Below are 118,123 nucleotides of genomic sequence, written 5' to 3' on the forward strand. Positions count from 1 at the left end.
CATAAGTAGGCTTTGTTGTTGTTGAATCCCATAAAATCAGGAGAGGAGAGCTATACAGAACAGAGCATGCGGCGAGCACAGCCTGGCCGACCTCGCGGAGGGGCTGGGGGCGGGCGCCGGCGCACGGAGCGGGGCTGGAGCGCGGGGACACCGGGCCGAGGTGAGCAACGCCGGGGGTCGCAGGGCGAGGGGCGTCCGAGATGCCGACAGCGCGTGCGTGGGGAGCTGGGCCGCCCCCCCACCCCTGCCCGCGCTGCCCACCGGCCCTGCACGGCCACCTTGTGGGTACAGCCGCAGCACCCCACCGGCCGGGCCTTCTCCAAGGCCACTGCGGAGCCTAGAGGGGGGGCTTACAGGACAACACGGCCACCAAGATGGACGCAGGGCCCGGGCCTGGCCTCCCGCCCCGAGAACCAACGCATGGCCTTAGGCATTCTATTGTCCTTGAAGTTCAAGAGCAATGACATCATAAAGGGGGATCTCCAGTCCTGCACTGGGACAGTGGCCGCAGTCCTGTCACCTATGGGGTTATCACAGCACTAGACCTCTATGAGCTTCTATTCGGAGAGGCTCAACATCCTAGGAGAGCCGGGACAGAGAATGATGATCCAGGCCCCAGAGGCCTGCAGTTGGGAGGCCCTGGGACAGGCACACCTAAGGTTAACAGCCATTGCCTGAGGGGTGGCGCTCAGCGGTGTGTGAAGGCACACTCGCTGCTGCCCGCCAAGGTCACTGAGCTGTTAGGAACGGATGGTTTTGGACAGCCATGCCTGCTTGTTCCACAGCTGCTGGAGTTTATCAGAACAAAGGCCTGTTGACTTGCGACCTCTCCCTGTAAGTATTACAGGTTGAGTGTCTCCTGCCTGAAATGCATGTGACCAGAAGTGTTTCTGATTTGGGAGTTTTTCTTCTTTTTTGAAGTTGGGAAACATTTAGGTTCTATAACAGGGTATCTTGGGGGTGTACCTTTTGTTGGGCTAGGGAGCCTGAACTAAAAACCACCAGCAGAGGGCAGCACTTAACCTGAACCCTGGACTAGAACTAAACTCATCCCTACTCTCTTACTTCTGATAGGCTGCTGCAGACAACTTGCTGTTGGGTTATCAGGAATCCTAGAAGAGGGAAAGGCATCAGGGCTGGTCTTCTATCTGTAGCCAGGAGCTATGAAGGAACTTGTGTTGGTGGTTCAAGGACCTTTAAAAAAAAAAGTCCCCTTTTGGGGGGAATGGATATAGCCTGGATTCAACCCTTAGCATCTCTGTCTCTGTGTGTGTTTCTCTCTCACACATGAGTTCCTCTTGGGAAGAGAGATGAATACGGGTTGCATACTCATTTCTTTGGACTCCCTGATAAAATTCAAGATACTTTGAAAGAGGTGGTGTCTGGTGTGAAAAAAGGGCTCTTTATCTGGTTATGGACAACCAATCCTAGGGGAAACTTGCTTTGGAGATAAAAGCTGGGATCCATCCTTGGACACTGCAGTTTAATCCTGGGGAATGAGTGACATTTTAGAAACGTTCCCCAAAGTCTCAACAGATTGGGAAGAAACCCTCTGGGGGGAGGGGAGGAGCTACTTGGGACCAGATTGTGTAGATCACAGCAGCTACTGGCTTTCCTCCAGGCTAGAGACTGCCACTGTGGGATTCCAGTGCCCAGTCTCTATCTATGAAGACTGGACAGGAAAATTTGGGATTCAAAGAGGGCAGGTACAATTGTAGTTTGGATAAAACTCACATTCCAGGGCTGGGAATGTGGCTCAGTGGTAGAGTGCTTGCCTAGCATGCATGAAGCCCTGGGTTTGATTCCTCAGTACCATATACACAGAAAAAGCCGCAAGTGGTGCCGTGGCTCAAGTGATAGAACTCTAACCAGAGAGGCCCAGGGGCAGAGTCTAGATCCTGAATTCAAATCCCAGGACCAGCAAAACACAAACAAAAACAACCCAAGCATAAAAATCCCCATTCCAGGGCTGTGACATCAGTGAAGGCCACTAAGGAGAGGGGAGAAAAGTGGGATGTGCTTTGCCTTTTGACTTTAAGGGAGCCTGCAGGGTCTCTGTACCCCAACTGCAAAGCTATGCAGGCCTCTGAACAGCATCTAGGCACTGTGAGAAAAGGAAAGGTATGTTTCTGACAAAATAAACCAACAGAACTGGGGACCCAGAGCTCATCCCTTGTTCCTGGCTGTCTCCTGGCTTCTTCCCCTTGACTTCCAGCACTGCAGTGGGAGTAGGGCCCTTCTGTGCCATTTACTCTGAGGAACTCGGGGTCCTCAACACATCACTGTGCCGATTTGTCTTGGATCGAAGTGGAAGCTATTCATCAAAATTATTTTAGCAGGTTAAAAATTTAGGGGATCAAGTTTAGAAAGTCAGAAGCCCCAAGGGCTGAGCCCAACCTGGGTCCCTGGTTCCTAGGAAGTGGCATGGTTCTTCCTGAAGGCCGGCCTCTCCCCCTCTCCCTCCTGATTCCTTATAACTGTCTTCCTGTATGGTATCCTCACGGGTGAAGCGGCAAACCCCATTTGAAGGAATAAAAAAAGTAACAGTTGTTTTCTTCCTGGCCGTTGCTTCCAGGCTCCCAACATTAACGTTCAAGCCACTCATATTCATTACAATGTGATTTGCAGGAAACTGAGGGTGTTCCCTGCCCCTACCCCCTTTCCTTGGCAAAGTGGAAAGGTCCTATTTGCACATGGATTCCACAGACAGGATGAGTTGTAGTCTCCAGGGCATGGGGTTGAGATTGGCTGGGGCAGGGCTCACTGAATGAGATGGGAGTTTGGACAGGGAGTTTACCTCTCCACTGCCTGGGGTCTATTTCCCAGTGAGTGCTCTGCTGGCTGGTGTGGTGAGTTAAATGCATGGAGAAATATCCCTTTTAGTTCTCACATCTCCTTCCACAGCCCTTGCCTGGCCTTGACAATCAAGGAGCTCCATTATAGTCCCGCAGGCTGACTTAACATGGTGGAGGAGTGTGTTTGTACCATGGTGGGTCTTCATCAGGGGATTTGATCTATGATTGACATAATCGCACACACAGATGTCAGAGGGAGACCCGGGCCTATCACACACACGCACATGTACGAGCAAAACAGAATCATAGAAAAGGATCAAGGGGTCTTGAGTGGCTGAGGGACTGGCTCAGGAGACTTCTGAGGTCCAGTGCCTGGAGCCTTTTCAAGGGACCCTGCAGGACAGACCTGAACAGGAGCGACAGCCGGCCGTGACCCAGTGGATTCATGCACCCGCAATCTGCCTTTGGCAGTGAAGGGTGGGGAGGGCACGGTTTTGTTAGAGCCACTGCAGTGTATAAAGGCATTGCATTGCAGCAGGAAACACAAGGAGACCCAGGAGGGCGGATGACACCACTGAGGGGCGGGGACCAGGACACAGCGGAGGACGAGAGGCAGAGCAGAGTCCTGGGGGAAGAGGGGGTCCCATGGCAAAGGTTCAGCCACGTGTGTCCATGCTTAGGAACCTGTGGCTGCCTTGGCTGGAGCACTTAGGGACAGCCACTGTGCCAGCCATCTGGGCAGAGAGATCCGGTTAGGAGCTGAAAACCCTGTCAGAGGAAAAGGAGGAAGGAATTAGTGCTGTGATGCCGAGGTGTTCTACTTCCTTCAGAAGTCTTAGAGGCCTAGGGGTGGGTATGGAGGCTTACGACTGTAACCCCAGCACTCAGCAGGAAAAGGCAGGAGGATCTTCAGTTCCAGGCCACCCTGGGCTACAGAGTGAGTCCCTGTCTCAAAAGAAATGAACTAGAAACCTGGGGAAACCATCACTCTGGGGGATGTTTCTTCTGTAGCCTTAGTGTGTTGGATGAGATTCACAGCTCCTCTTGAATGCATGACTTGATGGACAAATGAATGTCTGGGCTGCTGTAGCCAATATCCAGCTCAGAAATTCCCTTCCCTCCAGGTAGACATAACTCCATGCCAGCTATATGGCTTGGATGGATGAGTAAATGAAGGAGTGAAGGGAAAAATGGATAGAGGCCAAGATAGATGAATGGATGAAAAAACAGATATATGTGTATATGAATGAATGGATGGATTGGTGAATAAATGAAGATAAATGATGGATAGATGTATAGATGGATGGATGAATGAACAGATGGATAATCTGATGGAAGGATGAATGGATAGCTGGATGAACAGATGGAAAGTTGGGAGGATAGATGGATGGCTGGATGAATGGCTGGATGATGAATCCTCACCAACACAGCTGCATGCACAAGCTCATGAAAGAAGCTTTTGACAATCAGTCAAGGAAGGTGTGATCCTCAACGATTGAGCCAGAAGACCCAAGTCTGCATTGAGATAGCTGTGTCTCCTTAATGTGAAAACAATGATAAGAAACCTGTGCTTTGTGCTGCTAGAAGAGACAGCTGAGCGCCTATCTGCTTCAGGAGCACAGCAGATTTTGCGGAGGGGGTACTGTACATTCAGGTGGCAATCATGAGACAGACTCCTTGCTAGTCTCTTGGTGCCGCTGAGCCTAGTGATTTCTGGAGAGCAATGGTCAAAATCCTGTCTGTTGTCATCAGCAGGACTGAGGAAGCTCTGGCAATGTGGGAGGTGAGGGAGCTGGCTTGAAGGATAGAACAGTGGTAGAAAACAACTTCCCAGAGGTGACAAGTTCCTCCTTCTACTAGGGGGCACCCCAGATGGATGTAGGAATCCAAAGGACAGGTTCCTCTGTTCTGGGGTATGTGTATGGGAGGCAGGGGTTCAAGGTCCCCTGAAGCCTTGTTAACATGCTAACCACCTTGTCCTAACTTCCAGGTTTCTGATCTAGTAGGTCTAGAGAGGCTGAGAACTCACATAGTTTTCTTTCCTTCCTCCTTCCATCTTTTTTATTTTTTTGAGACAGACTATTACTATATAGCCCAGGTGTATCCCAAACTCATTACACAGCCCAGGCTGGCCTCCAATTTACGATCCTCCTGCCTCCACCTCTCTCGTGCTGGAACCACAGGCCTGCAGTGCGGCACCCAGGGAGAAGTGCACTTCTAATACTGTCACAGGGGCCTTGATGCTACTGCTGCTGGTGTGGGGACTGCACCACTGGACAGTCAGACATCTGACCTCCAGGAGGGGAAGATGGGGCTGTGCCCTCCCTCCCCTGAGGACACAGGCACTCACTCATCCGTGTCTTTTTTGCTCTCTTCAATGAAGGCAATGGACTCAGATCTAAGGCGATTGGTCACTTCGTAGGTTCGCAGGGTGACTCCGAAAATGTCCTCATGGTACCGGTTGTCATCCTGGGGGGAAGCAACGGCCAGGGGATGGAGCTCAGATGACAGCCAAGGGATTGGAATGCACCCAAAGAAAATAGGCTGGGAAGAAATGAGACTAGGCCCGTTCCTTGAATAAGCACTACGTATCTAATGCAGTGTATTGGGGGCGGGGGATGTTGGGGGCCGAGATTAGCTTTGGAGGTCAGTGGCAATCTGAGATACTCTCTCTCTCCCTCCCTCTCCCTCTCTCTCTCTCTCTCTCTCTCTATGTGTGTGTGTGTGTGTGTGTGTGTGTGTGTGTGTGTGTGTGTGTGTGTGTGTGTGTGTGTGTATGTATTTGTTTTTTCTCCTCCTCGGGGCAGTTGCTCCCACGGTTAGGATTTGGGTGGCTGGGCTGCCATAGTGAACAGCCAGCTAAAGGCCTTCCCTCCAGTGCACGGCATGAGAAGGTAAGCATGGGTGGCCCAGATTCCACTCATCTCTCTTGGACCCATCTTTTGCTGGTAGCAGGGTCAAACTTGGGACCTGAAGCTTCCTAGTCAGATGCCCTAGCATCTGAGTTATGCCCCAGCCCTTTTGCTTTAGTTTTATTATTATTTTTTGAATAGGGTCTCACATTAATTCCAGGTTGGGCTTGGACAGCTTTCCTCCTATTTATACATCCTACACACGTGGGATGACAAGCACCGGCCACCACACTCAGCTTTATCGGTAAGAGAGGGTCTCATTAACTTTGTGCCTAAGCTGGCCTGGAACCATGATCCTCCTGATCTCTGCCTCCTGAGTAGCTGGGATGACAGGTCTGAGCTATTGCTCCAGGCCTGGACAGATCTCTTTGTGCAGTATCCAGCCTATAGCACTGCTGAGGGCGGGCAGTGCTGCAGCCGGATTCTAAAGGGTAGGAAAAGATGGGTTCGTATCGTTTCTGACGTGTTAATGTCCATCCACTGCAGCCTGCAACCATACTCACGACGTGCACCTGCAGATCCAGGCATCCTGTGTTCTCTCGTACCCCTGGGTTGGGGAGCTGGCTTGTGTCTTAAATCCCCAGCCATAGGGCAGAAAGAGGAGTCTGGGTATTATCATGGCTCCCTTACCTGGTCACACAGGTGGGTGAGAAGAGGAGACAGGACGCTGGGGGTCACTCACCCTCAGCCGGCTGATGAACACGCCAGCATCCTCCTCTGAGAGCTTCCCCTGCTGGGCCATGATGCGCTGGATGGCTTTGAGGACATCGGCGGCCATGGTGACATCCCCACAGACATAAATGTGGCCCCCTTGCTCCTTCAGGGCTCGGTACACAGGTTCCGCCAGGTGTTCCTGCAGTACGTCCTGCACGTACTTCTGCGGGGGCAGAGGATAGGTAAGAAGGGGTAAGGGCCAGGCCCTGTGGCTCACGCCTGTAATCCTAGTCACTCAGGAGGCTGAGGTCGGAGGATTATGGTTCAAAGCCAGCCCGGGCAGGAAAGTCCATGAGACTCTTATCTCCAATAAAGCACCAGAAAATTGGAAGTGGCATCATGGCTCAAGTGGTAGAGTGCTAGCCTTGAGCTGAAGAGCTCAGGGACAGCACCCAGGCCCAGAGTTCAAGACCCATGACTGACAAAAAAGGGGGGAGGCTAGGCCATGTGACACTTCACCACAGGCCACACCCCCCTCCCCCGCCCCCAAGCAGGCACTGTGCAGCTCAGGGGGAAGGTTACATAGCCTGACTCCAGGAAAGAGCCGTGAGGGACTGTCTCCACCTCCTGAGTAGGAGGGATTATAGGGGTGCACCACCACACGTGGCATCAGATGGCTTGTCCTAGAAATGGCTCCCGGGGGGGCATCCTGTCATGGATGCCAGCTGCTGACAGCCAGCCACTCTCCAGTGCCCCTGACCGCCCTCGTCCTCAAGGTCCTGGCCCCTTTTCTGGGACCCCTGGGCCTCCCCAAGATCCAACAGAAACACACTCAGTCCTGTGGCTCGCATCCATTCTCACACGTGGCTGCCCCTTACATGCTGCTACATACTTTTTAAAAGAAGTCTCTATTGTTAACTTTGCAGGTGTGGTGGTGGTGGTATTGGGGATCGAACCCAGGGCCTCCCAGGCCTAGGCAAGCACCTCCTGCTGTGAAGAGAGCTGTGCACCATTACACCCAGCGTAAACTTTTTGTGTGTGTCCCGACTGGGGCTTGAACTCAGGGGCCTGGACACCGTCCCAGATTTCAGCCTCTTGAGTAGCTAGGATTGTAGGGATGAGCCAGTAGTACCCGGCTTAAACTCTGTGTGTGTGTGTGTGTGTGTGTGTGTGTGTGTGTGTGTGTATGTGTGTGTGTGTGTGTGTGTGTGTGTGTGTGTGTTGGTACTAGGGCTTGAACTCAGAGCCTGGGCATTGTCCCTGAGCTTTTTCACTTGCGCCACAATTCCATTTCTGGCTTTTTTTTTTTTTTTTGGAAGGGGAGTCAATAGTTAATTGAAGATAAGAGTCTCACAGACTTTTCTGCCTGGGCTGGCTTTGAACAGAGATCCTCAGATCTCAGCCTCCTGAGTAGGTAGAATTATAGGCGTGAGTCACTGGTGCCAGGTTTAAACATTTTTTTAAATCATAGTAAAATACACCTAAGATACAATTTCCCCATTTTTTTTTTACGGTGTTAACCAGCTCATTCAGTGCCATTAAAGATATCCATAATGTTGTGCAACCATCACTATGATCCAGGATTCTGGAACTTTCCTGTCCCTGCTAGTGAAACCCTGTGGCCACTGGGTGGTCGCCCCTCCATGTCCACCTTCCTCCTGCCCCTGAGCAAACACTGGCCGGCCTGGATCTTCTTGGAATCCTGTAATGTGGCTGTGAGTATTTCCACAGCCGGGCCCTCCCGGCTGTAGCGTGGCTCTGGGGGGGGGGGGGGGGGAGGTGCGCGCGTGCGCAGGTGGCAGGCATACCTTTGGTTTGTTGGGCTCCCGGGAGTAGGCTGTGTAGAGCTCTCTGAAGACCCCCTTGCTCTTGGCTTGCAGCGTCTCCTCCCTGTAGATGTGGTCAATCTGGGACTGGCGACACCCGAAGACCAGGACCATGGGGCAGGGACTCAGTCCTGGGGATGGGGAGACCCCGGTCACCAGTGGCTCTGGTAGCCGAGTGCTGGTGGTGGAGGTATTGGAGATGCAGCGCTGGGGATCGGGACCTCAGGACATGGTGTGCAGACGGACGCTCACAGACACGGGGCAGGGTGGTGTGTGTGCCCTGCCCATGCGAGCACACATATGCACACATGTGCTGACACACTAAGGAGAGAGGCAAGTGAGTCCGGGCTTTTGGCCAACCTCTCCTTCCTGGGTGTCAGTGTTTTCCTCCTCCCTCAGACTACTTGGCAGCCCCCACCACTGGGCCAGGCTGAGAGCGCAGACTGTGAACCACACTGCCTGGGTTCGGATCCTAGCTGTGCACAGTGATGAGATCTTACTTCAATTTGTGAGCCAAAGGTCCCCTCAGGAGCAGAATGGAAACAGACATTTCTCAGTGTTCACAGGCATTGGTTTCTAGGACCCCTTCTTGGATGGGTAACAAAATCTGTGGATGCTCAAGTGTGTGAGTGTGTGTGTGTGTGTGTGTGTGTGTGTGTGAAAGAGAGAGAGAGGGAGAGGGAGAGAGGGAGAGAGAGAGAGGGAGAGAGAGAGACAGAGATAGAGATAGGGACAGAAACAGAGAGTACTAGGGCTTGAACTCAGAGCCTGGGTGCTGTTCCTGAGCTTTTTCTACTCAAAGCCAGCACTCTTCCACTTCTGGCTTTTTGGTGGTTCATTGGACATAAGAACCTGCTTTCCTGCCAGGACTTCCCTGCCTGGACTGACTTCTAATCCTGATCCTCAGATCTCAGCCTCCTGAGTAGCTAGGATTACAGTCATGAGCCACTGGTACCCAGCTGGCTCTGAATATTTTTGACCTTCATTTGAGTGCGTGACTGATGGAGACTGGATGTCGGCCGAGGTGCTGGCGTCTCCCTGGGAGGCCCCTGGAGAGGATGCACCCGGCGAGCATGTTCCCTGGGGCCGCCATCTTTCTCCCAGTTATTCTGTTGGCCATCTCCCTACCTCAGCACCTAGCACAATGTCACCCACTTAGAAGCTGCCAAGTAAAGACCATGTGGCAAAAGCCGCTGTGGCGGGTTCTTGTTCTCCTCCCAAAGCTGAATTGCGGGGCCTCTCATGGCAAGTCACTGCCACCTCGCCAGCACAGCTACAAAGTAAGGACTAATGCAGACCCCTTCAGACCCCAATCACAGAGCTATTGGCTCTCTTGTTGACAGCCATAGGGGTTTTTGGTGCCCAGGACAGGCTGTATGGAAGGTGTGTTCTTCACTGGGAGGCCCAGGACTGAGGCTGTGCCCCCACTTTTTGGGGGGAGCCCCGTGGCTGCTGGCTCTACCCACCTTTGTGTTGGATGTCAAACTGTCGTTGCTGCCAGAAGCTTCGGAAGGGGGCGATGCCGGTGCCCGGGCCCACCAGGATGCACGGGACCTGAGGATTCCGGGGCAGGTGGAAGCTGGGGGCGCTGGACAAGGAAGAGTGAGTCAAAGCCTGGCTGAGCTGGGCTCTGATGCCCCCAGTGGTGGAGTCTGAGGAGGCCTCGTGGCCATCTTGGGGAGAGCCAATGAGACAGCCCTTGCGGGGGCCGCATGTCCCTGTCTGGGGCGGGAGCGCTGGGGTTTGAACTTAGGGCTTCATGCTTGCTAGTTAGATGCTCTAGGGGCCCAGCTCTAGCCCCTATATGTTTCAGATAGGGTTTCGCTTTTGGCCAGGTTGGTTCAGACTCTGATCCTCCTGAGTGGCTGGTGCGCAGCTGTGCATCACTGTGTACAGCTTCCTGCTTGAGATGAAGTCTTGCAAATTTTTTTTTGGGGGGGGGGGCTGGGCTGACCTTAAACCTCTTTTGACTTCATTTCTACCTTCTGGGTAGCCGGGATTTCAGGTGTGAGCTTCCTCCTCAGCCCTAACACGGAGCACATGACATATTTTCCCTGAAATCTTCCTTGCCTTGACCTGACTTTGCCTATAGGACTTGCTTCGTGGGCTCTGTTGCTCTGTGCCCCGGTTCCGTTTCCCTAGCAACCCAGAGTGATGCAGGACACTGGAATCCATCCCACGGTCAGCGTGCTCAAACCCTCAGGCTGGGCCACCCACTCCAACTCTGACCACACAGAGATCTCTGTCTCTCTCTCTCTGTTTTCCTTTCGACGTCTGTCTGTCTGTCTGTCTTATACTCACCCTCTCACAAAGCAAGGGACCACTTCATCTGCAGGAATCCGGTTGAGCCAGGAAGAGCACACGCCATGGTGAATGGGTCCTTCTCCATCTAGTGTAAGAGGCAGGCGGTCAGGCTCCCCCCATGGCCCCATCCTGTCTGTCCCCACCCCTCCAGGGTGGGACACATGCTCAGAGGCCACCGCAGGGATCTCAGCCTGGACCCCTTTTCTGAAGGAGAAGAGAAAACTGGAGTAGGCTGTGGCCGGGCACCCCTGGGTTGCATTCCGTGCCTGTCCACTCCAGGGTCTCCTCACGGGGCTCTGGGTAACTTGTCAGAGTCCTCTGTCAGCCCCCATGAGGCTCTGCCCATCTCCATTGCTTGCTTAAGGGCAGGAGGGGAGCAGAGCCGGGACTCCTGAGGTGTGACACAGCAGACAGCCCCGCGCCCCCGGGGGACAGTGGAGGTGGCTTGTCCTCTGTGCTTCCTTGGGGCCCAAAGGGGAGGAATGAGTCAAAGGGGAAGAGCTGAGGTTCCCCAGTACGTATCTTGCCTCTTTCCTAATTCCGCCCTGGGCACAGTCTGCCTGTTTACAGGCTTTCCTCCCTTTTGGGGTCACGGGGGGGGGCTGCCTCATGGAGGACCCAAAACGCCGGTGCCCACCTCGGGTGTGGTAGTTGACGATGGCCACGGTGAGGTGCACCTCGTCGGGGTACATGTCCGGGGAGGAGCTGATGGAGTAGTAGCGTGGCTGCAGCAGGGACAGCTGCGTGAGCAGCAGCGTGGCCGGCATCTGTACCGACGGGAACTCCTCCAGCACCTCCACCATCGTGGGGTTCTTCCCCCACTTCCACTCCTCGTACTCCTGCAGGCCCTGCAAGAGAGGACACAGGACAGCTTGGGGGTGTGGGGCGGGGGCTCTCTACAGTTCCAGAGACAGGGGAGGGGCTTGAAGTGCTCCAGACATCACAGGGGCTGGGCATTGGCCGTTCATGTCTGTAATCCGAGGCAGAGATCTGGAGGATGGAGGTTCAAAGCCAGTCCAGGGAGAAAAGTCTGCCAGATTCCATCTCTAAAAATAATCAGCAAATGCCAGACTGGAGGTATGACTCAAGTGGTATGGTGCTCGTTGAACAAGTCTGAGGCCCTCAGTTCAAACCCCAGTACTCACAAAATAACAACAGCAACAAACAGACCAAAGAGGCCATGAACCTGAGGTATTTGTTAGGTGGAATTTGATGGAATAATCTGCTGACTCCCCTGCCCCTGAGTCAGTCTGGCCTAAGGGTCACACTATCTTTTTGAAGGCCAGGATCACCGACTCCAGGAGTGCGTGCGTGCGTGCGTGCGTGCGTGCGTGTGTGTGTGTGTGTGTGTGTGTGTGTGTGGTGAGAAACCAGACACAAAATGTCAACCTGTGACTGGCTGCGTACCAAGGCTGGGCTGCCCAATCCAAGGGCATGGTCAGGTTCAAGATGGCACCTGACAGCATTGGACAAGCAAGTTGGAGTGCACAGAGGACCAAGCCCAGCTCAGGAGCCAGCAGATCTGCAGCTGCTTTTCCTACATCTCAGAAGCCACCCTGCACGGCCCTTCCGCGCTGTCACAGGAGGCCCACGGCCAATCAGCACAAAGGCAATCACACATACATTCACTAACAAAAGGGCACTTTGGCCTGGTGAGGTGACTCATGTCTGGAATCCTATCTGCACAGGAGGCTGAGATCTGACAAGGTTTGAAGCCAGTCCAGGCAGGGAAGTCAGTGAAACTCTTATCTCCAATTAGCCACCAAATCCAGAAGCGGAGCTGTGGCTCAAGTGGTAGAAAAAGCTTTGAGTAGAAAAAGCTAAGGGACAGTGCCCAAGCCCAAAGTTCAAGCCTCAGTACTGATGTGCACACACACACGCGCGCGCGCGCGCACACACACATACACACACACACACAAACTTTAAGTAATACTGTGCAAAATGGTGCAATCTACCGTTCTTCTTTAAATTACCCTTCCTCCATTAATTATGCTTTTTTGAAATCAGTTACACATGTGCATTGTTGAAAAGTTAAATAACTCTGCCAAACTCATGATTAAAAGTAATAGTCTCTAGTTCAGCCATGACCATCTGTTTCCAGCTCCCAGAGGTAAACCACTTACAACTCTTTAGCTGCCGTCTGGTGTTTATTTTCTTATTTCTAAAGAATAGGCACTTGCTAATTACCTTCTTCCTGCTGTCAATCATCCACTCTCCTTTCCCTGAGAGCAGAAGAAGCATCTTTTCCTGGGGGCCTGCTAACCGAGGAGACCTCACAAGCAAGAGCCAGGTTGGTGGTCCTGGGTGGGTAGAAGTTTGAAGGGACAGGTATAGGGGAAAGGGTTATCTCAGTTTTTCTTCCAAGCCTGGGCTACGATGGAATCACATGGAAGTTCAAGGTCACAAAGGGTGGGGAAAAAGGATAACAATTTCTGTGGTGGTCAGGGAGTTTTGAGTTCCAAGGTTGAGGGCCTGGGAGAGAATCACATTCATTCTGTCAGGCTTTAAGAACTATGGACAGTGGTTAGGGCTGGCCATGGAGCAACCAACATGGCGGCCGCACACAGCTAAAGATCATGGCACCCACTGCTCACCAGCGCCACCTGCTGGGGAAGTGCAGGAAGAGCCGTTTCTAAGTTCACCCAACCCTAAAGAGTGAAAAGCATTTGCATAGTTTGTGGGAAGCCTGGGGACCCACCTTGCTAAGGACCAGCAGGCGCTGCTTCTCTTTCTCGCTGGTGGCCAGGGAGGCAAACTGCTGTAGCTGCAGGGGTGTGGGTGGCGTGGTGATGTCCAGGTAGTACTTGAAGGCCTGGAAGACGGTGCAGGGTGGGAGACGAGGCTCATCCTTCCAGTTACTGATGATGCCTGGGAAAGCACAGGGCAGGGATGAGGATGGGGCGGGGGTGGCTCAGGACCATGTCTGGGGTCCAGGCTTGCCCCAAACTCAGGACCATCCTCAGGACCATCCTAGGAAACAGGAACAGGTAAGTTAAGGTGTTTGTTCAAAATTGCACAGCTCTTCCATGTGAAACCAGGCAGGCTGGCATCTGATCTTGCTCTAACTAGCTCATCGCCCATGGTCCGCCTCTAGAGGTACGCCTTCTGTGTTCTGTGGATAGAACAGAGGACTGGAGAGAGCAATTGTATCTGTACGGGGCATGGCTTGTTCTTGTCATGAATCCTCCACTCATGCAGGATAACATTTCCATGACATTCACACTGTGCAGAGCACTGCAAAGCACCGACATGACCTAAAACAGACAAGGGGCATGCGGGTTTTACCCAACTACTATGCCATCTCCTACAAAGGACTCACACACCTGTGGATTTGGAGATGAAGACTCTAGGTCTGTGTCCTTTCTATCCACTATGGGCTCCCCCACCCCCCACAAGCCTCCACCTTCTCAGGAGTGCAAGCCAAGTGGAAGAATGGTGTCCTGGCACGGGAATTGGCTGGCTAGATGCATGAAGGAAGGTCTTGCTCCCAAGCGATGCTGTTCTCAGGGATTTTCAGGAAGGCTTTGACTAGAAGACTTTTCACACTCCCCCTGAATGCCTTTGTAAAGGTGACCGCCACTGTGTCACGCACTGCCACCAGACGCCACCGCAGCTCCGTGTACGGGAGCCTGGAGCCCACCTGACCTTACTGAGGTGCAGATCAGACACAGACCCATTTATCTTGGCAAGTTCTTTAAGGCAGGCATGGTGGTGCACGCCTGTAATGTCAGCCTTTGGGCGTTTGTGGTCAGCTTGGGCTACATAGCAAGATCCTATCTCAGATGAAGAAAAGAGAGATGCCAAGGAGGGTCCCTTACACAGGCTGGAACTTCATCTAATGAGTTAGAAAATGTGGATTCTTGACCGCCCTGGTGGCTCACACCTGTAATCCTAGCTCCTCAGGAAACTGAATGTGAGGATTGGGGTTCAAAGCCAGCCCAGACAGGAAAAGTCCATGAGACTCTTATCACCCATGGACCACTAAGACGTCGGAAGTGGAGCTGTGGCTTGAGGGGTAGAACACCAGCTTTGAGTGGGGGAAAAAGCTCAGGGGCAGCGAGTGCCCAGGCTACAGAATCTTGAGAGGGGGTGATGGTAACGAAGGGATGGAGAGCCTCCTAGGAATGTGGGGCTGACCACAGAAGACACAAAACTCCTTCCCTAACAAGCCACCTGCGTCCTGACATTGTGGCGGCTGGTCGGCAGCTGGGCCAAAGCTGGTCAGCCACAAGACCCAGACTCCCTCCTCCTTCCTAGTCAGGGACCTGTTCCTCCCCTCTGCCTCCCCCCCACCCCCGGAGAGCAGGACCTCTGGGGGGCATTACCCAAGGCTGTGTTCCGCTCCTCCAGCAGCTCTACTTTCACCATCTGGTTGGCCGGGGGCGCGTCCTCCAGCCGCTCGATGAGTGCATTCACCAGGTCCTCGTGGTTGCCAGGGAAGACGCCCAGGTGGTCTCCAGGCTGGTACTGCAGCTCCTGGTTCCCGTTGGTGTGGAGACGCACGAAGATGGTCGATCGGCTGTAGGGGAGGACCAGCAGAACACGTGGACACCGGCTTCTACCTGTTGCTTGGCTTTGCATCCATCCCTGTGGTCCCTGCAACCCTCCTGCCATCCTCAGTGGGTGGTGCCTCCATGGAGCACAGCCAATCACTCTTCACCTCATGTCAGCCACTCGCTCCTCATTGGCTGGTTTCCCAGGGACCACGGAGGTGGTCCTGGGTGCAAGCCCTCTTTGCTTCTTTCTCACCTTTCTTGCATCCTAGGTACCCAAACTCTCTCCTCCTCCTCTTTGGCTGCTGCAGCTCACTCTCCCCACATGCTGAGCACTGGAGCACCAGGGGCTTGCTCCTCAGCCTTATCTGTTCCATGGTCTTTGTGTCTTTGCTTTCCTTTTCTCTCTTATATTCTAATCCTTGAGCCTTACAGTATCACTCGCCTCCTTTTGATGGTGGGTATCTGATCCCTTGCTAGGACCACAGAACTCTACCAGGGTGTGGCACCTGTCCAACTTGGCCACTGCTCTATTCCCAATGCCTGGCAGTATATGGCACACAATAGGTCTTCAATAAGTTGTGTGTGTGTGTGTGTGTGTGTGTGTGTGTGTGTGTGTGTGTGTGTGTGTGTGTGTGTGTGTACTGGGGCTTGAACTGAGGGCTTGGGTGCTGTCCTGTAGCTCTTTTTGCTCAAGGGTAGAGCTCTATCACTTAAGCCACACCTCTACTGCAAGCTTTTGGGGTGCTTAATTGGAGATAAGAGTCTTATGGACTTTTCTGCCCAGGCTAGATTTGAACCATGAGTCTCAGCCTCCTAAGCAGCTAGGATTACAGGTATGAGCACCTGGCTTCAACAACTATTTGTTGGATGAAGGAACCCCAGAGTCCCAGGTTAACCCATTACTGCACTGGCTCCATCCTGAGTTTTGATTGGATTTCCCACAGACCAGCACCCACGGGGGCTGCAGGTAGCACTGTTCCCAAGCTGGGAAAGTCCACGTGCACAATTCCAGGCTCCAGTCCCTTTTACATATAGAGTTCCCAATACTGAAAGGGACAAGGCCTTGGCCTCACTGGTATAATAAAATGGAGATCTGAACAAAAAACCTAGAGAGCTGCTTGTTAATGTCTGCATAGTTGGGGTCGTGTATTGATTTTTTTTGGGGTGCTGGTCCTGGGCTTTGAATTCTGTGTTGAGGCTAATGCTTTACCACTTTACCACTTTCAGCTTTTTGGGTGGTTATTTAGAGGTAAAAGTCTCACAGACTTTCTTGTCCAGTCTGGCTTCAAACTATAATCCTCAGATCTCAGCCTTCTGAATAGCTAGGATGGATGACAGGGGTGAGCCCCTGGTGCCTCAGGCTTATGCATTATAATAATAATAATAATTATTATTATTATTACTATGTGTTTCAAGTTCAGGAAGCCTGAGTTAAAGTGATTTTTAACAATGAATTTTCTCTGATATACTATATTTTACCCAAGACCTTCAAATGGCAGGGTGGACAACACTTTGGTAAATCAAATCTTTGCACTCACCAGGTTCTGGTGGCTCATATCTGTAACCCTAGCTACTCAGGAGGCTGAGATCTGAGGATCAGAGTTCAAAGCCAGCCTGGGCAGGAGAGTCCATGAGACTCTTATCCACCAGAAAACCAGAAGTGGAGCTGTGGCTCAAAGGGATAGAGCGCTAGTCTTGAGCGAAAGAGTACAGGGGCAGCACCCCAGACTCTGAGTTCAAGCCCCATAGCCAACAACCCTCCAACTCCCAAACAACTTTGCATGTGGAGCTGCGTTTGCTTTTCAGAACGGCGCTCTTCGCTGCCAACTGGTTCCTGTGGATGGAGATACTTGATATTCAACATGAAGTTTCTACATTGTCTGCGGTATGTAAATCACACTGGAATAGACCAATGGGTCTCGCTATTTACGAAGTTTCTGGCACAACCAAGAACCCTTTGTGCTACAAATAGCCACCACTAGTAAAAATAGTTCAGCTGGCACATCTTTTTGTATAGGGGAAGTGGGAAGTATTTTTCTTGAAGCAAAGCACCTCTTGCCTTAGTAGGAGAGGGGACTCGGAAGGTCATAATTGTGAATACATTGTCAGGGTCTGGGGCTCCTGGATCCTTTCTCAAGCAGGTCTCACTCTTTCTGGAGCACTAAGCTTGTCAATCACCAGGATCTGTGTAATAGATTCACATCAGTCTTTAGTAGCAGAGACATCCTTATCTCCTGCCGGTGGGGCATTAGCCAGCAGGGGGCGCTGCAGGGCTTCTTATTTGGGAGATCATCCAGATGAAGCCTTTGAAAGGTCCACAGAATCTTTTTCTCCTGCTTTCTTCCCAGACAAGAATGCAGGAGACCTGAACTTGCTCAGCAGGCTCACTTGCTCAGTCTCCCCGCTCCCTTCAGGTTCTGTTGAACTTGGCAGAATAGGGTCAGGCAGATAAGGGGGAGAGGGATGGGAATGTGGTCGTCCCTTTTCCCGGAGCTGGGGTCCAGCTCTGTCCATGTGTGTGTGGGGGTAGCCCCTGGGTGTCTGGGTGGGCAGGTCCTCAAGCCATGTTAGTGCTGAGGCCTGGCCAGTCAACTTGTCAAATCTCAATGCTAGCCGGGCGCCTGTGGCTCACGCCTGTCATCCTAGCTATTCAGGAGGCTGAGATCTGAGGATCATGATTCAAAGCCAGCCCAGGCAGGAAAGTCCATGAGACTTTTATCTCCAATTAACTACAAAACAAAGCTAGAGGTGGAGCTGAAGCTCAAGTGGTAGAGTGCTAGCTTGAGTGAAAAAGCTCAGGGATAGCATCTAGGACCTGAGTTCAAGCCCCAGTGTCAGCATGCATACTCTCTCTCTGTCTGTCTCTCTTTCTTCATCTCTGTCTCTCTCTCTAACTTGGGCCTTCCTCCTGGCACCTGTCTGGCGATGGAGGCTCTGGGGTGGGGGAGGAGGCTTTGTGGAGTCTTGGTTAAGGTTTCCTGGGCAAGAGCCCTAGTCTGGCTTTGGGCAGAAAAAATAGGGAAGCATGCTTTTTTTTTCCTCACTCAATTATCTTTTTTCCTTTTTAATAATCTGTATAAAGCCAGAGATGGCATGAAGCCTGAAAACTGGTGGACCCGCAGGACATGCTTTTAAGGAGATGAACACTTTGGGTACATTTTGGTCCTTTCTGGGCAAATTCACAACCGGTTTAATCCCGTGTCCCTGTTCCTAACCTCGCTCAGAACATCTCCTGTCAGTCATTTGTAGAACATCAGCTAGTCCGATGGAGGAGGGCTGGGCTCAACCGGGCCTTAGAATCTCTGCCAGTTTCCTTGCGTACTAAGCCTGAGGCAAGGCCCATTCCAAGCTGGTCTTCCCTAGTGTAGGCTACGAGAAATTTCTAGCAGATTCTCTGCCTCCTCTCTTGTCCTCTCCTCTCCTCCTCCTCCTTTCCTTCCTTCCTTCCCTCTCTTCTTCCCTTCTTTTCTCTCCTTTCTTCCCTCTCTCCCTCCCTCTCTCCCCCCTCTTTCCCTTTCCTCCCTCTTCTTTCTTTTTGCAGGACTGAGGTTTGAACGCAGGTTTTTATACTTGTTAGGCAAATGTCCAACCACTTGAATCACTCCTCTAGCCCTTTTGCTTTAGGATATTTACAGGTAGGGTCTTGCTTTTTTTATTTTAACATTGGCCTGAGATTAACATTCTTCTTTTAGTTGTTGTTGGTTGTGGAGCTTGAACTCTGGGCCTGGCCACTGCTGCCGAGCTCTTCAGCTCAAGGCGAACACTCTACCACTTGAGCCACTGATTTTCCGGTGTTTAACTGGAGATAAGAGTCTCATGGACTTTCCTGCCTGGGCTGGCTTTGAATCTCGATCCCCAGATCTCAGCCTCCTGAGTAGTTAGGATTACAGGTATGAGCAACCGGTGCTCCAGCAGATGAACATTCTTATACCTACACCTCCCAAGTAGCTAGGATGACAAGCACGTACCACCATGCCTGGCCTGTTTGGTTCAGACGAAGTCTTGCTAACTGCCCCTCCTCCCTTGCATCCATTCCCTGCTGGCTTAGGACTGTGATCCTCCTGATCTCCACCTCCAGAGTAGCTGGGATTACAATCATATACCACCATGCCTGCAGCCCTTCTCTTCTAAGCCACGCTTCCCATGGTTTGGAAATGGAGTCGGAGACCTGTTACAAATAGTCTTTCTTCCTCTCTGTCAGAGGTCGTTGTGCTCTGAATACTGCATTGAACTCATGACTCAAAGAGATGAATTGGAGGACCTATGTTTTAACTGGGGAGGCCGGAGAGCCTGCGAGAACCCTGGGGCGCTAGCCTGCTCATTGCTTTTCTCAAAGGTTTTAGAAGACCACACAAAAAGCACTAGAAACCACTGGTGGCAGGAAGCTGGGCCAGCTAAGGAGCAGCCGGAGAGCTTGTGACAGGCTGGCCAGCGCAGGCCCCTCAGGCTTTGAATGGCCACAGCAGCCATCTTCACCTGGCTCGCTAACACTGGAGTCCCGTAACAAGGTCAGTGTGACCTTGCTAAAGTCCCAGGCACTTTCTAACACCCGTCATTTCTCCTATTTATTTGCAACATGGGTGATGATGATCTTCACGTCCTGGGCTGCACAGAGAGCCGAGTGTGAGTCTCGCCACACGCGCGAGGAAAACATCAACAGTCTGAAGACACCATTCCTAGCTGATGTGGAGGGAAACCAGGACTCAGGGCACCTGAGAGGCTTATCTTAGCACTCTGCTCTGCTCATTTTGTGGAGAGAGAGAGGGTGGCTGGGGGCAGAGAGGGCGAGGGTTTGACGGGAGAGCGGGCTGGCAGTGAGGACAGTGCCCGTGGTCCTGGGTGGCATTAGGGCTGTAATGGTAGTAACAGCCCAGCAGGCTGGGGGCGCTGATCACAGGACCTGCGTGGTTTGGGGACCAGGCTCGAGGGACAATTCCCCCAAAGGGCCCTGTCCTGGCATAAAGCCCAAAGCTTGGGGAAGCAGGTGTTAGGGACAACGAGTTTGGAGGCTCAGGGGCCCAGGGCAGGTTGGCCAGCACCTAGGTTATTTACAGGGCTCTCATTTGGGGAGAAATGAATATATTTTGAACATCACTGGGAAGGATCGTTGGGTATAAAATAAAGTACTGCTGGGTGTTGGTGGCTCATACCTGTAATCCTAGCTACTCAGGATGCTGAGATTTGAGGACCGTGGTTCAAAGCCAGCTCAGGCAGCAAAGTTGTGAGAGTTTATCTACAATTAATCACCAGAAAACCCATAGTGGTGCTGTGGCTTAAAGTGGTAGAGTGCTAGCCTTGAGTGCAAAAGCTCAGGGACAGTACCCAGGCCCTGAATTCAAGCCCCATGACCACCACCAACAATAACAACCAAAAAGTAAAGGAAATAAAGTACTAACATGATATGCTTTACATTAGATCTTAAGAGATGTAGTAGCTATATTACATACATATCAGATATTTACCTATGTCAAAGATTAAGATAATTTCTGACTATCAGGAATTTAAAACAGACACTGGTTTGGGGAGGGAATGAATCTTTGGACGTCTCAAAGGATTTTTCTTGTTCTTTTTTGTTAGTCTTGGGGTTTGAACTCAGGACCTCTCAACTTGCTGGGTAGGCACTCTACCACCTGAGCCACACCTCCAGTCCTTTGTCCCTTTTCTCCACACCTCCAGGTGGGAGCTTGGGGGAGGGAGGGCAGGAAAGCAGATAGGAAGGGACAGCAGGGGCTCTGAGCCTGGAGCCAGCAGACTTGCTCTGCCATCTGTGTGTAGCACACACTGTGGACAACATCAGGAGAGGAGAAGTGGCCGCTCGAGGTGGGCCCGGGTCTTCCTACCTGGATTTTGGACTCTGGAGGTTTTGACGGCTCAGAAGTCGTGCGGCAGAGACACGTTTCTTATGGACGTTGGACAGACCTGTAGGAGGGAGATGGTCCGGGTTTGCTGAGCCCAGAGAAAATAGCCACCACTAAACCTTCCCAGTTTCTCCCAAACTCTGTGGGCTGCCCCCTCTCCTTCTGCTGATTCTGGACCCCAGTGAGGGAAGGGACAGAGGACAGGAGCTGGGCGGGCCAGGTGGGGCTGGTGAGTTAGCTATGGGCAGTGAAGAACAAAAAGTGAATGTGGCCAGGCGCTGGGGGCTCACGCCTGGCATCCCAGATACTCAGAAGGCTGAGATCTGAGGACCGCAGTTCCAAGCCAGCCCAGGCAGGAAAGTCCAGGAGACTCAGCGCCAATTAAACACCAAAAAGCCAGAAGTGGAGCTGTGGCTCAAGTGGTAAACACACCAGCTTTGAGTGAAAAAAAAAAAAAAAACTCAGAGGAAGGGCCCAGGCTCCAAGTTCAAGTCCCAGGACCAGCACCAACCCTCTCCACCCCCAAACCAAAACAAAAACAAAAAACAAAAAAAGGTGAATGTGTACTGGAAAAAATAGTGCTCAGTCATGGTGTACCATTGCATATGGATCCTTTGCGATATGACAACCAAACTCCATATGTTTCTAAACAAAATCAGACATAGAAAATGTGAGCGTGGTTGGACCATGCTGAGATGAAGATGGTCCTGGAGAGGAATCCTGAGGTGCACCTGGGTCATTCCCTGGCCCCGAGGTATTTGTGTGTGTTTGGGATTGGAGGGGAGGGGGTTGGAGCATTGGAGCCACTGTTCCCAGGTGCCAGCTAGAGGGGAGACGGCCTGACCCACCTTCCCCGTGAGGGCCGAGGGACCGACCTTGTGTGAGTTCCGGCGCTTCGGCCACATAGGTGAGGCGGAACTTGTTCCTCTTCCAGCTCCGGTCATTGCTGATGAGGGAGTTGTTGGCCTTCTCGATGTTCACATCATCCCCCACGCAGAACACGTCACACGCTGCCTGTAGCACACAGAGGCCTTTCAGTGACTTATCAACCAAGAAGTGTCCTCCCCAAGAGCTCCAAGTCAGGACAGGATTTCTTCTTTGCCCCCTCCCATTCCTCCTTTCCTCCCCACATCTATATACTTCCATCTACCCGTCCTTCCCTCTCATTTGTCCTCTGCCCATCCATCCACCAGTCTACCTATCTATTCACCCTCCCTCTGTCTGTGCCAAGCTACGGGTTGAGAAGGGGTCTCCTGAACTTTTCTGCCTGGGCTGGCCTTGAACCATGATCCTCTCATTCTCAGCCTCTCAAGTAGCGAGAATAACAGGTATAAGCCACTAACTCCCAGATTTCCTTCTCTTTCTCCTTCATCTTCTCCTCTCCTCCTTTCTTTTTCTTTCAATGAATATATCTTAGTTAAGGAGGGGAGGGGATTTCATTGCTACCTTTCCATACATTTACAATGTATTTGAATCAATCTTACCTACTGGATTATTCTCCTGTCTATTCCCATAGTTGCAAAGAATCTATTTTGATCGTATTAATCTCCTTCACGCTCCTTGTCAGCCCAACTCCTTTCTGTTCCCCACCCCCAGACAGCGCTTGCTTCCCCCAAGGGATTGGCAGCTTCCCTGGAGTTCTTTATACTGTTTTCACACACACTTGCAATGTATTTCCAAATTCTTCCCCCTCCATCTCCCCTCTTCCTTGGCGAACTGCTAGGTGCTAGCTTTTGGGGGTGCGGTGCGGGGTGGGAGGGCACATTCTTCCTCCCTAGGTCTCTGAGATCCACATTACCTTGAAGACTTTCTTGGCCCAGGTCCTGAAAGCCTCTTCCTGCCCACACAACTCATCTCCCTCCCTCATCTTCAAGATTCTTTCACCTCCCAACTCCTCCAGGAGCGTGTCCACAGCATGGCCGAAGGCGCAGAAGTGAGGGTATGCACGGGAGCCGAGGCCAAACACTGAGAACCTACCAGGGAGACAGCAGAAGATCCAGTTCAGGGGGCTGCAGGCTGTGTGTGTGTGGGGGTGGGGTTACCAAGTGCATTGGATTGAATTGTGTGCCCTTAAAATCCAAACCTCCCCATGACTGTATTTGGGAAAAATGACATTATGGAGGGAATTGAGGTTAAGTGGGGTCATAAGGGTGGGTCCTCAATCCAACAGGATTAGTGCCCTTATGCGAAGAGTGATGACCTCCCTCTCTTTCCCTCTCTCTCTCTCTCTCTGGACACAGGGAGAAGGCAGTTATCTGCTGGCTAGAAAGAGACAACACTGGAACTCTACCCACTGACAACTTGATATCATCTTTCTATGGGAAAATGAATTGCTGTGGAGGGCCATCTTGAAACCCAAGGCCTTGAAGCCTCCTACCCCCTTCCTTTCTGGTCTCTGCGAGGTGTCACCAGCTTCAGGGGGAAAGTTCTAGTTGTTTCTAAGGAGGCTGAGTGGTGTGAGCAATGAGCTGGAACCTCTGGCTCTTTCTGGCCTGTGTCTTTCTAAGCTGAGTGGGGAAAACGGCCTTTCTCAGTGAAAAGCTTTGGTCGTACAAGTGACACCCTTAGATTAAAGTTCAAAGGTAATGAACACTATCACTGTAAAGTGAGAAGGACTGAGACTGAGTTGTCATGAACACATCAAATGTTGACAACCTTTTTTTTTTTTTTTGGCAGTATTGGATATTGAACTCAGAACCTTGAGCTTGCTAGGCAGTTGTTCTAACACCTGAGTCATGCCTCCAGTCCACAAACAGGGTTGTCTAAGAGAATAAAAGAACCATAAACATGGCGGCCCCTTCCCTTGCCACAGCTACGAAATTACTGTCTTTCACAGTATCTATTCTTCCGGGCACTGGTGTTTGAGAACACTGGTGTTTGAGCCAGTAGAGGTTAGGTTAATGAGATTTTTCTCGTCACTTGATGTCCCATTTCTAAGACATGGTGTAGCTTAACCCACCCAGGGACCACATATGGTCCAAGAAACCTGCCCTGCTTCTCTCCAAGGTCAGAGCATACTCTTGCAGACCCTCAGCCCAAAGAAGCCAAGGAATAGAGCCATGTCACCTGACCCCTACCCCAGGATCTCAGCCTGCCCCTGAATCTCCTTCTGAGGACGCTGGGGACAGACTGAGATGGGGAACGGGACGGAGGGCAAGAAGAAGCCCTCCATCGTCAGAGGGTAAAGTGGAGATGCTTCCAGGGGTCTCAGTGATGGAATGCTGTTAGCCCAACTCAGTGTCCTCTCCTCTCAGGTCTGTATTTGTGTTGTCTTGTTTCTCCCTCTTTTCCCTGCCCTACCTCTCTGGGGCTCCTGAGCTTCTGGGACTAGGGAATCAGGTAACATATTTTTTTCCTGTTACTCTGGAGTCCACAATCTTACTAGATCTAGGTCCTTTCCCTCTTTCTCACAGTGTAGCAACCTGACAGATGAGGAGTCAAGTGAGCAGGTGTGGACTTGTTAGAAGGTATCTGCAAAGGGCATGCTTGCCCCAGAAAGTGTGCTGTAGTGGACAAGGGGCTCTGGGTAGCCAGGATGTAGCCAGTTTGAGAAAAGATGAAGGGAGAACGCTAGTTCTCGGCAACTAGGTCCAGCCCCTCCAGAGCCAAAAGCTTCCCCCAGGTGCCTGGTCCCTTGCTCACCTCACATTGGCCAGAGGGCCTGCGCTCTCAAAGTTGTCTCTGAGGTCAGGCCCATCCCCGGAGGACTTGCGGGAGTCGGCATAGGATGACACACTGTTGAACCGGACTTTGTAGCTCCTGCCCGAAGGAACAACAGGAGAATCTATGAGCTCTGACCTGGAACGCCAGACCCAGGCCAATACCCACTGTGGATTTTCAAGTTCCTGGTCTTGGTTCTACTACCTTCTCTTGGATATTGAGTAAACTCATACCACTCATCTGGCCTCTTTAAGAATGTTTCAACTTCCCATGCCACCCACAAAACCAGGCCACTGCACCAGGCTTTCCCAGGAACCGGACAGGAAACTTGAGACCCAGACATTTAAAGTGATTCCATCAGTAAGAAGGCTGAATCAGACTTGACCACGAGAACAGCCTTGACCATGAGATGCTCTCTTGCTTCTCAGATATTAATGTGTGTAAGGTTTGCCCTCCTATCTTGTTAAAAAGAAGGTTTTGGTCTGAGGCAAGACCTGGAAATCAACACTGGTACTGGGGCTTGAACACATGACTTGGACACTGTCCTTTAGCTTTTTTTTTTTTTTTTTTGCTCAAAGTTGGTGCTCTACCACTTGAACCACAGCTCCACTTCCAGATTTTTGCTTAGTTAACTGGAGAGTCTTACGGACTTTCCTGCGCAGGATGAAAGATCTCAGTTTCCTGAATAACTAGGATTATAGGCATAAGCCACCAGTGCCTGGCTAGATACTGAATTTTTTTGTTCTTTGTTTTTCCTTAAAAGGTTTGCAAGGGGAAGGGAGATGTCTGGACAGCACTGTCAGCAGGAGATGCTCAGGAACACTGAGACTTCAGAAGGCAAAACCATACAATGAAAACACACACCAGCAGCCCAGCTTTCTTTGGAAAGTGCTAAGTTTTGTTTCCAGACAAGGCAAAACCAAACCAAAACAACAAAACTCCCAACACCCAGCCAATAAACAAAAGACTCCCCCCCAACTCAAGATAAAAACCAACCCACAAATCAGAGAGAGACAGAGACAGAAGACAAAGAGAGAGAGAGAGAGAGAGAGAGAGAGAGAGAGAGAGAGAGAGAGAGAGAGAGAGAGAGAGAGAGAGAGAGAGAGAGAGAGAGAGAGGCAGCAAACAGATTGTGCATGCTGGCTGCAGGGTTTCTAGGCTGGTGATTGGTTCTTCAGAGTTTTTGCTCCAGCGTCAGGAAGGTTCTAAATATATGTACGTGTATTTTCTGCCTCAAAAATAGTCTCACGTTGAGTCACTTCTCCAAATAAGTCATCGCCACATAGCGGGGGCGGCTGTGTGGCTGGAGTGGGAGGCATGGCGGATGGGAGCGCGGTAAAAATAACAGCACGTGTATTGGGACTCTGAGACTCGAGGTTTCTCAACAAGATTGTTTTCTTGTCACTGTCCCTTCATCTTCTGCAAAGGCCCTGGGTGGGCAGATAGATGTCAAAAGAGACGAAGGTGCACCAAGGTCAAGCTCCAGGCCCACAGAGGTCAAGCTCCAGGTTGTAGAGTTAGTGGCACACAGTGTGGGTTAGAGCCCAAGTCTCTTGGAGACCCGGATGTAGCCAAGCATGCTCCGGCCTGCGCATGCACGCATGCGTTCTGGTGCGTGCGTTCAAGTATGGGCACACGTGGGCACGGGCGCGCGCGTGCGCGCACGCACACACACACACACGGCTGGGCACGCGCATGCGCGCACGCACACACACGGCTGGGCACGCGCATGCGCGCACGCACACACACGGCTGGGCACGCGCATGCGCACGCACTCTTGCTACCTGTGCTGGCTGTCTCGAGCTGCAGCCAGGCCGTGCACCGCAGAGTCCCCCGAGGGGAGGGAAGGCCCTTTACGGGGAAAGAAACGCAAGGGTTCCGGGTACCTAGAGGGGAGAACGGATGGCGCCCATCTCTCCCTGAAATAGGGGTGAAGGCCGCCCCGGAGGGAGAGCGGTAGGGAGAGTGAGGAGAATCTTCTAGAAGGAGGGCTGAGCGGTGATCACCTTTTCCCGGGGTATCTGATCTAAGTGGCTTTGCAACTTAGGCGGGCTACAAAGGAAACCAGGTGATTTTCGGCACCAGGCGCCCGCCGTGGGCTTCAGTGCGCATGTGCAGGCGCACCCCTTCCTGGATGCCGCTTCCGTGCGCATGTGCAAGACCTGCCCTTCCTGATGCGGCTTCAGCGCGCAGGCGCAGGACCTCCCCTTCCCTGCGGAGGAGGCCCGGATGTTCCCACCTTCAATGCTCTTGGTTTCTAAGCCACCATGGACGGACAGAGCGGTTCCTCCATCATGGCGTTCTTCCCGGAGTGAGGTTTTATTGCTCTCTGGCGGCTCTGGGCTCTGAGCTCTCCCACCAAGCCATGCCTCCGCCTTTCTCCTGTCTTTGCACTGGTGGTGAGATGTGGGTCTGCCTGGTCACCCCATGCCTGGATCCCACCCTCTTACTTTAGGCTTCTGACCATAGCTGGGATGGCAGGTGGATGCCATTGCATTCAGTTGTATAGTTGAGAAGGGGTCTCCTGAACTCAAACCATGATGCTCAACTCTCAGGCTCCCAAGTAGACAGGATTACAGGTGTAAGCTACCCTGCCCAGCCAAGAGGTATCTTACTCATCTTTTGACCTTAGTCTCCTCCACAATTGCAACACTCCTCTGAGTATTAGACAGAAAAGCCCTAAGGAGAATCTCCAATAGACTGAGTCCCTGACTCCCACCCAGAACTGAAAGGTGAATTTTAGGTATGAAAAGATGATTGTCTGTGGCCCCCAAGAGGTGTCATGGGACATGAGAGGGGTCATCACTTACTTCCTTTCCTCCTGCACAGAGTTGGGGTGCCTCATTTCCATCAACGCACAGCCAAATTTCTGGAGATTAAAAACAGATGAAGGAAACGCAAAGCATGTGTTACTAAAGCTGGGAGTGTTGGACACAGGGTCTGAGGTTCTAGCTGGTAAAAGAGGAGCCTGCTGCCTGGGAGCTGGATGTCTGTGATGGTCAGGGGCTCTGATGGGCAGCAATATTTTAGGTGCAGTAGCAGGCTAGTTGTTTTAAGGGACTACGCCTACAAACACTTAAGGGTCCCAGCTGTAGTCCCTTCTCCCTACAGGAACAACCCCACCCAGGATCGGACAGGGGGACCCCATCTCACCTCCCCATTCTCAGGGGGGTCCCCATTGCCGAAGGTGCTGGTCACCACCAGGACCAGAGCTTCGTGCTCCAGATGCACGATGTCGTACTCCTCCATGGACATCACCTGGGGGAGTGGGCACAACGTGGGGTGGGAGAGAGGAGGTGTGTGTGTGGGGGGGGAGTGAGGAGGAGATAAGAGGGAGGAAAACAAGGGTCATTGTGGCCTGAGGAGTATGGCTCTGATCTAAGAGAGTGGGTGATACACACACACACACACACACACACACATTGGATACAAGGTCATACTAGGTATCCCTGGCTGCCTTTGAACTGAAGATCTTCCTACCTCAGCCTCCTGAGTGCTGGGATTACAAGCATGTACCACAGATCCCAGCAGGAGAGCAGACCTTGATAGAGGCCCTGAGGCTTTAAAAGACCACGTGATCCTGGAGTCTTCCTAACCCTCTTTAGGCAGGGAGTGATCTGGGTGAGTCTGCCCACCCCTGGCTCAGCCTCATCTCTAATCCTGTGTGCACTACTATGGTGGAGCATCTGACTCTCTGAAGTCTGAGATACCAGCTGTGGGAAAGATCACTGCTTCTTGTCTTTTGTAGGGCCTTAGAAAGTCCAGGCTCCTGAGTTGCTTCATGAAGACAAGTAATCCACAGTCAGAAACGTGTGAGAAATGTTTATCCGTGGCTCCCTTGGGAGATTGTCAATCATGTTCATGGATTAAAGGCTTTGATAAATTCTGAAGCAATGGATCCTCCAAGTTCTATTTCATGCCAAATTTCCCAAACCAATCTCAGCTTTGTTTGTCACAGATGCCCTAATATTGTGTTCTAGAGATGCGATTTCATTTGCCGATTTCTGGGGGGATTGTGGCTCACGGTGCCCTGAAATGTTCGCAGATGTGCAGAAGTGGATGGGCATTTCAGGGGGCCTCAGTTTGTAACTGGAGGGCTTTTCTCTGTTGACTTTCCCCTCTCTCTTGCCCCATCTTATTTACTACAAGGGGCTGGGATGGCACTGCCCCTACCCACCTTGGCATCAAAAGCGTGTTTGAAGATCTCACACAAGGTCTTGGCGTAGGCCTGGGACTTTCCAGTCTCGGTGGCATACAGGATGGTCGCTTTCACCCTCTTGGCCATCGCCTGCCCCATGAGCTTGGCTGAGAACTTGACGGCTCTGCAGAGACAACAGACAAGAGACAGATGACTCCAGAACCGAGTGCGAGCATATTGATGTTTGATGTACCGCATCCTGCCCCCGAGTTCAGCCACCAGACACCAAACAGGCACTAAATAAATATCCAACCAGAGACATTATAAGGCAGGGTGATGGAGGCTCACTCAGGAGGCTGTGATCTGAGGATCGTGGTTGGAAGCCAGGCTGGGTAGGAAAGTCCCTGAGACTTTTATTTCTAATTTATCACCAAAAAGCAGGAAGTAGAGCTGTGGCTCAAATGGTTGAGCACTAGCCTTGAGCACACACACATACACACACACACAAAAGCTCAGGGACAGTGCTCAGACCCTGAGTTCAAGCCCTAGGATTGGCACCAAAAAAAGAAAGACATTATGAAGTTGAATCGATGCTTCCATCCATGCTTTTTTTTGGGGGGGGGGAGGGGTCAGTGTCAAGGGCAGCCTCTCTGTAGTTAGAGGACCCCTCCCCCTCCTCCCATGCTCCCCTCCCAGCCAGCATCCTTCCTGTCTCTGGTAGGGAGCAGACAGCCCAGAAGAGCCAGGATAACACTACCTGGGCTCCAGTGAGTCAAACTCCTTCCTCACTCAGAAGCTCTCTGCAGACAGAATTGCTAATTATCTCCCACCTGGGGCTTATTGGTGGTAAATTTATTGTTTTTTGTTTTTTCTTTTTAGAATTGGGGAAAACCACCCACGTTGCAGGAAGGCTGGAGAGGGAGGCAGAGAAAGGAGTAAAAGGTGCCTGGAGGCTTCCCTTGGAAGAATGTGAGCATAAAAAACGCATCTATAATTAACTCCCATTGTTCCCAACGCAAATGTAATCGTGCAATTAACGGTTAGATTCCCCTCTCCCTTTTTTCCTGGAGACATGGCACTGAACCAAAGATTGTCCTCACTAATATTTGGGATCCTCTCTCTGGGGAGAGATGCTCCTGGTGTGTGTGTGTGTTGCTCCTGGGCTGTGTGTGTGTGTGTGTGTGTGTGTGTGTGTGTGTGTGTGTGTGTGTATCCTGTGTCACTGGGAGATGTGAGGACCGGCATCTGTCCAGCCTCCTTTGCCGGGACTCCCTGTGTGGGTGCCTCCCCACTCACTCAGCCAGCTTCTTGAAGCCAATGGCGCGCCGCTTTGTGGGGGTCCCGTTGGTGCCTTTCCAGACGTGGGTGTTCCACGGGTCGGGCTGGCGAGAGAAGAGAGGGCTGGTTACGGCCATGAGAGGAGGTGGCCCCTGCTGGGATGCTCGGGAATCCCCGGAGTTGGGTCAGAGGCTCCCCGACCTCCGCAGGCAGGGCTTCAGCACAGGTGTCTGAGCCCAGTGACTGCTGTAATGTCCCTGCATTGTCCCCCAGCCGTGTCCCCCTTCAACGGTCTTCTTACTTCCTTTTGGGGCCATGTGCTTGCAGGTTAGGCGTTCGATCACTTGAGCCACACTTCTAGCCTTTTGGGGCTTTAGTTACTTTTTAGTTATTTTTTTGGCCTGACATAGCCTGGTCTGCAGCCTCCGATGGAGGCCTCTCTCCTATCTGGGGTGACAGCTAAGTGCCACCACGTCCAGCTTTTCTCGATTGAGCTGGTGTTTTGCACAACTTTTTGTGTAGGCTGGCTCTGAACCCCCGCCACGCTCCTGATCTCCACCCCCAGAGTAGCTGGGATTACAGGCGTGAGCTACCATGCTTGGCTCCAGACTCTGTTCCTGACCCCTCATGTAGTCTCTCTGTCTTTCAGCAACATGGGGGCTCTGTACCCTGGGGGCCACGCACCCCACATCGTTCTCAGCACGTGCACACCCGAGTGCTGGCCTGACAGCCCAGGCCCAGGTGTGAGAGGCCCAGCAGATGGTGGGGAACTTGGTATGAGAAAGGTGTGGTGGACGGAAGCACCTGGTACTCGAAGGACGGGGTGAGCCGGTAGTTGAGCATCTCCTGGTGGAAGACAGGGGTGATGCTGCCGGACATGGGGGGCACAATCCACACCCAGTCGGCCGGGCAGCCGCCCCGGCAGCGGTACTCGTTCTCCATGTGTTTGATGAAGGACTCGGTGGCAGAGTGATGGTCCACGATGGTCACTTTGTCGCTCTGGGACAGAGAAGGGACAAGGGCTCAGCAGGGAAGAGACTAAAGCAGCACCTCCCCAAGCTAGTCCCGGAGGTGACTCGAACCACTGTCTCTTTTCTCTGCACCGCTTTTTCCGTCTTTCTCCCGATTCCCAGGAGCACGTCTCTGTGTGGGGCTCTGTCTTTAGCACTTTCTAGCACCTTCCTCCCTACCAGCCCACTTTTTGTTTTTTGCTGGTATTGAGATCCTTGCACTCACTCAACTTTGTTTGCTCATGGCTGGCACTCTACTACCTGAGTCACACCTCCAGCCCAGCCTTTTTTTTTGCTGATTATGTTGGAGATGGAGCATTGTGGACTTTTCTTCCCATGCTGACCTGGAACTAAGATCATCTCGACCTTTGCTTCCTGAGTAGCTGGGATGACAGGTGGTAAGCCACTCTACCTGACTTATGTCACTATCTAGTGTGATTAAAAGTGCGTTCAGAAGTGTCATGATTGAAGCCAGGCGCTGGTGACTCTCACCTGTCATCCTAGCTACTCAGGAGGCTGAGATCTGAGGATCACGATTTGAAGCCAGTCTGGGAAGGAATGTCTGTGAAACTCTTATCTCCAATAAGCTACTCAAAGCCAGAAGTAGAGCTGTAGTTCAAGTGGCAGAATGCTAGCCTTGAGCAACAGAGCTCAAGGACAGTGCCCAGTCCCTGAGTTCAAGCCCCAAGACTGGCACCCAAACGAGAAATAAAAACAACAACAAAAAAGCACGCATGGTTTAGATCGTAGCCGTCGGGGCCATTCCCACAGAATACCATGCAGCAGGGAAGGGTGTCCAGGGTTTTGTGCAGAAGGACAAGGCTCCCTCCTCACAACTCTAGAGAGAGGTAGACAGCAAGTCACAGCCCCTCTCCCATCTCTGCGTCCAGTGGCTTCTACCCTGGAGCCAGGGGACCGAGAGGCAGCAGATAGGCCGAGGGCCCAGCTGGTGGATGGAGGACCCTAGGGAAGGCAGTTTTGATACCTAGGCTTCTCAGCCCCCTGCCCAGGGCCTGGGAGGTTCCCAGTGACCTGTGAGGCCTGACCTTGACCGTGGCCTTGAGGCGGCCCTAGGCTACCTGGAAGCTGTACAGCACGGCGATGTTGATCTCCACCAGTGCCTGGTCTTTCCACAGGGAGGACGTCTTCCTCATGTCCAAGTTCATCTTCTTGGCTACTTCCTGAAAGGGAGAGGTGGGGGAGACGGCCACTCAGCCTGCGTCTGTCTTGATTTCAGACTGAAGAGATAGGGCTGGGGTCAGTCACTCAAAGCTAGCTCTCCAGCTTTTTTTTTTGGGGGGGGGGCTGGTTCACTAGAGATGTGAGTCTCATGGACATTCTTGCCTAGGCTGGTTTTGAACCAGGATCCTCAGATCTCAGCCTCCTGAGCTAGGATGACAGGTATGAATGACGAGGCCCGGCTTCTCTGGAGGGTTTTAAGCAGAGGGATGGATCTCGGAGGGGTCTGAAGAGCGATTTGTCCTTCTACCCCACCATGGTCCCCAGCAGCCATTGCTTGGAATCTAGCCCATGGTCCCTGTGCTCATGGAAACACCCAGGGGACTCTTATCTGACAGAAGGGGAAACTGAGGCCTAGAGTGGTGCCTGGTCTCATGCAGAGCCTATAGAGCTGGCCAGCCTTGGAGGCCGGAGGCAGAGGGACGCTGCCTGTTCAAGATTCAGGATCAGCTGACGCCTTTGGCCAAATTAACTTGGGGGGGGACAGAGGGGGGAAACAATGTGACATTTAGGTTTGGGCTGAGGCGTGGGTGTCAAGTGTGGGAGGCCCAGCGGCGAAGTCCTTAATTAAAGCCTGATTTCTCCTTCCTCTGTCAAGGCCAGTCACCCTGGCGGGGACCCAGGTCTCATTACGGGGGTTTCTTAGGACTGAGGAAATTGGTTCCCAGCGCCAGCTGTCAACATGCGTCCACCATGGCAGCTGGGACTGGAAGGCCGGGGTGGAGGAGGGTCTCATTTAAGCTACTCAGTGACAACTGTTTGCAAGTGACACATATGCTGAGATCAGAGAGCGGACTTCCTAATTCATTCTCGCCGGCCCAAGCTGTCCGCTCTGCCTGGGCGACACATTGGAAAGCAAATGCTTTGCTTCTGCCTTACATACGTAAATACTCGGCAGACTTGTTGTGTTTGCGACAGTGAGGGCGAATAGCTATTCTCCCGGGAAGGCAGCATTTTGATGAAAAGAATAAAAATGAAGAGCAGAGGGAAAAAACAACGATCTGACGTTCACCAAACAAAACAAACTTCTGAAGCCAGGTGCCAGTGGCTCATGCCTGTAATCCCAGCTATTCGGGAGGCTGAGATCTGAGGATAAAGGTTTGGGCAGGAAAATCTGCGAGACTCTTACCTTCAATTAACCAGCAAAGAGCCAGGATGGAGCTGTGGCTCAAAGTGGTAGAGCAGCAGCCTTGATTTAAAAAAAAAGCAAAGGGTAGCTCACGCCTATAATCCTAGCTACTCAGGAGGCTGAGATCTGAAGATCACAGATGGAAGCCAAGCCAGGCAGAAAAAACCTTGTGAGACTCCTCTCTCCAATAAACTACTAAAAACAAAACACTCCCCCCTCCCAAACCGAAGCCTCCAAAACAGAAGTGGTGCCGTGGCTCAAGTGGTAGAGCGCTAGCCTTGAGCACAAAAAGGCTTAGGGACATTACCCAGGCCCTGAGTTCAAACCCCAGGACTGGCATTTCAACACAAGTTCTTAAGCCAGGGCATGTGTGCTGTGTGCTTGCCATGGTGATCACCAAGGAAATCTGCTGATGCCTCTGGAACTTTCCAGAAGCTTCCCCAGGATTGTCAGCGGGAGGTGGCCTAGCAGTGGCCTGGGCCTCCTGCCTCCCTCTTCCTGACCTCCAGGATGTTGTAACGCGAGTTGTCGCAGTAGTCCCGCACGCCGATCTCTGTGCCCATGTACCAGCCGCTGAAGGGGCAGGCGCTGAACTCCAGGCCCCCGATCTCCAGCAGCATGTTGGACACGGCTGGGAGCCCATACCACTTGAGGCCCAGGTCCTTGAACCAGTCAAACCTGCCGAGAGCAAGAAGGCCCAGCCGGTTACTGTGGGGCCTCCTAAGCAGACCCAGGCCCGCACCACCTCATCTCGGGGCGTTCACATGACAGGTCCCCAGGGAGACCGACTGGATGTGAACCGGACTCCTGGCGCCCAGCTTTAGCCCTGTGGAATCCTAGGTCCTGCCGCTGGGGCTGGAGGATATGCACAGTGACACACAGGTTCTACACAGGGATGCTTGGGCCCACAAAATAGGGCCTGGGGCTGCCACGAGTCTGCTAAACCCACTCACTCTCCTACAACTCAAGAGTGCATTTCTACTGTACCCCAGGTTCTTTGCACAGGTAGGGCTTTCTTCCTGGGAGTCTTCTACCCTTCCTTCCTTCCTTCCTTCCTTCTTTCTTTCCTTCCTTTTTTCTTCCCTCCCTCCCTCCCTCCCTCCCTCTTTCTTTCTTTTGTTCTTTCTTTTGTTTTTCTTTCTTTCTTTCCTTCTTCCTTTCCATTCTTTCTTTCTTTTCCTTCCCTCCCTCCCTCCTCCCTCCCTCTCTCCCTTCCTTCCTTCCTTCCTCCTTCACTTCCTCCCTCCCTCCCTTCCTTCCTTTTATCCTTCCTTCCCTCCTTCCATGTTTCCATCTATCTATCCTTCTCACCTCGCACATTGCTCACTCAAGAAACTTGTCCCTGGTACCCAGCTGGGTCCAAGTAAAGTTCTTGTTTCCAGGTACCGTATTTCCTTTGCAACACTTTATTTGAATTCATTGTTGAGGTGAGGAATTGTGAGTCTAAGATCTCGTCCTCTCTGAGAAGGAAAAACTACAGAGGCCGAGACCAAGTGAGCCAGCCCCAAAGCTGGTACAACGCTGCTGGGAAGGGAGAGACAAACTGTGCTGAAATAGCCAAGAGAGAAACGCGCAAAGGCCAAGTTCCATCCAGAAGAATGGTGGGCCTCCGCTTATTAAGTAACGTCAGAAGTGAGTGTAATATTTAGGGGTCCCCAGCAGACTCAGTATGTCAAGGTCATTATGTGTGTCTATGAGATTGTAAATTAGTGCCATGTGTTTTGAAAAGCAAAAGTTATTGCAATATATATATATATATATATATATAAACACACACACATATATATATAAAAATATATGAGATAAATTCAGTATCAAAATTTGCCACAGGGTCCCGTCCTGCTGTGTGTGACCCCTCTTTCTCTTCTCATCCTGACCTCCATCCTGAGCAGGATCTTGTTTTTATTTAAAATGTTCTCAAATGGTTCGTTATACATCTTAAAAAACATATTTAAAATACACTGCGATCACACACACGTTTATTTTGGTGGTGGTCCTGGACTTGAACTCAGGGCCTTTGTGCTACCCCTTCGCTTTTTACTCAAGGCTAGCACTCCACACCTCTCCTCCTGGCTTTTTGGTGGTTCACGGGAGAGCTAAGGGTCTCACAGGCTTTCCTGCCTGGGCTGGCTTCGAACCACGATCCTCAGATCTCAGCCTAGCTGGGATTATAGGCTGAGCCACGGGTGCCTGGCACATATTGCTTATCTTATCGTTGAGTTTTCTGCTTGTTGCTGTAGTGTTTTATATCTTTGCTCTCTACCTCAATTTTGTATCTGAGGCGAAAGCCTCGCTGTGGCATGAACACAATTGCCTGTTGGCTGGGAGGGGAGGGCACAGATTCCCTTGAACTCGATGCACACGGGGTCCTTAGAGTTTCCCGTGGCCCACCGGGCTCTTCCGCTCCAACCCCAGGGCTGGGCAAAGGGTGGGCGCTGCCCTGGGGTTGCTCAGGAGCCAGAGAGCCTGGCCAGGGCTGATACCCCACCCGCCCCCGCCCTGCAGACCCCCCCATGCCAGCCCCTCTTACTTGGGGTGCCGGATAGGCACCTCCAGCACCAGCTCCGGGGGGATCTGGAAGAGCTCGGGGTCATTGCCATCCGCCTGCAGCAGCAGCGGCAGGACGTCGAAGCGGCCCCTCGGGGGCTTCCAGCCCTGCTGGATGCAGATCTGTAGAGAGATGCCAGTCCCATCACGGCCCGGCCCCCCCTCCCAACACCAGGGTCTCAGGGGCCTGGGATGCCAGTCCCTGGAGGCCGCTCCCCTGGCCCCCTCCTTCCTTCACCACTGAACTGTAACTTCTATCGTGTGGGTCTAGGGATCGGACTGAGGGCCTTGTGCTGGCCAGGGCTCCGTCACTCAGAGATGCCCTAAGCCCCTTTGCTTTTAGTCCGATAGCATTTTACACTCCCCCGACACCTGCCTTGGACTTTGATCCTCCTATCTCCACCTCCTGAGTAGCTGGGATTACAGGTGGGAGCGATACACTGAGCCCAATGTAGACATTTTCAATAATGAATTTCAAATTCACAAATACACTTTGTATGAATGTTACCTTATTGATATTAAAATTGAAAAGGCATGAAACATATTGCTATCAATATGTTCTCATACATTTGATATTACAACTAAATAGGTAACATATTCATCTAAAATGTATCAAATATATATATCACATCATAATGAAATACATTCAATTTCAACATTAATTTGTTAATGATAACTTTTTTTTTCATCATCAACTAGGGCCTGAACTTAGGTCAGGGTGATTTTCTTTAGCTTTTTCACTCAAAGCTGGTGCTCTACCACTTGAGCCACAGCGCCACTTCTGGCTTTTGTTTTGCTGGATAATTGGAGACAAGTCTCATGGACTTTGCTGCTCAGGCTGACTTCAAATCTTCCCCTAACCCCCCTAAGACCAAGATTCAAACTTGGTATCTTATGTTTTTGACTACTGGCTGGTGCTCTACCACCTGAGCCACACTTCCAATTCCTAGCTTCAACTCTTGATTCTCAGATCTCAGCCTCCTGAGTAGCTGGGATTATAGGCATGAGCCACCGCGCCTGGCTTCATAGTCATTTCAACATGTAACTGGTATGCATCTTCTCCCACTGTTGATGGGGAGAGATGGGGAGTGTTTTTGTCTAAGGTCCATCTCGGTTCGCCCTGACCACTGGTAGGCACCTGTGGCCGAGCGCTGCCCCATGGGTCAGCACAGGGTTTGAGGGGGACTCAGGAAGGAGGAGCGATTATGTGTGGCTGCTTCTTGGGGCTGCGTAGGTGGAGATGGGGACACTGAACCCGGGGCTCAGGCGTGGCCTGGCCTGGCCTGTACGTTCTTCTAACAGCCGGGCAAGGTCAGCCAAGTACTGGGGTTAGCGCTCAGCCAAGTGGAACAGGAAGTCTGGCTCGGGAGACTGCACAGGTGCAGCATGGTCGTCCTGGTTACCAGCCCTCCCGGGGCAATCAGATTGCAGTAAGAAAAGCCACATGCAAATGAAGTGGCAGCAGGGAGGGCCCCACAGGGGTACAGGGTAGAGCCCAGGGCTCCAGACAGGGCGAGCAGGGGTGGGGCGTCACTGAAGGTTTGTCTTCTGGCGTGGGGTCTGGGCCAGGGCATGCGAGTTGGGCACACTGGCCAACTCTAGCCTTTCATTTATGCATTTGATGGCCTTTGAGAGCCCAGTGGGCACCGGGGAGCCTCCGTTTACCCAGCTCTGAAATGGGATGGTAGTTTCCAGCCGGAGGACTGGGGGAGTCAAGGGCCTGAGCATGACCAAATGTCCCAGGAGAGGGGACCTCCGGCAGCTGACGGGGTCGGGCGCCCGCTCGCACCTCTGTGAACTGCACGTTGGCCGGGTCCCCCAGCGTGGAGCCATCGGGCTGCTTGTAGCCCGCGTAGCGGATGAGCTGCGAGTTCCACACCCGGAAGTCATGCTTGCCGTCCGTCCGCTGGGGGAATATGGTGATGGCCGACCTGCAAGGGCGTGGGGGTGGGGGAGGACAGAAGGGTGGACACAGGTGTCAGGGCAGGGCTGGCAGGCGCTGCCCAGGTCAACAGCTGCGTGAAGCTCTTGGTGGACTGAACAGGTGCCAAGGTTGGTTCCCAGGGCACCTGGAATCCCGTCGCTGTTAGAAGGGCAGCGGCCTCCTGGCAGGTAGTGGGTGCGGATTCTGGGCTGGCCTTCATCACCACCTGACTTCTGCCTCCTGCGTAGCTGGGGTTCCAGGCGTGAACCACCAGACCCAGGGGAGTCCTTCCTGCAGTAATCCATCTCCAGGGAAACCTCAGACCCTCAATCTCTTCAATCACTCTCAGGGGATTCTAGCCCCAGCCTTCCGCTCCCATCATCCCTCACTTGAGACAGGAAAAAAAAAAATCACAGTAAACCTGCAGGCGTTCCATGTTTCCCTTCTCTTTGCCAACCCCAACTCTGCGCCACAGCTCAGCTCCTCCGGGTCCCTAGAGCCTTACCCGCACCCATGAAGGAACTCTTTGTCTATTACAAAATTCATTTCAGTGATTGGCACAGTTGTTTTCTTTTTTTGGGGGGGGTAGAGGGGCCTTGTTAGATAAGGCTTGCCCTTGCTCACCGCACTGAACTTTACAGATTTACCACAAAAAAAAAAAAAAAAATCAACTTGCATTTAAACATACGTATGGGCCGTGCTTGTGAAGCCTTGGGCCTGCTCTTAATAAATTGTCTACTGCCGCTCCTGTGGGCCAGGATCACAGTTCAGAGCCAGCCCAGGCAGGTACATCTACAAGACCCTTATCCCCAATTAGCCAGCAAAAAGCTGAAAGTGGAGCCATGGTTCAAGTAGTAGAACACCAGCCTTGAGTGAAAAAGACAAGCAAGAGCATATAACCCTGAGTTCAAGCCCCAGTACTGGCACGTGCGTGCACATGTGCGTACGTGCGCGCGCACACACACACACACACACACACACACATTTAGGAAGAACAGAATTACACACCACAAGCGGAGTGACATTTCCTTTCTGGGCAGGAACTGAGAGCCATGGGGAACAGAATACTTGGCTGCCATTCTTCTCCTCTGCCCCCTGAGCACCATCTCCCCGAAGGGCAGACAGACAGATGCTCTATAAACCTTCTGTCTTCTGCCTTCTCTTTAGCCTGCCATCCTCTTAAGTATAATCCATCTCTACATAAGAGTACGTGACATGAGGTTTAAAACCTAGATAAAAGCCAAATTCATTCCTTTCCTTCCTTCCTTCCTTCCTTCCTTCTTCCTTCCTTCCTTCCTTCCTTCCTTCTTCCTTCCTTGGTACAGTTTGATTTCAAGGCTTCATGCTGGTACCCTCCTCCCCACCACCACCTTTCTTTTGGTCTTCATTTGCTCTTCAGATAGGGTCTCATGGCCAGCCTCAAACTGAGATCCTCCTACCTGTGTCTCCCACATAGATGGGACCACAGACATGAATGACTATGTCAAGCTTACTGGCTGAAATGGGGTCTTGGCTGTTTGTCTGGGTTAGCCTGAAACTGCAGTCCTTCTGATCTCTTCCTCTTGAGCTGCTGGGATTTCAGGAGTGAGCTCCTGCACCTGGACGAGTATTTTCTTTAATAGGTCTGATGAAGACGCCACACAAGATAATTGAGCTAAAGGATGGTCTAGGTCTGGTGATCCTCTCCCCTACTGTCACTGCTCACAGAACATTCTGGAAATCATTGGAATCACACATAAGTTTGGGGCTTCACCATGGCAAGGTGCTACTCCATGTGGAGAGGATATGCTAGAAAGTTCTTTGCTGATCAAGGTAAAGAGACCCAAATAATTTCCCACCCGGGCCCATCCGTACTGGTGGGTACACTGGGGTTAGCAAACAGGGTCCAAGAAAGTGGAAGTCCAATGCAAATGAGCCCAATGCAAATGAGCCACTTCAGGTAACCTGGCATGAGGGATCATGGGAATATCCCTGAAGCTCCCAAGAAGGAGCTGGTACTCAAGCTAGGAACATACACTGGCAAGCCAGACAGGCACAAGCGGTCAGCTGTGTGTGGGGCTTCCAGCCCAGCCCAGCCTGGTGGGGAGGCTCACTCACACCTCAGCATTTCTGTTCTTTCTATGCACACAAGAGGAGTCAAGGCCAGGCACATGAAGGCACGGTGCCCAGGCAGCAGGAGGAGACATTGCTTTGTAAAGCAGGAGAGGAGGAGGCAGCTCCGGGCAACAGTGCTGGGCTCAGAAAAGCAGGTCATCACTGGCAGTGGGATTTTCCTCCTTGGAATAAAAAAGACTTCCTCTCGCCTGCCCCGTGGGTGGTGAAGTATAGTAAACATGGTGTGTGTGTGTGTGTGTGTGTGTGTGTGTGTGTGTGTGTGTGTGTGTGTGTGTGTGTGTGTGTGTGTGTGTGTGTGTGTGTGTGTGTGTGTGTGTGTGTGTGTGTGTGTCTTGAACTCAGAGCCTGGGCACTGTCCCTTTGCTTTTCTGCTCAAGACTAGCACTCTAACAACTTGAGCCACAGCTCTACTTCTAGCTTTTTTAGTGATTAAATAGAAATAGAGTCTCAAGGACCTTCCTGTTCAGGCTGGCTTTGAACTGCAATTCTCAGGTCTCAGCCTCCTGAGTAGCTCAAATTACAGGCAGGAGCCACTAACACCAGCCCATTGCTGTAGATTCATAGACCCCCTGGGAGTCTGTTCCTCTCAGAAAAGTGACGGTGGTGTGGAATACCAAGATCCCCGTCCTGGGGTGGCCCAAGTTGGGGGCACCTCCCTGCAGCTCCATGAGCCAAGACTCCATGCTACATGGATGCCAGCCACCCCCAGCCCACCCCCTCCCCGCAGGTGAGCTCACCTGAGGTTGCCTTTGTTGGTGGCGTACTTAATGTGGTTGCAGATGTAGTTGAACATCCCGGGAGCTGTAGTGCAGTCTCGAGCATCGAACACCTGGAAGAGATGAATGAGGAGAATGATGGCCGCCTTCCCTCCCTCTCCCCCTGCCCTCTTCCCCACCAGGGCCCCAGTGCACGGCCCCCTGGGCCTCCTCCCCTCTCCCCCCAGCTCCAGCCTCATTTGAACAGTGAGCACCTCATTACTGAGGCTCAGGCTGGACTTGCGACTTTCTGCTTTTGTCCGTGCTGATCACCAGAGCCAATCAAAGCAGAAAGAGTCTCTTGAAAGTAGGCATGGAGTGAAAAATATTTTTAAAAAGGATAGGAGAATAAAGGAGGGAGTTCTAATGAGCTGGCTATATTTTCTATTAGGTCATTAGGAATTTTAGGGATTAGAAACAAAACAAGCAAGCAGGTGCTGGTGGCTCACACCTATAATTCTAGCTACTCAGAAGGCTGAGATCTGAGGATCGCAGTTCAAAGCCAACCTGAGCAAGAAAGCCCATGAGACACTGGAAAAACCAGATGTGGGGTTGTGGCTCAAGTGGTAGAGGGCTAGCTTTGAGCGCAAAGAAACTTAGGGACAGCACCCAAGCTCTGAGTGCAAGCCCCAGGACTGGCAAACAAATAAAGTGATTCTAATAATGAATCGACCTATAACATTAAAGTATTTCCTAGTATAAAATCACAGGAGGAGGCACCAAAATTAATGTCTCAGGGGAGGAGGTAGAGAGAGAAAGGAGCAAAGAGAGCAAAGGTGAAGACGAGGTAGTGGGAAGGTGTGGAGTAGACGGGAGGATGGAAAGCTCACCCAAGACATAACACAGATTTCATTGAACAAAAACCCAGTAGGGGCTGAGTGAGATGTGACTGTGGCCAGGCTTTGGCCATGATCTCAGAACCTGCCCCCCCCAGGCCTCCCCAACCTGAGCCCCTTACCATAGAGAGGTCCCTGCAGGAGCACCAGGGTGTAACTACCCATGCTATGTCATCGTGGCCACAGGGGAAAGGAGCTACACTTGTCGGAGCTCCACAGGCTCCCCCTCTCTCATCCCCTCCCCATCGCATTCCCATGTCCCCCCGCCCGTCCCCCACCCCAGCCCCTCACCTGCAGCTTGGACCATTGGATCCTGCCCACACAGCGGGCTGCGTTCCGCCAGGCGTGTTTGGCCCCATAGATGAGCTCCGTGTCCTTGAGCTGGTAGGTGCTGGTGCTCTTGATCTCTTTGCTCACCTCCTCCAGCCTGTCCATGTGAGCTTTGGAACCAAACCTGAGTGGGAGGGGAACAGGTGGATATAACCCCACTGCTTTGCTTTGGAAGAGTCCCTACCCCCCCTTTCTTGGTCTCCCCCCCCCCAGGCAAAAAAAAAGGCCCATGAGCTAAATAAGGCTGTTGGTACTATTGGGAGGCGGTGGCCCTTTAAGGAATGAGGTCTAGAGGGAGGAAGTTAGGTCATTGGAGGGGCGTGGCCGAAGGCCCCCTCCTCCCCTCTGCTTCCTAGCTTCCATGATGTGAGCAGCTTCCTTCACTACCCAAACGACCATGGATGGATGGAAACCTTTCAGGCCGTGAGCCACAATCAACCTTCTCCTCCCGTGAAGTTGATCCCCTGCGGTGTTTATTCTGTCTCAGCCACGGAGACTAATAGAGCATTTGCTCTACCGTAAAGTTGAGTTTGGTGCAGGGGAGGAGATCTTACAGGAGGCCAGAGGCTCTCCAAGTTCCGTGTTGACTTCTGTATGCATCCAAGGACTGGAGTGAAAAGCGGGCACCCTGCACTCAAAGGCTCATAACTTTCTGGTGCTGTGTGTCTGATAAAACAGCTGAGTGGTGAGTGAGGTTAACAGGGAGAGCCAGGTCTTGTACACAGGGGCAGTTTGTTTGTCCCTTGGGTAGGAAGGGGGCTCAGGGCTGCCATATCTTGTTCAAGAGAAACTGGAGATCTGATTTTATTTTCCCCCTCTGGCCCTGGAGCTTGAACTCTAGGCCTGGGTGCTGTCTCTGAGCTTTTGTGCTCAAGGCTAATGCCACAGCCATACTTCTGGCTGTGTGTGTGTGTGGGGGGGGTTAATTAGAGATAAGAATCTCATGGACTTTCCTGCCCAGGCTGGATTCAAACTGTGATCCTCAGATCTTAGTCTCCTGAGTAGCTAGGATTACAGACTTGAGCCATCAGCATCTGGCTGAGATGCGATTTTTTTTTAAAGTTTTATATGTTGGCTATGCATTCGATCTTAGAAAGCTAAGCCATTTCTATGAAACATTTTAGGCTTCTAAGAAGGTCTCAAGCACCCTGTCTCCAGCCTATGGAGCAGTATTCTAGTTCCTTGGGGATGATGACCTCTCTGTAGCCCACTATCCCCAGAAACAGATGCTCTCTTGTTTCCTTTTTCTTTTTGTGTTGTTGTTAGAGGTATTCAAGATTGAACTTAGGACCCTGTATTTTAACACTTGAGCCACGCTCTCTTCTAGCCCTTTTATTGGTATTTCTGTTTTTGAAACAAGGCCTCTCCAAACTTTTCCCAGGCTGGCCTTGAACTTGCAATCCTCCTGTCTCAGCCTCCAAAGATGCTGGAATTCCAGGCATGTGCCAACATGCCCAGCTTAGACTGTCATGTTTTCCTACTATAAACCATGTGTCGGTGAACATGTCTTCTCACAGATGCCTTCTTGGGAAATGGTCTGAATATTGCTCTAGGTGTGACCGTGTTTGAAATGTCAGGGATGTGAAGTCAAATAAGAGCCCTTCTGGGCTAGCTGGCCCTTGGGCTACAGCATTCCATCCCTGTGTAGGGCAGAGACCTTATGCCCAGGCCTGGGTTTAGTGGTCTGCAAACGTGGCACTGAGATCTTTGGTCCCTCACTAGTGAACCCCAAGCTCCCAAGAGAAGCAGAAAACACTTACCTTTTAATGGATGAATAATACTGATCGATGAACTCTTTGGCGAGGGGGAAGAGCTGGTCCTTGGGGCGGACATCTTCAGGCTTCCTCGTGTGCTGCGTGGGCAGCATGATGGAGCCCATGCAAATGTGTTCTGTGCACCCCGTTTCCTGGAAGCCAAGAAAGAGATGGGCTGGTGCTTGGCTTCACCCAAGCCCAGCAGGTGGATTGAGCTGCACACTAGAGCCTGATGCCCCGGGCTGAGCTGACCTGGTCTCTTCATTCCAAGGAAGAATGGAGCTAATGGCCAGCCCTGGATGGCCTGTGGATGTGACCACAAGCCAAGGGAAGGAGCAATCATCTGGATGTTAAAGCTCCTAGGGAGTTTGCACACAGCAATGAGGGACCCTGGGACTAAGAGCAGGAATCATGGGTAACCACATTCCAGAATATCTTTTCAGTCCAGGTTGATCAAAAGGGAACACACGGAGAGGCTTCTGGCACTCATTTGAACACATTTACGGTTGATCTGTTGACAAAATGGTCCCAATCCTTCTTCTGCCTATAGTCTGACTGAGTGTCCAGCATCTCACACCAGTGGGTGCAGCCCCTCTCCTTGCCCTTGAGATCTGGGCTGATTTTGGTCCCTAGCAGGTGGTAGGCCTAGGTCTGAGCCTAGACCTTAAGAGGTCCCGCCAACTGGTATGAGGAGATACCACTCAGAGTGTAGTTACCCCAGCTGGGGCTGTTCTAGAGCAAAGCCTGTGGTTAGGTTAGCTGTGCCCTCAGACGACTGTGGGTACTTGAGATATAGCCATGAGATCAACTGCTTCTGGTCCACACATACACACACAGAACCCTCTGGCTAAATGCACTGACTTTTTGAAAAAAAAAAGTAAGAAATAGTAGGCATTTCCAGCTGCTACAATTGGGGCCCGTTTGTTACTCAGCCATGGCTAACAGATACAACATTCCTCCAAGACGCTCCCACCCCCGAAGTTGAAAAAAACACTGAAATTTTCAACCCAAATTGAAAGCAGTACTGGTGCATGGACAAGAATTGAGAGGCTACCCTGCACAACCAAGGCTGGGTTTGGTTAGTGCCCATCCTTGGGGTTCTGAGAAGCAGAGAAAGCGCTCAGAGCTGGCAGGTTCCCGGGGACCCTGTTTGGATACACAAGACAAAAATCTAGGGATTAAGTGAGTCAGCATCTGTCTAGTTATCCACCAGGGATGAACTTCTGCCCAGGGATGTTTGGTGAGGCCTGGGGCCTTTGGGATGGTCTCAGCAGGGGGGTGGGGTATGGACGTGTGGATGGAGAGTGCCAAGATGGAGCCCCACTGGGCCCTGCCCTGCCCTGCCAGCTACTCACCAGCGTGCTTTTAAGGTGGAGGGTGTCAGTGAGGACCACATCCGTCTCCCAGTTCTTCACCTTCAGGAAGCGGGGGCCCTTGGAGGGGCTGCCGTTCTTGGTGGGAGACTGTTTGCCGGAGGTGGGGGGCTGGAGGAGAGGAGAGAGCAGAGCATCAGGCAGGGCCTGGCGGGGATGGGAAGGTGTTCCCCACCGCCATGGGGCAGCTTTGCTGTTTCTGGTGTCTGCGGAGGCCCCGACTTTCTGGACCCCAGAGATGGAGCCAGGTAGGGGGTTTCTGGAAGTAGGAGAAAAGGAATTCCTTCGAGATCCGGGACAGTGTCTGGCACAGCAAAGTGTGGACTCAGCAGACTTGTTGAGTGAATGGAGGCGATAGTAACTAAGCAGAGAGGATAACACAAGTGCAAAAACCCCACCACAAGTGGGTCCTGGTCCCACTTCTCATCCCCTGTCCTGCCCTTCACATTAGCCTTCTAAGTAGCTCTTGAATCCAGCACCCTTCCCCATCTCTACCAGCTAGCACCCTGGCCAAGACACCACCATCCTTGAGTTGGAACGTTAGCTGTTCTTTATTACCACGTACTCAACACCAAGTACCCAGTAGTACTTAGCATTACATACTACTTAGTTCCAGTACTGTCGTACTATGCTATAAGTGCTATAAGTATTGCTACCATGGGCTATGCTCTCAATATGACCCCCTAAAAGCTTATGGGCTGGAAGTTTATGTTGTAAACATGTAGTATTTGGGGGGCTGGTGTGTTTGGGAGGTGTTAGGGGTCATGACAAGGGGGCCTCATGATGGATTCATGGTTTAGGCGAGGCCGGACCTGGTACATATGCTGTGCCCTGCCTTGCCATGTGATGGCTTGGTATCACACAGCACCACCTTCTTCACATCCCAGCCTCTGGGAGCACGTGTCTCAGAAACCCTGACAGCACCAGCAAACGGACCTGGACAGTCTCCTGAGACCACACTGGGCAGCCAGGGGAGGAAGAGGGGAGCCCGGTGCTCCCCATCTGTCCTTTCTACCCTGCCAGACCCCAGGGTGTCTCGCTTGTGCCTCTGAATGTAAGTGGAGAGGAACAGCAGCCCCCCCCCCCTCTGCTGAAGACCTGGACAGACATCTTACTTCTTTTTTGGTCAGTTGTGGGGCTTGAACTCAGAGCCTGGGTGCTGTCCCTGAGCTCCTTCTTTTGCTCAAGGTGAGCATTCTACCACTTGAGCTACAGCGCCACTTCTAGTTTTCTGGTGGCTCATTGGAGATAGGAGTCTCACAGACTTCCCTGACTGGACTGGCTTCGAACCCCCATCCTCAGATCTCAGCCTCCTGAGTAAGTAGGATGACAGGCGTGAGCCACCAGCGCCCGGCAACATCTTCCTTCTTCAGCGCTCTGTGTCTCCTCTCCCTCGTCTCCCAGCAGACCTGCAGCTTAGGGCCTCCGCCTCTGCGCTGATCTCTGATGGCCCCGACAAACTGCATCTTAGAGGAACAAATGCCGCCTTGCCCCTGAGACTGGGTGTTACGCAGCCGGTCTAGCAGCTCTCCAGGCCTCCCACACCGATGGCCCGGGAGCCAAGAAGCAGCCAGAACGCAGAGGGGGAGGACAGACGTGGTGTCTCTAGGGTGTGGGAGGGCAGACGGGGCGCGGGGGGGGGGGGGGCGGGAGGCAGTGTGGGGCATGGCTGGTGGGGCAGCGGCCGCCAGCTCTCCCTGCTTGGATGGGCGCAGGGAGAGGGACAGGATGGCCCCCCCACGACAGGAGAGGCCATCTGCTCCGGTTCCAGATGTGCACTGGGCTGTGGCTGAGAGCCCAGTGATTGGCGGCTGGGGGAGCCCGCACCACCCTCCTCTGGGCGCCCCAGCGCAGGGCGGGCACACTTGAAACCGGGCTGTTGCACTTGAAGCGTTGACGTTTTAATTAGCCAGCAGTGGCGCTGGGTGACTCAGGAGGGGCATGCGAGGGGACTAATATAGCAGACGGGACCCTGTGTGTGGGGTATAAAAGACTCAGCCAAGTGGAGGGCCCAAGGGCTCCCCTCAAACACAGTGCAAGTGAGCCTTGGCTCTGTGTGTGTGTGTCTAAATTTGTAGGAGCAGCTGTGGCCTGTGGGCTTTGGTTCTCAGACTCTTTGGAACAGATGAAGGAGCTTGTCACCCCTGAATACGAGAGGCCCTAAGGCCTCTTTCAGGACCTGGACCGCATGGCCTTCTCCCTGCCCCCCTTCCTTCCTGCTTTCCTCCCCTTCCTCTCCACATAAGAACATAGCAGGAAGGAGGGCCGTCACTGTACTGTGCTGGCACCTGGATCTCTGGCTATGCACACTGCCTTCCAGTTGCTTCGGTGGCCCTGTCAGAGCTCCCCGGGGCCCGGGCCTGCATGGACTCACGCAGTCCAAATGAAGTTGGAATCTGCAGTCTCAGCTCAGGACTCTGGTCTTGACATGGAGGAGAGCAGAGAAGCCCAAGCTGCTGAGCTGAGAGCGGCCCCCGTCGGAGCCAGGTGTGGGGAATACAGATTACTCCTTTCCCACAAGAAGCCCACCCTGAACGGAAAATACCCAAAGTTGAAGGGCTGGGTCCAATAGGTCCTGCCTGTCATCCCAACTCCTTGAGAGACGGAGGTTGAGAGGATCACAGTTCAAGGACAGCCTGATAAAGTGTGGGAGACTCTTTCTCAATCAACAAGCCACGTATAGTGGCATACTCCTGTCACTCCAGCTACTCAGAAGGCATAGGTAAAAGAATCATAGTACAAGTTGGTCCTGAGCAAAAAAATGAGAGCCTATCTTTAAAAAAAAATGGCATCAAGCACAAAAGGGCTGGAGGTATGTGGCTCAGGTGATAGAGTGAATCTCTAGCAATTGGCAGGTCATGAGTTCAAATCCCAGGATGGCCAAGAAAAAAAAAAAAAGCAAAGGCAAAGCAAAGCAAAGACCTAAGTTGAAAATTCACGGAGTGGCTCTACCGTCTGACCCAGGAGCACCCTAAGCTAGCTGAGCAACCGGCACAGGAGTGTTGGTTGTTTCCTTGGTGATCATGGGGCTGACAGGAAGAACTGAGTGCCCTGCTGTGTGCCACAAGTGTGATTTCTACCAAATCGCACGGCTTCGGCGTCATTGGAAAGTCCGGTCCCGAGCCCCGTGAACACGATCGCAGAACTGTGGGAGGACGGCGGGTACAGAGACGGAGAGGAGGAGAGGCCACAATGGCAGGACTGGGAGAAGATGGGGGTTGGGGTGGAAGAAGAGTCGATGAGAGCCTTGGGGTGTGAGGGAGAAGGAGAAAGAGAAGTCAGTGTGGACTGGGGGTGGGGGTGGGGGTTCTGGTGTCAAAGCCTCTGGAAGGTTCTGGAAGGTTCTAGAAGGTGGCAAGCCTCTTAGCTGATGTTGGGAAGGAGAGGACGATAGACCCTCAGCACCAGAGCCTGGAAGCCATGGAAACAGGGGCTGGGCACCTGCATTCGTAACAGTAGTTGTCATTGTCACCATTGTCACCATCACAATCATAATCTCCCAGCGAAGCCAGCCGAGAGCCATGGTGAGGGCAGTTGACCGTTTGGAGGTTGCTATGGGCTGAACGATGCTCTCCCCTAAGTCACAGGCCAGTATCTTCAAACCCTGGCGGTTGCCTGCTGCGGCTCTAGCTGTCTATGGGGGTTCTCAACGTAGAACGAGGGCGCAGGACCCTCCTGCATCCAATACAGCCGGCGTCCTTGTAAACAAGAGAAAATAAAGGGACTTTGGAGACAGACATGCAAGCCGGGAGGAGGCAGGTCACGTCACCATGAACTTGGCTGTCTCCTCACACCGACAGAGGCCTGGGGCCTGAAGGACGCACCCTGCCAACACTTTGACTTTGTCGTTATGTCTCTGCGATGAGACACGGAGTGTGTAAGGAAGGCACTGGCATGGCGGAGTTTGGTTAGGCAGCCCTGGCAAACGAACCCAGGGCTGCAGCCTGGGCAGAGGAGAGACCCGCAGCTCCCTGCCCCGCCTGCCTGGTTCTGAAATGAGGGCAGAGCACCAGGGCTGAACTGGGCAGTGGGCCATACACACCAGGGGCCAGACGCCACACACCAAGCCCTTCCTGCAGCCCTGGGCAAAGCTACTCCACCCTGTGGGTACCACCTCCCCGTGCCAGCGAGCATAACCCGGTTATGAGCTCAGCGTCCAGGAGCACAGTCCTGCAAAGCAGCAGGAACCCACTCACCCGTGCAATTAACAAATCGCTGCTTAGAGAGGCTGGGAGTCAGAGGCACTGTATTCAAATCGTGGTGGCTAGAAAGGTTGGTCTGCTTACTTTGCTTTTCCTGCCTTACCTCCCCAATTGGACAATATGTTTTGTAGTCTGTAGGGCTAGGAAAAAAGGGCTGGTGAGGTTCAGATCTGGGAGTTGATATCCCAAGATCACAGGCCATGTGGTAGTCACACCTCACCGGACAGCTTTAAACACAAGTCTCATGACCAGGCAGAATGGATAGGCGCACCAGAAATTAATCGAAACCACAAATCCTGTAATTATCTCGTGGCTTCTCTCTTCCCCCATGGTCCTGCTTTGTTTCTGGGTGCATCTGTTCACGAGCCTTAGCTTGCTTAAGGGCGAATGTTGAAATCATGCAAGCTTTTTGCCTTTAAACACCTTGGAATGGCAGAAGAGAAAGGAGGTCATCTCTCTCGTGACTTCTAAGTCTCTGTTTGGAGAGGGTTGGGGAAACATATAGATTTAAAACAAAAAAACAAAGCACTCTGACTGACTGAAGGCTTCAGGGAAAAAGATTTGACTCCTGGGTGAGGTTGTACATTGAGAAGTTTCTCTGTCTGGGTCCCTAAAATAGGATATCATTGTCCTGAGAGAGGGACGGCTTGGGCTGAATACACTTACTCCCAAAACACACAGCAAAATACGTGGAAATTCCGTCACAGCCACAATCTACACGCCGCTACACGCCTTCCATTCAGGCCCTATTTCCTGACTCCACCCTGGCCCCACACTCCCCCAGCAGCAGGAGAGATTGAGAGAGAGAGAGAGAGAGAGAGAGAGAGAGAGAGAGAGAGAGAGAGAGAGAGAGAGAGAGAGAGAGAGAGAGAGAGAGAGAGAGAGAGAGAGAGAGAGAGAGAGAGAGAGAGAGAGAGAGAGAGAGAGAGAGAGAGAGAGAGAGAGAGAGAGAGTGTGTGTGTGTGTGTGTGTGTGTGTGTGTGTACCAGTACTGGGGCTTGAACTCAGGGCCTGGGCTTTGTTGCTTAATTTTTCCCCCCACTCGAGGCTGGAGCTCTAACCACGCACCTCCAACTTTCAGGTTTTTGCTGGTTTAATTGCTGCTAAGATTCTCATGGGCTTTGCTGCCCTGGCTGGCTTTGAACCTGGATTGTGGGATCTCAGGCTTCTCTGAGTAGCCAGGATTAGAGGCCTGAGGGCACCCTAATGGTGGCTGAATTCTCAATTAAATGAGGGGTCTTCAAGCAGATGGTGGCTCTGTACAGGGGAGCCCAGTGCTGATGGTACCCCACCCCCACCTCCACCCCCCTCAGCAGGGAAGGCTCTGTCTCACAGAAATCTCTGGAAAGCATCTTTGCAGAGGGCCTGTTGCCAGAGGACACCCTGGCTTGCTTTTCTGGAAAAAGGGGGACACGGAGGATGCTTTGGGAGAAAACTAGAATTGGGGGCGGGGGACGTATGGGTGCCTGAGTGTGCACATCTGCAGCCTGTCCCAGGAGAGGAAGTTTCTAGAAGTTGAGGCAAATCTTTGATGAAAGGCTGAGCGTTTGGCTATAATAATTCCAAGAGAGTGGTCATGTTTAACTTCCTTTTCTTTTGAGCAATGCTTAGTAAATATCTACTTGGTGCCAGGCTTGGACCAAGCCAGCCCCGTCCATGGCTCACCGGCTTTCTCATGGCACCCCGTTTTCAGGTGAGGAGACAGAAGGTCTGAGAGGCAAAACCACAGCCACAGAGCTGAGCCCTCAGAGCCATGACCTTCCACGGGAGATCTTAACGCCGCGCCCTGTTCCATCCTGGAGCCTGGTCCAATCAGGCATGAGTCACTGAGTCACAGCCTTGTCCCGACTCACCGAGTGGCCAGGATCTATCAGGAGAGCTCTGGGGGTCCAGAGTCTGAGTTCAGATCCTACCTACAGCACTTACTGAGCCAAGTCACTCCACCTTCTGTGCCTCAGTTTCCTCAGCTGTAACATGGGGATAGGCAGTACCCAGTACCCACGGAGGGTCAGTTCCAGGACCCCCATGAAATGAACATCTAAGCGTGCTCAGGTCCCTGCCTACTAAACGGGAACAATATTTTCACAGGACCCAGGCTCACCCTCCTGTCTAAGCTAGCAGCAGATGGTGGCTAGTCCTTAATGAAATGCAAATGCTATGCAAATAGGTGCTCACCCCTTGTCTAAGGAACAAAGGCAATTATACCTGCACTATTTTTGTTTGCTTTTGGTGGTGCTGGGGTTTGAACTCTCTAGGCATGTATTCTGCCACTTTTAGCCACACCCCTAGGCCTTTTTGCTTTAGTTATTATTACTACTTTTTTTTTTTTTTTGTCAGTCGTGGGGGCTTGAACTCTGGGCCTGGGCGCTGTCCCTCAGCTCTTCAACTCAAGGCCAGTGCTCTACCACTTGAGCCACAGCACCACTTCTGTTTTTCTAGTGGTTTATTTGAGATAAGCTTCACTGATTTTTCCTGCCAAGGCTGGCTTTGAACCATGATCCTCAGATCTCAGCCTCCTGAGTAGCTAGGATTACAGGTGTGAGCCACGGGCACCCAGCTTTCGCTACTATTATTATAGTACTATTATTGCAGGCAGTTTACTGCTGAGCCATGACCCCTGTCTGACTGATTGGTTTTTGTGCTGGTCTGGGTCTTGAACTCAGGGTCTGGGTGTATTCCTTAGCTTTTCCCCCTCAAAGCTGTCACTGTATCACTTAAGCCACACTTCTGTTTTCTGATTTTGTTCATTAGTTAGAAATATGTATGTCTCTGTCTTTTCTCCCTGGGCTGGCTTTGATACATGATCCTATGATCTTAGCCTCTTGAGTAGCTAAGATTACAGGTGGGAGCCACCAGCTCCTGGCTCCTTTATATATTTTTAAGATAGGGTCTTCACTCACTTTTTGCCCAGGCTAGCCTCAAAAATGCCATTTTGTCTCATGAGTAGTTGGGATTACAGGCGTGTACCACCAACGCCCAGCCAGATGCAATGTTTTGAGTCCTCTCCATGTGGTTTGTTGAATCTGTGGATATGGAGTGCTCACTGTTCAGTAACTGGTTGGACTAAGGTTGGGAGCCCTGTGGATCTGGAGTGCTGGGTGCAGTACCCGACACTGCCTGATAAAGATCAGCTACTCTTGTTAGGGTTGGCATCCTCTCACACCTCCCTGAATCTGTTAGCACCTATTAGGAAGGGGAAGCTCAGCTCTGTGCGAATGACACATCTGATCGAGGTTAGGCCACTTCTGGGCTCCGCCCCAGAGCTCGGGGTGGCCGCCTCAGTGCTGGGAGCCAGGGACGCCCGGGCTGGGAAGGGCTGCCTATCTGTGTGGCGATCCTGCCACTCCTGGTATTTTCATCCTGACATTATTAACATGCATGAGTCAGGGCTGACTGAGGTCTCCCAGGGCAGGCACCGGACACAGGGGTCCCGACCCCCTTCCAGGGTGGGGTGAACAAGCTGGCTCTGCTTGCAATTTGGAAGCCACCAGAGACTGCACCGAGGCTCAAAACTCACCCGGAAAGACAGAGATGCTTGTGAACAGAATCTGACATTTTGAAAGCAGCCGGGAAGCCCTGCGTCCCCGGAGTGATGAAATGCCAGCTCCCATCCAGGCAAGAGTGGGGAGGGCGTTTCGCAGGGAGAAAAAGCATTGTGGGAGAAGCGGATGTCCTCATCTGAGGAGAGAGGCTGTTCAGAAGGCCAGGGAGGTGGAGAGAGAGGCCCAGTGGGAACAGTGCCCCGCCCTGGGCCCTGTCCTGCATCACTACGCGTGGGATGGGTGCTCAATTAGATGTCCATCCCCCAGCAGGGCAGAGCCCTGCCTACCCCTTCTCCCTTGTGAAAGCAAATGATGCGTCTCAGAAGAGAGGCTGTAGAGGGCCTGATTCAAATCCTGACAGAATTTGATGTATTACGATGATCGCAGAAAGGGCCGTTGGAATTTTGCCTTAGGTGGTATCAGCGCAAAAGACAATTCCAGACATCAATGATGATCCTTAGAGAAGAACTCAGGGTTCAGCCACCATCTTTCCTTCTGTTAGAACATCGTCTTCCACTTCATGCGGGGCTAACTCCTACTTTATTTTCAAAACCCCAGGTCCAAAGTCACTTCTTAAGGTAAACCTTCCCTGATTTCTCATAGCACATTGTGTCCCTGTCCCTTTAAGGCCTATTGCTAAGTGTACTGACCATGAGGGTCTTCTATGCTGGGGCTAGATGTGTGGTGGGATCCAAGGGATTGAGAAATGGAGATCTGACTGATGAAGCAAGGGCTGATTCAACCCACTCACCATGAAAGCCCAAAGGAATGTCAAAGACAAGGATCACAAAGGGCAATCCTCCTATGTCCATCTTGGAAGGATCAGGGATTACATGTATGTGCTACCATGCCTGGCCCTAAAGAATGAAATCCACCTCATCTTTTCTGAAGCACAGGAACCTTGTGATCTCTCATTACCTACCATTTATAATAAATACATAGAGACAAAAAAAAATTTAACTTCCATCCTAACTTTAAAAGAAAGGCAACAGCATCAATGTAATACATGACAACAGACGTGGCGTGGATCTGGACACAGCTGGTGTCCAGTCAGAGGCTGCTGCTTTCTGACTTCCTTTGTTTATGGCTACAGCCCTTCATTTTCAGTTAAGACCGAAACCGTGAAGGACTCTGAACTATTTTAGCTTACTAAACTATTCATGGACCTGAGTCTCCTGTTGCCCACAGTGTGGTATTGATTTTTTTTTTTTTTTTTGGTTTCCAGTGGGGAATGAACTAGGGCCTTGTACATGCTATGCACATGCTCTACCAGTAAGCTCCATTCCCAGCTCCAGTGTGGCCTTGACTTCTGAAGAAAATACAAGAAGCTTTCATTTTGCTCTTCCAAACATTCCTAGGTGTCAAGCAGCAGGGTCAGGGGTCTGATCGCTATGGGATTCCACATGCTCTTTCTTCCTGGCCAGGCACGAACAGCTACGGGATGCAATTCCCTCCACAGAGCACTGTACCCCCTCCCCTAAGCTGTGTAGGTCTGAAGTCCTTAATTAGATGAGGGCTGAAAGGTGCCATCCAAGATGGGGGTACAGTGAAAAGGAGGCAGGCCATGCCTCCTCCTTCCTGAACTCCCTATTGGTCACTACCCAGAAGCAAGCCACACCCCCTCCTTCCTGAACTTCTCATTGGTCACTATCCCCACATGGGGGAAAGGAAGCAGGCCACGCCCCTCCTCCCGGAGCTTCCCATTGGTCACTCTGGCTCAGCTTTGCTGCTACAAGGCAGAGGGTGGATGGGAAATACATGAACCTCTCAGGATTGCTCTGGCCTAGCCTGTCCAGGCCAGGGGAAAAAAAGGCATTGCTGATCTCCAGCCAAAGCCAGCCACTCCTGGAAGAGGAAACCGACTCAGCTGTCAACACACATTTCAGCGGATTGGCAAAGGCTAAAATATTTGGTAACAGATGGAGTTGGTGGGGCTGTGGGGAAACAGTCTCCTACTTAGATGGTAGGATTGGAACAACCCCGTGTGCAGTACAATCGGGCAGTCTGTGCCCAAGTCACAAATGTACACGATCTCTAACAATACTACCACCTGTAGGAATTTATTCTACTTATAAGCCCAAGCATGCACCAAATGAGTTATCTGCACACTGTCCCACACACCATAGCATACAACAAAATGGTAGCAATAGCCCAATCCCTGGATATGACATGGGAGCACACAATGGTATAGATGCACAATGGAATATTATGTAGCAGTGAAAAGAACCAAAATCCTCTCTATCCACTAAAGAGACTTATTTCCTAGATATGTTGATACATGAGCAAGAAAGGTATGAACTCTGCTCTCATTTGTATAAAAATAGGAAAAGAATGCATGGGTAATTTGTCTGTGTATGCATATTGTTAAAAGTACATGCAAAAAAAACCTAAATATTGCCAGCTTTGGGGGAAAGAAAAGCAAGTTTTGTGCCTCTGATCCCTTTCAAACTTGGAACCACATTCAAACAGATCTGAAATTTGAAACATGGCAAGTGTCACAAGCAAATCCAAACAAAACAAACCGAGGAACAAAGCCAGTTCTCATCCCAGGATCAGCCCTCCTGGCCCATCTCCGAGCTCTGAGGCCATGGAGCCTGGCTTCTACCTCGGCTTGGCTGGAGATCCGCCTCTCTCCCTCCCTCCCCCCTCCCCACTTCCCACCTACCTGCAGGGCTCAGGCAGGGGAGAGAGCATAGGTGCCAGGCCAGTGTCCCCAACTTACCTGCTCCTTCTCTGAATACGGGTTGTTGAGGACGACGGGCACGCTGCCCTTCCCCCACAGGTCATTGAAGACTCGGTCATTCTCCCCGCCAAGGGGCAGAGCTCGGTGTGCCTTGCTGTCCAGATCTCTGAAAGGTAAAGGGGGCCAGGTTAGAGGAGGGGGGCCACACGGGATTTTGTGGTTCTGAATCTGTGCAGATTTTCTGCTTTTCCCTGGTGTGCCTTTAGGTGGAGCCAGTGAGCTCTGGGCACCTTCATAAAGAAGCCCAGGTGACATGGGGGGAAAAGGGGTTCCATGATCACGTGCTGGGCTTTACTTTTTTTTTTCTCCCAGACAGCCCCCCCCACCCCGCAACTTCACAGCCCTGGGAACCAGGGAGGCCTGTCTACAGAATGCCACTTAATGGTGGAAGAGGTAGGAGGTGGGCCGGGGGACACAGGCCATTCCAACCAAGGCTTGGGCTTGCTTTGGACACAAATCCAGGATAAACAATGGTTCTGTGAGTACAGGGAGAATAGCATTCAGCATAACCACGTGATCCGTGACCATAGCCAGCACTTACTAAGCGCTTACTGCATGCCAGGCACTTGTGCTTTTTAGTTCATTTAAACTTCGTGACAATGATGGCTAATCACAGTTATAAATAATGTAAGTGCACCATCAGTGTCATCATTGTAACTACGGACATCACCATCGTCATTACCACCACCACCACTAGCATCATCGCCATTGTCACCACCACTATCATTTCGAGAATCCCTATCATCACCAGTGACCATTATGAGCATCTTCATCACCATCATCATCATCATCATCATCACCATCATCATCATCATCATCACAATCACCATCACCAGGAGGAAACAGATCAAAGAGGTTCGTTCAGTCATGAGCTTACACACAGCTAAACTTGTTTTTGACTCTAAAGCCTTTTTAAATTTTTGTTTTTTAAAAAATTAGTGTATAGGGGCTGGGAAGGTGACTCAGTGGTAGAGCGCTTGCCTTGCAAGCCTGAGGCCCTGGGTTTGATTCCTCAGCACCACATAAGCAAAAAGAAAAAAGCCGGAAGTGGTGCTGTGGCTCAAGTGGTAGAGCGCTAGCCTTGAGCTGAAGAACTGAGGGACAGCGCCCAGGCCCAGAGTTCAGGGCCCACGACTGGACCAAAAAAAAAAAAATTAGTGTATAATCAAAAACACTTAACAGGGGCTGGGAAGGTAGCTCAGTGGTAGAGTGCTTGCCCTTGCATGCATGAGGCCCTGGGTTCGATTCCTCAGCACCACATAAGCAGAAAAAGCTGGAAGTGGTGCTGTGGCTCAAGTGGTAGAGCACTAGCCTTGAGCTGAAGAGCTGAGGGACAGTGCCCAGGCCCAGAGTTCAGGTACCATGACTGGCAAAAAAAAAAAAAAAAAAAAAAAAGAAAGAAAAAGAAAAAAAAACACTTAACAGTGCCTTATCTGTAGATGAACTTTGTCTTTCCCTCGCTTTCTCTTCTCTCTTCCACTCTTTCCCCCTCCCTTTTTCCCTCTCCTTGTCTTCATTCTTTCATCCCTTTTTTCTTTTTGCTGGTCCTGGGGCCTTGAACTCTGGGCGTGGGCACTGTCCCTGAGCTCCTTTTGCTCAAGGCTAGTGCTCTACCACTTGAGCCACAGCGCCACTTCCAGCTTTTTTTGTGATTTAATCAAAGACAAGAGTCTCATGGGCTTTCCTGCCTGGGGTGGCTTCAAACTGTGATCCTCAGATCTCAGCCTCCTGAGAAGCTAGGATGACAGGTGTGAGCCACCAGCACCTGGCTCTTCTCCCTCCCCTCTCCCCCCCAAATCCTCCTACCTCAGCCTCCTGAGATTATAGGTATGCACCACCATGCCTGGCTTTGGAGCCGGATTTCTCCCTCATTAAGCTATCTTGGCTCCATGCCTTTGACCTCTAACAGGCCTAGGACAAAGGCATCTCAGTGAGATGGCGCAGGCTGGCTGTTCTCTGGGATGGAGACAGGACCAGATGGTTCGCCAGCCTTGTGTCACCCCTGTCCCATCCAGGTCTACTTTCCTGTGACATCCGGTTCCTGACTTTAGGCACTGCACCTTGCCCTGTGGTCCAGCTTGGGTCTGATCGCAGGCATTGGGTCTGTCCCTTGTGTAGTTCTCTGTCCTACATCCCCAGCTTTGGGGGAGGCTCCTCTGTCCTTGAGTTTGATGCCTGGACAGTCACCTGAGATGACACAGAAGCCGGGACCCCAGCTTAGAGTGCATGGCCCTCCAGCTGCTCAGCAGGGATCAGCCAGACCCCTCCCTCGGGGATCACATCGTCCCAGTAATCCATGTCACGGCCACTTTCGCGCTTCTTCTTGGAGAGGTTTGCCTTTATCAGAGAGAACATTCTGTTTTGCCCTCTTCCAAATGGCACCAAAATATACCCAGAGTGCCTCTTGATTGCAGACATTTCCCCAGTGCACGGTTTACCTACGCGGTGATTAACACAGGGGTTGTCTGGAGAGAACGCTGTTCTCTCACAATGTCCCTCAGCTCCACTGCAGCTCTGAAACTCCCGACCCCAACTTGTCTCATGATCGTGGGTGGGGATGGGCAGAGGAGGAGAAGGTCAATGTACGTGGGCATTGGTACCAAGCCCCAAGGACTTGCACAGAACTCATGTATTCTAATCTCAATAGACATCAACAGCTCAGTTAACAGATGAGAAAACTAAGCCAAGCTGAAATTATTCTGAATTCAGGGACCTGAGCTTGTGAGGCGAGAGCTCCGTTACTTGAGCCAGCCCTTCTGCTTTGGTTAATATCTTTGTGCTTTCTTCTCATGTCTAGATAAGACTTGGACCACGATCCTCCTACTCCTTTGCCTCTGAGTAGCCAGGATTATAGGCATACATCACGGCAGTTGGCTCAAGCTGGGATTTGAAACTAGGTCTGACTGGTACTTCACTCCCTGTTCTTTCTTTGTTGAAAAGTACAGACAAGCAAAACTAGTGAAGAGGTTCCTTCTAGGCCAGAGGCTCCAGAGCAAGAACTTCTCAGAAAGTTTGTTTACAAAAAAAAAAAAAAAATTACAGGGTGAGCTTCCCAGAGGTGATTTCTGGAACTTGTGTGAACTGGCAGGAAAGCGGGCTTCTTTTAGCGTCATTTTCTTTTAAGCCACAAATGCCTGTGTATAAATGATGCCATTGGAGTGTTTTAGCCAACACAAACTTATTTTAGGGTGGTGCCTGAGTAGCAGGAAAAGAATATTGTAAATAAGGGACCGCAGGAAGCATGGAGGTTGTGTTGCTTTGCTTTCATCTCCTCAGGAGCAAATCAGAAGGGAGCTTCATCAGACTCCAGACCCTCCGTCTGTCAGAGACAAGCAGGTCTGAGGGGAAAAGCTGGTCGCCTGGGATTTACCGGTGCCAGGATTCTAAGGAGCAGCATAGCTTGCTTTGCGACCTCACATGCTTTACGGCCTTGTGTGCTTTATGGCCTAGTGTACTTTGCGGCCAAGCAATGTTTTCTGGGCCTACAATGCTTTGAGGCCTAGCAGTGCTTTTAAGGCTTAGTAAACTTGGTGGCCAAGTACAGCTTTGCAGCATTCAGCCATGTGCACACACACAACGTGAGTCCCGCAGCACATGGCAGAACCAGGACGCCTCCTCTTGGTTGATGCCGTCTGGCAGAATCATCTGCCATGATGGAAATGGCTCAAGTCTGTGGCCACTAGGCACATGGTGGCCACGAAGCTCTTGAGACACAGGGGTGTTGTCCTGAGCGACTGAATTTGAAATTTCACTTTGATTAATTTGCATGTAAGGAGTCATGCGTGCTTGTGGCTGCCCTGGGAAATGTAGATACACAGGGTGACATCTTGAGCCCTGTAGAAGCTGACACCCCTTGGTCCTAGAGCTGGTGAATTTGGAGATTCTTGGCTTCTCTTCTGACCCTCCACCTGCCTCTCTTCCTGAGGAATCCCGTGCCTACCTCCTACCCTTCCCTGGATGGACTTTTGTTTCCCCCTGCTGAGAACCAACTCCTACTCATCCATCAAGGCCCACGTAAGCCCCCATCCCTATCTCTGCTGGGAACTAAATAAGGTCGTGCATGGAAAATGCCTAGCACACAGTCGGCACTAACTAAACACAAGCTACGTCTACCTCCATTTACAACAAAGGAGACTGAAGCCCAGAGTGAGGAGTGAGCAGAGGAGGAAGCTTGAAAATGCGGCGTGTCTTTCTCAGGGGGCTCTTAGGAGAAAATCGCTGGCTGGAGTGGGCTCCCCCTGGGGAGCTGTATACTCACGAGGAATCTTAAACTTGAGTATTGGATATTTTCGAGGAATAAAAGCTAACGAATTGATGGTATTCCTCTGGTTAATGCAATGTTGGCAATTATCTGATCATTTCTTTATTAAAAAAACCCAAAATGACAAGGACCTCGCCCAATGAGATGGATTGGGCTTCTGGAAACTTCTGAGTGACCTAGTAATCAGCTGTCACTTTCCTCCACCGCTCCTCATGCTCCTGGATCCCACCCCGGCTCACCCCAGTGAGATAAGACTCCAAGCTGCACCACTACAGATGTCATAGGCCCTGCGTGTTAGAGATATTATGGGATGCTGAGCATCACTGCGGATGTCTTAGCTCCTGGGTATTATGGGATGCTAAGCATCACTATGGACATTGTAGGCTCTGTGTACTGTGGGCTGCTAAGCATCACTATGGATACCTGAGGTCCTGGGTATTGTGAGATGCTAAGCATCACTATGACATCTTAGGCCCTGCATATTATGGGATGCTAAGTATCTCTACAGATACCTTAGGCTCTGTGTACTGTGGGATGCCAAGCATACTACAGACATCTTAGGCCCTGCGTATTATGGGATGCTAAGCATCACGATAGACATCTTACATCCTGCGTATTATGAGATGCTAAGCATCACTACACACATCTTAGGTCTTATGTATTGTGGGATACTAAGCATCACTATGGACACCTTATGCCCTGTGTATTCTGGGATACTAAGCATCGTTACAAACATCTTAGGCCCTGTGTATTTGGGGATGCTAAGCATCACTATGACATCTTAGGCCCTGCATATTATGGGATGCTAAGCATCACTACAGATATCTTAGGCCCTGTGTATTGTAGGATACTAAGCATACTACAGACATCTTACATCCTAAGCATCACTACAAACATCTTAGGCCCTATTATGGGATGCTAAGCACTACCCAGGCCTTTCCACACTCATTGCCAGTGACAACCTCCCTTCTAACGCTGACAACCAAAGTTGTCTGTGGACACCATGCAGTTGGACCCTTCCTTCCTTGGGATGTAGCACCATAACTTCATACTTCCTATTCCTCCCTGTCCCTGTTCTACAACTAACCCCCTCCACCACCCACAGGTCTGCAAAGACATTTTACTCCTTGTCTCCTGGTCTCAGATGCACTTGAGGGATTTGCCTTCACTAAGTGGCTCCTGTGTCACTTCCTCTCACGTCCCCCCCCTCCACTATTCTGTCTCCGGGGCCAGGTGTGCAGATTTGCCTTCTGCCTGGCACACATTTCCTAGCCTCCTTGGCAAGAGCTAAACTAACTACAGCCCTTTGGATGATCAGACCCAAGACACAAGCCAAGGGCTGGAGTGGCATCTTGTCCTTTGCAGAACCCTTGCCAGGTCTCCCCTCCTCCCATTGACTTCTCAGCAGCCAGGCCCTGTGGTGTCTTGTACAAAAGGGATGAGATCCTAGGCTTGACTTCATAGGAAGCCCACATGTGGGTGAGGGGGTCCAGCGAGGCCCATTTGCCAGCTCTGAAGACCCGGTAGGGAGCAAGTGGGCCTGGCACACAGACAGGCGGGGGCGACTGCTTGCCTAGGCCCAGCCAGGACGGCCAAGGAGCAGCTGGCCCTGGCAGGAAGTCCTGCCCACACTTCCAGTGGGCACCACGCTCTCTCTGACTCCCGCTCCTCCTTGCCCTCCACCTGCCCATGGTCCTTTGGCTTCTGTATCTACCTGTTCTCGAAGTGGAGGGCTGAGTTACAGCAGAAAGACTGGGGGCTGTGGATGAGGGGATGAGGGGTGAAGGTTTTCTCCTTGAGAAGAGAAGCAGCAGATGGTCTTCATAGGTAGAAAACTCTTCTTTTTTTCTGCTTTCTTTTTGCATGTATTAAATTGTACTGGGTGGTTATTAAGGACATTTCTATAGATGCATATAACATACTTGGATCATATTTACCTGCTTTGTTATTCTTGCTTATTCCCTACCCCCCAAAAGTCTGTTTTGGGGATCAGGGGTTCTGCAAACATTGGCACCAAGCAGGGAGTTAAGGGCCCTCAAGCTCAGACACTGTTACTGTTCTTCACTATTATTTTATTTTGCCAGTACTTTGTGTGTGTGCCAGTCCTGGGGCTTGAACTCAGGGCCTGGGCACTGTCCTTGAGCTTTTTTTTTTTTTACTCAAGGCTGGCATCCTACCACTTGATCCACAGCTCCACTTGTGGCATTTTGGTGATTAACTAGAGATAAAGAGCCTCACAGACTTTCATGCCCAGGCTGGCTTTGATCTGCGATCCTCAGATCTCAGCCTTCTGAGAAGCTAGGGTTACAAACGTGAGCTACTGGCACCTGGCTAATATTTGGGTTTTGAGCTCAGGGTTTCATGCTTGCTAGGCGAGCACTCTACCCTGTGAGCCCTGGCCCTGGCCCTTCGTTGCTTTAGTTTTGTTTTTTTTTTTTTTTTTTTGATAGAAGCTCACACTGTTTTGCCCAGGAACAGTCTCAGATCATAATTGTCCTACTTCTTCCTGAGTTAGCTGGGATCACAATCATAAGCCACCATGCCTGGCTTGGCAGTTCATTACCAATATCAACAAAGTGGACAGGGTTCTCAAAAACATGCCATCAGAGCTCAGGCTAGTGAAGATAATGGTTAGGTAGGGTTGGGTTTGGATGCTGGGGAACTGGAGAGATTACCCAGCCCTTTCCTGGCCCCTACTGCTGGCACTTTGCCAGGAAGTAGCCTATGCATTCATAGATTTTCCAATATACAGTTAAGTTGGTCCTCCGGATTCAACTCTCTGTGGGTTGAAAAAGCTTCAGAAAAAAAACAACAACCAACAAAAGATATCTGTACTGAATATGTAAAGCTTTTTCCCCTTGCTATTATCCCCTCAACAATACAACAGAATAACTATTTACAAAGCATTTCCATTACATTAGGTATCATTAGTAATGAAGAGATGGTAAAAAGTAGATGGGAGAATGATCGTAGCTTCTAGGCAAAAACCTACACCATTTCATTAATGGCACTGGAGCGTCCACAGATTTTAGTATCTAAGGGGATCCTGGAAACTGTCCCTCTCCTAGGGATACTGGGGGTTGATTATAGATATATTTTTGAGAGGTGAGAAGCCAGATTTTATGAGAAAGCTCTTGATTTCTCTACATCACACAGATCTGTCAAGTTTGCAGCTACATGAGACTCAGAGAGCTGTGGGGGGGGGGAGGGGGAAGGAGCAGCTTCACCTCCAGGCCATGATCTTTGACCTAAAGTAGGTTCAAGCTGGGGAGGTGGGGGGGGGGGGTCAAGGACCAGAGACTTTGGATGGAGTGGGGAGGAGCTCCTGGGGGCCTGCCCATTGCTGACGTGAATCTCTCAGGACTCATCTGATCCACATGTTGTTTTTACAGAAAGAGAAACGGAGGCCCAGAGAGGTGAAGGGCTTTCCTGAAATAGGTGAGGAATAGGGGGCTGGAGACAGGACATGGTCACTGGACTCCATCCTGTGTGGCCTCAGCCATGGGGACGAGGAGAGCATGTGTCAACATAGGACCTGTTCACAACTGTGCCACAGAGCCAGGTGGATGGGGGAGGAGGCTGGGCTGTGGCCTCCAAAAACCTGAACTTGGACCTATGGCTCAGATGTAGTGTCCCATGAGGGTTCTTGTGTTGCAGGACCTTTAAGGAGGGCAGGGCCAGAGGAAGCTCAGGGCCTTAGGGGGTGGGGCCAGACAGGTGCTCAGGGCCTTAGGGGGTGGGGCCAGACAGGTGCTCAGGGCCTTAGGGGATGGGGCCAGGCAGGAGCTCAGGACCTAAGGGGGGTGGGTCCAGGCAGGAGCTCAGGGCCTTAGGGGGTGGGGCCAGGCAGGAGCTCAGGGCCTTAGGGGGCGGGGCCAGGCAGGCACTCAGGGCCTTAGTGGGCGGGGCCAGGTCACAGAAGGCCTCACCTTGGAGAGGATTTAGGTGGCTCTCACCTGGTCCTCTCACAATGGAGATGTTGGAAATGGAGGGCTGAACCTCACCTCACTCCGGCTTCCTGCTGTGCCATGTCAGCTACCTGGATGTCCACAACAGAGCAGGGCTAATTCCAGTGCCTACCCTTGAGCTTCCAGAACTGCGAGCTAAAGAAACAGCACTTCTTTATAAAGTAGCCAGCCTTAGGGATTTTGTTATAATACTCCAAGGTTACTTTACAGATGTGGTGGGAAGTTTGAAATCTTGAGTGGCAGGTGGACCTGGATGATCCTAGTGGCCCTGGGTGCAGTCCCGTGTCCCTACAAGGGACAGGGGATAATCTGACTATGAGAGACGGGACAGAGACACTGAAGCCAATCCTAGGCATGAGGATGGAAGGAACAGGCCACACACTACAGAATGCTAAGACTGGGGCTCTGGACGCTAGGGAAGGCCAGGCAACGGAGATTCCAGGAAAGAAACTGCTCACTGATACCCTGATGGAATCCCAGACCAGCCAGCCACACTTTAGACTCAAGACCTCTGGAACTATGAGAACAGAAGGGAGCTGCTCAAAGCAACAGAGTTAGAAATAACTTGTCACAACCGCGTATGGTGGCACACACCTGTAATCCCAGCTGCCCAGGAGGCAGAAGTAGGAGGATCCAGAATTTGAGGCCAGCCCCAGCATAGACCCTATCTCAAAAATGAAATCCAAATGAAAGGGCTGCAGGTGTGGCTTAATTGGTGGAGTGCTGCTCTGGCATGCTCAAAGCCCTGAGTTCAAGCCACAGGACCACGTACATGTACACAAAATAATTACAGTGAAGGAGCTGAGGGAGTGCTGTGTGTGTGTGTGTGTGTGTGTGTGTGTGTGTGTGTGTGTGTGTGTGTGTGTGTGTGTGTGTGTAGGGTGGGGCTGACCTGCTAATACAGATGGATGCTGGACTGGACTGGGGACTTTGGCCTTGGCCTCCTTAAAGCCTCCCTCAGGGCAGTGAGCTGAGTAACCTGGATATTCTCCTCAATACAGCATTTTAAAGCGACAGTTCCCAAAGCAGAACCCCAGGTCTGCCAGCTTCCGACCTGCCTCCAGGACTGGAGGATGGACGGACCGTTTCTGGGTGAATGTTGCTTCTCCTCCACGCAATGGCTCCCTTTCCCCAAGGTGGCCATGAGCAGCAGGAGGCGAATGAGAGCAAGAGCAGGGGTGAGGTGGGGCTGTGAAGCGGTCCAACCCCCCCAGAACTCCCAGACTGGCAGGGGCGTCCTGGACGTTGGCCCCATGCTTAGAAGGCCTCCTTGTGGCCAACCACCAGCATTTAGGACACAGAGCTCACCCCACCCCACCCTTACCCCCAAAGTCTAGACCAGGAGGAAAGGGCCGCACAACCACACAACCTGCATTCTGGCTCTGAGCTGACACCCTCCGGCTACATCTCACATAGAAAGACAGCTTTAAAAACGTGGTTTTACACACACACATACACACACACACATGCAAACTTGGGTAAATCAAGGAAAGATAGACCCACTGTCTTACTAGGAGCTGCGTAGCCAGGGAAACACTGCTGCTTGTATATGACCACATTGAGACACTTGTGTCTTTGGTAGCTGATGGTCCCGGATGGGCCTCAATGCTATGTGTAGGGGTGCAGACATCTAACCTAAGACTGAGGTCACCCCGGCTCCAGATGATATGTCCCAGGGCAAGTTACTACATGGTGTCTCCTTTGTTTTATAGTTAGAACATGGAATGGATGAAAAAAATACACAAACTCCGGGAAGGTTCTTTTCTTTCTTTTTTTTTTATGATATTGGGGTTTGAACCCATAGCCTAGTGCTTGCAAGAGGGGCACTATCACCGTAGCCTACCTCCATGCCTTACAGATATATGTTTTATTTCTCTGGTTAGGGTCCTGTGTTCTACCCCAGGCCAGCCTCCAACTGTGACCCTCTTACTATGCTTGCAAGTGACCCCATCAGCCCAAGAGGGCCCCCCACTTCCCATAGATGAGATGAAGCTCCACCCTCAGAGGCTAAAGCACACAGTAGGTCCTCCTTGTAAAGCACGCAGTAGGTCCTCCCTGAGCACTTGTGAAATGAACACATGCACAGGGAAGGAAGCGCCCCAGGGAGCTTCAATATTCCTGGGGCACTGAGGGGTTCTTTGGAAGAGGGGTTCCCTGGGTTTCTCAGAGGTCCCAAACGGGGAGTCTCCCTCTGGGCACATCCAACCCCTTCAGGCCATGGAGGGGGTGTCTAAGAGTGGGAGGAAAGAACAGAGAGAAACTGTACCCCCTCTCTGTCTTGACCCCCCCCCCAGCCCCACTACTGATCTCCACCCAGGAGACCCGGCTCAGCCCAGCATGTCCTCACAGGCAGAAGGTGCTGGTCTGCTAGACAAGAGCAGGCTGCAGCCTGACATGTAAGCTCCTGCATCTGTGTAATCTCGGCATGATTGTGATTTGGGGGAGCTGGGACTGCGTCTGTGCCTCGATTCCCTTTCCTGCCCGGGGAGCCTCCTCTGCCTTCGGCTGGCTGTGGGGCAGAGAAAGCAGCTGAGACAGAGGCTGAGGCAGGGATGGAGGGGCAAGTGGAGGCTGAGGCTGGCCAGGGCTTGGATCTTTCCATTTTAGGAGTCCTGACTGGGGCGGGGTCACATAGAGAAAGGCAGGAAGCCATGTTATTTAACCCCCCCCCCCACTGGCTATGGCCATCCCTTAGCTTTGGGCTTTCCTGCCACAGCTTGGGGCCAGCGGCTGTCCCTCTCACCTCTTGCGATGTGGATGTTGAGTTCAGGGGACTGGGCGGGCGGCAGGGACGGGTGTGGTAGGGGTATGAGACAGCTCAGGCTGGTGTCTGGGTGGTGGGCACACGCGTGTGCACAGTACACACAGGGGCAGCTTACCTGTCCACCTGCACTCCTGTGTCCTTCGTCTCTGTCTTGGGGGGTCCCCCTCGGTTAGCCACTTTCCCGCCCGTGGTGAGAAGGTTCAACACCGGCTCAATCTCTCTGAGCAGTTCGCTGTTCTCCTCGTGGTCTCTGAGGAGGCCTGTGTCAGGGCTTTTCTTGTCCAGGGCCAGGCCGTTGGCCTGGGCACACGGGCCCGCTTCCTGCCCGTTGTCCTGGGCCCGCTGAGGGCCGCTCCCACCGGCCCTGGCCGCCACCGCCGGCCCCTGCTCCCTGCTCCCCGATGGCTGGGAAGCTGGATCGGCAGCTTTGGCAGAGGGGCCCAGAGGCTGGGTCACGCGGATGGTCTTGGGGGTCCCATCCCCGGTGAAGGTGGTCTCCAGGTGGGTGGTGAAGCCCTCAGGGCCTCTCAGGATGAGGACCACGTGGGTCTCGGAGGCGATGCCCCTGAGCACCTCCAGGGCGCTGTCGTAGCTCAGGTCCACCAAGGGGCGGCCGTTGACGGCCAGGATGATATCCCCGGCCTGGATCAAGCCACTCTGCTCCGCGGCTCCTCCACGGATGAGATCGGAGATGATGACGGGGGGCTTGCTGACGCGCTCCTTCACCAGGAACCCCAGGCCCCCCACTTTGCGCTTGAAGAGGCGCACCGAGATGACATTGGGCTGGATCTGCTGGACGCCGAGCACCGGCTCTTCCATGGTGTCTGTGCCCGAGGGTGCTGGGTGCACGCCCCACAGCCTGTCCAGACCAGGTGGCTTCCACAGGGACAGCGGGGCTCCGGCTCCGTGGACACGAGAGCTGGCCCACACAGGCTGCCCGGGCTCTATGCTCTCCGCCCGTGACGTGGACAAGGCGTCATCGGTGGCATGATGGCACGCATCTCCCTCCTCGCCAGTGCTCAAAGGAAGCGATGGCCGCCGGGCAGCTGTCAGGAGAAGTCTGGGGACCTGTCCCTAAGCAACAGGTCAGGCAGACGGGGGAGGATCAACGTGGGATGGATGCGTCTAGAAGTGACGCATGGTAGACGCATGGATTAGTCTCTGGGCAGTTTGGTCACGGCTGTTTGGATGCATATGAGAGCCACGGCTTCTGGAGCTGAAGAGAAGGACACAGGGGAAGAGGTGAGAACAGAAGGAAAAAAAATAAAAAAGACCCAAACGGAGCGCTTCATATTCCTGTCACAATTAGGACAAATGGAGGCAGTGATAAAGTAAGGCAGTTTGAGGTTGCCTGGGGCAAACAGGAAGACTATTCCCTCCCCCCTCAAAACAACAACAACACAAACAAGCCGGGTATTGTGACGCACGCCTGTACTCCAACTCTGTGGGTAAGTGTGAATAGGAGGATCGTGGTCCAAGACTGGCTCCAGGCTAAAGTGCATGACCCTATTTGAAAAAAAAAAAAGCAAAAAGAGATGTGGCTCAAGTGGTACCGTGTCTGCCTGGCAAGTGTGAAGCCATGGGTTCAAACCCCCGCTCCTCCCCCCAAAATAAAACTAGGATAGAAAACGGCATAGAACAGATACACGCTGAATACGCGGGAGATTTCAAGCCAGTGCAGAAATGAGATCCATCTTCCGGAAGGAGGCATCCGCCTTTGCAAGAGAACACAAACAGCCCAGCAGCATCTCCATGTGTCTCCAGGATCAAGGCCCCAAGAGACCCAAGCGTGGGGGCTGGGGTGGGGGGGGGAGGGAAGGAGGGGGGGAGGAAGGGAGGAGGGGGGTACCCCTTGCCAGGAAACCATGGGCAGCCAGCCTCAGAAACAAAATGACAGAATCACAAGTCCTTTTTTCTTATCTCTCCCGATCATGGCCCGGAGTCACCAGCCCAGTTATCACTCAGCCTCTCCAGGCCCCCAGGGGAAGCGGAGGACAGCCAGGCCCCGAGACCAAATGACAGCATCACAAGGACTCTCGTAGCTACACCAGCTTGTCACAGTCTCCTGGGTTTCGCAGTTTCCATTCGCAGCTCAGGAGCTTCAGCTGGCACAAAGCATCTTTGGGTTCTCCATCCTGGGTGTCCCCTCTGGCCCCCACAAAGCAAACCTCCTGGGAAGACAACGATGCCCCTTGCTCCAGACCCCGGGCTGGGGGTCGACAGGTCCAAAACCTGAACTACCTGCCAAATGTTTAACACCAAAGAGATGGGTCCAGGCAAAACTCTGAGAGATGTCTGCGTTCCACTGACCATCTAAAAATGATCAGCGGCCAAGCATGGTGGCACAGGCCTATAATCCCAGCTATGCAGAAGACAGAGGTAGGAGGATCTCTAAGGTTGGCCCTTGGCAAAAGCATGAGATCCTAAAACAAAAGCAAAAGGCCTGGGGTCATGGATCAAGTGGTAGAGTGCCTACCTAGCAAGCATGAGACCCCAAGTTCAAAATCCAGCACCACAAAATAAATACATAAACAAAAACAAAAAACCAGAGTGGGCTTTGGTCGGGTGCCCATGGCTTATGTCTAGATTCTTAGCTACCTAGGAGGCTAAGATTTGGAGGATCACAGTTTGAGGCCAGCCCAGGCATTAAAGTACTTGAGGCCCTCTTCTGAACCCATGGCCTGGGGCCAGGTGTGTACCTGTCATCTCAGCTACCAGAGAGGCTGAGAGGAGTAGGATCATAGTTCTAGGTTATGCTAGGCAACATTGTTCCTGAGACCTCATCTTAACAGAAAACAACCCCACAAAACCCAACAGGTACTGCTGTGTATACTTGTCATCCTTTCTATAGCAGGAAGCATAAATAGGAAGATCGTGGCTTAGACTGGCTGGACAAAAAGGAAAACCTTAATTGGAGCCAAAAAAAAGGGGGGCAGGGGATACAGCTTGAATGGTAGAACCCCTGCCTGGCCAATACCAAAGCCCTGAGTTCAAATCCCACTACTGCTTAAGAAAGCGGTGGACTTGGTTGCTTCAGGGTTAGCTGATAGCAGAGCAGGTCCCTCAAGGACAGTGGTTGCTGAGAGAAGATAGATATATTTCGGAGGCATCGGGCAGGGCCAGAGCCGGCCCTGTGGGAGAGGTGACATGTGCTAGGTTCCCAGGGTGGGCACGGGGGGCGGGGGGTGGGGACCTGCGGTGGGGCTGGCTGATCAGAACTGAGCTGGATGCTATATGGGGTGGAGCCATTTCCTGACCCTACTCTGGGGTCCCAGCAGCCCGTGGCCTCCACAGCCAGCCACGCTGTAGCTCACGAGGAACCCCCTCTGCGCCCACACCAACACACAAACCCACACTGTGGTGGCTGTCTTTCACCAAGTCTGTCGCCCCCCGGACTGGGGCAGCTGATTGGCTTCCTATGAGAGCAGGAGGTGGGTGCAGAGGCCACCCTCCTCCCCTCCCAGGCCCCCCCCCACCCCCAGAAGGGAGGTGCCACCCCCTGGGTGTCCTCCAGCATCCCCACACAGCCCCATTATGTAAGTCCTCCAGCCCCTGCGCCCGGCGAGGGAGAAACGCTGATTTCCTGGGCCCGGCCCAGGCTGCCACCTCCATCTGGCACGGCTCTCCATGTGTTCACGCACCGCCCTTGCACCCTGTCAGCGCTCAGCTGTGTGTGGCGGCCCTGGCCACGGGCAGGTTTGTAGAGGGAGAAACTACCCCGCGTCCCTGGGGGAGGGAGCGCGGCTCACCATGCCTTTCTCTGCTTGGGCAAGAATTTGCTCTTGCCGTCCCCCCTTCCTTACTCAGAATGCTCAGGGCCTCCGGAAGATGCCTGTGTCCCACAGACCAGCTGAAAGATATGAAGCAGAACAGAGGCTGAGGGCCGGACATGGGGCTATATGCCTGTAATCCCAGCTCTATGGAAGGTCAAGGCAGGGATTACAGGCAGAAGCAACTATGCTCAGCCCTGCTTTTTCTTCTTTTTGATATGACAACTTACCGAGTGAAACGTGATACCTCGGCTCTCATAAGGTTATTGGGCAGCATAGGTCTGGACTGCAACCATTATTCTTAACTGTATTCCATCCTGTAAGTCCCCCACAAGTTGCCGATCATTTGGCTGGGGTAGAAGAACACGTTCTTATGTTTTAGCTTTCTCACAGAAACCAGAAGAGCCAAGGAAAGTTTGTAGACGTCATAGTAGGATTTCACCAGCACAAATCCAAAATCCTGCCTGGGAGCATCAGGTAAGTCTATTTATACAATAGTGAGGTTAGAGCTGGGCTGGGTGGTACATGCCTATAGTCTCAGCAGGAGGGTCATGAACAGCCAAACCCCAAATGAAACAAAGAATGAGACACAGCTCTACAGATAAGAAGGGATCAGGGAGAGGCACCCTTGGGGGAGCTAGGAGAGGGAAGGTGTCAATTCGATGCCCATAAATACAGTGATTACGGTAAACGCAGCAGATTCCCACTCTGAACGGCATGTCAATTATTTCCCAACACACACACTCGCGCGTGCGCGCGCACACACGCGTGAACTCCCTTCCTTGCACACTTTACAGTCACTTCTGAACTCCATTCATCTTCCTCCCACCCCGCACTGAAGAACAGTCTTAAACCACCTGCCATCTCCCAAATAAACAAAGGACCCAACACCTAAACCCAACTGTAGTAACTCCTCTGCAAAGAAAAAGAAATTAATCCTGAACCACCAACTCCCTTCCACTGACTGAGCCGCTGGCTCGCCATCTTTCCTCTGAGGTCACACCACCTAGGGTTCAAGTTCAAGTTCAATTCTTTCCCACACCAACCAGCCCTGGCAGCCAACATGTCCCCCCACCCCCAAATCAAATGAGCAGGGTGAGCTCACATTCTCTGTGTGTGTTGGGGAGGGGGAGATGGTGGTGGTGTCCCCCAGCAATGAGAGAATCCTGGTCTACAAGCAAATCCCAGTCAGGGAATTCCTGAGGGGTCATGACCACCATTTCCCTAGGATCACTCTGATCTTCCCAGACTGCTTCACGTCGTAGTTTGCCTTCGGCTGGGTTAGTCAGTAATTTTAAACTTCCTCCTGCAGAATAATCTGGGTCAGGTGAGGTGGCTCACACCTGTAATCCCAACCACTCCGGAGGCCTAGGAAGGAGCATCGTGGTTCTTCCTTGGGTGAAAGAACACAAGACTCTGACTGAAAAAATATGCAGGGAAAAGGCTGGGGGCGTGGCTCAAGTGGAAGAGCACCTGTCCTCTGAACACAAGGCTTTGAGCTCAAGTCCCAGTTACAGCCAGAAATCAAAAAAGGAGCTTGAGGAATCTAAGTCCTCCCTGACTAGCAGGTAAGTAAACAGAAGCATGTCCACACAGCGGGGGAGGGACTCAGGTAGGCATTAGTGAAGGCCGGGCTAGCTCTGACACTATCAGTGGAGCTGGGGGCCCACAGATAACAGAAATGTGGTTAGGCATCTCTCACGAATCTGTCCATGTTTCCTCTGGGCCTGGAGATGTTTCTGGATAAGTCCCTCTCCAAGCTATCGTAACCGTGGTTACGCATGAGAAAGGAAATGCTTTCAGATTCACTTATGAATTGTCATTTTGATGATGCATATTTCCTTTCTTTTTTTTTTTTTTAACTGCATTTTTTTTGCACCACCCTTAAACAAAAGGCTAAAGTCCTTAAAGTCCCACTGTCTCAGCTTCCAGACCTGGTTTTGTGATGCTGGGCAAAGGTACTTGACTTCGCTATTTCTCTATCTATAAAGAGAAATGACATACTTATTGTGTTCTCTGTGTGTGTATGTGTGTGTGTGTGTGCATACACACCGGTTGTGGGTTTGAACTCAGGGCCTGGGCACTGTCCCTGAACTTTTGTGCTCAAGGCTGCTGCTCCACCACTTGAGCCACAGCTCCACTTCTAGCTTTTACTTTTTATTTTTTGGTGGTTAACTGGAGATCAGAATCTCACAGACTTTCCTGCCTGGGCTGGCTTTGATCCATGATCCTCAGATCTCAGCCTCCTGAGTATGAGCCACCAGGGCCCAGCCCGACTCGGGCTTTCCCAGGGGAAGACCCCCTTCCTTGCGCCCCTTCCCCCTCCCCACCCCCCTGCAGTGGCTCCCCCTGGGAATTGAAGAAGGGCGAGGCTGGCTTTGCTGGCCCCTGAAGCTCTCCCATTCCTGGGCTTGGTGGTGGGTGAACCCGAGGGCATGGCTGAACACATCACTGCTTCATCCGCCATGTGGAGGGAGCTGTGTACCCCATGGGTGAAGAGATCTAGAAAGCTCACAGAGCCTTCATCTCAACTAGATTTTACAAAGCTCATGTACAGAAGCCAGTTTGGCAGCCTGTAGACCGTTATCTCCGTCAGCATGGCAGATGTTCTAGAACTTGGGGCTAACGTTCTTCAATTCCTTCTTACCCACATTGCACCCTGTGCTGGACCCTTGCTGTGAGTTCTGTGTGGTGGGCAGAGCCATGACTTTGGACAGACAAGGGCTTGTGATCCAGCTTCGCCTCCTGCCGTACTCACTGACGGCGCCTCCTGAGCGGAAGTTCGTGAAGTGGCATGGCCCGAGCCAAGTGCATTGTGGACTATTGTTTTTAGAGTTGCTTTACCTTGCCCGTTTAGAGACATGAGGGCCAGGTGTGGTGGCACACGCCTGTAATTCCAGCTACTCAGGAGTCAGAGGTAGGAGGATCCTGGCTGGCAGACAGCTGAGGTCCAGTGAGACCTTATCTGAAAAATTAACTAAAAGTTAAAAGGACGGGGTGTGTGGTTCAACTGGTAGAGCGCTTGCCTAGCAAGTGAGGGTCCTGAGTTCACTTTCTAGAGTCTCAACACTTTGGATGGGAAATACAAACGTAATTGTAGCAAGAGAGTTGCCTGGTGAGAGGAAGAAGGAAATACAGTGTCAGTGGTCTCTGGAACATTAAGAATCAACAACAACAGCAACAAGAATGAAGGATGGTACCTGCTTCCTTCCTCTCCCTCTCCTTTTCCCTTACTCCCTTTTCTTTTCTTAGGCCAACCTCATCTCACAGCCGGGGGAGAGCTGGAGTGGAGTATTATAAGCACAAATGCGGGTGGACAGAGTAGAAGTCCCTGAAAGCATACCCGGAAGGCCTAACATAGTTTGCAGTGGTAGTTAGGGAAGGCTTCCTGGAGGAAGAGTCAGATTACAGACCTGGCTGGGGATGAAGGAGCAGATGGTAGGAGCAAGGGGCGAAGGGCTAGACCAGCAGGTGAACAGGCTCTGAGGTGGGAGAGAGCCGGCCTTCAGAGGCTCAAGGTGAGAGGAGAAAGCCAGGCTCTCCCCAGGAGGCTAGAGAGGGCATCAAGACCATGGAGTCCTCCCGAACAGTTAGAGATTCCAGTATGTTCCTGGAGTTTGATTTTGTTAAGATGGTCCCGGCTGATGCTAAATGACACATGGGCAGGGAATGTCAGATTCGCTACAGGAAGCCCAGGAGAGATGAGCCAGGAGGTCAGGATTGGGGCGATGAGGGGCACGGGGAGGGAAGAGGGGAGAGATGGAAGAGGTTGAATCACGACGTGACTCAGTGGACAGTGGAGCGGAGGCCGGCAGCGCTGTCCCGGATGACTCTCCTGCTTGTAAAAGATCCTGCCGTCCTTTTTTTTCTTTTTAATTTTCCAAAAGGCAAAGATTAAAAATAGGGATCAGAGATCCCTCCTGACACAAATTCCTTCCCTTACTGCTTTTTAAATGAGCAACTACCTTGTTCCAAAAGACGTGATGGGTGAAGGGGTTGGCAGACCCCATGTTTCTGGGGATTTCCTACCTTGCAGCGGTGCAGCACCGGGCACGGCCTGAAGGAGGCGCTGAAGAAATGAATCATGGACGGACGGGCCACGTCTGTAGTTGGGGGTAAGCGGCTTGTGTGGGAGGTAAGAGGGAGTGGTGGAGACTCGTGGAACGATTGGGAAGGCATGTCCATGGATGGAGGATAGAGCCAGCTGGCAGATACCAGGCAGGAAGATGAGGCCGAAATCACATCACCCCCTACCCAACAGCTGTCACCAGAGCCCTGGAATAGCAGAATTTAGATTCAGAAGGAGGGGAGTGAGAAAGGTGGGGGGGGGTCTTTGGGGGAGTGGAAATCGGTGATGGGTGTGATCCAAGTGCGTGCTGTCCTGGACTGGCCTCACCTGGAAAGAGGTCAGGATCACAGACGCTCGAGTCACTCGGACCCACACACGAGGGCCTGCCTGCATCCTAAGAGAATCTCCAGGTCCACTCACCAGCACGTGAGAGCGCGAGAAACACAAGCCCAGTAGCCAGAGGGTTACTGGGGAGACTTCTGTGTGACCCCAGGAAGCCTCACGTGGAATATTTCCATGTAATGTGTGTGTGATACTGTTAGATCAAAACCATCCCAAATCACCATCATTCAACAGCTTCATGAGCGACTGTGACGGCAATTGCAAATGCAATTTCAGTCCCAGCTGACCTTCTGCACAGAAGCACTGCAGACTGGACATGCTCTCACGACGCCACGCCATGGGTTGGGGTCTCTGAATAACAGCCCCAGGCACCTAGGAGAATTGTGTTTGGTTTACAGTGTATATCATTTTAAAAAAATGTGTTCTGCACCAGGCACCAATGGCTCATAATCCTAGCTACTCAGGAGGCTGAGATCTGAGGATGGTGGTTCAAAGCCAGCCCGGGCAGGAAAGTCTGTGAGACTCTTATCTCTGATGAACCACCCCAAAACCGGAAGTGGAGCTGCAGCTCACGTGGTAGAGCTGCTAGCCTTGGGGATAGAAGCTCGGGGACAATACCCAGGCTCTGAGTTCAAGACAGACAGACAGACAGACAGACAGACAGACAGACAGACACACACACACACACACACACACACACACACACACACATTTTGCCAATAGGCTGCTGTTTAGAAATGGGAGGTTTTGACACAATATACATTTCTGGTTTTCTTGGAACAGTGCAGAGTGTGGCATATGCCGGTGTGGAGCGGGTAGGGGTGTGCCCGTCACACGGGGCCTGGGGTCTCTGGGCCTTGGGCCACCACACCGTCCCTCATGCAGTGTCTTGCTATTTGAACAGCGGATCTTCCATCAGACATTGGAAGTCGCTCTGCGCAGCTGCTCCGTGCAGAGAAAAAAAGTGCACCTAGTGCCTGGTGTGCCCAGATGTTTCGTGGGACCCCAGAGACTGCCCCTCCCCCTCCCCAGTTCCGCGGGTTTCCTCAGTGACTGCCTTGTGGTGGCCTGGGCTGGCTTGATCTCCATCTCCTTTTGTTTTTGTTGGTTTTGGTTTTGGCGTCAGTACTGGGGCTTGAGTCCGAGGCCTTATGCTATTGTTTGGATGGTACTCTACCATTTTGAGCCACAGCTCTACTTCCGGCTTTTTGAGGGTGAAGTGGAAATAAGATGGTGACCAGGGCTGGCTTCAAACTGCAATCCTCAGATCTCAGCCTCCAGAATAGCAAGGCTGGCAGACATGAGCTGCTGGTGCCTGGCTTTATCGCTGCTCTCGAATCATTTGCATGGGACAGTCCCCCAGCTCCCCAGCCTCACTCCACAGGCTCTACAACTCAAGGACTTTAGTATCTCCCTGCCTCAGTTTCCCCATCCATAAAACAGGTTAACCACAGTATCTCCACTGCTGTTAGGTACTGGTAAAGGGAAGAAAAGGGAGGAGAGGGGAGAGAAGAGGAAAGGGAGAGGTGAGGGGGGGAAGAGAGAGGTAGGAAGGGGAGAGGGGAGGGGAGGAGACAAGTAGGAAGGGAGTGGGGGAGAGGAGGAGAAGGGTGAAGTTGGGGTGTTTCATTCTCTGTTCTCTCCCTGTCAGAACCCATGTCTAGCAGGGCCACATTCTTTTCTGAGAACCTATGGTGGGGGGGTGTCCCCCAATTCCATTCAATGGCACCCCATGGCCCTGTCTCTCCCTCCTGCTGCAGGCTGGGTGGACACAGTGACCTGCTGCTGGGCCCTGGGCCCATCCTGTGTGCGTTGAGCTGAATTTCGGAGGGATGGGCCTCAAGTTCACGGCCCAAGTCCTGGGACCTGCGCAGTGCCCACAGTGGGGGACTGTCACCACTCCCAGGACCGGGCAGCTAAACAGCGTAAATGACATTGTCACCAGCTTTCACAGGCGGTGACTCACAGCCTTAATTAAAATGCTGAGGAGAATGTAAAGCAAGGCTGCCTTGGAAAACAGAGAGAGCCTGCTAAACTGCCGAGCTGTTTCTTCCAGGAAAGCGGAGAAAACAGAGACAGAGAAGGCGGGGAGAGGGAGAGGGAGGGGGGGGGCGGGACAGAGAATGTATGTGTGTGTGCACATGTGTGTATGTCCAAGAATTGTGGGGAGAATTAACCCAGAGAAAAGTCTAAGCCAAACTCTCCCTACCTCCCAATTTTTATTAGGAAATAGTTAAACCAAGAAAAATGTAAAAGAACAACACAACAGTATCCTTAAACTTTCATGTAGCTTCATAACTATTAGCATTTGCTTATATGCTTGTCTATGTCTATCCTGTCCATCCGTCTGTCTGTACAGCCGTCTTTACAACGATCATTTTTTGGGGGGGAACATTGCTAGAGATTTAACTAGAGGAGGAGGAGGAGGAAGAGGAGGAGGAGGAGGAGGAGGAGGAGGAGGAGGAGGAGGAGGAGGAGGAAGAGGAGGAGGAAGAGGAGGAGGAGGAGGAGGAGGAGGAGGAGGGGAGGAGGAGGAGGAGGAGGAGGAGGAGGAGGAGGAGGAGGAAGAGGAGGAGGAGGAGGAGGAGGAGGAGGAGGAGGAGGAGGAGGAGGAGGAGGAGGAGGAGGAGGAGGAGGAGGAGGAGGAGAGGAGGAGGAGGAGGAGGAGGAGGAGGAGGAGGAGGAAGAGGAGGAGGAGGAGGAGGAGGAGGAGGAGGAGGAAGAGGAGGAGGAGGAAGAGGAGGAGGAGGAGGAGGAGGAAGAGGAGGAGGAGGAAGAGGAGAGAGAGAGAGAGAGAGAGTGTGTCCTGGGGTTTGAACTCAGGGCCTGGGTGTTGCCCCTGAGCTTTTTGACTCAGGGCTACAGCTCTACCACTTTGAGCCACAGCACCACTTCCAATCTTCTGGTGGTTAATTGGAGATAAGAGTTTCACAGACTTTCCTGTCCGGGCAGGCTTTGAACCACAATCTTCGGATTTCAGCCTCCTGAGTAGCTAAGATTACAGGCATGAGCACTGCTGCCTGGCAAAATATATATACTTTAGGATTAAAGCCTGTACCACAAAAGCCACAAAACCATTGTTGTACTCAGAAAATTGACTAGACTTACAAAAATTCAGTCAATACTAGTGGAAGTTGGTCTTGTCCTTTCCTCCCCCCCCCCTTTCTTTACCTTCTTTCTTTTACAAAACTTGTCTAGGTAATAAATCGAATCCCGTCACTTGAGAAAGGAAAGCAGAAACTGTGCCGAGCACACAGGCGATGGGAGCAGTTAGAAGTTTAGCCTGGGGGAGCAGGGTGGAGGAGGCCGGCTCCTCTCCTGGGGGTTGACAGATAAAGTGCTCCCAGCCTTGAATCAGACAAGAAATCCAAGCTAACAGCATCAATTGCTCTGTGTGTGTGTGTGTGTGCGCGCGCGCGCGCGCGCGTGTGTGTGCGTGTGTGTGTGTGTGTGTGTGTGTGTGTGTGTGTGTGTGTGTCTTAGGACTTGAACTCAGGGCCTGGGCACTGTCTCTAAGCTTTTTCACTCAAGGCTATCGCTCTACCCCTTGAGCCACAGCCCCACATCTGGCTTTTTAATGGTTCACTGAGAGAAGAGTCTCATGTACGTTCTTGCCCAGGCTGGCTTTGAACCTCAGATCTCAAGCTCCTGAGTAGTTACGAAAACACATGTGAGCCACCAGCTCCTGGCTCCAGTTGCTTTTTAAAACCTGCAATGGCCACACACATGTCCTCAGCATTATCACCCGCTGCCATCCAACCATGACCCATGTGGCTCCTCAAAACTTCATTCATTCCGGGGGCCGACACGGACATCTCTCCTCAGAAACGAGCCCGCCATGGCCCTGGATGGGAACTGCAGAAAGAAACACCATGTTTCCACTCAAGTCTCCAGGACTCCCCGCTCCCCCAGTCCCTGAGAAATCTCAGGGCTCCAGGCCACTGGAAACGACCATGCCTACCTTCAGTGTGAGTTTCGAACATTTGTTAAAAAGATAGTCGAAAGCGGTAAGAACATACAGCCCTGAAAACCCATCCTGATCCCGTTCACGTATAGGAAATAAAGGAATTTCATCTCAGCCGCTGCATCAGAGCCGGGAGGGGGAGAAAGACAGCAGAAGGTTTGGCCAGCTAAGACTGATCTTCATCTACAAACACATACTCGGTATTGACTCCGTTCATTTACTATTGCGTCAGCCTAATCCGTCCTCATTATTTCCCTTATGTGAGATTTCAGAGCCGAGTTACTGCTATAAACATCAAAGAGCAAAAACTAATAATTAAATAAAATAACAAATAAAATAAAATAAAAATATGCTCCCAAAGATGTCAATGGGATACTCTTCTAATTGATCCCTGTAGATTATCTTTTTAGGCTAAGAGTTCTCAGAATTTTTTCTTTGCAGCCCTAAGTAATACATGTGGCTATTTTAATGACTAAATAGAACGAACTACTTCTGTCATCTTGCCATTATCAGCAAGCTTGCTGGGACATGGTAAAAACAGAGGATGTATCTTCTTTCTTCTTTACGCTGGAGTTCGGCTGCGGGGTTTAGCCTGGAGCCGGGAGCTCGGGGCTTTTGCTGAAAATGAAGCAGTAGCTGACCTGACTCTCATCACAAGCAAGCAAAATCCTTTAGTAGAAAAATGATGGATGCTCGCAGTCACTTCCCGAAGTTGAGCAAGCTTCCCGAATGCACGAGATCCTGTCTTCATTTCCAAGTAAAAATGGGTTCCACCAAGGCTCATCTTTTTTTATTTTTAAGTCCTGAAGGTAGCACCACTTCAGCTACGGTCAGGTTTTGAGAAAGAAAAGTTCCTGGAGGATTATTCCCCATTTGGGTAATGCCGGGCAAATGTTCTTAGCTAACTTGCCTCAGGGCACTTCTGAAAACCTGTGGAATTTCTTTTAGGTACCTTGACTCTGAAAAAGCAGAGCCATCCTCCTCTCCTACCCCCACACACTCCCATGACAGAACCAGAAGTAGGGAGATGATCACAGTGCCCAGGCTGGAAACAGAAATTTTTACCTCTTGTTACAAAAGGGTTCTGGGGTCTCCACTGGCACAAGGTTGAAATAAAAACACAAACAAAATTAACCTTCTCTTTTTCTCTCCCAAATCCAAACCACCACCACCACCAAAAAACCAGAGACTTCATGCTAACCTAACAGGACGTGGTGGCTTCAGGTTCCTCAATGGAGCCTTGGGTTCCAAAGCCTCTATTTCCCAGATTTTAAAAAAAAATTGAAATTTTAGGACAGGAAGGGACCTGGTCTAGACTAACTACACAACTAGAGGACTCTCTTTCTCTCTCATCTGTGTTCCTGAAGCCTTCCCTTTACAGAGTGTCACACCCACTATCCCGAGCCTTTGCAGACATAACTACACGATCTCCATCACCTGGATGACCTGTACAGAGGTCAGGTCAGGCTAACTTCTCAGAATCCAATCACAGAATCCCATGTCAAAGCCTGGCCTCCTGGTATCCCACACTGACATGGTCTTTTAACTCTTAGTTCCCCATTGCCAAGAGGGTGGTGCACATCCCACCTACAGCTCCCATGTCCCCTTCTCTGAGGGGTCCCCCTGGCAATCCCCAGGCACTCACCCCGGGGACAGAAACAGTATTTCAAATCTGCCTCTCCAAGAACTGTTTGCTCCTCCAGGGAGGCTTTCCGGGTGCCCCTGCCGGGTCAGACTGCAGAGTGCCTTGCTTGGGGGTACATGCTAGCTTGGTTTGGGTAGCTGTCCTGGGGGAGGGGTGAAGGGCTCCACCCTGGATGCGCCACTTAACTCAATTGTGTCACATCTGACACGTGTGCTGATGACTGCGTTCCTCCTGGGCTTAGCTTCACTAAACAGGATTATGCTAAGACCCGTGCAGTAGCACCCCGCCGAGTACGCTCTATTGGGGACTTAGAGGTATCTTCTGTTCATTTATCATTTCACTGAACAGATCCGATGGGCTCAATTTCCCAGCACTGCAGGGCACTGCTCACAACGGTCCTTTCCTGGCATCAGGCAGGGACTGACATAAACAGGCAAGACTTGTGGCCTCCGGGCAGGGGACCTCCTTGGCTGTCAAAATGAGCTCAGAGCAAGGGATTTGGTAACGGCAGCAGCACGTAAACAGATCTCATCAGCTCTGGAATTCTTTGGTTTCTAAAGTTAACACCTGAGAAGTTTGTCTGTCTGTCTCTTTGTGATGATACTGGGGCTTGAACTCAAGGCCTGGGTGGGCACTGCTCCAAAGCTTTTTGTGTTCAAGGCTAATGCTCTATCACTTGAGCCACAGCTCCATTTCTGCCTTTTTGGTGGTTCCTTGGAGATAAGAGTTTCCTGGTCTTGTCTGCCTGTGCTGACTTCAAACCTCCATCCTCAGATCTCAGCCTCCTGAGTTGCTAGGATGACAGGTGTGAGCCACGGTGCCTGGCTTGTGAGAGGTCTCTTTAGAAAGGCTCTTTCTCTCTGAATGCCCAGCATTGGATGGAAGAAAGGGCTAATATCCAGCCAGCGCTACACGGGAGGATTCTCATTCATTCTCTCCCTAAGTTGTCACAACAGTTGGGAGAGATGGAATTAAATTCCCTTTAAGTCCAAATTTCTGAGTCCTCTCAGGTAAACATAAAGTTAGTATTAAGGGCATTGGACAAGCATCACTCTACCAAGGATCTATGCCAGCTTCGTTACAAATATGCTGTGTGACTTTTACCAAGTCATGCAGCTTTTGCTGGGCCACAGTTTTCCCCATTTGTGCAATGAGGGCGATGGACAGGAGATAGAAGCATCGGTTCCTCCTTCCCCGCAAAACACAGCAACACCAGCCCCGCAGCCTGAGCATACGATCTCACATCTCGGGTCTGGACTGGTGAATTTGGACCCAGAGGATCCATTGGGCTAACATTTGACCCTGGCTAGATGAGATGATGTCTCATGGCTATTGGGTGTTAGGATGAGGGAACTGATGGCTGTGGCCTTCTGGCTTTTGGGTCGTTGGCCATAGACAAGATGGGGCGTCATGCCTTCCGGATACAAATAGGTCCTAAGGTGCTCTCAGATTTAACTGTGTGCGTCTCAATGTCTCCTAGGAAAGATCCACTGCGCTGACTATCCCTCCCTGCACAAACCTTCAGCGCCTCAGACAGAGAGACAGGTGCAGCATGCAGTCTTGTCCCCCAAACACACTGTAGGAAGGCAGTGTGAACACATCTGTGTGTACTCACAATGTACAGGTGCACGGACCCCCGAGCCGTAAGTGTTCAGGGAATTCAGCAGCACCCACCCCGTCCAGCAGGGCCGTGTGTGGAAGTCCCTCCAGGGACCAAGGACAGCTCCTGGCTCCTTGCTGTGGGGACCCTCTGCGGCATCCTGAGTCACCACACCACCCCCAGCCTCTCGGCCTTTGCCAAGTGGCTTTCCCATCAAGAATGCTCGCATGAAAGTGTGGTTTCCAGATCTCCTTGTACAGTGCTCACAAAACCTTCTACACAACCTCTTGTGGGAGTTCATCGCTCTCATTATTATTATTAACAGATAATGGAAAAGAAGTTCAGAGAGGTTAAGTAACCAACTGGAAGTCCACACAACTATAGAGCAAGCTTAGTGTAACCTCACACCTACAGGAAGCTTTAACAAGCTATTTGCTCTCTTCCCTGCATGGTCTGGGGTTTGCGGAATAATATATATATATATATATATATATATATATATATATATAAAATGTGTGTATATATTTCATATGATATGTGACACATACATGTATGTATATACACACACACACACATATATATTATATGTGAAAGCCATTCTCTTGATGATAGGGATACGCTCTGGCTAAGCAGGGGACTCTGGTGAGGAAGCTGTCTGCCTTCATACAGGGGTGTATCAGACTGCTTAAGTATAAAAAATACAATCCCCCCCTGGGGATTGTAGAAGCCCAAAGTGGGGGGGGGCTGTAGTCCCCAGGGGACTATGAGCACATGGGCTTCCTTGCTCTGCTGCCTCAGTTTCCATATCTACCAAATGCAGTGTGGGTGTCTGCCTTGGGGAGCTGTAAGAAGATTCCAGACCTCTCTAGAAGAAAGCAGCGGTTTTGAGCCTGCCCTCAGTCCATGGCCCCCTCAGAGGTTTCTAGAGTCTGAGGCTGGGCCAGTGTGGTATTGCGGCTGGGGAAGAGCTGCCGAGGCAGGTCCTGACCCTCTGCTCCTGACACACACCCAAAGTTAACGACAACGACAACGACAACAACAACAACAACAACAAATCATCTCCAACAACCCAACGGAGGAAAAACTGCTTCTGGTGGGGCGCTGCACCGAGGTTTTCTGGTGCTTTTCCAAACCTGCTGCGTTTGCACTTCGTCCCGGGAGATGGGGGGCGTCTCCTCACATTCCTGCGAGGGGGAAGCGGCTCCCAGCTTCTGTCTTCCCTGATCCTGGGGTCACCAGGGGCTACAAGGTGCGCCAGGAGCGTCTTTGGGGTCCCTCCCTCCCTGGTCTCACCAGTCACTGAGTCCGAACCCGGGTGGGGGGATCTTGGGGAGGGGAGAGCCAGGGGTGGGCCCGCAGCCTCCTCTACCCTGGGTGGGTGGGGGCATGGCTCCAGACTTCGGTTCCTTTTTTGGCAGGAAACCCTGGGTTTATCTATATCTGCCACTTTATGAAGGCCCCAAGATAGCGCCACAAAAGTATTGTGTCCCCAATTTACATACTGGAAAAGCCGAGGCTCCTTTGGAGAAACGGAGGGGCTGACCAAATGGCAGCCCACTCGGGGATCTGAAACTCCCCGGAGTCCCCCCCCCCAACAACAACCCGCTTCCGCGCCCCCCGGCGTCCCCAGCACGGTCCCCAGGCGCTGGGGGCGGCGGGCGGGGAGGCCACCGCGCCCCGAGGCCGGGGGACACGCACCTCACATCCTCAGGGCGAAGGCCCAAGACCCGGGTCCGGACCCGGGGGCCGCGGGTTCCCCAGGTGGCGCGGAAAGTTGGGGGTCTCCGGAGGGAACCCCGAGGCTCGGCCGCTCCGGACGCAATCAGAGGCGCGCGCCGCCTCGTCTGGCCCCGGACCCGGCGCACCGGGAGCCGCCGCGGTGCCAGACGCACAACTTTCCAGGTTCTAGGAGTCGGCGCTGGTCGCTCGCTCGCTCTCACACCCCCATCACCCGAGTAAGAAAGAGGCGCGGGGAGCCCGGCGGTGCCCGCGGGCGCGAGGGGCAAAGTTGGGAGGCAGGCGGGCGCCGCGACCCTGCGGAGCGGAGCCGCCCCCCGTCCGGCCTCGGGTCCCCCGCGGGCTGCGGGCGCCCGGAGGTGGCGAGGTGTCCGCCATGGCGGAGGCCGGCAGGTGCGGCGCGGCGGGAGAGGCCGCGCAAAGTTGGGGACGGACGGCGCCGCGATCGATCGACCCCTCCTCCGCCCCGGGCGTCCCCGAGCCCCGGGACCCCCGCTCCCCTCCTCGCCGGGGGTGGCTGGCGGGGCCGAGCGGGGCCGCCATTACCGCAGCGCGGCGCGGGGCGCGCGGCTGGGGAGGGACGCGGGGGTCCCCTGCAAAGTTGGAGCGGGGAGCCGGGAGCGGGCACCGGGGCTGGGGCAGCCGGAGGGGAGGAGACCCAGGCGGCCGGACTCAAGTTGGGACAGCGCGCGCGTCTCCGCGCGGGGTCCCCGGGGGTCCGGGAGGCGCCGGGGGGCGGGAAGGGCCCCGCGGGGGACGCGGGACGCCGCTGGAGAACTCACCTGGGGGCCGGGCCGGGCCGCCCCGGGGCCGCTCGGAGCTGCGCGGCCGCCCGCCGCCGCCGCCGCCGCCTCCGGGCTGTGCTCCGCCGTCTCCGCCCGCTCCGGGTGCCCGCGGCCGCCGCCGGTCGCCGTCCCGCAGCCCGCGGAGCCAGGCGCACCCGCTCGCCTCCCGCGAGGAGCCGCGTCCCTCCCTTCCCCGCCGCTTTGTGCCTCCCCGGAGCGCTCCCCACCCCGCCCCCGCCGGCCCTCCCCGCCCGCCCTCTCCCCCCTCCCTCCGCCCCGGCGAGCCCCAAGTTCGGGACCCAGGCTGGCCGGCTCCCCGCCCCGCGCGCGCGCGCGCGCACCCCGGGCTCACCCGGCCGCCCCGCCGCTCCTCGGAGCCCGCGCCGCCGCCGCCGCCGCGCAGGAACCGCGGCGTCCATGTGTGGGGACGGAGCCCCGCGCGGAGGGTCGTCGGGCGGGGGGGACGGATTCCTCAGCCGCCCCCCCTTTATCCTGTCATCGCGGAAACGAATTAGCGGTGACGTCCGGGGGGGGGGCTCACCCCTCATTAGAAAAGAGCCGCCGCGCGCTCCGAAGCGCACACCTTTTATATAACCTCATTTCCATTTTTTTTCTATCAGGAAACACACGCGCGCACACACACACACACACACACACACACACGTGGTCGTTCCTGGGGGTCCTGGGGGCTGGGGGCGCGCGCAGCAGCCACGCAGGGAAGGGCAGCTCCCCTTGGGCACAGATGGCCCCACGGGAGGTGACGATGGGGACTGGCGTCTCCTGCGGTGTTGGGACAATGTTCCCTCGCGGGACACCCCGTGCACCCCTCCCCAGACTGCGTACCGATGGACCCCCCCCGGGGGGCGGCAAGGATTGGGGAGGGGGTCCGGCCCAGCTCTGGCCCCGGACTCTTGGGTGTGCAGCCGGAGAGAGTCAGTCCTTTCTAGAAATGTGGCCTGGCTCTGGTCTTTTCTAGCGCGGAGCTTACGCTGCTCGGGGCCTCTGGGGAGGGGGTGGGGAGAGGCCGGAGGGGACATGTTCACGCGTGGGTCAGAGACTCCCCCCCCCTCAAGGTGTAGGGGGGAGAGGCCCAGAGCTGGGCTGGGGCGGGGGGAGGGCTGAACCGAGAACGAAGCTTCCCTTCCTTTCTTAGGGGCCCGAACATATGGGTAACCATATAAACTCGTCTCGAAAGCTGTATTTTCCTGGGCAGATTGCAAAGGATTTTTTGCATTTCACTGTCGCTGTTGCTCACATGCTTTTGGGGAAGCAGGGGGTGGGGGATTCAAGGAAAAGGAGGAAGATTCTCTCTCTCTCTCTCTCTCTCTCTCTCTCTCTCTCTCTCTCTCTCTCTCTCTCTCACACACACACACACACACACGCACACGCGCACACACACAGAGGCATCTGGCTGTGGTGGCTTGATCCTCCTTCATCCCTAGCCTTGCCCAGGGAGCAGTGAGCCCGTTGGGGCTGGAGTTGTGCAGAGCAAAGGTAAAGAGGACACCCCCCCCATTTTGTCACTAATAAATGCTTTTCTGGCACCTTGCACACCAAGCAGAGGAGACGGGAGTGTGACCTGGCGGGGGTCAGGAAGAGGGAGGTGGGGGCTGAGGAGAGGAGGGATGAATGTAGAGAAAGCTGACTGGGGTGTGTGGAAGTCTATGTTGTCTTCAGCGCTTTTGGAAGGAAGAACAGAGAAAATTCCATCAGCCCCAGAGCTGGGGCACATCTGGCAAGAGGCAAGAGCCGGTATCCTTCAAGGTGAGAAGACTGGACTGGGGGGATTGCGAGGAGAGACCGGATGGGGAAAGGCTTTGCGTCGTACCTGGGGGGTGTAGTACCTGCTCAGGAAATGAGAGCGATCCTGAAGGTGATGCTGAGTGGCAGAAGGGCTGTTCAGGTGTCCCTGCACCCAGCTGGCCCTCCTGCTTGAACAGTTTCAAAGTTGAGCGCTGGGTTTCACTGGTGTTGGGTCTCAGAACACTGCTCCCTCAATTACCATGGCAACTGGGGGAAAAAAAACGAGGAAGCCAGGGAAGAGAGGCTGCTCCTCCGCTGGGCTGGCGGTTCACCTGTTCCAAACGCGGGTTTGCTAGTCTGCCATGTGGGGTCAGGGCCAAAAGCGGCTGGGGGCAGAGGCGCTTCCTGTTCTAGAATCCGAGGGATTGGAAATCGGAGCGGAGTGGTCAGTAGGAAAGGCTGGACTGTGAGACATAGGGTCAGAGCCGAGGCATCGCAGAAGGCAGAGTTGGCTTGGGTTTGAAAGGGGAACAGAGACCTCGCTGTCCCCAGTTCTGTCCCTTGATGCCCCATGTCCCAAGAGCAAGCAGCGATGGGGCTAGGGAGACAGAGGCTTGGAGCCTGGGGAGGAGCCAGCTATCACAGGGAGATGTATGTGTGTGTGTGTGTGTGTGTGTGTGTGTGTGTGTGTGTGTGTGTGTGTGTGTGTGTGTGTATTTGTGTGTGTGTAAGAAAGAACATCAAGAAATGGAGAGCGAGCTCCTGAGCCTTCCCTTGCTCCCTCAAAGTGATTAAGAGCAGCAGTTGTGCAGTAGAAAGAAGAAAGCCACTCTTGTATGGAGTGTTTCTCTCTTGACTTTTTTTGGAGCTCAACGTTGTTTTTCAGGTCTAGCCCATCCAACTGTCCTAAAGATGGCAAGAGTGGATCCTTGTTCCTGTTTGCCTTGGGGAAGAAACAGCTCTGGGAGGCAAAGCCGCTGGCTCTGGCCATCCAGTTCATCAGGAGTAAAGCAAACATTACTGCGCGGGTCCCAGGGCTCCAAAGGGGGCTTCCCCAGGGCCTGCAGAACGTTGAGTTGGTTTTTTTTGGGGGGAGGGGGGTGGGGAGTGACTTGCTGTTGGGACCCTTCATTCTCAAGTCTGGAGTCAATAACCAGAGACATTTTGCTCCCAACCGTGTGGCCTTCTTTTGGGACTAGCTGGCACAGGATCGAGCCAGCTGTGGCCTGTCCGGGCACCCACATGGCACACCATGATAACAATTAATCTTGGATCTCTCTCTCTCTCTCTCTCTCTCTCTCTCTCTCTCTCTCTGCCTCACCCCTCCATGGGCAGTGGGTGGGTAAAGGGGGGGTGTCATCCCTCCCTGGCCCCCGTCCTCAGCTCAGGGGAGCCGGCCAAGTGACAGAGGAGCTGGAAAAGGGACTTGGTTGGTTTTGCTGATATGGCAGCTGCCACTGAGGGGTAATACATTATCCAGGGCTAATGAAAACATAATTATCTTCTTTTGGCTGCAGAGAGGGGCTAATTTAATAGGCTGCGATCGAAAGGCATCTGCTGAATTCACCCAGCAGTGAAAACACTTGAAGGGCTGGGGCAGGGGTGTGTGTGTGTGTTGGGGGGGACTGAAGTGTGCCTGCCTGATGCGGCCTTGCGACCCTGTCTGGGCCGCAAAAGGGTGAAAGGGGGCGTGGCGCATCGCGAAGGGGCGTGGCAAACAGCCGAATGGGCGTGGCAAGCGGTGGAGGGGCGGGGCGAGTAGTGGAGGGACGAGGTGGCCCTAAGGGATCTATGAACAGACAGCTGGGCTGTGTCTATCTCATTAAAATAAACTTATCTTTAGTTGTACATTCAACACGTCACCTTAAAAGTATAATGCACATCGTCATTCTCCCACCTCCAACCCCACTCCTCCTCCCTCCCTCCCTCCATTTCCCTAGGTTCACAGAATCTGCATATGACCGCATCTCCCCCCGCCCCCCTCTTCCTCTCTTTATTCCTCTACCTCCTCACCTTTACCCCTTACCCCCATCTCAAGAGCTGGACTCCTTTTTCTGCCACGAATTTGTGGGCTCGGCTTCCTTATCTGCCTGCTTCATGTCCACTGGGGGTAATACACAGACTAGGAAGGGGGTCCCCACCATTCTAGGATCCTCACAGAGTGTTCACTTGCCTGCTGTCTTCCAGTCTTCCCCGCTGTAAAGAAACCCTTGGCCTGGGCACCCCTTTGTCACTGGGGAAAGCCACTGTGAAACTGGGCAGGACTGTCATTTGTCACTCCAAGCCAGTGGTTCTTCAAGCATCTTCACCTGGAAACGAGGTCACCGCCCCTTGATGACCTGCTGGACAGCCAGCTCGCTGTCCCCGCCCCAGACCACACAATCAGAGGCTGGGGTGGGGTTGTGAGGTGGGTCTGTGTTTGAAACGCGCCCTCCCAGCATTCTGACTCAGGTGGAAGTCTGACAAACTCTGTCCCGACCCGCAGCTGAACAGATGTCTGAGTAAGAGAGGGAGGAGCAGGGTTGTTTACCTGGAGTTTCAGCTGCAGGACAATAACCCCCTTATTAGGCATCAAGTGTATGCCCAGCCCCGTGGGTTACATCCTGGGTCCTTCTGGGTCTTCCTTACTATCCTGCATGCACTCACTGCATCACACTGCCCAGAAACGCTCTTTGGTCTATCTTGTCCTGGATTAAAGGCCCCTAGGGTGACAGGAGACGCAGGGCATCTTTTTTGCTTAGGACACACAGGCCCCACTCTGCCCCCAGCAGCTCTGCATCCCAACATCCACGTGCCACAACCTGTCAGTGACAGCCAGCTCAGGGCACTGGCTCTGGAGCCCTTAAGGAGGGAGGGCGCTTCACCAAGGTAACAGGAGGCTGGCAGGCCAGACATGACTGAGGGTCAGGAAGCATGGTTGTCAGAGGGCCTGAAACCCCCAGGAAGGGAGGGAGGGAGGGAGAAGGGAAGGAGGTCATGGTCCCTGAGGATGTTAAACTCCCTGGAGACACATGGAGGACTCTGCCAGATATACAAGAGGGACGAGCCCTTTAAGGCTTAAAGGGGCAGGTGGGACATAAGAGAGAAAGTAGGTCTGAGGTTGCTCAGGCCTGGTTCTTGCACTAGTGTGCTATGTGAACTTGGTTTAAAAAAAAAAAAAGCAAAACCAAAAACGCCACCCCCCCCCAAGACTTGGTATAGTTGAATGTCAAAAGGGAGATCTCAGAGCCGAGTGTGGTTGTTCATATCTGTAATCCTAACTGCTGGGGAGACAGACAGCAGGATCGAGGTTCAAGGCCAGCCTGGGGCACAAATTAACCAGGTCCTCGCTCCACGGTGGCTGCTACTTTGAGGAGGACCAACTCCAACCAAGTGTCTTTTCGTAAAGCCAAGAGCCCCCACCGTCCAGTGGCTTTGTAAAAGAAGCCTGAGACTTTATGAAAGTTAAGAATAGCTGACCCAGACTGTCCTTCCCAGGCCGGCCCTTGGGCTCCCTGCTGCCTTAGAGGAGAGGCAGTTCCCGGAATGACCGACAGATGGCGCTAAGCCTTCACTGTAGCTGCCCCTGTTTTCTGAGCTCCGCGGGGCAGGTCCAGCCCTTTCTAGAGTAAACGCCTCTTGGTACCCTGGGCCTGGGTCCTGGACTGCGGTGCTGGGCCACCCTGGGGGGTGTCTGCACCTTCTGGTTCCCGGCCCAGTCTTGCAGACTTTGTCCGCAGAGGAGACACATAAAAAAACCCACGTGAGTGTCAGAGCATTAGGGAGCAGGTGATAGGAGGGTAGAGTGAGGAGTAGCCCTTGGAGGTACATCAGAGTTCCCCTGAGAAGGCCCCAGTTTGCACAGGAGAAGGTTGGGGCTCAGAGAAGGCAATTAGCTCTCTTTAGGTCACACAGCCAGGAGGGAGCAAAGCCCACCCTGACTCATCTTCAATCAGCTCCCTTGTACATACTTGGGGGTCAGTGACATGGTATCTCAGCGACCACCAAAGCAGAGATCCAGCCCTCCAGCTGCTGGGACCTGAGGCAGGTGTGTGAATGAATAATGACACCACTCTGCTGACTGCTAAGGGTTAGGAAAAGTCTTTGGGGATACTGGGAGAGGAGGGGATGTTAAGAGTTCTGAGCAGTGATCTGAATGAGTTTGACACCTGATTCTGTCTTATCTGCTGTGTGACCTTGGGCTGGGTGCTTGCCTCTCTGGGCCTCTGTCTTCTCTCCTCTAGGTTTGCTTGGGCCTCTGGTGTTTGAGGGGTTCCGAGACCTCTCTCCCCCAACCTCCATTTAGAGCTCTTCTGGTTTGAGACTATACGCCTTACTCTGCTTTCAGGGAGAGCCCTGAACTGGGGGCTCTATTAGTCATTCAATTTCCTACTCCTCCCTCCTGCTGGGCCAAGTGCCTGAGGCTGGGGAAACTGAGGCCCAGGCAGGATTCTGCCCTCACCCCCGTTTCTGTTTACCTGCCTGTGCTCGTGGGAAGGGGCTCCGCTGGTCCCACCTGCCATCCCACGCTTTGGAGAGAGAACGCTTTATCCACCCCCACCCCCCAGCCCTGAGCTCTGACAAGTGATTTATTCAAACAGACACCTGAGCAAACAGTCGGGTACTCTGTCCTAATTGTGTGGGCAAGGGCTCAGTCCGGAGCCTGGCTGCTGCCTTGTGGGGTGACCTTTCCCGAGTCAATTACCCTTTCTGAGTCTCAGCCTTCTCATCTGCTGAAACTGTGGATGATGAGCTGGGCACTGGTGACTCATGCCTGCAATCCTAAACTACTCGGGAGCTGGAGATCTGGAGGATTGGGGTTCAAGACCAGCCTAGGCAGCAAAGTCCATAAAACTCCATCTCTAAAAAGTAACCAGCAGAAAAACAGGGCTGGAGGCATGGCTCACGCGGCAAAGCACCTGCTGAGTAAGCCAAGCAACTACAACACCTTGAATTCAAATTACAACAGAGAAATGGGGAGGGAGAGAATAAGAGAGAGGGGAGAAGAGAGAGAGGGAGGGGGAGGGAGGGAGGGAGGGAGGGAGGGAGGGAGAGAGAGAGAGAGAGAGAGAGAGAGAGAGAGAGAGAGAGAGAGAGCACTTAGGGATCATCTTTTGTCTCTCTGGATGGTATTTACTCAAAGAGAGGCCCATGTGTGCCTGGGGCCCAGGGTGGCCCATAGGACTCTGGTCACCAAGGCTCTTTCTTCATCCGATGATTACTACAGGCTCATGTGAGCTCCTTGTCTGTCTGCTGTGAGTGTGGGAGCCGTGTCTGGAGCTGTGTGGTGTTCTTCAGCACGTCTAGTAGCTTGTTGGCACATTCCAGGCATTTAACAACTCAACCCAATCCCGTGCAGGAGTCAGGGTAGTCTGTCTATACTAGGGTTCTGGGACTTGTTATAAGTGCACATTTGGTGGATGCATCCCCAGCCCACTGAGGCAGCAGGGGACTTCCAGGCACATGGCTTGAAAATCATTGCCTTGCAAGTTCTCATACTGCAGCTGCCCACCTGCCTGCCCACCAACACACCCACCCACCCCTCATCCACCCAACCACCCATCATTCAATGTCCATCCATCCATCCACCTATTGTCCATCCATCCATCTATCCATTTATCCATCCATTCATCACACCCATGCATCCGTCTATCCACCCATCACTCATCCATCATCCATCCCATCTATCCATTATCCATCCCCTCATTATCCATCCATTTATGTATCCATCCATCCTTCATCCATCCATGCATCCATCTATCCACCATCATTTATCTATTCCTCCACTCATCATTCCTCCATTTATGTACCCAGCCATCCATCCTTCATCTTTCTACACATCCATCCATTATCCATCCATTCATGTATCCATCCACCCATCCATCCATCCATCCTTCATTTATCCATGTATCCATCTATCCACCCACCATCCATCTATCCACTTACCCATCCACCCATCTGTCCATCTATCTATCCATCAACCCACCCACCCATCCATCCACCCATCCATCCATCCATCCATCCATCCATCCATCCATCCACCCATCCATCCATCCATCATCCATCCATCCACCCACCCATCCATCCATCCATCATCCATCCATCCACCCATCCTTCTCTGCCATGCATCCATTTCTGTCTGTTGAGTTGGGGACCCACATGTTTCTTGAGTTCCTGCATGTCTTGCCAGCAGGAGCAGTGGCTTCCTTTCCTGCAGGCTCTTTGTTGAAGGCTGTTTGTACAGCGTTGGAAGATAGAAATACCATGTACATTCAGAGGACGGATCGGACATACCTTTCGTCCAGTATAAATATAATGCCTGTCTTTGGAGAAAGGGCAGACTTTCCTACATTTGGACGTCTTGTCCTCGAACCCAGCCTCATCACCTGATCTTCTTTGTGTGGGAACGAGGACTTGGGGAACCGATAGCAGGGCCAACACCCTGCTTACTGTTGTTTGAGTAGGAAAACCCTGTGTCTTTGATCCACACATCTCATGTCTTCTGCAAGCATTCAAAAAACCATGGCAAGCTACGAGCCTGCAAGAGGAGTGGAGCTGGCGTCTCCTCTATGTCTTGGCACGGTTCGCCCTCCCTGCTCCATCCTTCCGTTCCTGCAGTACTGAGTGCTGCCCGATTGCTCATGTCAAACCAACAGGGACTGTCCCGGCCTGAGAGAGCTTAGCAGGTGAGGAGAGAGAGGCAGTGGCCTCCCAAGAACTGCAAGGAGAGGAGCCTGGGGCTGGGCGAGGAGCCTGGGCCTGGGTGGGGGCAGGAAGCCCTCCTCTCCCCCCCCCTGCCCCCAGCAGGCCCCAGGAAGGCCCTCCATGCCTTCAGGCCCCCAACGTCCTCCAGGCCTCCACGCTGCCTGGCCTGCCTGCTAGTGCTGCTGTTGATGAGGTGATCTTACCACAGACCCAGGCCCGTGCTAAGCTCTCAAGCCTGCAGAAATACTGAGGTTACCTCCTTAACGTGAAAACCCACGAGTGGGAACGTTCCACATGTGACCTTGTATTGGGGGGGAGGGGGTGTCACAGCGAAAATGCAGCTCTGCTAAAAATACCAGAGGAAATGGCTCTCAGGGCCGGGGTACAGCGCTGTGGCAGGGTGTTGGCCTCATATGCACGTGGACTGAACCCCAGCACCGCCCAAAGCCAGTGCACAGCATCCAAACAAATCACTGCTGGCTCCTGGGAGATACAGACTAAACCAGACACCAACGGCCACACACTGGACTCCACGAACCAGAAGCAGGGTCCCTGTCCCCAGGACTGCGAGAATGTGGCTGTGGGGAGAAACAGACAGCAAACACAGCATGAACTGCGACTCCCACCCTGTTCCTCCTCCTCCTTCTCTGCCCTTCCTCTCAGAATTCATCCCATTCTCTCCAGAACTTTCCCAAGTCTTCAAAAGCAAGAGGAGACTGCGGTGGGGGTGGGGACCATGGAGGCTGAGACAGGTTAGGGGTGGGTTCCACAGGAGCCAGGGCTGATTTCACAAAATACAGCAGGAAGGGGATGGGGAATCTTAGGAGAGGGGCAAACATTTGGTGCGCCTTCAATGGTTGCTCCAGGAAGCAGCGAGGCACCGTGGTTTTTGCCTATAATCCTTGCAACTAGAGAAGCTGAAATCTGGAGGATCATGGTTTGAGGCCGGCCTGGGGAAAATGTTCACAAGATGCCAACTCAGTCCATAAGATGTTGGGGGTGGTGGCTTGTGCCTGTCACCTCAGCAAACCAGCAGAGCTGTGGTGAAGGACAGCCTGGCAAAACCAGGAGAAATATTTTTTTTTAAAAAGTGAACAGATGTGTGTGTGTGTGTGTGTGTGTGTGTGTGTGTGTGTGTCTGTGAGAGAGAGAGAGAGAGAGAGAGAGAGAGAGAGAGAGAGAGGAAGAAGAAGAAGAAGAAGAAGAAGAAGAAGAAGAAGAAGAAGAAGAAGAAGAAGAAGAAGAAGAAGAAGAAGAAGAAGAAGAAAATGTCTTGTAGATGTTTCCAAGCTCTTGAAAACCCCCCAGCCCACACAGTTCTAACGAGCACTCCCGCAGGGAGCACAGCGCTGGTATTTAATCGATACTAGTAGGAAAATTGCCAGCATCCATGAGGGGGCCATCTGAGGGCGGCGACCACAGGCGTGGACAACCCACGGTCTGGGGTGGGTGTCTGTAAGAGGTGTCAAGACAGAAGCGGCCACGGCCTGTCCCAGCCAATCATTTCCCACCGGCCTCCCCTGCTCCAGGCATAGCGCTGGAGCGCTCAGAGGGCGCCAGTAAGGCTCACCGCCTTCATGGGAGGAAATGGAAGCCCTTTCTCCTCCCCTCCCTCCCCCTACTCTCTCCTTGTTCCTTTCTCTTATCTGTCTTTCATCCTGCAAGAGTGATGGTTCCCACTCTGGTCTTGGTACCCTTGGAAGCCAAGTCAGTCAACACACTTTCCTGTCCTTAAGATTCAGCCAATAGAAGGCCTTGAGGACAGGGCAGGGGCGGGGGATGGCACGGAGGGCTGGTGGCTGTCAATCAGTCAGGACAGTCCTTTCTTCCCTCCTGTCGGCTGCTGCTCTGTCTTCTGGCCTGTTGGGGCTCCCTGTAGTTCTGGGTCTTACATTGTACCCCATGCATTCCCTGGACCCTGACCAAAACATCTGTAAACTTCCATGACCCCTCAATGGTATCATTGGAGGGGGGGGAGTCCTCTGTGGGGGTCCCAAAAGGATAGCGGAGACCCAGCGCTGCTCTAGCTCCGTTTGGACTGAACAGCTCACCTCCTTCTCTCTGGTATTCTACTGCATCTGATGAGGGCTGGCCCACCACTGCCATGGCTTTGCTTTCTATCTGAATCCCAAACTAAGGGCAAAGGACTCTTCATCTAGTCTGTCCTGGCTACAGGGAGATAGGTAGAAAGAGGGGACACATTTATATCCACTGCCTTGAAGTTATATATATGTAAGCAGTATTTTCCTAGGAAGAAGCAATTTCTCTTTTTATATAATCATTCCAATCATCAACACAAGAACACATACAATGAAACCCACCGATGATCAGAAAGACTGCCTAGTTCTCTGAGACTCCTCTGATGAGCAATAGCTATATATTTGTGCTAGTCCTGGGTCTTGAACTCAGGGCCTGGGCATTGTCCCTGAACTTTGGTATTCAAGGGTAGCATTCTGTCACTTGAGCCACAGCTCTACTTGCAGCTTTTTGGTGGTTAATTGGACATAAGAATTTCACAGATTTTTCCTGCCTGGGCTGGCTTTGAACCGAGCTCCTCAGATCTCAGCTTCCTGAGTAGCATGGACTACAGACCTGAGCCACCAGCACCTGGCAATAGCAGATCTTTTTACCATGACCTTTGAACAACTCTGGTGACAGTTGTTTGCTTTCTGAGTCAGAGAGCTCTCAAGTTTGAGCACTGTTTTCCAGGTCTGGAGGCTTGGGACTGGGTTGTGTCAAGGAGAAAGGAAGACAAGGTTTGAGGAGAGGGCTGGGACGGTGGGAGAGTCTACAGTCTGACAGATGGTGGCTCAAGTGCACAGTAGATACTTAATAAACACTTTCAGTCCAAACATGGACCACCTCTTGCTTGATTCTCCTCAGTCTTTGGAAGTGGGCGGATGCAAATCGTTTTCAAGTGATTTAAAAGCTCCCCTGTAGCCTAGAACAAGCGGAAGAAACTTCCATGCCTTGTTTCGCTCTCATCCGTTCATTGAAGAACCTCCTGAGCTCAGAGCCGCTCATGAATCATGCTATTCACCGGCTGAATGAAGGCAATCCTGACGCCGCTCAAAACGCCTTCCCGCTGCACCGGGCAAAACACTCATTCCCTCTTCCATGCAAAGTAAACCACTTGAGTGTCTGACTTTTGTCTCTTCCAGAAGCTTCATCTAATAGGCTGGCCTCGAAAACACAGCGTGGAACAAAAGGGCCAGCCTGGGGCTTCACCTGCCTCTGGATGAGCACCCTGGTTTTGCTCCCTCATTTTATTTTATTTTCTTCAAGGTCTTTTTATTGGAGAGACTGCCGCAGGGAATTCTGGGTAGACTGGGAGTGGGCTTGGCTAAGGAGAGATCAGCACGAAACTCACATGGTCATCCGTGGCCTCATATGAAGGGGGGAGTAAAACCCCAATATCTGCAGGTGCCGAGGGTCCCATGGGGCCCTTGGAGAAGCACAGCATGAGTTATGTGGGTGTGTACGTGTGTGTGCATGTGTGTGTGCATGGTGCTTACGGAAGTCATCAGATGGGGAGGGATGGTCACTGATCCAGAACTGAGTGGTGGGGAATGACAGAGAGCAAGTACCCCTGGGCCTGTCATGTCTGAGCTGAGCTCAAAAGCAGCTGGATTCTTCAGGGGACCATGGGGAGACAGCACCCCAAAGCCTTGCCCAAGAGAAGACAAGCTATTTGGGGTCATGACGGACTCAGCTATGCAAGCAGGGACAGTGGTGTGGGGTTCTTTGACGCTGTTCTGGATGAGGCAAACATTTCGAGTTTTTTGCAACAAATGAGAAAAAGAGACCAGGCCAGCGGTGACCGAGAAAGTGCTGGAATCTGAGGAGAGCAAGGGGGTGGCAGGAAGACTACTGAAAAAGTAGTGGATAGACAGGAATGAGTGAATGAAAGAAATGAAAGAAGAGAGCGCAGAGCTCACTGCAGGCCCCACGGTTTAGGTCTGTTATGGCTGACCTGGCCTCTGACGCAGACAGCCCAGGATGCTAGGGCCCTGTGCAATGTGCCCAGGAACATGGACTTGACCTTACCAAGCCCTGCTGGGCTGGCCTGATGCTCTCTTCTCCTTCTTCTCTCCCTGCTAAAAGTCTCTCAAGCATTTGATATACATGCTCAGGGCAGGGCTGGCTGTGGGAAAAGCTCGGTAAACTTTAATGAGTATCATCATTTAGCATTCAACTTCAATTCCTCTAGCCCCAGCCCTGGGCTGGTCAGACCTCATTTGTTCCTGGTTCTCCTCTCTCAGAGGTTCAGATGGGCAGGCTCTGTCCTACAACTGCAGAGCATCTGCTGGCTCTAAGTCCCTCATCTTCTTTTAGGGGAGACACAGGAAAATGTGGGCCTCGATCAGCCAGGCTGATGGGTCTGCAGAGACCCCCAAGGGTGTGAGTGAAGGGCCACCAAACTGAGGGTCTTAGGTAGAGTGATCTGGTTTGCCCCGCTATTCTCCTGGCTTTCCATAGGACGTTCCATGTTCTGGGCTGGGTATGATGGTGCGTGCTCTACCCCTGGCCCGCCATCATTCCTGCTATGGGTCGCATTATCTCTTCCCTTCTCAGGCTCTAATAGGCCTGGGGAAATTTCTCCACTGGGTGAGCAGGGCCCACCATAGATGAATGGGTTCCCCCGGCATCTGCCTTCTTGCCTGGATACCTTTCAAGATTCTCACATGAACCACACTTTTTTTGGAGGGGGAAGGGAGTGATACTGGGGATTGGACCCAGACCCTTGGTCTTACTAGACAAACGCTTTCCCACTTGAACCTCTTCCTCCTGTCCTTTGGTTTTATTGTGTTTTGGAGACAGGGTCTTGCTAACTTTGCTAGAGCTGTCCTCAAACTGTGATCTTCCTGCCTCAGTCTCCTGAGTAGCTGGGATTATAGGTGTAAGGCACCATGCCTGGTTAGATCATATGTTTGCAATCTTTAGAACACTGTCTGGAAGAGTGGTAGTTGATCAACATTAGCAATGGTAATGACAATACTTGGCAAAATGCTAAGGGACAGTGACAATAACCCTTACTGCTCTTCCCTGCTTCGCCCAGCTCTTTCTTCCTTCCCTCCTTCCCTTCTCCTCCATGGTCCTGTGATATAGGGAATGGCAGAGGGAGAAACTGAGGTTCAGACAGGTACCAACGAATGCTGTGTGTGTGTGTGTGTGTGTGTGTGTGTGTGTCCCTGTGCTTCCAGTCCCTGCTCTGGGGGAGTTGGGCAGGTGTCCTGGGCACACTGGCTAGCAGGAGTGGATCTTCATGATGAGCCAAACACTAGCCTGTCAGGGTCACCAGAGGGTCAGGTGGGGGCAGAGTGGCTTGTCCAGAGCCCAGAGCTGGCCTACAGGGACTTCTCCTGGCCAGATAGAGAAGTCACCAGATGGGAGGCTGTGAATTTAATATGTGGCCATCTGTAGCTGGCGGTCTCCCTCCCCCTCCCCCGGTTCTACCCCCCTTCCCCCCCAGATGAGAAATCACTGCGCACAGTTCCCTGTTCTGAGGCTACTTAGGTGCAAGGGGCAGAGTTCCTTCACCTGCTATAGCTTGCATGTCTGTCCAGATGTGGCTTCTCTCTCCCTTGGGAGGCCAGGAGTGAGGATCTGCCCCAAGACCAGCCGTGGCCACCACGGTCAGACCCTCCGTCTCCATCACATCTACTTCCCGCTCAGAGGAAGCTGATGGCCACTAGGTGAGGATGGAGAAGCACAAAGGAAAAACGCAAAGGCTGTGGAGGGTGGGGCAGGGGTGACAAGGGCAGGTCAGCCACTGTTCCCAGCCCACCGAAGCCTACAGAGAGGCCCCTCACTTGAGCTTCCCGGAAACTCTCAGCTCTACCCAGACACCTGCTCCCCCCCAGCTTGAGAAGACCCCTGTGACTCACAGGGCAGACTCTGGGCAAAGCAGGGACCCCCTCCCCCAAGTTCCCATCACTGGAGATGGACGCAAAGCCCCATGCGCTGGGACAACGTGACAGGCCAACATGAAAGATGCTTCTGGAACCATCGAGCAGTCAAGGCTTTTTGCCACAGAGCAGGCACAGCATGCTGGGGTGATCTGGGGTGCTCTAGAAAGTGGGGTATGGTTGCAGACCCCACCGAAACAGCCTGGGCAGGGCGTACACACACTGCCAACAGCCAGGCCCCCTTCGTGAGAGACTGGAGCTTTCCCCCACCCGTCTCCCGCCTGCCCCTCAGGGGTTGAGGCTCTCTGCTCTTCGATGTGGTTAACACACACCCCATCCCTGGCCTCTGCCTTTCTCCCCTGCATTGTGCCGTTGGAGCCTTGCTATATTTCCTTCCAATGGGATCAGGTTTGAGCCCACACGGACTACGTGGGCTGCAGTTACCTACTAATGGCCTCTGGGTCTCCAACGAGACCAACCGAGGAAGGAAGTTTGCTCTTTGACCCAGAACATTTCATCTGCCCGGGGCAAGGAAATTACATTAGTGAATTATGATCTGTTTTGCAAGGTTCCTCTGACCAGCCAGGATGCTGACCAGTTTCCTGACCCTATGCATCAGAGATTCAACTTTCCAAGCTCAGGGCTGGCGGACAGGCTCGCCGTGGCCTGCTATAGACAGCAGCCTGGCACTGGGGGAAAGAGAGTTCTAGTTCCAGCTGTACCTCTCGACCTCCAGCAAGTTCCCCAACTTCCCCCAGCCTCATAGAAATGGCATCGGTAATAATCACAGGAGGCTTTTATCCATCTCTTTTGCCTCTTGTGGGATGATTCAACTTTCCCTCTATCAGATGTCAGATGATCTGCTCTTCCCAGATGGGTGTGGTTAATATGGCGCCCCGGCATTTGCTGAGAATCAACCAGGACGAGGACCAGCATTGGGTAAGGATGCTGTCCCTTAGGGGTCCACTTTGCTCCTAATTCCTGTTGTCAGATATTCACACCTAGAGCTCTGGGACAAGTCTTCCTTAGTGTGGGTGGCACCTGCCACTTGCTTCTAGTAGAGAGAACCCCCCACCCCCAATGATGGATGTCACTGGTGGATTACCAGTGGACAATAAGCCGGTGCCGTTTACACGCTCATCTTCTCTCACAGCCTGGGGGATTGGGAGCCATGCTGGGAGCTGCTTCGGGGCCGTGGCCAGCAAGATCTCAAGGCTGTCATGAGCCATGTGAGCCATCACGGATCAGGCAGCAGTGATTGTCCCCTTTCCTCGGTCCCAGGAGGACTGAGAGCATCTGAGCATGGCCCAGGCCCCTGGCTGCATGGAGTCCATTAGTCCAGCCTGCTCCATGGCTGAGTCGGGACCCACCTGTTCTCTAAGTTCTCCGTCCCAATGGGAAAGCTGAGCCTTCTAAGAAATAGCCCTCAGGGCACCCCAGCAGGGCTGTCTGCCCCCTCGGATCACCAATGTCAAGGTGTTGGTGAGAGACCCAGAATTCAGGGGCTGGTGGTGGCTTCTTCCCTGCTGCTGGCCCCAAGGCAGGGGCTGGTGGAGCCCGGCTCTGACCTCTACAAGCGCAGGCCTCTCCCCTTGGCTAGCTGCGGTCAGAGACCAGGGCCACAGGCTTCCGATGCAATTCCCTGGAGACCCCTTGGGGGAAGCGAGGTCCCCCAGCCACGGAGCCTCCTCATGCGAGTCTGTCCCTTGGGTCTGTCCCTGCTTCTCCATAATTCACGGTCACGGCCACATTAACTGACGCTGCAGAGGCCATGAACTTGGCTAATTGTTTCCAAAGAGCTTTCTGGGCTGATTATAGGGTATTGGTATGGGAAGTGGCGAGGTTCTGGGGCTGGGGCCATTCACGCTAGCCCCTGGGGTACCATCTGCCCGGATGCGCTTCAGAGAACAGCCAGACGAGCTTTTATCTCCAGTTTGGGAAACTTTTTCTATTTTATTTTTGAAATTGTACTGGGGTTTGAACTCAGGGCCTCACACTCGCTAGCCAAAAAAAAAAAAGTCCCTAAACCTTTTTACTTTCATTTGCTTCTCAGGGTCACGCACAAGCTTCTAACCAGAGCTAGTGTTGGACCCAGTCTTCCTGTCTCCATCTTTTGAGTAGCTGGAATGACAGGTGTGTGCCACCACACTGAGCCCCTAGGGCTGATTTTTGAAATGACTCCCTATGGCTTTCCATTTGTCTTGGTTTCAGTTCATTACCAGGTCAATTGGTTCACATTTCCTTTACCTCAGTTATTCTGGGGTCTTCTCCCTTCCCTCCTTTACTTCTTACCTTTAGGCGGGAGGAGTCTGGGAGGAGGGCCTATCAGTAGGAAGTAGACTCAGGGAAATAAATCCCACCACACATCAATCATTTTGTCTCTGTGCTGTCATAATGATACCCCGGGAAAACACACCCATGTCCTGCAGGAACCAAATGCTGAAGCCAGACACGGTGTGACCTCAGAGTCCACCTTCCTCGTGACATATGAGCTCGAGAAGATCGGTCTACTATTGCCCTAATGTTTACCTCTAGCTGGGCATTTCCCCCTGCAATGCATGATCTTAGCCATTTGATGGGGTGTCCACAACCCTCTCTTCCCACACTACTGCCAGACATTACTAATGGATCACAGCACACACATGATGAACCTGGATCTGCTCTCAACAATGTGACCTAGGCATCACCAAATCCTTTGAGAGAAGGTTACAGATGAAGACAAGGGGATGCTCCTGTCTTGATGGTCATTGTCAGGACCAGGTGACTTGGTCTCTCACTCAGGTCCTCAGAAGTTCTCCTGGTACCATGGAGGAACCAAAAGGTTGCTGAGAATAAACCCAGCCCAAAGCTTGGCTTCCTTCCCACACACAGAACAGTGCTGGGCCTTGGCCTTCTGCAAGGCAGGTCCATGAGGTGCTGTTCCCAGCAGAGCTCAACTTCCCCCTCTGTGCCCTGTGCTCAGGCACCCTCCTGGCCTTTCAGGATTTGAAGGCTGGGACCTCTCAGAGCCCGGCCAGGCCTGGTTTCTCTAGAGTTGGGCATTTGCACAGCCCGCCACTCTCCTGCCCTTTGGCTGATCGCGGCACAGAAGTAAAGCACCTGGAGTTGAGAGCCACAAACTCATGCTGTGAAGCCAGAAATAGCCACTCCCTTGCCCAGCGTCCCGTTACTTCCAGAGTTCCACAGACCGTGGAGTGTGGCAGAATCCCCCCCCCCCGCCCCCCGCGCTTCCCAACACCTCTGCTCAGCCCCGGCTGTAAGGGCTGTAGAGGACTCAAATCCCTCCCCTGTTTCTTGCTTGCTTTCAGCTCTGAACTGTGAAATCCAAGATGGTGAGGACTCAGTCCTTCTTTACTGCAGCCCTCTCCATTCTTAGAACAGTGCTCAGAACCTTGTCGGACTTCAGTAGACACACCAGACAGTGCTCAGAATACAGAAGTCCTCAATGAAGACCCATCAAGGGAACAAATGAGAATGACTTTGGTGAGAGCGATGAGGGAGAAGAGCATCTCTTTGCACTCCAGCGGATAAGCTGGGGGGGGGGCGGGGACAGACACTGGCCAGAGAATGAAGACAGCACAGGAGAAATTGATTCAAGAGATGTGAACAGAAAAAAATGAAGATTCCCAGGGACCCTGGCCTGCTGGATCCAGGACAGGAAAAGGCAGCATAAAAGCAAATAGATGAACAGAAGCTGAGACTTGAAGCTTCTGCTTCAAGTGATGCCCCTGTCTTTCGTATGCAGAGGGGGGCAGGCCTGGAAAAGGCAATGGCACATGCAAAGGCACGGAGGTTGGATCCTGTTTGAGAGTAGCAGAATCTTGAGGCATTCTGAGTGAGCCTTAACAGGTGGACATTGGCTTACTACGTGGCCTCGGAGCTTGAGGTCAGGCATTTAGATGGTTTCTGATGTATACAGGACGCTACAGAAAGATCTAGAACAAAGGACTGGGTGTTACCTTATCTAGGCAGATTCTTCTAGCCACATGGTTTAGGGGAGAGGCAGAAAGAAGAGCAGGGGCATGTGCTTGGGGTTCACTGCAGGGCTACAGGTAAGAGCAGACGGTAAATTGGGTGGTGATACTGTGCCAGATGAAATGGACAGACAAGGCATGGCTTTGAGATCTTGTCTCTTGCACCAAGTCTCTAGAATCATCCTTGAGGCTCCCACACGGGCGGTCTCCCCAGCCTGGTCCTGAAACCACGTTAAGTCATGTCTGGCCCCAGCTTCCGGATGCTTCCCTACCTGCTTTCCTCCCTGTTGGCAAAGCTCTCAGTTACTCTCTAATTGTCCTCATTTCGGCTCTCTCGTGTTCTTGTCAAACAGTAATTTAAAAAATGAGTCACCATGAACTTCATGCCGTTCTCCATTTATAATTAGGCCCATTTCCCCTGCTCTTCCTCGCTTTCCTTTTCCCTCTCTCTGTCTCTGTCTCCCTGCCCCCCCCCTTTGAAAAAATGAGAGGAGGAAAAAAAAACATCATACTTTGTGTTTGGCATTGGCTCTTAGCTCTTTTGCCAGACAAAGGGTAGTGTCAGCTCAGGCGCCTTACAGGAGACCGGTCACTCTGGTGGTAAGCCTGAGAGCCCAGGCTTCCAGCCTCTGGTGGGCCATTGGGAACATGAATCACAGAACTGAGCCCAAGGACTCAGCCTCCTGCAATGGACGGGCCAGGTCCGAGTCAAGTGCAGGCTGAGCTTCCTGAGCGAGGCCCTCTTGGCCTTGAGTCACCCATTTGAAAACGGATCCAAGGCATGTCTGTTGGGAACGACACCGGGAAGAGGGTTCATTTCATTTAGTCAGTCAACAAACACAGATGGTGATTTTCCACGTGGCACCCTGCCCCTCTTGAAGGAGGCTGCGGCCTCTGGTAGAGGCTCTTCCTTTCGTAGCAGCTGCTCTGTGCTCCTCTCTCAGAGGGGCCCCAGGCTCCTCCTCAGCCCTGCTGTGGATTCTTGCTCTGTCCCTTCTAAGTACATATCTTAACTCAAGTGTCCCTCTTCCTTATTTCTCTGTGCTGCCTCCTGCCCACCTGATGGCTTCAAACATGACCTGCCAGCTGTCACCTCCCTTTCACTTTTCCCATTCAGGTGTGCCTCCATCCTGAGCCTTCTCCTGGACAGCCTCAGGCCCATGTCTTGGCTACAACTACCTGAGTCAGGGGGCTGCACCTAGCCTTCCTTTGTATGCATCATTTCCTTCCTTCTAAGTAGAGATCTAAAGGAGAGAAGAAAAAAGGAAAGGTCCCAGCCAGACACCACTGGTGGCTCACATCTGTAATCCCAGCTGCTCAAGAGGTTGGGATTTGGAGGATTGCAGTTCAAAGCTAAGCCCAAACAGAAAAGTTCTCAAGACTCCATTCTCCCAAATAATCAGCAAAAAGAACAGGCCTGGAGGTGTGACTCAAATGGTAGAGCACCAGCTAAGCAAGCAAAGCCAAGTTAGCAGGAGGCCCAGAGTTCAAACCTAAGGACCAGTAAAATGGGGATTGGAATGGGGAGGCTAGTTCTGAGGTAGGGGTCACCTAGACCTTCCCTCATTTATTTACAAAAGCTCATCCAAAGGCAAGGGGCCTTCCACCTGATCCCCCTTTCCATAAGGAAAGTTCTAGGGCTCTCTCTCTCTCTCTCTCGCTCTCTCTCTCTCTCTCTCTCTCTCTCTCTATCACACACACACACACACACACACACACACACACACACACAAGCCCTAGGCTACGATCAAACATCTGCGACACACTCAGTTATGCATGCAATTCAGATTTAATAAGAGGTTCCTGGACTGTGTAATAAAACACAAGGAGCAGGTTACCAGTTGCGGTCTGATCTCTATTTAATTAGATGCCGGCATCCTGTGGCTTTGGGGCTGGGATCGGACTTATGGGTTAGATGATAACTTTTTCAGCAGGTTTAATCTGTGTCCTGCTCTGGGGGGAAAGAGGGGCGAGTCCTTTGAGTCACCAACAGAACAGAAAAGCCAGGAAGACCTTGGTCAGTGGGAAGACCGGCCTGCAGGTTGTCCAAAACTTTAGTTAATGCAAAATGTAGTATATGGGGGGTTAGACTGAAAGAAGGTCTGCACAGATTCATGCAGGGCCAGTGTGACACTTTGGAGTCACAGGACTCGAGTCACAGGAAGACACCCCTGGTCCCACTACAATAAGGGACGGGATTCCAGGCGGGTTATGGAAACCCACTTGTGGGCTTCTAAGAAGCATGGGTTTCCGTGTTGTAGAGAATCCCTCTGTGATTGGCTGGGAGCTCACACGTAATTAATCCTGGACAGGGAGGGATTAGAACGGGCTGGTATGGCATAAGACTCCATCTGTGATGGAGAGGCACCTCACACACAGTTAAGCTGGCAAGGGAAGGAAGCAATGTACGCTGCCATGCTGTAGGAAATCCCAGCGCGGATGAGCTGGGAATCGCACAGGGAAGGGAGGCAGGTTTGGCAGAAGAATGCTGTCGATTTGGCTATTCCTCTCATTCTGCATGATTCACCATAGGCAGAAAAGACACAACCAGCTCAAGGCCGAGCGCCATGGTGAGCCGTGCGCGACACTGGTCCCAAAGAGAACCGTAGCATGCGGTCATCTTACATGGCGGAGCAATTTGAGAACTACACAGAAGGAACCAGTGTGAGGAGAGAAAATAATATAACAGAATCATCTTGAGTTCACAGCCTATAATTAGCTGAGCAGAGTGAGTTCTAACAAAAATCAATGCCAGATAGCTTCCGTGATAAGAGGAAAATGAAGCAAAACAACACCACCACGGCCACCAGCAATCTGACTTTTTTTTCTGGTTATTTTAGGGATGGGAAGACTTTCCTGCCCAGGCTGTCTTTGAACCATGATCATCTGGAACTCTGCCTCCTGAGTAGCTAAAATTACAAGCCTGAGCCACAGGCTGCTGGCTTGTCCAGGTGAACTTTCATAAAGCGGACAAGGCGTTTGGTAAACTTCAGATGCTCAGTTCAGTACTGAAAGGCAAAACTATAGATAGGCCACAGGTATGTCCCCAAAGAACATACCCATGCCATCAATTGGTACAGAAAAGCAGGCTCCTCAGTCTGAATCCTCAGAAAAATACAAAATGGAAACTACGTGAGCTAGTTCTACACACACACACACACACACACACACACACACACACACACACACACACACACACACAGACAGACAGACAGACACACACACACACACACACACACACACACACACACACACACACACACACACACACACACACACACACACACACACACACACACACACACACACACACACACACACACACACACACACACACACACACACACCCATGACAAAACATAACAAAATAAGATTTTTATTTAACCCTGGCTCCAACTATTGAAAGGAACTTTGCTTCATACACAGAGGCAAAGACCTGGAACATCCTTAGGGAGAGGACCTGAAGCCCGAACACGTGCTGTTGCCCGGCTATTCCTCTTGGGGACCCAACCAGCCTGCTTCCAAAGTTGAGACGAGGAATACCTCTTGCAACAATGAACAGCTAATTGGCAGCATGGCTGATCTCTACCCATTAGATGCCAACAGCACCCTCTACTCCGATTTGAAAATTAAAAAATATGCCTGGACTTTGCCACGCATCCCCTTGGGAAGCAGAACCTGCCTCTGGTTGAAAACCACCAACATAATCACCCTGGGCCGGCTGCTCAAGAAACAGGCTGAATTTCCTCCCTGGTGGAGGACAGCCGAAGGTGGAGAGAGGCAGCTAAAAATAACACTGCCCAATCAAGGATCATAAATCACCAAGAAGGGAGCACTCTGCTTCCAAGACATTGTGGGAGTGCCAAGGGTGGTGTGGAGGGAAGGAAGAGCAAGGAGGAGAGGTTCGGGACAGGGTGGAGACAATGAAGCCAGAAGACTGAGAGGGAAGAGAGGCTGCCGGGCCGTGGTTTGGGGCACTTGGGACCAGGGAACACGCGCTGGGACGTGGCCACAGGGAACAAAGGGCTGGCCAGGGGACCTCATTGTCCCATCTGCCGACCTACTGTCTCCGGGGAAATGGGGGTGGGCTTCAGCATCACCATGTTCCCCGATTTTATCCAAGAAGCTGGAAATGTGTCACGTGTTTCCCGGCCCCTTTGTGAAAATATTGCCTCCCTGGAGCGCCCATATATTCTGGGCATGCGTGGTAAGATGCTGCACGTGCCAGGTCTACTGAGCATGCACGATGTGGCACTGCACCCCATGCATTCTGAGCATGTGCCATTTGTTCTCAAGGATGGTTGAGGAAAGCTATACACCTGTGAATCACAAGGGTCGACTGTGGTTAAGTTCTCTTGCCTTATACCGTGCAGAGTTCAGTCTGGTACCTCTAATACAGAACCTAAGTGGATTTATACTGTTTGATCTTCATCTCCTGCTTGCCCAGACTTAGCTCCGGGAGAGCTGGAATCATATAGAGCCTGCCCAGGAGGCTGAATGAATGGACAAATGAGTGAATGAATGCACCACGGGCTCCTTGCAGTCAATGGGTTACTGTGGCTGGTTGGCAAGGTGGGCAATCTTGTTAACAAGGTCAGGGTCAGGGATTTATGTCTTCATTACACGGTTGGGGCCCTATGTCAGGACAACCCAGACCTCTAGCAAGCCTGGGTCCTGACACTAGAAATCAAATTGGCTCATTGTCTCACTGGGAATCAAGGCCCCCATGCTCAGCCTGCTGAGATGCAGGCTCCTCACCCAGACGCCGGACCTGTGAACCACGCTCCAGTTCTTAGCTTACAGCAGGCCTCCTGCAATCGCACTGTTGTAGTGTGTGGAGTGCAGTATAAGCATGAAAAATACAGCCTGGAAAGACCAGGCATGGTGGCACGTGCCTGACATCTCAAGGCTCTGGAGGTAGAACCTGGGAGGATCGTAGTTCAGGTCATCTCCAGGCAAAAATGTGAGATCCTACCTGGAAAACCCTAACATAAGAAGAGCCACGAGCGCGGCTCAAGTGGTAGAGCACCTGCCCAGCAATCATGAGGCCTCGAGTTCAATTCCTGGTGCTGCCCCAAACCCAAATAAGACCATCAATAATGGAAACAAAAGGAAACAAAGCTCCACACAGCAGCCTCTGAGCTGTTAGGGGAGCCCCAAGAGCTGGGAGTACTGGTGGTGGTGAAAGTTTTGGCTCCTGCTGGCACCCTTACGATCACCCTTCCCCCATCTTTCCAACTGCTCACACTAGCCTGCCCTTCCCCCAGTGTGTACTTTCCTTAACCAAATCCAGATCCTGCCTGGCCTCGCCAGCTGGCTACCAGGACCCACCTCACTTGTGGCTACTGACTCTGGCAAACGCCCTGTCTTCTAGGCAGAATGACTGGGCAACTCTGCCCAGGCCTCTCCTACCTGGTCAAGGCCCCGCAGAGGCTCCTCCCCCTCCTCCCCTCCCCCTCCTCCTCCTCCCCCTCCCCCTCCTCCCCCTCCTCCTCCTCCTTCCCCTCCTCCCCCTCCTCCTCCTCCTCCTCCCCCCTCCCCCTCCTCCCTCCTCCTCCTCCTCCCCCTCCTCCCCCTCCCCCTCCTCCTCCTCCTCCTCCTCCTCCCCTTCCTCCCCCTCCTCCTCCTCCTCAGAGCTGGACAGTTCTGAGGGCACCTGACTTCATCAGGTTCTGGCAGTCTGTCGCTGGGCAGGACTGACTCCTGGTCTAGGCAGCCCTCCCCACAGCGCCCTGGGCCATGAGAATTGGCCCAGGTGTGTCCTGGAGCCCCGTCACCTGGCCCAGCTGTCCCCAGGATTATGGATGGTGATGGGGGCCGCAAGGCTGCCTGGGAGGGGGGGGCATGGAGGCAGGACTCAACTCATCACCCCCCCACACACACCCAATTTATTTGTCTGTCACACATTCCCATATCTGAACAGGTGCATCCAGGAAGGTTCTAGAATCTCCCTATGCCTCACAGGTACACTAGTGAGTCTCACTGGCCAGTCAGGTAGGGAAATGGTGAATGAAGGTCACTTGTGGGAAAGGGTTTGAACACACTGAGAAGTATGAGGAGCAGGGGGGCAGGGAGCATGTGTAGCTGATGGATAGATGGATAGATGGATAGACAGACAGAAAGACAGACAGACAGACAGACAGACAGATGGACAGGCAGGCAGCAACCTATTTGCTTCTCCCAGAACCTAAGCCTGGCTTATGATTGTGTATTTGTTAACTTGTTTATTACGGAGTTTTTGCTAGAATGCCAGACCCAGGAGCAAGGACTGATCTGAATCTATCAGGGCCTATGATCCAGAGAGGTTTGTGAACAGAATAAAGAAATAAAAGGAAGCAGATACAAGAGAGAAGGGGCTGCCAGACATAAAAGCAGGCATGGAGGGATGGAGGGATGGATGGACGGAGGGATGGGAGGTACTGGGGAGGTACAGGAACCTTCCAGCAGGTTCTGACCAGGGGCCCTTTGATCCTCAAGGCTATCCGTGCTGCTGTCCGTCCACCCGGCCCAAGTCCCTGTCCCCCCACTTGACCATTCCCCGCTAAAGAAAATTTGCTCACAGAAAGAAAAGTTGCTTGTGGAGTCCTGGGGAGAGTGCCAGAGGCTAGGACAGAGCTGGACAGAAAGCGAAGTGAAAAAAGTATGCTGGGGTCCAGGCCCCGGGGAGTTCCGCCTGGCCTGCCTCGCGTGAAAATAAGGTCCGCGTCCTCTCAGAATCCTCACCCCACTTCCAGTGAACTGTGCAGGCTCCTGCCTAGCACAGGCTTTTCAAAAGTGAGTCGCTCAGCCAGGTGCCGGGAGCTCATCCTGTAGTCTTAGTGACTCAGGAAGCTGAGATCTGTAGTTCAAAGCCAGGCTGGATAGAAAAGTTAGTGAGATTCTTATCTCCAACTAACCAGCCACAGAAGCTTGACTGGAGACGCAGTACATATAGTACAACACCGGCCACGCAAGCAGCTGAGCATGTGTAAGGCCCTGAGTTCAAATCCTAGTACTGCCCCGTCAAATTACCTCACTCACGAATACATGCATCGTCTCTGGTTTCCAACAGCAGTATGAGCAATTAAAGGCAGTCTATTTTTGTTTACTTATCATATGCACCGGACATGCTAAATTATGCCCACAATACAAAATTCCTCCCAGAGAAAGAATTTTGTCAAAATTCTAAACCATTGTTAAATTAACTTTTTCACTTAAACTTTTTCATTTAAAAAATATGTATCCTTTTACTAATCATATTTTATAGGGAAGCTAATTCAGGGCATCTTCCTCCCCCCACATACCTCTTCTCTACCCCCCCTCTCCCCTCCCTCCCCCTCCCGCCTCAGACAGCCACACTCAACTACATGCAATGATTTCAAAAGTTTGAAACTTAATCAAAGTTTGAGATTGTTCAAAGTCAACGAAGGCTTAGTTTGTGTTTTCTATCTGCGGAATAATATATCTTCCTATGTTTAAATAGAAGATTCAGAATAAATAGTGATGATAGACTTGAATAAAACATCCTGAAGTTATTTCTGCCATTCTTTACTGTCTCTTGGAGCAATGTTTAAAATTTAGTAGTTTAAAAATTTTAAGGCATAGAGTATGAGTCACAGGTACAATTTGTTTTGGTTGTTGTTAAATGCCAACTTTTGGTTCCTAGATAATCTATTTTACTGAATTTAAATGTAGCTTTAAGCATCAAAGTGTATTCTTTTTAAATGACGGGTTGGGAATGAACAAGAACATGAAAAGAATCCTTATTGTTACAGCATTATTTGTTGTTGTTATAGCATTCTTATGAGAAGTCATGTTGGTGTATACGAGACAGAAATGTTAAAAATGGTCCCCTTTGGATGTCAACTATTTGCCCACGTTACTGTTCCCCAAAAGTTATTCACACTGCCAGTTCTTTTCTTTTTCTTTCTTTTTTGTGCCTGTCCTGGGGCTCGAACTCAGGTCTTGGGCACTGTCCCTGAGCTTTGTCATGCAAGGCTAGGGCTCTAGCACTCGGCCACAGCTCTCTCTCTGGCTTCGTGGAGGTTAATGGCTGTGAAGAGGGTGAGCCACCAGCACCCAGCTATGCTGCTAATTTCCAGCCTTGCTTTCCGTGGATACACAGGAACACCCACAAAGTCCAGCATTATTGTGCATGTGTACAAGTGTGCCAACACACGCCAGTGGGACCACCACAGTCTCAAAATCTCCTCTCACACGCTATAGCATAGGTTTGAGGTTTGGTCCCGCGCGCACACGCGCGCCTGTAGATCTGCTTCTGGCTTTGGGACGAGAGCTGCAGCTCACCCTAGCTCCCCTCCAGCGGGGCGCTTAGCTTGCATCCCATTTTGTTCTCTTTTTGCATGAAGGGATCGCGTGCCCCGGGCCGGGCTTTCCTGCTCCCGGGAAGGGCAGAGGCAGCGTGGTTTAGAAGTTCCCGGCTTGTGGCTCCTGAAGTCTGGGGTTATTTTCACCCTGCCCTTTCCTGCGTGGCCCGGGGCCAGAGGCCATTCCCAGCTCAGTGCTGCGTTCTGCGTGGATCTCACCACCCCATGGCTGTCACCTGCCCTGTACCACACGGGCCCCGTGACCTGGGCTATTTAAGTAACTGTCTCCGACACACACACACACATGCACGCACGCACCCTGTTCCTGGGCTCCTTGGTGCCAAGGAGAGATTTTGCGGTCAGATCCTATTTCTCTGCTCTGTGTCCCCAGCTGGCGATGGGTTGGGGATGCCGTGACCCTCACTGTCTGTGCCCACAGGTTTCCTCATCCCCAGAGGCTCGTGCCCAGGCCTTACGGGCACCCTGGGCCTCGCTGATTCCTGGGGTGCTCTCAAGGGGTGGAGGAGGCTGCATTGTCAGAACCTGCAGTGAGTGGACTGGGAACCCCCCCCGCCCCCGACTGGCAGGACCCCTCTTACAAACAGGAGACGCTCGAGCGTTTGCCCCACCAAGTCCTTCTACGGTGAGAATCAGAGCCGGGCAGCGGCTGCCTCTCTCCAGCCCCTGCCACCTGACCAGGTGATGTTGGGAGCTTAGAGGTGAGTCTCATTTTTAGCCCTAATGTTTTCTAAGCCATATTTAGAGGCCTAGCCTACCCTCCCAGCCCCTCTAGTCTGTAGCCTGCTCCTCTTCTTTCCCCCAAGCTCTGCTGCTCTCCTTTGCCAAATCCATCTGTCCGTTCCCCGCCATTACGAGGTTGAAGGGAGCTCTGGGGCCCAGAATCGCTGCCCCACCCTGCAAAGCTCATCTCTCCTCACTCACACCAAGCTATCATCCATTCTATGGTCCAGTCTCCTACCCCCTCACCCCAGGGTCTTTGTACATGCTGTTCCCACTGCCTGGAACACTTTTCCAGCCTCTCCCCTTCCTCTTGCAGACATGATCTTCAGCTCTCAGGTTGAAGACCTTTTCCTCTAAGAAATACTTGCCAGGTCTTCCCCCGGATTCCTGTGATGCCCCTGTACCCCCAGAGCTGGGCACAGTGTACTGTGATGTATCTCACTGTGGAGAGAAGATGGATGAAAGCTGGACTGAGATCGTCATCACCACGGGGCCGGGCACATAGTAAGTGTTCAACTAATCCTTGGAAAATGACTAAGGAAAAAAGTCTTGAGCATAGAGGTAGAGACTGGGTAAAGTTTGTATAGCTCAGGCCAAGCCTTGTTACTTCTCCATCGTATCCCTAAAACCCATGCTCCTAGTGGCCTCCTCCCTCTGCCTCCTCCTGGCCCCGCCATTTTGTTTTTCTCTTTTTTTCCTCCCTCTCTCTCTCCCTCCCTCTCTCCCTTCTTCCTCCCTTCCTTTCCTTCCTCTTATTCTTTCTGTCTTTCTCAATAGTACTGAGGATTCAACCCAGCAAGTCCTCTACCACTTGAGCCATGCCTCAGTCCTTTTTCAGTTCGCTTTTTCAGAGTCTCATTGCGTTTGCCTAGGCTGACCGCCAACTGTGATCTCCCTACCCCAGCCTCTCTTGGGTCATTGAAATCACAGGCATGCGTCACCACGCCCAGCCTGCTGGGTTTCTTTTTGAAAGGCATACCTGAACTTTAACCCCTCTGGGCTCCACCGAGGGGTCCACCATGGCGCAGACACAGGGAAAGGCACACAGACATGGACACGGAGTGAAGGAGTAGACAGTCCTCCACGCCCTCAGAGAAAATCTCCCTGCTGACACTTTGAATGGAAACTTCTAGGCTCCAGAGCAGACTGGGTGGTGGTAGCCTCTGAATACCCTCTGAAGGCTAATGTGTTAAAGTCTTGGTCCCCAGGAAGTGTGGGGTGGGAGGGAGGCCTTCAGGGCATTGGAGGCTCGCCCTTGGAGGGGGTCGAAGGGTCCAGACCCTCCCTGGCAATGAGATCAGAACTTGAGTCCTAAGCAATGGGGCCATTGATCATGGGCTGGAACTCCCTGAACTGGAAGCCAAAAGAAACCTTTTCTCCTTACAAGCTCATTGTCTCTTGTGTTTTGTTATGGTAACAGAAAGCTGAGCCTTCAGCCTTTGGAAATCAATGCATGTCTCAAGAAGGTCAGTACCCCACATCCTAACCACAACATGGATCCCAGGGCACCCAGTGATGCCGGAAATGACCTGGCATCCCTGGTCCTGCTGGGCTAGGGTTGGAGTATTTCCAGGCAGCAGCAGCTGCTGCGTGGCGGCGGCCCTCGCGTCCCTGTCTCCCTGCGTGCTGAGCCTCCTGCATACCCACACATGGAGCTGCCCGTGTTCCCTAATGAAGACGCTAATGGACACGAGCTGATTGTTCGGCTAAACAAGCCAGTGGACAGCACCCCCAGGAGGGGCGCTGGGCGGAAGTCCTCCACTCCAGAGGCCTCGTGTGAGGGAGGACAGGTCCATGAGGCTGTCAGCATGGCGCGTCTCTCCCTGCCCACCGCTGCATCCCTGCCAGGGACAAAGCCATCAGGAGGGAAAAGCAATTACTGATGACCACACGGCCCACCAGACGCTTTGTGAGTGGACAGCCTCAGAATTCCAGGGTGTGTGATTACAGGATGCCCGGGGGCTGGCATGCACGGCCAGCGCCCACGCCACCGAGCTCTGCCACTCGGGCTGTTGCACTGTGACATTGAAGGCCACTCCGGGACTGAAAGCCTGGTCCTCAGAGTCAGGTAGGCTCTGTAGAATGAGTTGGGTGCACATTCACCTCCACCCCTTCCCGGGACTCGAAACTCCTGGGCGGCATTGATTCTTCGTCTTCATAGGCTGAGCTACTGACTGCAGTCACTGGAGCGCAATGCACCTTGGGAAATGTTTATTGCTAAATGACAATTAAAAAAAAAAGTCTAGCTTACACTATTGAAAATTCAGAGTCTTGAACGGATTCCTCTCTCCCTCCCTCTCTCTCTCTGTCTCTCTCTGTGGTCTATTGGTCAAGTCCAGGGCCAAGCTCTACCACTGAGTCACAAAGTCAACCCCAGAGGTGCTCCCTTTTTGCTATTACAGCTGGGAACACTGGAGCTATGTACAATAAGCAGATACAATAGGGCCAACCAGGTAATATCACACATGTCCATGTTATCAGAAGCCAAAAATGAACCTTCCATCCTGTGACACACTGAGCCTCTCACTGACCTGTGAGTCACCCCATGCTACCCATGCAGGTATATTTTCAACTATTTTCCCGCCCTCTCACCCACCCATCTATCCATTCATTCATTCGCTCATCTGGCCATGCATCCACTTCTCATCCATCAACCTACTCACACATCCATCTATCTATCCATTACCTACCTAATCATCTACCCATCCATTTATCCATCCAAACAACCTTCCATCCATCCATCCTTCCCCTACATATCTACCCACTTATCCAGATATCTGCCCATCTATCCAAAAAAACCACTCATCTGTCCATCTATCCATCCATTCATCCACTCATTCATCTATCTATCCACTTATATACTCCCTATGGATGATGTTTTTGTCTGAGACCAGGATTTGAACTCTTGAACTGATATTTTCACTCATTGGCTGAGGAGCCATGCCTCCAACCCCGACTATGAACATTGTTTTTATTAAACATTGTCTAGCTTCCAGACATTGTGCTAGGCACTGTATAACTTCCTCTTGAATGGATCTCAATTAAAGTTATTGTAAAAGTGATGTACAGAGGGGTTACAGTTACATAAGTCATGCAATGAGCACCTTTCTTTTTGGACAATGTCACTCGATCTCACTTTTATGTCATTGACATTACAGAGGGAGAGACTAATAGATCAGTAAGTAATCTCAATCCAGCATGGTCTGGGTTATTCCAGGGCTGAGCAGGAGAGGCTGTGGGAGGCACTACCTAGGAGCCCCAGGGAAGGCTTTCTGGTAGAGGTGATGTCTACCTGCCCAGGAAGGCAGAACCAGTTGAGGAATGCTTGATGGGAAGAAGACTTTCAAGGCAGGAACTGCTGCTTGTACAAAGCAAAGGCAGGGGACAGCATGCCCACCCAGGGGAGAGGACAGTGGTTCTGGATGTCTGGGTCACAGGAAGTAAAGCTGGAAAGAGAGTGAACTGGCCAGAACTCTGGGCCAGCCAAGAAAGGCCTTGAGTTTGACTTTGTCGTAAGGTCTATGGGAGCTTTGGGGCGATGGAAATGGAGAACTTTGGGAATACATCCCCCCACCCCTCAACCCTCAGTGGTAGTTCTCCATTGAAGCAAGGAGCAGCAAGAGGCAAGAGACCCCACCAAGGAATTACAGTCAACCTACTTGTGTGTCAACTTGGGTCTTGCGGAATCCTTTTTCAGAACCATTTTTCTGCCTGATTGAAAAGCTAGTGATGTGGGAAGGAGGCAAATTAATGACCCAGACAGTGATTAATATTTTCCTCCAGATGCCTTCTTGAAATTCTCATGGGAAACTCAGAGCCAAGCCCAGGAGGGAATACTTATGGCACAGGATTCTGGGTGAAGGCATGTCCCAGGACATGCTCTGTGGCCTGTCAGAGGGGACGGCTCAAAATGCTGTCATTCTACACCTTCTCCAGGTTACAGTCATCCACAAAGTAGAGTTCACACACCTATGTGTCAGGCATTGTGCCATTGGATACAAGACAAACTAAACCAGCTTCTTGCTTTCCAGGAGCCTGTAATTTTAGTAGGGACAGGGAACCCATCCATCAAAAGCTCAAGGTCAGCACTGACAGGATTCAGAAAGAGGAACAAGGAGAGGAAGTGGCAGAACCCAAATACCCACCTCCCCACCCCCAGAATAAGTGTAAGAAGGGAAAGGCAGGTTCCAGAGTTGCCACGGTAACCAACGTGGAAGTAAAAATAGTGACAGATCTCAATTGGCAAGTCCAGGCAAGAAATGTCAATAGATGAGGTCTCAGGTCTGAAAATCCATAAATGTCAAGTGTAAGAAAGCATGCTGCATAGAGATCTGGTGGTAGCTCCAGGGAAAGACCTAGAAACTTTAAGAACAGGAGCCCTGGGAAGCAGGATAGAATGAAGGAAACGATGGGGAGACAACGGCTTTCTATGCCAAAGATTTCCCACTGGATGGATTGCTTTCCCACTGTGCACAGGCAATGCAAACCACTGGCTACGCCAGTGGAGATAAATCTATTCCGTTAAATCAGGCCAAGTGGCCAAGTGAATGTTGGGGCAGGCAAGTTAGCAGCATTCGATTTGGAGTAAGGAGTGTGGGGACAGAGTTCAGAGGGACCTTAAACTTGGAGGGGCACAAATGGCCTGTGTTGCCACAGAGCCTTTGTTTCCATTATTCATAGAAAGGAAGGCTGCAGGACCATTGTCAGTACTCGCGACTTTATCCCCATCAGAATTCGTAAGTGTTTTCATACCATCTCACTGCTGTAAATATCTTGAAATATTTATGTGCCTCCCTACCTCTAAATTTCAGGATTTGTGAGGCTCACAGCTAGCTCCTGTTAATTAATGTGGTAGGATTAAAACATATGATAAAGTGCATTTTTTCCCCTTCAGTACTAGGGATTGAACCCAGGGGCTTAGCTCATGTTACATAAGACTAGTTCTTTTGTGTAGGTATACATCTATATCTATATCTATATCTATATCTATATCTATATCTATATCTATATCTATATCTATGCATGCATAGGGGCTTGCTAAGTTGCCTTGAGCTGGCTTCAAATTCTTCCTTTCTTCATCGCTTGAGTAGCTGGGATTACACACGTGAACCACTATGCCTGACATCATGTAGTGTGGCGGTAAGGGGGGAGTGTTGGTGCTAGGATTTGAACTTATCACCTCACACTTGCTAGTCAGCCCCTCTGTTTTTGAGCCACACCTCCTAGCCTTTTTTTGGTTGCTTTTGGACTGGTTCTTTTTGAGATAAGATCTCACATCCTGCCTGAGGCCAGCCTGGACCATGATCCCCCCCTATTTCAGTCCCTATTTGGGTCTCCCCAACTAGAATCCATGCTCCCCAGGAATTCCGCCATGAATTGATTTCCTCTAGCTGGAATTCCCTGTGCTGTGACTTGTAGATGATCGAGGGCCGCCTCTGCTGGATGAACTAGGCTTGTCCAGGTAACGCTGGTGCCTGGCCCGTGGTGTTTGTGATATAGACCATGTGCATTGTTCCACTGTAATTACTGCATGACCCTCTGGAGGGTCACCAATAGAGACCCATAGAAACACTCCTGTCCATGCCTGGTATGGAAGGCATGCTGGGGGCGGAGGATCCAGTCAGCAGGAGGAGAGGCAAGCTGGGAAAATCCAGCCACTGAAGCAGAGCCCAAGGAAATCCAAAGGACCTTGTGCGAGAGGCAAATGGGTACTAATGAAGCCCTTCTCCCTCTCCCCCTCCTCGTCCATCACCAGCAGCGCGTTCATCTCAGCAGAACGCCGCCACGCTGCCCGTCCTGTACGTGTCAGGAATCTGAATGTTGCCGGCTGTGTCGCTGTGGTGGTTTTAATGCGTGGGTCTGGTGGGGTTTGTAGCCGTCCATGAGCGTGAAGGACTCACACCTGCGTTCTGCGGACACACATGTAAACACCACGACGCTGCAGCCGGGCTGTGACGACCTGGGGAGGGGAGGTGTTTGCAGGCGTTCCACGTTGACAGACACGAGGCGGCTGCTGCTCTTCAGGCCACGCCTGCAGCGCTCAGGCTGTGGCCCCTTCCTACGGCAGATGTTTTCTCCACAGCTCTGCAATCAGCCGTGTCTGGGGCTGGAGCCTCTGCTGAGTGGCTCACAATATTGTTCTTCCAAGAGTCTGTGACCCTGCCTAGCAGTACTGTCCCAGACAGATGAGGGTGGGTGCACTGGGTACTTAAACCAGCACCTAAAACACTGCCCAGCACCCTGTCAATGCAGCTGCCATCTTACAGGACCGAGGGAATATTGCTGACATTCCCCAGCTCCATGACTTTCATCCTGCTCATTGTTCAGGAGACAGATCCACAGTTGGAAAAACAATTACCTGGGCAGGAGTTTTGCCATGCTTTAGGTTGTCATGGCAAAGAACATTCTGGGTTGGAGAGTACATAGACATGAGGGTAAGGC

The 118,123-nt window shown here is 52.3% G+C and overlaps 1 protein-coding gene and 1 long non-coding RNA gene across 4 annotated transcripts; one reads left to right on the plus strand and one right to left on the minus strand.

The window, feature by feature from the left end:
- Positions 1-14: 14 nt before the first annotated feature.
- On the minus strand, positions 15-84,866 carry LOC138807774 (nitric oxide synthase 1-like). 3 transcript variants are annotated; one of them, XM_069993528.1, is made up of 30 exons: positions 84,678-84,866; positions 66,529-67,629; positions 55,400-55,526; positions 44,916-45,044; positions 43,567-43,712; positions 41,768-41,930; positions 40,623-40,714; positions 37,636-37,777; positions 35,830-35,969; positions 33,803-33,977; positions 32,011-32,112; positions 30,726-30,920; positions 29,940-30,025; positions 28,683-28,827; positions 27,659-27,763; positions 27,316-27,374; positions 26,290-26,391; positions 24,488-24,604; positions 22,644-22,818; positions 21,721-21,859; positions 20,828-20,906; positions 14,817-15,010; positions 13,190-13,359; positions 11,129-11,339; positions 10,489-10,576; positions 9,654-9,775; positions 8,170-8,318; positions 6,390-6,584; positions 5,146-5,264; positions 15-3,563 (listed from the first exon to the last, which is right to left on the minus strand). In XM_069993528.1, exons 2-30 carry the CDS (start codon positions 67,230-67,232, stop codon positions 3,548-3,550), a joined length of 4,386 nt encoding a protein of 1,461 aa, XP_069849629.1. In that variant the 5' UTR covers positions 67,233-67,629; positions 84,678-84,866; the 3' UTR covers positions 15-3,547. The 3 variants fall into 3 exon arrangements, with proteins under 3 accessions (XP_069849629.1, XP_069849630.1, XP_069849631.1); XM_069993529.1 differs by lacking the exon at positions 84,678-84,866 and adding an exon at positions 84,323-84,401; XM_069993530.1 differs by lacking the exon at positions 26,290-26,391 and having other exon boundaries at positions 84,678-84,865.
- On the plus strand, positions 26,736-29,641 carry LOC138807775 (uncharacterized). The gene is made up of 2 exons (XR_011366275.1): positions 26,736-26,904; positions 29,523-29,641. It is a non-coding gene; the product is annotated as an uncharacterized lncRNA (long non-coding RNA).
- Positions 84,867-118,123: the final 33,257 nt, after the last annotated feature.

Source organism: Dipodomys merriami, unplaced genomic scaffold, assembly GCF_024711535.1.
Source record: "Dipodomys merriami isolate MVZ:Mamm:240054 unplaced genomic scaffold, mDipMer1.0.p SCAF_433, whole genome shotgun sequence".
NCBI classification, from domain to species: Eukaryota; Metazoa; Chordata; class Mammalia; order Rodentia; family Heteromyidae; genus Dipodomys; species Dipodomys merriami.

Excerpts from the sequence above, each read along its gene's own strand:
- LOC138807774 (XM_069993528.1), bottom strand. The coding sequence starts at position 67,232 with ATGGAAGAGCCGGTGCTCGGCGTCCAGCAGATCCAGCCCAATGTCATC. Across the intron at positions 55,527-66,528 it reads ACAGGAGTGCAGGTGGACAG|AGATCTGGACAGCAAGGCAC; the intron begins GTAAGCTGCCCC and ends TTTACCTTTCAG. Across the intron at positions 8,319-9,653 it reads GTTTGACATCCAACACAAAG|GACTGAGTCCCTGCCCCATG; the intron begins GTGGGTAGAGCC and ends CCCCATCCCCAG.